Source organism: Brachionichthys hirsutus, chromosome 4 (genome assembly GCF_040956055.1).
Source record: "Brachionichthys hirsutus isolate HB-005 chromosome 4, CSIRO-AGI_Bhir_v1, whole genome shotgun sequence".
NCBI classification, from domain to species: Eukaryota; Metazoa; Chordata; class Actinopteri; order Lophiiformes; family Brachionichthyidae; genus Brachionichthys; species Brachionichthys hirsutus.
The window spans coordinates 8,369,326-8,491,221 of record NC_090900.1 but is presented as its reverse complement, the minus strand read 5'-3'; the positions used below and the strand labels follow the sequence as shown (position 1 = coordinate 8,491,221).

Below are 121,896 nucleotides of genomic sequence, written 5' to 3'. Positions count from 1 at the left end.
AAAATGCATGGGAGTAAATGTCTGTTCGACTTAGTTTGGGCCCCCTTCGTGGGCAGAAGCCTCAGCAGAGATTATTTTCCATTTAGCTGCTTCTCTTGTCAAACTCAATTAAATGGCCACATAAAAGAACTGGATGTTCATTTGCTGGAGGGGGATGTGAAAGAATTGCTATTAGAGAAGCAGGAATGAGGAAGGAGGGCGCTATTATTGAACAAACTGTTGACAGTGAAGGTGAAATTAAAGCTGCTTTCATTGTGTTCCCATGAAGAGGAAACACAAGCAGACTGGTTACATCTCTCTCGTTCTCTCTCTGGTTATAATGACTCCAAGAGTTTGTTTGTTTGTTTTTTTGTACTACTGACATAGTGTATTAGACAGCAGCAAATGTGTGCAAACATTATTCACATTGCTAAATGTAAAATAATACGTATAACTGACAAAAAAAAAAAGCAACAGTAATAAACACAACATGAAGCCAGATTAATACAGCGGTGCCTGGAGCAAAACGTTAACATGCTCGCAATGACAATGGTAAGATCATGATATTTAGTGGATGCAACGTTTGCCATAGTTTAGCTGTTAGCATGCTCGAACATGCGACTACTACTGGACTATCGGCTTGTCCCTTGAGGGGTCACCACAGTAAACCAACGTTCTCCACTTCACCCTGTCCTTTGCATCGTCCTCCCTCACTACGTCCATGTATCTTCTCCTGGGTTGACCTCTAGCCCTGTTCCCTGGCAGTTCCATCCTCAGCATCCTTCTACCGATATAGTCCCCGTCTCTCCTCTGGATTTTAAATGTGAACATAAAATTTAAGATTTTGAATTTTTGCAAGTATAAAACTCTATATTGTAGAGGGAAAACAATCTAACCAAAAACTGTTAAAAATTCAAATCCGGATTTTTATTAGGCCGGAGCGCAGGCCTAACTACCGTATAACTACCGACTATAAGTCACACTTTTTTTTCATAGTTTGGCTGGTCCTGCGACTTGTACTCTGGAGCGACGAATATTTTAGTCCGGAAAATAAGGTCGTTTATTTTGTTATTGCACTGTTAGCTGTTATTACAATTTTTAGCATATAATATTTATAAATACTTACCAGATTTCAAAACTTCCATTTCTCCTGGAAAAAGGGGCAAATAATTGGCAAAATATGGGCATTGTCTGACACATTTATAAAGGAAAAAAATGCTAAAAAGAAAATAAAAAAGACAAGGTAGATATTATAATTGTAGGGGTAAAAAGGTTAAAACACTGTTAGTGTTGTTGGGTAAATGTACTAATTGTGTTAGCAGTCTATACAGCATATTGAGAAAGTATCACTCTGAGCTGCATATATGAATATTGCATACTATATATGAAATACTATGTGTGATGCATGTTAAGGTTGTGGAGCCATTATTCCCATCATGCTAATGATCTTTTATTTTGGTTCTGATTTGTTAAGCAGTGTGAAGTCTTTCATTATGAGCCGTATATATTATCATATGGATTCCTGATCGGCTACATGCGATGAATTACAAATAGGTCTGTTTTATGGCGCCTACACCATCATTACGACAGCTGCTCTGTTACCGATGTGGACACTTGCTGATGAAGAGCAGTTGGTTCAATTCCATGGTGCTTCCTTCCTCCTTCCTGACGCTCTACCTGAACAGCCATTTCATTCTGGATTTCAGTGAAGCTATGCAGAGTAAAACAAAATAGTTCTCTGTTTTGCCTCAACTCCCAGGAGTTATTCTTTTTCCTTTGACCAGACTAAAAAGAAGGTTTCTATCCAGTTCATGAGATTTAAACATGACAGCATGAGAGTGATGTTTCATTTTCATTTCAAGATTAAACGCGTCACCGCCGTATTCCTGCCAGCACGACACCCTCGCAGAAGAGGTATAGCGCTTGGAAGCTCTCTATAGATGTTGTAGTCAGCTTTTCATAGAAAAGGCTCTTCGGGAACCAATTTAGATTTAACAAGCCTCCTATGGGGCTAAGAGGAAGGTATGCTTCAGTGACTACATGTCACCTGAGGATAATTGGTAGAAGGGAAACTAGAATATAAGAGGACACAACAATAGCACACTCAATACATTCGGGAGAAGGAAGGTTTACAGTTTCTGAGATGGGAGGCTAAATCTATCCATAGAGGTGATGCATTGTAATTTCCATACACACCACACTCCAGTGAGATGATTCAACTGACACTCTTGTTTGAGGACCCCAATGAAATGTCTCTGAGCCTAAAAACCTGAGTTAATGTTCAAGCCAGCGCCAAAGTCCCTCCACATGTACTTGGTGAAAAATATATATTGGGGTCATTATAGGAAGAGCCTCGTTTCAAGGAGGTGGCGCTGCTGCCACACAGACACCAAACACAACGACCTAATCTAGAGTCCTCCCGGCGATTTACATCTCCGTTTTCATCACTTGCTTCTCCTCTTTGCTGATCCTGTGGTTCAGACTGTAGAGGCTCAACGGACTCATCGCTGCTTAAAAGAATTGCTGCCATACTAAAAAATAGGAGTGAGATGGACGCTACAACCAAATTACGTGACACCCAGAATGCCTTGGGACGTAAACAACATTGGCGACCCCCTCAAACAAAACGAATTTTGTAGCTTATAAGAAATAATTATATATTGTTGTACAGTAGTCCCTCATTTTCCGCGGGGGTTACGTTCCAAAAAGTGGAACGTAAAGAGGGGTTTTACAGCCTTAAAACATTTATGTACATGTATAATAATTGTAAAAAAATAAAGATCACTACATTGCGGATTTCACTTATTGCGGGTTGTTTTTGGAACGTAACCCCCGCGGAAAATGAGGGACTACTGTATTTCAGTCTCTCATTTCATCAAATACGTAGCTAGTGTCATAAAAGAGATTTTCCACACTTGAATGGCAACGAATGACAGTCTGAGAAGCAGTGTTTCAGTAAGCGTTTAAATCTCAGTGAGACTTTTCCTGATTAAATAAAGTTTAAAAGAACTAGAAATAATAACACAATGCCAGGCATCAAAGGAGGAAATGATACAATAGGTAATTCTGTTGATCTAAAAACACGAATGCTTCACTTTAACAACTTCTCCTTGCTATGTTGAGCAAACAGCAAGGAGCTCCATTTTTTCCCTGAATTAAATTTGATTGATTAGACACACACAACCCTGTTCCACAGACACCATGCGGTTTTATTCAGTGTGATTTCTGAAGCAGCTGCACCTGAACAGATTAGTGTGATCCGGGACTTTGGCGATTCCTAATACAAATGTTCCACTAAAACGTGAATTAACATGCTGTTGTGTAAAAAGAGGAAATCCAAGAACAATCTTTCTCTCTACACAGAAATAAGCAATAACTACATTGCAGTTGGACAAGGAAGAACCAGATGCAGCCAACGTGCACCCTGTGCAGACAGAATGTATTTGAAAACTCCAGCTTTTTATACATTTAAAGAAACATTACGCAGGAAAATGACAGCATGACCTGCCTGGGTGAGGGGAACAGCCACATTAATGGATTAAAGTACAAGCTATACATCTATCTAATGATGATCCATGTGCCCATCTCGGTCACCAACTAAGGAGATGGGCCTGCAAGACATTTCACTTTAAATGAGTGACAATCGCTTCTAGGAAGCAACGGTTCTAGCGGAGGAAAACTGTGCAATATATAAATGTAAAGTACTGATGAACTCCCATTTGGCATGCAACAAAAATGTACCATTGTATTAATTTTCAGCCAAAAAAAACAACAAAAAAATAATGGATGGATAGTTGGATGGTGGACAACAGTGCTAACACTATCTAGTTGGCTGTATTGATCCTGAAGGAAATTTAAGAATGCATCACAGCAGAGTAAGAAGACTCCTTCTCCTACAAATGCATCTCTCTTCCGGTGCAGCAAACAGTCCATCCTGTAGCAATGTTCAATGCACATTTGTGATGTCAGGATTTGATTTTATTCATAACAGAACGCAACAGCAGAATCAGAATGTAACCATTCAAATTTATATTAGCAATATGACTGCTTCCACAACCACATTATTCATTATAGTGAAATCTCTTATTAGTACTATGACAGTGTTTTTTTTATTACTACTACAGTTTTGTTACAAATTAAACAACTAATTGACCACTTATTCAGTTTAAAAAGCAAACATTTTAACAATGAAAATAATGCAGAAACAATGAAGACTTAATCAAAAAACACACAAATTCCAGTAAATTGTTAATTTCTTTAGTTCAAATATTTCTCAGATATTTACATCTGTAATTTCTCCACAACCCAAAAACCTGATTTATTGTAAACATTTGCTCAGTAGTTACTGAAACCTCTGCAGTTCATATTTAATGGCACATTGCATCACTCAGCATGTGGCTCTCCTGTACCTATTTGAAGATAATACATTTTTCAATATCTGTTTCATGTAAACTTTTTATCATGAAATGAATTTTCTCACTTTCAAATCACATGTGAGATTCCCGCCTTGACCTCTTACTTGTAACGGAATACAACTGGTGGCTACAAAGTCAAACGAGGGCCTTGTATTTCAGCAAGTCAACAAAAATAACATTTAAATCTTTGCTGCATCTTAAATCTGTGCAACCTCTTAATCTCTACTTCAGCTAACAGATTTGAGTCTTTGAATAAATCACGATAATATAACATGTAGGACACACACACACACACACACACACACACACACACACAGTAAAATGAACCAAAGCTGGGGTGCACATTCTTCACTAGCTGATATCTCCCAGAAAAAGAAATTCCACACTTACTGCTACTACATTGTTGGTAGCTTTATATTATGTCTATTCACAAGTGCTGCTGTGCAAATAATAACACACCGATCAGCCTTAACATTAGGACACCAACTACTATCCGTTATGCTGCCAAAACTGACCACTGCAGACCAGGAACTTCCCAACAGAGCTGCTCTGATCCTGTCGTCTTAACCCTTGTCAAACTCACTCCAGTATTCCTTGTGTTACAGGTGGTCCTCACTTAACGACGGAGTAACAGTCCGAAGGATTTCATCGCTGAATGAAATGCCCGTTGACCGACTTTTTATATGGTCAAAATAATGTTGACACAAAGGACCCCACGATCCGCTGGCGACGCTTCCGGGGTGTACCCTGCCTCTGGCCCATGGAAAACCTGGGATCGGTTCCAGCAACGGCAGATAAAGAGGACATGAAAATGAATGAGGGAATGACAAAATGCATTGCATTGCATTGCATACCTATAGCCCATTTATACTGCACGTATATATGCAAGTACTCACTCACAACTCTGCTGCCAGTGCATTCCACTTGAAACAGCGATTCCTTCTCGTTAAACACATACTTTTAAATTTCTGAAAGTTCGTCATAATTCCAATTTGTCATTAAGTGCAGACCGCCTGTATTTTGACATACATGTTCTTTTTTCCCCCGCCATGTACAAAGTTCAGGGTGCATTTGAAAACTACCCCTGCATTGCAATCTGAATGTCTCGCTCTGTACTCATAATTTAAATAGAATTTAAAAACTACACATTGAAGGTCATGTGTTCTCTTCTGCAGATCTTCTCTCCAGCCTCTAATTTCTAATAGTTTTGCAGTTCTGGAATGTTCTTGTAGAGATCCAGTGAATCCGGGTTGGAGAAAGTGCTCCTTTGTGCCACCTCCCGGCCGGCAATCACCTGCTTAACGGCCACTTCCACCTTCTTACCGCTGAGAGTGTACTGTAGAGGGAATGAAGAAAAGGACTGTCATTCATGCCACTTCTGACCTTTACAGATGCGACTCATCTGAAAATGTGACAATTTCATTCACATTTGATTTCTTACAGGAATGTCTCTGGTCTCCAACATCAGAGCAGGGATGTGCCGGGCAGACAGAGCTTTTCTAATGGCTCCTTTCATTTTTACCACCAATTCTGGAGAGAATTGTTTGCCAGGTGCCGGCTTCACGAACAAAATGACTCGCTCGTCCCCATCAGCGTTGTACTGAGGAACACAAAGGCTGTCTGCAATCTCCTCAAAAGCCTCCACTGCAGCGAGGAGAGGAAAAGAGAGGACAGAGAAAAGGACAAGGAGATCAAAAAAACAAGCCAAGTTCAACAGGTGAGAGGCAAAGAGAGATGAGGAGGTGAGGAGAGGGCCGTTCAAATTAGAAGAACAGAGAAGAGGAAAAGAAGTGGGGTGAAAGAGTTTGAAATTGGAGGAAGGACAGAAAAACGTTTTACCATTTACAACTTTAAAATATTGATCCGATACTGCTTTCCTGCTCTCGACAGCAAATGTAAAATGAGCTTTTGGGGCATTCTGCTAACTGAACAAAAAATGAGAAGCAAACACACTTTGCAAAATGATTGATGGAAAGGCAGTGGGTATTTTTTATTTTACCAACAAAGACAACCGTGACTCTGTTCAAACCTGGTGTGCAGAATGTTTATGTATGAATGAAGGTCTGTTATATTTACAGATAAGCAAAAGTCTGTTACACTCCGCCGCTTGCAAAACACAACGCTCCTCCGTGCTCAAAGTAAATCTGAATATATACTGAAAACTCACCGATGTTGTAGATCTCTGAGCTGCCAAATCGCACTCCATTGGGGTTCAGCGTGCCATCACTGCAACACAAGTTCAGAATGCAAACCTCTGTCAGAGGGAAGCTTCCTCACATCATGCAATGACACGTAGAGAAAGAAAAATCCGATAGCACGCAGGAGAAAATGCAGTTTCTGTAAGATTGTGATTTAAATCATTTCTACACACATGCAGAAGGATTATCTATGAATTAGTTTCCATAAGTTTATACCCTGGGCATTTAGTTTACCTCAATTTACAATTTACTTATTCCTCTCTTAAAGCAGAGGAAATGTAAATAATTAGTGTAACATGTGTAACAATTTAAATCCTGTTAAAATGTATTCTAAACAATAAAGCCTGACAAATTATAGCAACAAAATGATATGGAATTATATTCCATTTCAAATAGAATGGTTAACAGCTGACCTTCTGCCCAGCATCACAATCCCGCCTGTCTTTGGGTTGATTTTACAGTAGTCTCCGTGGGCCCACACCCCTACAGACAAGAAGCACTGTCACATAAAAGCTCTTCTGTTTCACCATTGAAAAAAATACTCGTAAAAATGGACGTGAAACTGTCAATACGAAAAGGAAGAAGAAACGGAGGAAGAGGAAGCGGTATAGGAAGAGGAGGAAGAATTAAAGGCAGTGATTAGTGTCTTCAAAGGTATTTGATATGGGAGAGAACAAGACACAGAAAGGGAGAATGATTGTCCATAAATTCATATTTACACACGTTTGATTTTTGCTTTACTTACCAGGATATGTGGAAAAGTAGGCTTTGTGGTATTTGTTCCCATTCTCGTCATTCCAGAAGTGTGTTGGCTGGCAGGGGATTGGATTTAAGCAGACAAGTTCCCCACTCTCTCCCCACACAGGTTCACCTGTCCACACACAAACACACACAATCACACACAAGCACAGTACAAAGGAAGACGATATAAAGTCAGGGTTTTTTTTTTATATACACACTGGCACATCACATCACACACACATTTGGTCACGCAAACACACACAAACAAAGCATTCCCAGATGTAAATGCATCACATGCCACACCAACAGAACCTGGATGGTGTTAAAGTCTCAGAGAGTGACTAAAATAATCCCAAAATCTTCCTACAAATGGCCTTAAATTATCCCTCAATCCTCTCTCCTTCCAGGTGGTAGAAGCACCAGCATGGCCTGCAGCAGCATGGATCAGCAGCCGGGAACAATGGACTCCAATCAATGAAAAACAAAGCGCTTCAGAGACGCCATTTGATAAAACGGGTAGATTCATACATAGATAGGAGCGACCAAATATAAGGCCATGCTTTTTATGTTCCCGCTCCTTCCTTGGATTTAAACTACCACCTATGCCATAATTGATTCCCTTTGTTGCCCGTCAACATTAATGGTTCAATAAATCATTGCCTCTAATTTTGAAGCAATTCAACCACTCGGGACTTGCACAAGCACTAACACACACTCCTACCGTCAAGGTTCCAGGCCTCCACTGCCATTCCAAGGTTTCTTGTCTGGATCTCTCCTCGATGCACTGGAACCGTTGGGTTCTGACCCATGAAACAAGACACTATATCGGTCCCACCTGGGCAGAAAGATGGGATTTTAAGGATGATGTACAATTTGAAAAGCTCAAAGCGATGAACGTTGGGTAATCTTTAGTCAACTATGCAAGTTAACAGAATAATTTCATTAAAGAATGTAATTGAACTGTCCGTGGTCCTTGAAGACCTTTCCCAGTAAAAGCTCTTTAAAAACATCCAGTTGAAGGATGGCACCTGCCTCAGAAGTAGAAACAACTGTCTGGCAAAACAATCAGCTGACAAGTGATCGTTTTCAGCTGAAAGAAAAGCTAACAATGACAGAAAGTGTGATTTGACATGAATGATAATATTGCTTTGTTGACTAACAATTAGCTGAAATGGGTTGTATTTATTTATCAAAGGATTTATAAAGGCCGATGAAGCAAACTGCTTTTTAAATTACATTTGTCCCTGAGAATCCATTTGGGATTCAGAGTAGAGCTTTGACTCACAAACCCGACAATTAAAGAGCAATCAATTCCACCGGTGGAGGCAAATGCTCATTGCACCATGCTCATTAATTTGTGCCATGTTTTTTGCATTGATTTTATTATTAAGGATTATTAATCTTTTGAAGATATACTACTTAATGCACGCAGAAAACAGCAAATATATACATGAGAAAATCAACAAATACACTGGAACCTTGGTTATCGAAATAACTCAAACTTGTTATTCCACCCCCCAAAAAAAGGAATTTAAAATGCCTCGCAAGTCGAACAGTGGCACCAAGGCAAACCGAAGACACGCGAGTAGGTTCAGCTTCAGTCGACCTGCAATAGGAGAAAGACCGTGTTCAAATCTTTCGCGTCATGTTTTTTTTTGGCTTTGTTCTCTTTACCTCTTAGTCGTGGCTCTAAAGAAAGGCAGCAGTAACACTACTGGAAGAGAAAAGAGGACAACAGTAAGAAAAACTGCTGAATTTAAGAAGGAAATAATCGTCAAATCTGAAAATGGCATCAATGTCTCGGATCTTGCTGCGCAGTGAAATGGACGATTTAGACTTTTCTTAAGAAAACTGAGCTAAAGAGAAAGAGAAGATCAAAAACCCCTGGAGGAAAGTTACCGAGGCATGTAAACCAGCATTTATCTGGTGCGTAGGAACGGATTAATCTAGTTTCCATTATTTCTTATGGGAAAGAGTTTTCGAACAATATTATGGAACAAATTATGTTCGACAACCGAAGTTCCACTGTATCTGGTTAATTAGCCTGGTATAGTAAGCCTGTTAAACTTTCATAAATTAATGTTTGGGAATATACTTGTTCCATTTCTTTACTGAGACATATGCTAAATATAACTAAAGCACCATAAACACATAATTATAAAACAAAGCTGCCGCCCTGCTTCACCTCCATGGTCCTATATAGGAGGTTTATACGGTTTCATCTTATTCCTAAAACAGTCATGAGCACGCACACACACACACACACACTGCTGCATGATCCATTTTTTTCTTTCTCACTTCCAATCATCTCCCATCTCTGGCACATTCTATTCATCTCCTCTCCCATTGTTCCATCTCTACCTCCCTGTGTCATTCCCTCTCTGTAACACATACGCCGTCCATCCATCTTATTCACGTCCTCTCGACTGCTCTCTGCCCTTCTACCTTGTTTTTATTTTCCGCTCTTTACACTTGTTCTCTCTCTCTCCATCTCTCTTTCTGTCTGGGTCTTTATTGAGCTTTAATTGGCTCCCTGGAGGAGATGGAAACTTGGTTTTCTGATTAAACACATACACTTATAGTGTGGAGACATGCAATTATGTTGTTATTACACTCACTTTAAAGGGTGGGCACAAACACTGGAACACAAACATACACACAATATATTTTAAGTGAAAAGTCACTGCTGCTTTCTTCCATTTAATGTGTATTAGGTGTGTAGATGCACACAAAAGAAACCTGTCACACTGATGTGACGCCTCCAACGGCATCGACTACTCTGAACTGTGACGAAAAAGTGAATATATTTGTGTTCATACGGCATTTATTTACAGTTCACAAAACCAGCAAAAGGCTAACAAGCTAGCCAAATATGTAAGCATGGAGAGGAGAGAAGAGAAGAGAAGAGACATATGGACAGCTAGCAGAGGTATATTAGGTTGGAGGAAATCCAGCCGGGAAAGTGTTAATATCCCCCCATGATGATTGACGGGGGTCTGCTGAACTTCCTCTAACAGGATAACACACATGCATGCATGCATGCACACAGACAGACACACGCACACACATGAAACTATTATGAAGGTAAATTATGCATATTTGTAGACAGACACGCGCACACACACACACACATGCATACACATAAACGCACACAGTGTGACATCAGAAAAAGGAGCTGATCACATATGTCACTGTGGCAACCAGTCAGTCACATATGCTGTTATAAATCCTCAGAGCACACACACACACATGCACAGAGCATTGACCTCAGGGGTCAAGGTTAGGTTCAGTTGGCAGCCAACAGGGTGGGAGCATGCTGTTGCCCTTGGCGACAAACAAGAAACTGACTGGGGTAGGGCCTGCTGTTCTGTAGAATACACACATGGACACACACAAATCTAGTGCCTTATTTGTTTAATTCCTCTTCAATCAAACACAACTCCCAATCCTCTCTATTGATCATGAAATCACTGTATGGATCAATGGCGGAGTGGATAGCGCTGTCGCCTCACAGCAAGAAGGTATCGGGTTCGAGTCCCATCTGCATGTTCTCCCCATGTCTGCGTGGGTTTTCTCCAGGTTCCTTCCACCTCCAAAAACATGCAATTTGTCCGTAGTGTATGAGTGTGTTCGTGTGAATGGTTGTCTGTATCCGTGTGGCGCCGCGGTGCGCTGGCGACACATTCGGGGTGTACCCTGCCTCTTGTCCATAGCAACCTGAGATAGGCTCCCGCGATCCGCAATGCAGAAAAGCGGTAGAAGATGAATGAATGAATGAAAAGGTTGCACAGTGTGTTTTCTCTGGATTTCTACCTCATGGGCGACATTTCAGTGGACGCGTGTGTCCAATCCCTCAGCTTTTCATTTCGTGTTTACTGCCTACACATCTGTGGCTACGAGCTACAGATGGGTTGTCATTCACAATAAGGGCTGGGATACGGTTCTTCTCTGTGATGCTCCAAAGCTGATACTCTGTGTCTGTGTGTCCGAAACACGTCAGTCACCCAGACTGTGCTAAATGTTAAACACTTCAGGACGCTCAGAGAGCGACAGATAGCATTCTATCGACCTGTCAACATAACAATGAGCTGAGAGGGCTGGTGTTTGTGCGTGAAAATGTGTGGCGTGGCGTTGTGGGTGGCGAGGAAAATGTTAAATTCGACACAATTTTCCTCAGCTTCTGTTATACTTGCGATTCCTTTTGGGTTGGTGTGTCAGATGTTCTAGTTTTGCATGTAGCTGCTACTGTTGACGCAGCAGAGCCTGAAAACATTTGAAATGGCGAAAGATGAGTCCCAAAATCAGTCAGTCACCTGAGATGGAGCCCAGCAGCACGTTGCTCTTGATGCATCGGTAAACGTAGTCGTAGCTCTGAGGCTTCAGAGGAGAGCCGGTCGACAGGATGGTGTGGAGGGACTGGAGGCTGTGGGTTTCTCCTGGGGTAGAGAGATTGTGGAATAAAACACATTAAAATGGAGGAAGAGGAACAAAATAATAAATAATAATTATATACTACATAACAATAATAAACACTTCATTTATATATATATCTTAGATAGTGAATGTTATTGCATCTCTTTTTCACTCTTTTCTGATATTAATCAGGGAATTGAGACATTTGAGTTTGTATTTGACGAACAGTAGATAGAAGTTCGTATATGGCTGGGGGGGGACCAGTAGCTTTTTGTTCAATAAAATGTGTTTTGGTGCAAAGACACAATGAGAAATATCAGCATTCCACACAAAACAACCACATTTCAATATGAGCATGCACCTGTACACAGGTGTAGCTGCATGCACCCCACACGTCGTATTAACGCAGTGTTCCACCCGGCGTAACATGAGCTTGCGTGTACAAAGACACATGCGAGTACACAGATGCCCCAAATGTCCGTGCTTGCTCGCATTCTGTCACGCACACATTCCCATTCCACAAGCCAATAACTCCCTGCAAACAAATACGCTTCCAGCAACGAGCCTCTCCCCACAGGAGCTCTCGCTACCCCCCCACCATGTCTCCAGGTGTCCGGTCCAAATGTCAGCCCAGGGAAAAGGGCCCCTCCCGCTGGGGCAGCCGTTGAAGAAGCTCCCCCTCCTCAGCCCACTGGAGTGATGATTGCACGCACACACACACACACACACACACACACACACACAGACATTCCTCTGCCATTCTCTTTCTCTAATGAGAATCTAAACTTGACACAGACATGCAAACATGCACAAAGTAAAATGGTTCAAATACCAGAATTACTAAATGAGGTGGGGCTGATGGATCAGATGGAACATTTTTTAATCAGAAAAGTGAGGATGTGTTATCCAATTAAAATCCAAACAGCAGCCATGAATAAAGATTGGCATTTATCATAACAGCGCTCTGAGAACTAAGGCACACAGTGCGGCTTTATTCTTTAACGTTAGGAGGAAAAAAGGACCCAATAGAAACGCTCTATTATTATTGAGAGCAAGGTAAAAAAAATAAAATAAAGTGGCCATAGCATGAAAATAAGAATTGAATGGTTAACACCGATCTGATAAACAAAACAACAAAGCAGCAGCAATTTTATCGTGCTTTTAAATCGACAGTTTTTCCCCACAAGTCACAGTGAGCGAACGAGATTTGTGAGGGTTAGCGGGAACGCTAATAGGCAGTGGCAAAACTCTGATTATGTGTAGCGACCTGGTTCTGTCTCTGGAGGGCTGCGATGCCGAAAGCAATTAGCTGGTTCTATCCATGACGAACATGAATTATCATTACAGCATTTTTGTTCATTCGCTTTAGTGTCGAAACACCAGAGCAGAGCAAACTGTTGACTCTTGCAGGAAATGACATTAAGGGCATTCGGAGTCAAAAAAAAGCATCACTACTATAATCATTACCATGTCCATCTGGTCTCATTGTTCCCAATTCCATTCCCAGGTAGTACATGGGTGTGTTTCTATGTGTGCATGTATGCATGGCCGAATGCGTTTTCCTCTTAGTTGCTGCTCGTTATCTGCGTGCATCCATGTGTGTCTGTGGATGTGAGCATGCTCAATATGTGTTCACACATTTCTGACTGTGACAACTCACCAGGTTTCAGTTTCCTCTCCTGCAACACAGACAGCCACTTGGCCCCAGTGCCAAGAATAGTGATGCTGGAGAAGATAAAGGATAGATATGAGGAAAGAGGGATATGATATACTGTATATATCCTTTTATATATATATATAATATGTAAATGAAGGGTTGTTGAAAAACAGATGAATAAAAAGCAAACAAGATAAACATTTTCATAAAGGGAAGATGATATCCACTATTTTTTAAGAAAAGAACATCAATGTTAATAATAATAATAACAGCAGTTGCAAAAGCCCCTTTCCTTCATGGATGCACTGCATCCTGCTGGCACCAAATTAACAAACATTATGAATCATCCTCTGGGGGTTCTAAGACCATTGTTGCAAATTTCATAGCAAACTTACTGGTAATTTTTTCCCCTCCCAAGATATCTCTCTACACCAATGTGTTGGGCAGATAATTGGATGGACGGGCAGGCTGGCCAACTGCGTGAGCTCATGATCCTCAAACCTCATTTACACTAGGAATCCTGGTTTGTGCCCATCAAAATGGAACAAGTTACAGCTCTTCTCCAGCATACCATGCTTCATTCCTTGTATACCATGGTGTGAATGCATCCATGGTGACCATTAATTCCTAATATTCCTAACAACTACTAAGTAGTGAAAACCACATTACAAACTAGAAAATACTCAGTGAGCACAAAGACATCTCACCCTTCCTACGCTGGATCCTTGTGATCTCTCTGGTAGTTAATGTAATATTGACAATTACAGTCCCAAAATGCACATTCTACATTGCTGTAAAAATGCACATATTATCCATCTCAGATTGTTACCCTAAATCTATGCATGACTAGGAAAAATGAACAATAGCCGTAATTAAAAAGAAAAAGAAAAGGCAGCAGCCACTGAATGGCTTTGCTCTTAATTCCATTTCCTTCAATGGAGCAGCTGAGTGGCTCGATTGTACGAGGAATCCTCCAGGAGAGGAGACCGAGCAGCTAAATGTAAAGCAATGTGATGCTGAAACAGAGCTTGCATGCCAAGTCAACCACCAAAGATAAGAAGAATGTAGGGGGGGGGGGGGGGGGGGGGATTGGGAATTGATTTTTAGCTGGACAAATAAAGAACACTGGTCAGCCAAGGATACAAGAACATGTCCTTTTCAGAAAGGAAATTGTTCAGAAGAGAAAGTATTGGCAGCATGTTTGCACAGAACATTCCAGAAATGAAAGGTAATTTTCTCCTGTGTGAATGGAAGTGTTCCAGACAGCTGACGACAGCTGAACAACGTGTCGAAGGCAGGAAGTGACAAAGCATCGTGTCTGTGTTCCCCTGCAGTTTTAGACTAACAAAATGCATTTTAAAAGTCTGCCTGTAGCTTCGTCTTTTCAAGTTATTTTTGTTGACTTCCAATCAATCACGCTGCCTCCCATCACTAAGATGACTGTCTGCCAATCAAAGAGTGCCTCTGACACAAAACAACTGACTCAATCTATTAATTTGCAGAAATAGAAGTCGTTGATCAGTTGCGTGAGTGAAGGAACCTGTGTAGGTGTGTGTCCCTTCTCAAAGAAGAATATCGGGACACACACACACTGTATTTCTACTTTAAGTTAAATTTTCTCTACGCTTTGTCTGATTTGCATTAAAGTATTTTTTATAATAAAAATGTACTTGGCAGATAAAGAAAATGTCACGTAAGCACAGATAAAACCGTACAAATAATACCATGAAATGAACGCAGGTCACCATTACCCTGGTTGATCAACCCATTTGTATAACTTTTACTTATTGCACAGTGCTGCACCTCTGGACCTCGTATCCATGTCCACGACAAATCTATAGCAGTTTATAAACTTTCATTCTGGGGCGCAGCGCTACAACTTAAGTGTATTTCTGTAGGGGCAGATTACAACATATGAAGAGCTTGTTTAAATCAACGCTTTAAACCCAACAATCCACCAAACATTTGTTGCCAGTGGTGAAAGGTTAAAAGTTTTGTCATTTCAAAGGTTATTTTAATTCTAATGTTCTATTCACTGCTTCCTTCAAGCTTTGGAATTAAAATTCAATTAACAGTTTGCAGTTGGAAATGAATTATGAAAAAGAGAAATTCGATGTTGCCTATCCACACCTGTGTATGTTCCGTATGCCTGGTAGACTTGTTCCCCACATTTATTCACAGCCACCAGATACGACCGATGGCGCCCATCAGTCGGAACCCAAAGACCCCTCTTTTACCCTCTGTTCATCGTCATCTCTTCCCCGCCCCCATCCACATCTGGATTTATTCATTGCAGGTTGCCGTGGCGAAGTTCACTCTGTCCTGATTGGAGGCAGGTGGTCTGGCGTGGCAGCTAATAGGGTGTTTAGGATGGAGGGCGGTGGAGAAGCTGTGAGTTCCTGTGTGCCTGCTTGTGTAAATGCAGCTGTGCATCTGTTTCTATAGAGACATGTTACTGGAAGTTACTGAGCCAATAAGAGCACCTCTGAGGCGTCATCATTATCATTAATGTGCCTCTATGCATGTCATGATGCAGCAATTGAAGTGCCATTTGTCAGCTGCAGAACACTTTCTAAACTCCTCTTGGTATAAAAATGGACAATTGCTCGCTTCCAGAACCTACAAGGAATAGTCTGAAGCCGCTGTTTGAGGGGGATTTGCAAATAATTGTCGTGAAATTTATTACAGCACTTGTTTTGTCTTGTACACAAGAGGAACTGTTCAGTTAACACGGACTCCATACCCTCCACAGCAACAGTATTTCAGCGCTATTTTTCTAGCATTAAAAGCATTCTATGAATCCTGCAGCTTTCGCTCAAACGGGATTCGGATTCTCACAAGGACGGCAGAAGTGCGAAACATTTTCAGCTGAAATGTAAGATGGGTTGGCGTCACATCACTCAGTCACTCCTTTGTTTTGTCACCTGCATAATTTCATATCAGGCTGCAGGGCAAGCATAATAGAATAAAGAGCCATGCCTCTCTGTAGTTTCTGCTCCAATATAAACATGTCATAGAAACAGTCCAAATGACACAAAAACCAATCCTTTGTGGAAATCCATATACCGGTACACTGCATTAATTAAAAAAAACACATTTCCCATCAGCACTCCACTCTTTGTTATTTAGAATTACGTAATGCTATGAAGTATTCTACTTTTGGGCAACAATGTTCCAACAATGTAGAAAATGGTCAATTTGTATACAACAAATCGATGTGCTACATTTAGCATTTTGACAGCAAGTAGGCGTGTTGTTTAGTTTGTGAAAAAAAAAAAAAAGATTTGATGACTTGAGTCACCAGTTTACGAGACACTCCGACGCAGCTTGAAGACGATTGTATTTTAAATCATCTAAAAGCATAACAAAGCTGGCAAGATGCAGTCTGCTAAACTGAATCTGTCGCCATCGCCTCCGAAGAGGATAACCGAGAGTTCTGCTTGGAAAAGGGAACATTTGCGTGGCTGGTACAAAAGCATGGACAGATTTTCTGACATATTAGCTAAAGCCTAACAAAGAGAAGATGGAGGGGACAAGATGAACCTCAGAGAAAGCAGAGCCGCCTCTCAAGTCCTGGGGAATGCATGTCACAAGTATAAATGTTGTAACCTTTCGCCTGCTCCAAGGCATGCTGCTCCTTTTGTTTTCACCACAGCCTTAGTGGGGAGTCTCAATAAATCTATTCACAGACCCACAAAGTTGTCAGAGCACCTAGAAGGCAGGTCTCATGCACTGAAATGAGCCTCCATCCGCAGTGCTGTTTGCATCCATGCTGCATATATGACACATGCTTTTATCAATTTGCTTTGTTAATTCGATGATGATAATAATAAAGGCTCAGTTTTCTACAAAAAATAAAAGATGCAAAAAAACGCAACATCGGATATCGTATCACATAAATCACCTCACATTTTCAGCGGTTTCTTTTTTCTCTGGGATGACCGAGTCCGCTCAGCAACACACTCAGCCCCGGTAAATGCCAACATGACATATGTTCAACTGACAGTTCCCGTCTCGAGCCCGCTCAATGGGACGCCAGGTGCCGTGCTATTGGTAGGAGATTTCTAAAATTTAATAAAGTATGTTGAATTTACATTTCAATGCCACATATTGCTCCTTTCATAATAAATGAACCACCGTGATCGTGAATTGACAGAAGTAGAACCGGACAAGCCGTTTCATGCCAGTAAATGGCAGCGAGGCAGCCCGTCTGCTGGTCTGTCTCTCTGGATGCTGCCTCAAGGGCAGTGTTCTTACCTTGTACCTGACGAAAATGACAGTAAAATGGAACTATTTATCACATTTTCTATAAATGCCAACTGGCAACAGTGTCTATAAAATGCAGCAGAGAAAAGAGAACGACCTCGGAACACGTGCTCACGCGCGTGGACGTAGAAAGAACCGTTGCGTTCCAGCAGTTCCTGCTGAGAGAACCAGACACTCCAGATTTGGAGAGAGTGATAGCATTGCTCATGGGCAAACAGGAAGTGTTATTTATTCTCTGTAAATCCTCTCATGGGTTCTATCTGTCGTTGGTCCTGCCCGCTGCTCTCCACTCAATTCCATTACCGGGTAATCAAACCAGTATTCCAACTACAAAAGCACAATATCCATTCTTAGCCAATTCAGATAATATAATTTAACGTTTTTCTCATTCAAAAAGGTTTATACCTGTTCTGAGACGTGGTGCGCAAATAGTTTTGACAGTTTGCGTTAATATTGTCGGCTCCATTTGTCAATTACATTTTAAAACACAACAATAGACTATCATTCAGTGAGCCGGGAGACGGCACGGTGGCGTCTTCTCGAGCTGTGATGCACACGACGCCATTATAAAACGTGCTTAAACTCTAGACGAGATGTCAGCATCCGGTTTCAGCTGCCTCAGCTGTCTTGTATTTTGACCCGGCATTGTGGGTTCGTCCACATTAACATCTCAATCAATCATAATAACAACACACTGGCCCTGCTGACTTATAATAGTTCTTCGATGCACGTTCAAAAGCAACAGCGAGGACACTGCGGTAATCATTTAGAAGCCGTGGGGTGCCTTTGAGACTGATTTGTTGGTGACAGAAACCTCATCAACGCTCATTTTCTTCAGCTACATTCAGTAAAACTCTTACATGGCTTCAGCTTGGCAGTTTGACTGAATGAGTTTAAAAAGCCTCCTTTTATTTTCCATTGTTTTTTTTTTAACACTACACCAGATAATTACTTATCAATGACATAAAAAAAAAAAAAATGAATTGGACCTTTTTACCTCTGCTTCCATTCACACTTCCCTCTTGAATGAGGGGTAATAAATAAGTAAATAAATAATAAATGTGTTGTATGATGAGTCGCAGAAGGTCTCTTTTGTCAGTGAGCATTATAATTAGCATAAATCTTTATTCATTGGGTCTGATTTTGTCTGCCTATGTGTGCAAGTTATCAATTAGGTAAACACCATAAATTCTGTGGTAAAAAAAAAAGAAAAAGAAAAAGAAACATCTCTCAGGAAAACGTTACCCTTAGCTTCCTCTCTCTCACACTGTCTGCCTTTCTATCAACTCCTTCCTTTCATTGCCGGCTTTTGTCCTGTTCTCCATGTCTGTCCCTCTGCTCTTCATTCCCCAGAATATCAAATTAAAACAGAAAAGTGTCTTCAGTCGCACCATTTGCAGCAACAAATGCAATATGTTTTAGACTGCACTGAACTAAATTGTGGTTTTAGTAGGTATTGGTGAAGCAGCAAACAGGGCAAAGGGGATCTTTGGAAAATCTTTGGATCTAATAATTCCTACAGCTGGAACAGGCTATATTTTCTATGAGATTTTTACTGGTTTTTGCGATGACTATCTTGAATACTTGTAGAGGACCTCACTCACAGTGGGCTGTTTATTTATTTTGTATGTATTTCTGATGTTGCACAGGCAGTACCATCACATCAATATTTCTAAACATGGTAACACAAAACCAAATAACCTACATTTGCAAAGGGCAATTTTAATTTTTGAGTCAAATAAAATGAATACAGCAGTTCGGTCATTGTCTCCCCTTTCATATGCCTGTTTGCATTTAGCATGGATGACTCACCCCAGCTGGTCTGTCAGGTTCCACAGTACGTTGGGCGTGGGTATTAGTGGAGACCCATCATATAAAACAACAGATGCTCCAACTGCCAAAGCTGAAATCAGCCAGTTCCACATCATCCAACCAGTCTAAAAAAAAAAAAAACACACACACACACACACAGTCAGTCTAACTGGTATAAAACTCATTTTTCCATCAACAAAGATTAATAGGTATAAACCTCGTGCAGGACGTACATTATGTATTTGAATGCTGAGCTACAGACAACCAACTGCATGTTAAATACTGTGCGTGTGTTGTCATTCACTTTTGCAATTGCAATTACAGTTAATCAATTTCATGACTAACAAAATCAATCAGAAAATATTAAACTATGATAAATCATGAATGTCATTTTTGAACATGTTTAAATATTCACTGTCGAGTTTCTTAAATGAGAGGATATGATTCTTCTTTTATACTTCTATAATTTTAAAATGAATTGGGTTGCTGGTTGGATAAAAGAAGAAACTTTGCCACTTTTTAGGGAAAAACTGCTAAACTTCTAATCAAAAAGATAATTCGCACAAATTATGTAAACAAAGGCCACAAATAATCATGCTTTTAATCTAAATAAAATGATGTTCCCGAATGCCAATCATTAAAAAGAGTGAGAATCTTGAAGAACTAAGCAAAATGTATGGACAATTTGACCTTCAATGTCCGATGCTGCTCATTAGTCTAGATCAGCTTGTGTGTGTGTGTGTGTGTGTGTGAGTGTGTGTAAGCGTTTTTCCTTGTGATGAGGCTCATGCTTAAAAATACCCCACAACACTGAACAGTCTACCCCCCGCTGGTAACGGAGATAATGACAACAAGAGAGCAGTGGAAAGTTTGCCTGGTCTTCAAAATTGAGGCAGCAGGAGCTAAAAAAGTATTGGGGAAAGGTTGTGGACCTACTGTGGTGTAGTAAATGATGACATCACTGCTGGTCATGTTGCCATGAAGAATATGCTCTTTCAAGTGTTGAATGAGCGTGCCCTGCAGAAACATCGAGACAAATGAGGAAATGAGTATATTGTTTTAAATTAACATGTGTAACAATGTACTATATTTTCAAAAATAACATCACCACACACAACAAAGGCAATTTTATTTTTTTAGGGGTGAATTCTCCCACATTTACCAACACATTTCAGCTGGATAAGTTGGATTTTGGGGCCTTAGTGAATGTTACTGTTTACACAAATATATGTGTGTATGTGGATGTAAAATGGTAGAATTCAGCTGAAACACCCATCCTTGGTTCGAGTAATCTTGCAACTGATTGACACCATGTTAACAGAACCAGAAAAAAAAAGCAGAAAGCACAGCACTGGGGAGAATTGGTGGAGCCAGGAAGGACTGGCAGTGTCACGATATAAAATGTTTTCACCAATGTATTGCTGTCCAATTATCGGCGTGCATGGGGAGAAAGAGAGCTCACATAAGAAAGAGTAAGGGGCCGAGAGGGAGATGACAGAAAGAAAAAGGGAGGCGGAGGAGGGAAAAAATAAAGCAAGAAAAATAACAACAGCTGGAAAAAGGAAGACAAAGTGGGAGAAAAGAATGTATGCAAGCTAAGCAAAGAAATTATGTGAAAAGCAAAGCATTAAACACTGAAAACAAACAAAGTGTAAGTGTGAGGGAGAAAGGAGTTAATGCTCGGCAAAAATGTGTGAATGCATTTATATTGAACGTATTACTCAATTTTGAAAGTTGAGTATTTCAGCTTCCGAAGCGCAGGGGTCGTCTTGGAAAAAAAAAACTCACGTACTCAGATGTTGGATGAACCTTGAGAAAATCTCATTCATGCCCACTCGAGAGCCAATAACATTTCCAGGACTTAATGAAGGAGCTTTGCTGCCATCTGATGGTTTGAATATATAAAATACAAAGGCCATATATAATCTATTTACAAAGGCTGCAAAGAGACAATATATTTTTGGCTAGACTACAACTCTAAAATGAATTACAAATCAGCGAATGTATTAGAGAAAAACATTTACTGTCACCGCAATAAAGTCGCTGCTATTGATCAAGTGTATTTATTTATTATATATTTATTCCAGAACAGCTAATACATTTACCTTGGTGTGGATTGCTGTGAACAATTTTACATTTATCCTCCTTTCTTTATCGCCGCCTTCGTTTTCGGATGAAAAATTATTCCTTTAAGAGGATCTTTCATTAGGCCCGAGCGCCTATACTAGGCGTAAGGGGCTATTGCTTTTGCAACGCAGAAGATGACAAGTTGACGAGCGCAGCTCGTCAACTCTCGACAAAGTTGACGAGCGCAGCTCGTCAACCCTCGACAAAGTTGACGAGCGCAGCTCGTCAACCCTCGGCATCCAACACACTCACGCACACACACACCGACACTCAACAGCACACACACACACCGACACTAAACAACACAAACGCACACACACAGAGATCCACAAACACGAGTTGACGAGCGCAGCGAGTCAACTCGTGTTTGTAACTGTCTTCCGATGGTTGACGAGCGCAGCGAGTCAACCATCGGGCGACCAACACACCCACGCCCACACCCACGACACTCAACAGCACACACACACACACCCCGACACTAAACAACACAGACACACAGACACACACAAACACGAGTTGACGAGCGAAGCTCGTCAACTCGTGTTTGTGTGCCCCCACAGGCGCGTAGCCCTCGTCGAGACCATTCCAAAAACGTATTTTGTGTAGAAATCGCACACTCAGAAAAAAAGTTATATTGTTTTTGCAAAAATTCTTTATTCTTTTTCTTTTTCTTTTTCTTTTTCTTTTTCTTTTTCTTTGTTCTGCTGTTTAAACGGCAATTTGACCCCCTGAACATGCTCGAAAACTCACCAAACTTTGAACCAAGCTCAGAACCGGCGAAAAATTAATTATTTTATGTGTTTTGAAATTGGGCATGAAAAAGTGGCGCGCTAGCGCCACCTACAAAAATCACAATGCATTGTGCCTATGGGGGGTCCGACGCCAACTTTGTCGGACAGCCACGAAATTCGGTACACACATGCGTCAAGTCAGGGCAAAAAAAAAAAAGTATTATGGCCACGCCCCCAGACACACAGGAAGGCGGCCATATTGGATATAATTTTAAAAACTGCTGAGTCAGCGTTTGCACACACACACACTCCAATCCAAACCAAATTTTAAACACTTATTGACCCTTCCTACCTGGACACTTTAAAAGGGAAACTTTGACAATCAGCCTTACAGCGCCCCCTAGAGAACGATAACAAAAATTGAATGGGAATTAAAAAAACACTTTGCCAGAAATGATTGAAACTTACCAGAAAAGTCCCTCATGTGGTCCCGATCAAAAAACACAATCGTAACCACGTTGTTGTTTTTACGCTGTTGCCATGGCGATGGAAACCCCTCCTATGGGGAAGGGTCCGACGCCAACTTTGTCGGACAGCCACGAAATTCGGTACAGACATGCGTCATGTCAGGGCAAAAAAAAAATGTATTGTGGCCACGCCCCCAGACACACAGGAAGGCGGCCATATTGGATTGAAACTCCTGATGGCAGATGGCCATATAATCCAAATAACGATTTGACTAAACTGTGAGCTACCAATGCAGCTCAAATCTAAACACTTGCGAAGCACTCAGGACAAAAGCGGCGTGCGTCGGCGGGTCAGCTCAACGGCCTGTCGGCCGGCGAGGGCCTACAACGCCGCTTGCGGCTTTAATTTTCAAATTGTTGTTGTATAAACACTACATCCAGCATCTGACTGTGAATGTGGACAGGCCTCACCCTCATGTGATAAAACCTCTGGTACAATATTTATCTTTATTCGTATGTATGGTTCCCTATAGGGGAAGGGGCTCATCTGCTAAGTCACATCCATTGCCAGCTGAGGATCCCGACTGGAGCGGCACCCAGACGGGCGCTTTATTCCACAAGAGCGATTGGGACAGAAGCTCCCAGACAACCACAGGAGGGCATGAACCATGACAGCTTTGTTCTGTATGCTGAGCATATTCACAGATATCCGCACATGTGTGTTTGAGTTGAACCAGATATAGCAACATACAGACTCATGAGTCAGTCACTGAGACGCAACACTAATAAGTAAAAAAAAGAGATTGGAGCGGAAACCTCAGCCGAGGCTGCGCATTCCCTCCAAAAGGTCCCTTCTCCCTGCAAGTTGCATTTATAATTTACCAAGAAAACACACCGCAAACTGTCCAGAACTTGGAGACCAGCAGATGTTCCAGAGCAGACTGTGTTTTATGTTTCACTGGGTGGAGCTTTACCAATATTTAATCATCTATTCTCATTCCAGATTACTAGGTCTGGATAAAGTGTTTTGTTGAATGGCCTCAGGACTCTGGCAATATTATAGAAGGAAATAAACCATGGATCCAACTTTTTTCTGGATTCCAACAGCAAGCAGCTGTGTGACGGCCAATAATAGTCAAAAACCCTTAAGTTACAAAAATATACCTGACTCCACTGGAGTCTTTGCTCGTCCTTGTTACACGCCCAACCCTTCCAGCAAGTATCATGAAAATCTGTCAAGCAGCTTTTATGTAGTCCTGACAAACAAACAAAGAAGCCAAACGCCCCACTTAACATGACAGAGGCATTTATCAGCGGTGTCTGGGAGCAACCAACAGACGGAGGGAAGCAGAGTGATCAGCACATCTGGTTTTTGACTAGAAGCCGAAGGGTTTCTTACCCCAGCAGAGTGGACCATACATTTAGGAGCCCCTGTGGTGCCAGAGGAGTACATGATGAAGAGAGGATGACTGAACGGAAGCTGCTCAAATTCAAGCTGAGGAAACTGCCCAGCCTCACCATGCCCAGATAACAAAAAATCCTCTATAAATACACTGCAGATTACAAAAGAAGCACAAGTAGTTAAACAGGGAATTCAATAAAAGATTCACAGAAAATATTGCAAAGAAAGAGAATCTCTGATATGGTCCAGCTTCTCTGCTTTAACGCTGCCGAGCGGCTGGATCCACAGACACACACACACACCTGTTAGGAATCTGAGAGAGGTCGGTCTCCTGTCTGGAGCGAGCGTAAGGAATGACCACAACCTTCTTCAGGTCCGGCAGACCTAGAGAGAGAGAGAAACGGAAAACATGTACCACATCTGTGAGAGCAGACACTTAAATACCCCGGAATATAAAAACATATGGTCAGGCATATTTGTGTAGATGAAAACCTTTGACAACACTGATGAGTTTTTCCATGTGGTCATGTGTTTTTCCATTGTAAACCACAGCAGCAACGGAGAAGATCAATTTGGGTTGGATTTGAGAGAACCTGTCGAGAACACCCTGAGACAAAAAACACAAAATAAAATAAAGATAAAAGTAAGAATAAACACATTTACCGGTATATATATATATATATATATATAACACAAACTAGGGAAGAGTACCATGGGCTTTAAACCAAAGGCAGAGCACTGGAGTCAGTAGACATGAAAGGGACGGAAAAATGAATGAATGTAGTAGTAGTATTTTTGAATGCAACTGCTTCAAGTCATGTTCAGCATCATCTCTTCAAGAACACAACACCACAAAAAATAGAGGGACAGTAGTGTGAGCCAAAGAACCAATGGCAGAGCGACAGTGTCACAGAGATGAGGTCAAGATAAAGTGCATGAGGGCTTTCAGGAGGTAAAAGGTAAAAACAGTCTAGGTGTAGTTCTTTCATCTGCCACATGGGGCAGCAGAACATCAGAAACAAGACAAAGACAGCTGACCAAAAGACTTGAGGAGGTCTCTGAGGAATGAAGCTGATGACACTCTCAAACATTTAAACTGACAGGCCTGAGTTAATGTCTCCTCTATTGTCTAGGCTTTTCATTTTCATATTACACTCCTTCCAAGAAGTATTGTGGCAGCAGTTGCTCAGTCGGTTGGGACTTGGGTTGGGAACCGGAGTGTACAGTATATATTGTGAATATGACAACAAAGAGTTATTTGGCTCAATACTGCGTAGAATAGATAGAAGAATAGATCAGATCCACTACGACTGAATTTGCAGGTTAGCAGAGGAGCAGCAGCGTCTTAGTTACCCCAGCCTGAGTGTTCATTTTTCCATCATTTGGAATTAAGACATCCGGAAGACAAAACTCTGATAACTATCGCTTTCAAACCATGCCAGTGAGAGGTTTCCCTGGCAGTACTAATGCTAGAGAGTCCCTTTAATGTTGCAGTGAATTATCCTCTACAATTTGTCCTCTCCCTCTGTATTCACTGTCCCTTCATCTGTCACTCCTCACTTGTCTCCCCTGTCAAATCAGATTAAAAAACAACAAGAAGCACAAATTTCACATTTTAATCTGCAATATTTTAAATTAGAGTTATGAAAATGTTACTGAAACCACACATAACATGAGCAAGGCGTGTCAAATAATAACATGGCTGTTTTTGTTTGTCATGGGGAAAAAACGTGCCAGTCTGACTGGAATGTTAGTCAGACTTCATTTTTGGAGATTAGGGGGTGCAGTGGACAAAATGCACAGCGAATGCGATGCTTACATGGGAGGTCTGATGCTGCCGGTGTTATCATGCCAAAACTATACATTAATCATGCATTTCATATTGATGGATTTTAACAAAAAAAAACCCATTTCTACTTGAAAATTAAAGTTCTACAAGCCCTCTTATATGTGAAACTATTAAAATTAATAAAAACAGTTTCATTTATACCAGCCAGCATGGGAAAATAAAGAAATAAGCGATACATGTAAATGAAGAAATACAAGCCATAAACAATGAAGTGCGGTCCTCACATTGACGCCAAAGTCGACAGACGTGGAGCTCCAAATTGCTCCAATGCTAGCTGCTGCTAACATGGCCTCCACTGCATGAATACCGTTGGGTAAGTAGCCTGATTGTGAGAAAAGGATGAAAAGAGAAGGAAAATGTCAGTGTGAGTTTAAACAGCAATGAAGAAAGTTCACATTACAAAGAGGAGAGGAGATTTAGGCAACTTTGACACTTGATTTTGGGCTAACAACAAACACCTCAAACCTCACAACTGGTTTGTAACGCTGCACCAAGTGCTCAGTGATAAATTGCTCTATCGCTTTGTCTGCACGTTTTATCGCTTGATAAGCTCCATTTAACGTCCACTGTCATCACTGCCTGACAACCCAGACGCTCAACCTCCTTGCTGCCTGTAAACTGAAACGGCACGGATGTTTCCCCTCATTGTCTCTTGTTCTGTCAGAACATGCCAAAGCACACTGATCATTTGTTCGCTGCCCTGTTCTTTAAGGAATCAACCATTTTTCTTTTGCTCAGAGCTCTGCCTTTTATTTAGTCTGATCAGAAATTTGACTTTCTGCTGATGGATGGATGGATGGTTGGATGGCTCGCTCTACGGAATCCTCAGAAATGACATTCGGTACAACTCCATAGGGGAGCATGTCTGCAGGAAAAAAGGATGTCTTACAGGAGAAGGCTGAGAGTCGATTAACACGCAACACGGCAGTTCATGCTGCAAAAAAAACAACAAGGAAATAACTGGCAAATATATATGAAAGTGATGTATGCAGTTACCTAGGTTACAGTATGAGATACATTGTGGCAGCAAAATAAGAGCAATTCACTTTGCGACAGTCTCAGTCGCATTATATGCAGAATGCCATCCGATGGCTCATCCCTCAAACAGAAAACAAGAAGATGACAAGGAGGAAGGAAAGAACGGGGTGAAAATGAGAAAAATGAGAATGGAAATAGAAGGCGGGATGAAGAGATAGTATGAATATCAATGAGGGCAATGAGCATATTTCATCCTGAACAGGAAGCGCTGAGATCATAACTGCTGTGATATATTCCCTGATCAAAATGGGACATTACACCCAAGGACACTACACTTCTTTCACCAGTCATCATGGGAAACCAAGGTCTTAACAGCACCACTCTAATTTCAGTCAAAATCAATAAAGACAATTTATCTCTCAGCAACACACAAATGATGTAAAATCTATGGTATTTCAGCAATGTGGAATTAATGTTTCAAGGGTTGAGCGATTTAGGAAATACCAATTAGAGCTACTGTAATATAAAATTACTCACTTCCATACTAGCAGTCTGAGAGTCTGTTATGTGAACAAAACCAGTCCCGAGAAACAGGTCATGTTTCTCGGGTGGCAAGAACACTCCCGTATCACAGATTCCAAAATCCACTGGAAGGGAAATTATAATACAGCTACTAGTTTCAACCAAGCAAGAGTGGTCAAAGGTAAAAGACAACAGGTTACTTTCTATGAATCCTGTCTAAACCTTGTTTTACTGGTTGTTATGGTGACCAGGAAGCAGATGTTTGCAGATGCCATTATAGGATGATGGATCACATTCCATCTAATCTGGCTTTAATCTAGAGACACTCGTTATTTATCGCTCTCTTACATCGGACAAGGAAATACACAAAAACGCCCCCCCCCCCCGCCCAAGCACTGCTGCATAGTCAGTCCCAGGTGTGTGAGCGCATGTACGCTCCCTTGTCCCGGTTGATGGTATCGTTGGCCCGTTTTTTGATTTAAATTGCCTTGAGCCAACGTTTGTCTGGAGGGACTCGCTCCTCCAGAGACCCCCCCCCCGGAAGGGGCGTGCCCGTCCCAGAGAGTCTGACAGATTTACTGGGACGGATAGCGGATACGTGCCTGACAAACAGCTGATAACACGTCAGCTGACGCCTATGAGGAAGCCTGCAGCCGTCAGTCGAAACTGTCAGGTATGAAAAACAATTTAAATACTATCTTTGTCTGAACAAAAGAAAATCCACCGTTATCATTAAGATTAGAAGGCAAAAATGATCATTCTTGATCTACTCCAGCTCTGCCGCTTGCAACAAAGAGCCTTCCAGAGGATATGTTCAGTGCAAAGTTACAGCGTGAAGCTTTTGAAAGCATTCGTCACAGACGTTCTTTTCAAAACGGCAGCGATCACACGCCGCAGTGAGGAAACGTACATGACGAGAATAACAGCACTTGCTGCTCAGTTCAGCAGCAGAACGGTGATGCTGTTTGGTTTGCATGCATAAATGTGTGGATCTGGAATGAATGTGCCGTACAGTGGAGGTCTGCAGGAAAACATTCCCACTCAGCCAAGCCCTTCCAGCACAAACAAACGGGGGGGGGGGGGATTAAAAGGTGACTTTCAGGAAGCACTGCGACTTAGGCCAAGATGGTCAGCCCTCCTGATCAGTGAGCACACACATGCACACACATGCACACACACGCGCACCGGGACTCACCCACAACTCTGTCTCCAGTGTGGACACCCATCTTTCTCATGGCAGCCGCGAACACCGCCACGTCACGCCTCAGCTCGCCAAACGTCACCTTCACAATGTTCTCATCGGCCTCCGCTGGGTCGACAGACACAGAGAGAAAGTGACACGTGCACAGAAATGGATACAAGAACAAAACGTTTTGATCACAAAAAAATCTCTGAACTCGAGCAAAAAGAAAAAAAAAGTGCAACAAATGCACCATTAAACAACATGAAATGTTATTTTGGTGAGTCTGGAGCTGTAACTAATGTTTGGGATCGATGAATGGAAAAAGATGGCCAACCTTAACCCTTAACCCTTCAATGGACAACGCAATAAATAACATTTGTAAAAGAACCCATATTAAAAGGCAGATCATTTAATCAGGTTTAATTTACAGTACGTTTATAGAGACGGCCTGTAAGGCCAGGCAGACGGGAGCCGCCTTGACTCGCTAGGTAATGGAATGGAATGGCTTGAAATGAAAGCTCTTGTGGAGGGTTGTGTGCTTATGCTGTTCTTTGTCCTCCTTGCTTTGTTTCTGCGTGTCATTTAAAAGTGTTGAGTACTAGGAAGGCTGAAACTGAAAGGAAGTGCTGCGTCATTTTTTTTTTTGAGCATATACTTGCCCTATATTGAATTATTACTGCAGAGATTTGCAATCAATCACTGAAGTTAACAATGAAGGTGCACCACCGCTTCCAGGGTCACGTACTCACTGGCAGCAAAGAGAGCAACTTTATCCTGGCCTGCATGCTTGAGCAAGTTCTCGGCGTAGTTGAGTCGAGCTCCTTTAAACCACTCCGGAGCGTCTGAGATCCGTTTGGATGCATCCACAACCTGGTGTACACCCAAAAAGCACACACACACCATGGTGATTGTAAAAAACACTTTGCAGTGCCACGCTTGCGTGCTCATGCTGAAACTGAAATAAGGCTCGGCATTCACAAAGTGAACAGCACTTACAAAATGACAAAACAAACAAAGGTTGCGTTACCCGTTGCTGAAATGCCAAACTGATTTAGTTCTCTCATTAGGTGGGATTCAGTAGTGGAGAAGGGATGTTTGCTCAGCATAATTTAAGGTAGTCGAACAGGCGGACAGGAATATTCATGTTGGCGTGCCTCCAACTGGGAGATAAACAATTTTATAAACGAAAAACATTAAACTGGAGGATCTTTTCAGTTTACAAACCTCGCATTTTAACACTAGATTTGTTCATGATTTTGCCCAATTAATATCTCACCTGCTGCTTATCGCTATTCTAAATATCATTTCAAGTCTGAGCCATACTTCCAATAATCATTTTGGTGCCAACCAAAGTGATGAGCTCTTTGGAAGGGGCCTTAAAAACAGAGTGGATTTTTGGTTTATATAAGAGCAGGTGGCCAATGTGACGTGGAATGTGCTATCTGTGTGTACATAAGGAGTGTGCTAACAACACGGCAAGCACCTTAAGTTCAGATGCCATTTATTACTCCTCACACCCAAATAGCTAATGTGTTCTCCACTCAAGAATGTTACATAAGGGTATCCTGTATTTATAAAGAGCAGTATTAAAAGGAAGTTGCTATTTTAGAGCCATAATAAAGCATTAAATAGTATTAACTTTTTTAATTTAAAAAACTGCTGTATGGGTCATTGTGATTTCTTTCATTCTGCAGTTTTTGCTGGATTTATTTTTTTTTACTTGTATTTAATTTCCAGTGGCAGTCACAATACCCAGGTGGACTCACCTCTTCATATTGTTTGGAGCTGACTACTCCACAGAAGCGCCATACCTCTCCCCAGAACTCCGGGTAGCTGTCCACCGACCACTGGTACAGGTCGCTGTAGTTGACTAGCAAGCCAAGAGATACCGATCAGCAAAACGTTATAACAAAAACAACAACATGACAACTCAAACAATCCCTGATGTGTGCAGAGAATGCACTTATGAACTGTCCTTTAAAAAGTATAGTTGCATCTTCAGTTATGAGCGTTCACCCTGTCCCACTAAAGATGGACCCTGTACATTCAAAACAAAGATGCCTGTAAGACAGGAGAGATGAAACAAGCACAAACTTTAAAAAAGAATAACACGAAAGAGTCAGGATCCCCCACCTGAGGTGTATTTCACTTAATGCAGAGAGACGTTACACAGGATGCCACCATTAATTCCAATTCATGTTCGGTTTATATTTAATGATCGACAGACATAACTACGCAAAAACCCAGCAGAAAAAAAACAAATCGCCAATTTGTTTTTAAACACACTGATGAATATTAGGAATCGGTGATTTATCTCACACATTAGGTCAACAGGTTCATTTTTAAATCTAGTTATCCAGAATCCAGGATCTCTTGTGGATCATCTCCAAAATGTAATCATCTGTTCCTGCATTTACTGAACATTTCATCCAGATGTGTCGAGAACATTTTGAGTTATCTCGCTAACAGGACGGAGACATACAGACAAGCAAACACCGGCGATTACATAACCTCTGCCTCGGGGGATGTATTAGATATAAGGTATTTACGCTACATACTGTATTTACATTAGGTTAAATAAAAGTAAAAAATAAAATCTGGATTGTATTCACTCCAACAGATCTATTTTCTGTCTGTACTCACCCAGATTAAGACCGTAGTCCCCGTTGACATGTATCCTAAACTTGTCCATCTGAGTGCTCCTCTTGGAGTCCGGGTACCACAACACCTTGCTCTCCATGTCCATAATTGTCTCGCTCTTCCCTTCTGTGTCTTTGGACATTTTTTATTGCGTCCCTTCCAAACAACTGTAAGAGCGAATCTAGAAACCTTTAATGAAGGTACCTGTCCCGAAAGGTAAAAGGTAAAAGGTGCAGGACCGTGTTTGAACAGAATAGATGCTGCTCAGCTAGCTCCTAAAGGGAACGGGAACTGCAGCGAACTGTCAAAGGGGAGCGTGTTGTCTAAAAGAAACTGGGTGGACACGCCCAGTCGTCATGACGTCGGTGACTGAGGGAGGTTCAAGATCAAAATGCTGCTAACGATGCCACATTCAACCCGGCGCACCTGATAAATTTGTCATGTTTACACTTTTAGTTGTTTTTGCTACTGATTAAGTTAAAGTAACCATAAATAGTAATGGTAATTACGGCAGCGGAATAAAATATGAAACTAACACTATGACAATCTTAATTTAAATAAGATTACTGTACATTGTTCTGTCCTTTAACAACGCGCCGATTTCTTGTCTATTCCGTAGAATTCTTGAACAGCTCCTAAACACGAACGCGCCACGGAACTGAGTTGTCGGGTCTCTCGTGCACGCGGAAAACTTGCCCATCAACATGAAGGATTCTGATAGGTCCACATCCCCCTGGCTCCACATCAGCCGACACATCGGTCTATGCGGGAGGCGTGCCGGCTGTTTTGGATTGACGTGCTGTTTGAGCAATAGCAAACGTTTTTAGTGTCTCTGGGAAGAGACATCATAACCAATCATGGAGCAAGAATACACAGCGATTCAGGGGTGTGCCCAATCAGTGGGTGGAAAGGGGGCCGTTGGCTTGCGGCGTCATCTCAGCTCTGATTCAACAGAATTTTTTATATTTTGTTTATGTCCTGTCTCTTCGAGTCTCGTTTTCATTTCTCAATATCTATATCTATAATTTCTGATCACATTTGTTATTTACCCATCATAGCAACTGGTCATTTCGCTGGATTGTCTTAAGTGTACAGTTTATTCTTGAAACTAGATGCTATTTAATTTGTGAATATGTGTTGTTCTCATTGATCAAATGAATGCAATTAAAAGTACAATCCATCTATAAGCACCTGTAATTCTCGCCTTTTGGATCCAGAGTCCAGACTGTAAATGGTGGCCTTATTTCTCAAACCTGAACTCTGATACCTTGAAATCCAAGCAAATATGTTCTAATATATAATATGAAATCGAATGAGGGACACTGAGTAATCACATTGTGTATTGATTACACAATGTGATTACTGGTGTTACATTACACAAATGTTAAGTATTTACTGGTGTCCACTGTGTAAAATATGAAACTGACACTATGACAATCTTAAAGCATTAATTTAAATAAGATTACTGTACATTGTTCTGTTACTTCCTTTAACAATGCACCAATGCACTGTCCGGGTTCTCCTGCTGCCTCCCACCACCAAAACCCAGCAAATTAGTTGAATTGGTTCTGCTAACTGGATATATATAGTCCATTTTATTCCAAAGCCAAACAGTGATAATGAACAAATTACATCTTGCTTGCTGTCTTTGCGAGAAATGTTTTAAACATTTTGATAGGAAGTCACAGAGGGTGGAGCTGGATCGATACACAAACGCATGCATACAGGACTTTTCCATTAGATGGGGTAGTCAGCTTGTGCACTGTCTGCCGGTGGAGACGCAGGTAAGTGCTAATGCAGCCCTCTGCATAAACCAACAAGTCTAAACATTCAAACGGTGGAGACGCTGGAGTTTTGCGTATTTTACAGCGAATACTTATGTTTTCCTGTAATCATACATCATTATTCATGAGGAACATGTATTTCTTGTTTTGGCTTGTTGTTTTATCATATTCTTTGTTGTTTACACGATCGAAACAAAATAAATTAAGAAAAATATTTAGATGAATTTATGTTAACGTTTGTAAATGGCCAAACATCATTTAACAACAACAATATAATATTTTTTCACCTAAATTGTCTTGTACTTGGGTTTTATATATTTATTCGATAAATATTTTCAACGCGAATACAAATCAAACTTTTTCATATTACCTAATATCATAATACCTATCACTAGAATACCTAGATATCGATTTTAGTTCCGGGGAACACGGTGCCACTTACCGACATAAATGCAGCGTTTTTTTTTTGTTTTGTATTTGTTTTGCGTCATGTGACTGAAACACGTCGTGACGTCACGACCCTTCACGGAAGCAGCCATAGACTGTGGTGGCGGCCTCGTCAGGCTAGCAGCAGGAAGAGGCTGTTTCTCTCAGTTTAAGGCAGTATCACCTGATTCAGGCCCGTTTAACAGAGTACAGGGACATAAAGTCTACTTTTCTTTCTTTCTGCCGAGCCGGCTGTGAGTTAGGCGGGGAGCCGGCCTCGGGGAAGTCTCCAGCAGAGCGCAGTTTAAAATGTCCCTCTTCCAGTCGGCATTGGATTTCCTAGCCGGGCCCGGTTCGTCCGGGGCGGCCAGCCGGGACCAGAATGACTTCGTCGGACAGGTCGTTGAGCTCGGTGACATGAAACTGAGGATCAAGAGGGTTATCGCTGAAGGTGAGCTAAATCGACATTTTGAGAGGAATTGATAATTGCGCGGTTAGGCTCGCTATCAGGATGAACGTGCTAACGGGTTAGCATTAGTGATATGCTTCAACTAGAATTCAATGACAGGAATGTTGCAACTACAAAACAAAATATATCACAAAGTTAACGCCGGCTGATAAGTGATTTCCCGCTGCGTCTAAGAAGCATCAATGCATTTTCCATATGTTCCGGTTTAACTAACTTTCCACCCCTGTTGTTGTGACACCGTCGCCGTGAAATGCATGCAAACCTGCGTTTTTAGCTACCGACCAACTTCTCGTTCGATGCCAGAACGTGTTTAAATGGAGGGATCATCATAGAGAGGACTGGAAAACACGCCGCCGTGGAACGGACATATCGGTGGTGTCAGTGTTGCTATCAACCCTCTTAGTGAAAGAGAACAAAAACTATTGATCGATGATGATGATTGTTCAGACCAATTAAAGCCAAGTAAAATATCTGAAGAGCTTTGTGGTATTCTTTGATACGAAGGTTAAGTGTTAGTACTTCAGTACCCCCCCCCCCCCAATTCACATTCACATTCACACAGGTAAAAACGTGAACCTGTTCTAAGGAATTGAAATGCACTGAGGAAGAATAGCAGTCATCCTCGATTAGCCGGAGGTTCTCATCATGCTCTGTCCTCGTCATCGTAGATTGCCTGACTGAACAGGTTTTCGGGAACAGTGCTGCGTGATCAGGAGAAACAGTCGGCCAGAGACCTCTGTTCAGATCAAGTCGATGCGATGAGCTTTACCTCATGTACGTGTGTATTTATTTAACTCGAGCATAAACGGTGTACCTGAGCAAGACCTGACGCGTGCTGTCCTCGGGGTTAGTAATTACCGGTAGTGCGAATGAAGTGGGCGTTATAGCATAGCATTTGAGCCTCTCAATGAATGGTGTTCTGTCTTAAGGCTAACTTACTATCATTGCACTTAAATGTCGCTCTAAATGACAAAGAATCCCAGTCAAGGATGTTCTCACTTGATAGCTGTCCGTTCTTTAGTCCAAGTGTTTGAAGTCAGTTCGATACATTCAGAACTCGGTAAAAACGTGGGTTATTGCATCATACTTCAGACATGAGGTGTGCCATCATCGGGCGGTGCATGTTTAAGTCCCCAAAAATGTAAATAAATAAATAAAAAGCCACTAAACAAGACAGACCGGTGACGAAGAGCAAAACCAAAGAATCAACTGGACTTGTTCAAGTTTGATGAAAGACATTTCATCTCTCATCCAACGTGAACAAGTCCGGTTGATGCTTCGTTTTTTGCTCTTCCTGGTTCACCGTGACCTGGATGGCTGAGAACCTGCGCAGACAAGACTGACCAGTCTCAGCTTCTGTAGGTGAAGCTCGAGTCTCGAGTTTGTTTTCACAATGCAAAGTGATGCCGGTTGCTGATTTACCCATCACTATGGTAACCTGCCGGTGGTCTTGTTTGGACTATGTCTTGCTCAATAGATGTCAGAAGCGATAGGTGGTGGTGTATGGATGTATACATTTTGGTATAATTATGCATTTGTAGTAATCGTGCATCCAGTAGGGGAGAGTCTGTCCAGGCCTGCTAGAGATCGGAGGATGTCTTTAAAGGCGAAGTTGATCCTCCTTCCTCCTCAACATGGATCCCGAGTTGCTTTTTCAGCCGCATTGCTAGTGAAAAGGTGTAACCATAAAGGGATTAGTAGTGGCCCAAAGGTTGTAGAAGTTGCTTGTGTTGAGTTTGTCTTAATAACCAACTTCTGGGATGCGGCTGGCAGATGAGACTGTTGCAGGTTGCAGACTGTTTAAGTGTGCGATGCAGGGTGTGGCTGAACGGTTTGGGTTATCGCTGTGATTACAGGAGAGCGAGCACAGAGAGGGCACAGGCCTCTACCAACAGCATTGTCTCCTGAACAGCATCGTTTACAAAAGTAATCCATAATAAAGATAACGATGAACACTTACATTTATTTGTAGAGAAAAGATGACGAACGTTTTGGAGGAATGTCGGTCTGAATTTTACGAGTCCTATGTTGATGATGTTGCTTTTGTCATATGCGAAATGGAAATACTACCAGCTAATTCTTTGAACGTGGAAACATCCCCCCATCGCTTGAATGTGTGTTTATCATCAGTAGTCATGTTTACTTCTCATCGAGCTAGAACTCCTTACCTTTCACAGACAAATGAAATCCATTTGAATGAACCTGAATCTGTATTATCGCACCTATAAAGTGCATCGCCTCCGTCCAAATACACACTCCACTCTCCCGGATCTGTATCTCAGTCAAATACGAAATGTTATCTCAGTGCTTACGAATCGCAACATGATTCATAGTCCTCAAATCAACCTCAGTCAACTCTTTTAACTCTTTGTCCAAGTTCCAACCCGACACAACATTTCGTTAAAATCCACAAACATCCCAAGTTCAGTTTCCTGCATGAAATAGGACGGGATGCATGATGTGCTGCTGCTATTTCCCCTCTTAAATACGTTCAAAGTCAGCTAAAGATGAGAGAGGTCTCACTCTTGTCAAGAATATCACCAGAAAAAAATCAGACATGGCAATAATTTAAAGCAGCAATCACACCGACCGGACGTCTGAGATTAACTGTGTGTATCAGCTTCAGGATCCATGTTTTAATCAATGCAAGTAATGTTCTTTCTGCACTTGTTTCTCAGGCGGCTTTGCATTTGTATATGAAGCCCAGGACATGAGCAGTGGTAAAGACTATGCCCTCAAGGTGAGATGAAAGTTTTATAACGATCATATGAATAAGAATAAGCATTTTTCATGAGCACAACGATCCAGAGTTCTGTGCCACCAATGTAGCGAATTGTGTTTTACATTCAAGGCAAAACGCATTTATTGGCCACAGCAGTCTGTCAGTTGTTCAACACCCTGAAAAGCATTTAGATATTGAAACACTGTGCCAACCTTCCTAAACTTACTTTAGCAACAGAAGTGACCAAGACGGTGCTTTTTTAAAGCGGCTGGCCAAACTATACAAGAAGAGTCGGCTTTAGCAGCTGAAACCCTCCAGATGTGGGATGTTATGTGAAACAAATCGTAGAAGGACACATCTTGGTATCTGTGAGGAAGCTGAAGCTTGATCCTAAGCATACCTCATGAAATCCTCAAAAAATAGAATTGAAATTCAAAGACTGGTGCTTTTTTTTTATACACCAAGAGATGGGATGAGACGCTGTTTAACAAATCAAATCACAAATGTAGACTACAGAAAGAGGAAAAGCGTACTGTTACACAAAGGTTGTTTTGATGTACAAAAATAGTAATATTGATTGAAAAGTTGAGTGACTTGATCACAGAGCAGCAACAAACTAACGGCCTGTGTGTGCGCGCTTTTGTTTTAGAGGTTGCTGTCACATGAAGAAGAGAAGAGCAAGGAAATCATACAGGAAGTGTGCTTCATGGTATCCTTTATCATTTCCAGACCCTCGTGAGGACACTTGTTTTCTTCTGCTCTAGCGTAAAACAGTGACAAATGCATGTTGCGCTGTGACCCTTGACTTAATGAGACTACAGAATATGCTTGCACCATAATGCAATCTGGATCATGTGCACTTTGTTTTGCCATTCCACCGGAAGTGTCTAATAGGAGGAATGTTTTCAGGGCGGTGAAACACCTGCTGTATTTGAATGACTGGAGGTGTACTTTCATGGCGTTCCAGTCATTTCCCATTTACACTGTTGCTTTCCTCCTTTAATATCTCCGGCAACGTGTTTGTCTCAGATATTTACCAGTTCTGTCTTGCTCCCGCCATGTCTTTTGCTTGGTCTGCTTCAACGAGCTTCCGGGAATATCAGAAATGCGTATATCTGATGTCGCCGACATGCGCACGAAGGACGGCTTGTACCGAAGCTTTGGAATAAGTGTTTTCATGTGCCCTGATCGGATTGTCAATCGGTATAAACTACTCCTCTTGATCGGAATAAAATCTTTATGGGGTCAGACTATTCCGATTTGGGTGTGTACGTGAAGCATTTTTATTCTGATCAGGCTTTTAATCCGATTAAATGTGTCGACGTAAACGCAGCCGCTATGTTCTATTACAACAATGTTTTAGAACTGCTTCCTCGAATGCTGATGAATCAGAAAAAGGGCCGCCAGTAAATTCCTCCAGTCTTTTCCTGCTCTTCCTGCACATAACGGTGTCAAATAACAGTAGCTTTTGTTTTTGTCTTGTTCTGCAATGAATTGACGTGGACGAGTAGGTCGGCCATACGTTGTTAGCGACACCTTCTGAAATGAGAGCTCAGTGAAGGGTTTCATTCCACCAAGCAGAAACGGCGTGGCCGGTAAATTCTATCAACTTTGTCGCCAGAGGTCAGGACTGTCACCGCGCAACGTTTTAGCTGTACATTCCTTGACCTGCCTGCTGTCCAGAAAAAGCTATCCGGTCACCCCAACGTGGTTCAGTTCTGCTCTGCTGCCTCCATCAGTAAGGAGGAGTCGGACACCGGGCAAGCTGAGTTCCTGATCCTCACTGAGCTGTGTAAAGGTGAGCGCACGCATTTCAACACACTAAGAGGAGACGGTCATTGTGCTTGTGCTTTGTCCCCCATTTCCTGGTTTCCACCTTCGCCGCTGACTCATTGCTTGCTCATGCCTTAGATTGAATTTCAGTGAATTTATTTCTCGGTAAGTTTAACTGGCATGGGCCCCTGAGCGATGGTTTATTATTGGCAACTTTCCTCGGTTGTTTACAGGCTGTCTTTTTTTTCTTTTCAACAGACCTGGTTTCATTCAGTATTTTGTCAGCAAAGTCAAGACTTTCATCCACACTGTTTTGTAATTTCTTTTTTTTGTGTGTGTCTCCTCCCCCAGGTCAGCTGGTGGACTTTATTAAGCGGGTCGAGCTGAGGGCTCCCCTGTCATGTGACACTGTATTGAAAATCCTTTATCAAACGTGCCGCGCTGTTCAGCACATGCACAAACAGAAACCTCCAATCACACACAGAGACCTCAAGGTGAGTCGTTGCTTGGTCATTGGGGGAATCACAAATCTGCATCCATGGTACTGCAGTTTGAAACACGATTAAAAGTACTCTGACTAGTAGTTGTTACCGCTCGGTATATTCTAATTAGCACGCTAACCCAATGTGCTCTTGATGTGATGCAGATTGAGAACCTCTTGATTAGTAACCAGGGCACCATCAAGCTATGTGACTTTGGCAGCGCCACCACGGTGTCGCATTACCCAGACTACAGCTGGTCAGCACAGAAGAGGTCGATGGTGGAAGATGAGGTACACACAACCACAAGCATCAGTTTAACACTCATCTGATTTCTTTGTTTTCATCACACTGACTTATTATTTTTTACAACAATATTGGGATATGCAGGTTTTTTTGCTTTTTGTATGTGTTTTTTCCCATTTATTATTTTGAGCTCTTAGTCATGGATCCAAAAAAGACAGCAATAAAACATCTGGCAAAGAAAAGAGGAAGGTAGTGAGAACAACTGTTGCATTGAAGAGGGAAATAATCTGCAAATATCAACATGGTGTTTGCTGCGCAGTACGGTACGGAGAAATCAACGATTTCGACTTTTCTTATGAAAACTGAACTATAGAGAAAGAGAAGGAAGAAAATCAGTCATTTTATGGAGGGGAACTCCCTTTCAAAGGAATAGCCCACCCCCCCTTTCCGACACTGCAGCCAAAACGGTATGTAAATGGATTAGATTTACTTTTATTTTGTTTTTTGTATTATTTACAATTTTATGTTATATGTTGTTTAAATACGCATTAATATAACTGTAGGCATGTAAATAAGCATTTACAGCAAGACTTCCTAATCGGAAAGGATTAATCTAGTTTCCATTATTTCTTATGGGAAATATAGCTTCGGTTTTCGAACAAATCGGTTTTTAAACAGTATTATGCAACGAATTGTGTTCAAGAGCCGAGGTTCCGCTGTATATTGTTGCAAAAAGGTACAATGTTTAACTGGATTCTTCATCTCGCTGATTTTGTCTACAATACAATACATTATATCATATATATGACTTTAGTACATTCTTAGAATGGAGAATGAAATGACCAATAAGATGGGAAGTACCGGTAATTAGATTAATATTTTATTTTAATATGAATATCGGTTATTCAGTTTGCAGGGGGGGTTGGGGGGTGACATTCAGATTTGCAGTGAGTCCGTAGCAGTACTGGTGTCATTATACTGAGCAGGAAGCAGAACTGATTGATTCAATTAACAGCAAGAGGTCCAGGAAGCGCTGTTCAATCAGGTTAATTCTATTAGACTAGAACCATATGGACACTCAGGAGCGCTGACACCGATGACCTCTGTATTTGTAAATGTTATAACTGCAGGTGTTTTGTATTCCCATGTTCATTTGTTTCTTAAAGGTTGTCCCCGCACTGATTTGTCATGAAAAAGAATCTAATTTTTAGTGTGCCCTGAAGAATGACGACTTAGATGAAAATTTGTCCCAAATTTTCCAAACTATCCAGCCGATATTTTTTGATTTTATCTTAATGTGTAGATCACAAGGAACACGACCCCGGCCTACCGGACCCCGGAGATGATCGATCTCTACTCCAACTTCCCCATCAATGAGAAACAGGACATCTGGGTCAGACATGTTGCCTTTCTTACCTTCTATTCATCAATATCTCTGGAATCATTGCTCCAGCCGAGCTAATCGTCAGTGTCTTTGTGAAGCCGAGTTAACCAGCTTTTTTCTTCTTGATTAAGCGCTGTGTTAAAAAGGAAAACGACAAATCATGCACTATTCTTATAATTCCTCAATTTTAACGCTTGTATATATTTTCTTATATTTCCTCTCATATATGCAGAATTATGCATTATTGTGGCAAAAACATTAGAAACAGATTTCTGCAACAGTATCATTGAAAATTAGTTCATCCTTTCTATTTTGGGATTTGTTTCCTTCACATTCAGTAAAGCGGTTTCAAAGTTCGTGTCTAACATTACCTCCTCTCTTCCGTTTAGGCCCTTGGATGCATCCTTTACCTGTTGTGTTTTAAGCAACACCCTTTTGAGGACGGGGCCAAGCTTCAGATCGTAAATGGAAAATACTCCATCCCTCAGAATGACACCAAATACACTGTTTATCAGGACCTCATACGTACGTATCTTTGCTCTGTACCCACTTGTTTGTGTCGGTGTGTTTAGTCACCCAATGCTCTATTTTACTCTCCTCACCTGGAAGGCTCAGGTAAACCTTACCCAGTTAGGCTGAGCACCGCCACCTGCTGGAGGATTTTGTACTTTTCCTCTGGGTGCAACGTTTAGCAACTATTCTCAAATATATATATTTTTTGTTGTGTTAAACTTTTGTGCATGTGGATAATGATACTTTGTTACTAATTAATCATTAATTTAATTGATTTCCATAATTCTGGATACATGTCTCCGTGTTGTTTGTAGCTCTTTTAATCAGAAACCACCCGATTGGATTTGTAACATTTCCTTGTCTCTCCACTGTGTCCCGGTCCTCCTCCTACTCGGCGTTCTCCTTGTCCTCATGCTGCTGCTGTCCAGGTTCCATGTTAAAGATCAACCCCGAGGAGCGTCTGTCCATCACAGAGTTGGTCAACCAACTCCAGGAAATAGCAGCAGCGCGTAACGTCAACCCCAAGTCTCCCATCACAGAGGTAAGCGAGCACATGATTTTATTTTGCACGGTTTGTGCTAATCTAAAAATAATGTCCGTTTTGAGAAATACATGACTGGGGAGAAAACTATGCAATGTTTTACACATTCTACGATGCTGTGCTGCTCTTCTGATGCCGTTTTTACTGTCAAAAGCGATAGCAGTTCGTTTATGGATTACGTAAATGGATGTTGTGTTTTCAGCAAATTCTTACTACTAATATGGTGCAAAATAATCTTTTTTGCATTCAAAGGAGGCTCCTGCCTTGAGGATCTCACTTTGTGTGTGTGATGAGCGCATCTTATCTTTAACCTAAGTTTTGATAAAGCGTTTTCATGTTAGGAAGTTGGTTGACTGAGCCCCAAGGGGGGCCCATCATTGACGTCTGCCAGCCTGGGAAGAGGCTGTTGACAGGCCGACCACAGAGCTTCTTCCGCTGTGTGTGGGCTGATGTTGTTATACTTGCTCACCCTCACACACACACCAACACACCCTAATCTCTTTGTATATCCACTATGTAAAGACAATAAAGGCTTTCTATTCTATTCTATTCTATTCACAGTGCTGCAGGCTCAATGGAGTCTGTGTACTCTCTCCAGGCTCCTGTCTACCCAGCTGGCATAACGCCGCTGTAGTAAATCATTACTTTTGGTGGTGTTAAAGGTGGATTTTGTTTCCCATTTATCACCCAAGCTGGCTAATTCAGCACAGTCCGATTTAAGATTTAGCCGTGGTTTTAGAACAGAAAAGCTTTTCGCTGCTTGGCCATGACCGACTAAGCATCCACAGCCTCTTATGATTCTTAACACAAATCCTGATTCTTATCTCCAAATCCTCCGGCTTTGTTGTGTTTTATAGTGTATAAAGCTGATTTTAGAGATCCAAAGGCTCTTACAGATATTATTATTTATTCCAACAACTGTCTGATGCTGGCATGACTGATTTGAAGCTGAGCCAGTGTATTTATCTTGAATGTTTTTATCGCAGATTAAAATCTGAATGTTTGAAATATTTTGGAGGGAAATTTAAGGTAAAAGGGAGCTTGAGTTTTTCTCTTTTAAACCCATTTCTTCTCAAACTCATTCCTAATGAAGCTGATAAATATGTGCAGAGAGAGGGCAGCTTTGGTTATCTCTGATCTGATTAGGGTTAAGAAGGCGGCTTCCATACTGGGCGTAAGGCGTGTAATCCTCCTCTCTGCTGCTTCACACTACAGACATATGGAGAGGCAGACTGTGAGACAGAGCAGAGAACAGCAAGAGAACTTGTGAGATAAGGAAGGGGGGGGCAGAGATGGAAGTGAAACACAGAGAGAACTAGTACAGACCTCCAGGAGGGGAAGCGAGATGCGCTGGTCGTCTGGCTGCATTATTTTAGACATACATTCAAATTGTTGTCGCTTTAATTTTGCTCATTCAATAGCAATTGTGTTTAAATGTACTTTTTGGAATTTATTCTAAATTCATTTGAGAGCCGAGACAGACCTGTTGCTCAGCACTCAGGATTTCAGTGTTGAGAAGTCATTTTTTTAAGGATGTTTTTCTTTTAGGTGCGATTTTGTCATTTTTTCCACGCTTTGGTTTCTGATTTTCTTTCATGTTTCTTTTGAACAGTTTTCGGTCCTGCAAGTTGTTTTCTTTTTTCCAGCATTTTGCAGAGATATTTTTCATCAGCTTGGTGTTGGTGTTTTTTTTTGACCTGACTTTTGCCATGTTGAGTGCATATTACTGTTGGCGCCCAGTGTATGACGGCTATGAATCTCTGCAGCTGCTGGAGCAGAATGGAGGCTTTGGCAACAGTGGAGCCCAGCCGCCCATGCAGATCCACAACGCACACAACAATGCAGGTAAATGTTCGTTTGGATAACTATCTTGTTGTTGTTACAAGGGATGTGTCCTTATCAGGATGTGGTTCTGTAACACATTAATCTTTGCTTCGCATACACATGAGGGGTGAACACATAGCCTATGTAATGCACTCTACATTTGTATCAATGTGTTTCATTGGCTCTGAAAGGAAGTTCAATTCTTAGTGGTTTTTAAGTTGATTTTACAATCAGTCTTTTTCAAAACAGGAAGCAGCAGAAACACTAGCGATTGATTGCCCGCAGAAATAAAAAAGAAAAGGTTTCAGCCACAAGTCGTATGTTAGCTGTTGCCACAACTATTGCTGATTTAATAAAAACCACTATGGTTGAAGGAGGAAGTGAAGTGTGCAAAGTCTGAAAACAGCCTGTATTATATTGGTTCAAATTCTGATGGCTGGCCCTTTTTATAAAAGAACAATATTCCTGCTTATTTATTTATAGCTTTTTTCTATATGGGCATAGTAGACGAGACATTTTCCATTACCTACAGACAAACTACCACACACACACACACATACATTCAGACGTGCCATGTGCAATGGATGTGCAACATCCATTAAGAGGATTTCCGCACAGCCAGTTAGCCATCTGTCCAAGGGCAGAATATGTTAGCTGGTGTTCTTGAGGAATGCTTCCTGCCTTCCTGTCCATCAGCAACAATAAATGATGCCGAGTTAGCGTGATGTCATATTATCAGCTCCAACATCGATTCAACAAACGGATCTTATCCAATGCAAAGTTTAAACAAACATCCCAGTTTGGCCTCTATTTAATGTCATTAAATGGTTTTGAGAGTTGTATACTGTTGAGAATGCAATGAAGAGGCCATTTTCGACTCTTCATTCCCACTTCATAGAGCTGCAGATTCTACGTTTTAGTAGCTTTTTAGTGCCTCTGTTTTGTTTTTGTTTTCCTTCACTGAGCACTAAAACCGTGACGATGTTTGTATCGTTTTTGTATCTATAGGAACGTGTGATCCCGATCAGTCCGGCAGTGGCCTCTTCGATATCCTGAGGGGTGGGACAGAGCGCTTCTTGACCAACATAAAAGACACTTCCTCCAAGGTCATCCAGTCAGTAGCCAGGTAATTTAGTTCCACTTTTATTATTAGTGTAATTTATTTTCATGTAAAATGTATTTTGTCAATGTTTCAGTTAATCTTTATTATCATTGCAGGACAGCTAGCTCTGTTCTTTCATGTTTTTGTTTGTAACTGATGCAATTTTCTGAATACTCAAACTAATTTTACATTTTGCACTCTATGCTGTATATATTGAAGCATGTTGCATCTAAATACCTCCACCATCACATTGGTGAACCTTTATTCTCAATTTGAAGATGGGCAAAATCTGCTATATTTAGAATTTAAATTTACCGTGCTTAAAGATTTCACTTGATTATAAACATTTTATTTTGGCCACAAAAATGGCTTAACAGTTTTCTGAACAATACTGCTTTTCAAATGTAAGGCATCAGCATAATTGTACATCTGCACGTTCATGTAGCATTTCACCTGGCCCCAGATTTGTTTTAAAGGAACATTTTACTGCTTGGCTATCGGAAACACGGTTTTCCACGCTGAAATGGATAAACTATACTTCAGTTTATCTTCCCTTGTAGTTTTGTCAGCACCCGAGCCGGTACATAGCAGCCATCGCTCACTCTGCAGAGTGACTACCGGTATCTGTTTTTATTCTCACAATTTCACAGATAGATTCTGTGACAATTTTCTACTTCACCGATCTCATCCTTGTCCATTAAAGTTTTTATATATTTTTGGGTTGTTCCATCATTGGTTCCTTCCGTTTGGTCGTTTTGTTTATTTTTTTGTTGTCTTTTCTCTATCCCAATCCCTCATGGCCCCTCTATGTGTCCATCACCTAGCAACCCAAGGTAAATATGGGTGTCGGAAGTGCGTCAACTCATACATCGCTCTGTTTGTGTGCTCCTGTAGAAAACGCTAAAAGGCCATGTGCTGTGCTGCATCTGTGATCACAGCTTGCTGTTTCCTGACATCACACATTCAATAATTCACTGGCGTGATTGCAGAGTGTGACGTAAATGGACTGATGCCTGTAATTTCATGAGTGAACGGAAGGATCGAATGATTAGAAAATAACCTCAGCGAATGAAATAACAAGTGAAATATAGACTCAATGCATGGTACAGGAAATAGTCTGGATAATAGTTTAATAAATATGAAACTCAAACATGAAAATTAGAGCTATTTGAGTAGTAACGCATGCAGGCATCAGGCAAGATTTTATAAAACTCTAAATACAAGAGAGCAGGCAAATAATTCACCAATTTTTACAGAAGGTAATCGAAAGTTTTCTTTTTTCTCCGTTCCGCTGCTTACCAAATCACCTCTGCTCTAACAGCATTACATCTCTGTCCTAACAACATATAACTGAATGTCATCAGCATATGTAGAGTTTTTTGTGCAAATGAAAATTTGCACTGGGAATCAATGCTTTGTTCTCGTCAATTTCTTTATTCCTCTATAATGAATTTTCCAGATGTACAGCATCAAACGCTGAGGGCACAGGTAAACCAGGGATTTAGTGTAATATGAATATTTATCAGATGATTGTATGTCTACCCACAATAGACATTCTGGTGTGGTGTTGTCGCTCAGGCAGAGGTTTCCATTCAGGCATTGATGCGGAACCTCTCCATCTTGAAACTTGAACCATTCATATGTCGTTACATGAAGTGCTCTTGTTTTGGAATCCGTTTGTGTCACACCTGAGTCAAGCTGCTTAGTTTGTTTTATTGCCTGAAACACTTTTTGCCCTTCCTTACTGTTATGTAACCACACTTATAAGTGTATTTTCTCTTTCAGCTATGCTAAAGGGGATCTGGATATTTCATACATCACATCCAGAATAGCAGGTAAGGATATTCTTCTGTCTTCATGATGAAAATCCCCCTGATTCCAGGCTGTTACACGCGTCATTGTATCTTTGTTTGTTTGTAGTCATGTCCTTCCCAGCTGAAGGGGTGGAGTCGGCGATAAAGAACAACATTGAGGATGTCCGTCTGTTCCTGGATTCACGCCATGCTGGACATTATGCTGTCTACAACCTCTCCAAACGATCATACAGGCCTTCTCGATTCCACAACAGGGTGCGTGTCTATGTGTCTATGTGTGTGTGTGTGTGTGTGTGTGTGTGTGTGTGTGTTTGTGTGTGTGTGTGTGGGTGTGGTGTGTGTGGGTGTTTCCTCTGACTGGATAGTTTATCGTCTCAAGCAGTGTTGCTGTTTTTTACTCTGGTTAGAATTGCAATACTACTACAGGACTTTTGGCTTCTCCCGTCAGGGTCCCCATGGAAAATCAATGTTCTCCTCTTCACCCTGTCCTTTGCATCGTCCTCCCCAACACCAGCCGCTCTCATGTCCTCCCTCACTACGTCCACGTATCTTCTCCTGGGTCGACCTCTAGCCCTGTTCCCTGGCAGTCCCATCCTCAGCATCCTTCTACCGATATAGTCCCTGTCTCTCCTCTGGACATGTCCAAACCATCTAAGTCTGTCCTCTCTGACCTTGTCTCCAAAACGTCCACCCTTCGCTGTCCCTCTTATTGTCTCATTTCTAATCCTATCCAACCTGGTCACTCCCAAGGAGAACCTCAGCATCTTCATCTCCTCCACTTCTAGCTCCGCCTCCTGTCTTTTCCTCCGAGCCAGTCTCTAAGCCGTCCATCATGGCTGTCCTCACCACTGTCTTGTAGACCTCTCCCTTCCTCCTCGCTGTCGCTATCCTATCACAGAGCACACCTGATACTTTCCTCCGCCCGTTCCAGCCTGCCTGCCCACGATTCTTCACTTCCTTTCCACATTCTCCATCACTCTGCCCTGTTCATCCTCAGTACCTGAAGTTATTTCTGTTACAGAATTTGCTCTTGTTTAAGTAACTTTACTGGTGTGCAGCTTTATGAGGATTTCGTTGTATTCAAGCATCTCTTTTTTGTGTATTTAGGTTTCAGAGTGCAATTGGCAGGTTCGCCGTGCCCCAAACCTGCGTAACCTCTATAGTGTATGTAAGAACATGCATCTATGGCTCAAACAGGACCAGAGGAACATCTGTATAGTACACTGTCTGGTGAGTAACCCCCGCGTCACTAACTAGGTAGCAATGTGAACTGTTAACTTAGTTATTCACCCATGTGCAGTTGGCATAGGGCTCTCCAAGGAGGCCATGTGACATAAGTAGATAAGAATATTTAGATGGCAGCAATTCGTTTTTATTACCGTCTGTTTTCTTTCTTCCTTTCTACAGGATGGCAGGGCAGCATCAGCGGTGGCAGTCTGCTCCTTCTTGTGTTTTTGTCGACTCTTCACCACAGCTGAGGCCGCTGTCTACATGTTCTCAATGAAACGTTGCCCTCCCGGCATATCACCCTCACACAAGAGGTATGTGGCGTAGACTGTCACAGTGGATTGAAGAGACGCAAAGAAGGAAATTTGACCCTGTAATCATAAAGTAGATCCTCAACAGACTATTAATAATTAATTCAGCTGAATAATTATTTATTTGAGCTTTGAAATTAACAAAGCTGTCAGAATCACAATATGTGCAAATACCCAAAACAAACCAGCTGTGGTTTAGTTCTTTTTCTTGATGGAATGATGTCATAACATAAATTAAGTATTGTGTTGCTGCACAAATGCGCAGAGTCATAAGAAAATATGTTGGTCATAGAAACCTCAACAAAAAACACATGATGGTGATTTCATTTTTTGTTCCTGTCTTTTTTTTCCTTTTTTTTTTGCCATAGGTATATAGAGTATATGTGTGATATGATGGCAGAGGAGCCCATCATCCCGCACAGCAAGCCCATAATAATTCACTCCATTGTCATGACACCCGTTCCACTGTTCAACAAGCAGCGCAGTGGCTGCAGACCGTTCTGTGAAGTTTATGTAGGAGATGAAAGAGTTCTTACCACATCGCAGGAGTATGACAAGATGAAGTAAGTTGTTCCAGCAGGCATTCCCACAGTTCATGTAGTAATATATATATATATATTAATTATTTATGTTCACTCTTTCCAGAGATTTCCGGATGGAGGATGGAAGAGCAGAGATTCCTCTTAATGTGACAGTCCAAGGAGATGTATTGGTAGTGATCTATCATGCAAGATCTACACTGGGAGGACGCCTGCAGGCAAAGGTACACACACACAGAGGCTTAAATGAAACACACCCTCAGTTTTGGAATAGAAGAAAATGATTATGAACGAAAGTAAATTGATTGAGTTGCTTTTTGTTCTAGATGGCATCCATGAAGATGTTTCAGATCCAGTTCCATACAGGATTTGTCCCTAGAAATGCAACCACTGTCAAATTTGCCAAGTATGCACACAATTTTTAGAAATGCGTATGATTAAACAAGATCAATGGCACTTGAGGATTCAAATTTAGATTTGCGTGTGTATTTCAGTGAACTCTACATCAATAAGTGCTTTCCCATCTGTCCTACAAGGTATGACTTGGACGCCTGTGACATCCAGGAGAAGTACCCTGATTTGTTCCAAGTCAACTTGGACATTGAAGTGGAACCCCGGGACAGACCCAGTGCCAAGACCCCTCCTTGGGAGGCTTTCCAAATCAAGGGCCTCAACCCCAAAATCCTTTTCTCCTCTCGCGATGAACAGCAGGAGATCCTCAGCAAATTTGGTAAGTGCCATTCCTTTGCTGGCATCAGGATCTGGGATTGCAGTCGTTCAGATTTTGGATGGCATCGTTCTCATAAATACTTATCCCCCTTTTTGTGTAGGTAAATGTAGATTTTAACATCAACATTTTTATACAGGTAAACCAGAGCTGCCTCGACAGCCAGGATCCTCAGCATTTTATGACTCAGGATCTACCCAGTCTGCTGAGACCCCAGAAGCCTCCAATGTAGCAGAACCAGAACCAGAACCAGAACCAGAATCTCCTGTCAGCGCCAATAACAATTCCAACAGCTTCTTCCAGACACTGGATTGGGAAGGTTTGGAACTTGGTTTCTAATATTTCAGCCTCAAGATTTTCCAGAGCTTTCAGTTATCTTTCCCTGGTTGTCTAGAGTAGATGCACTCTCATTTTGTTTTCTGCCTTAATGCGCAAAGACAAACCTTTAAACATTCTCTGTGCTTGAAAAACAACATGTCATACTAACCCATTTAAAGCATAATCAAATGGCGTAAGATTTCATCTAACCAACTGCTTGTTTTTGTAGATGTGCAAGGCAGCCAGGAAGTATCAGACAGTCAAGGGAGATCTATGAATGACCAGGAAGACCTGAGTGATCAATCAGAAGGAGAGTCCTACTCGTATTCTGCCCCCAATGAGGAGCCACTGTCTCGTGATCCCAGTGATGCTGACTTCCAGGTTGGGACAGTCGTGGATGGTTCATTATATCATCATGTCAGCAATATACAATTCATATATATTTTATATTGCAGCCAGAATATTTTTGTTTCCTCCTCGATCATTCTGTTAAATTCTGCGTTTTGTTGGTGTCCCTGTTCTAGAACTCCCCACCTGCTGGTCAAGAATCTCCTGACGGTGACACCGCTGATCTCTTGGGGTTGAACTCTGATTCTAAACCTCCGTCTCAGTCTACAAACAGCTCGGTTCCTTCTCAAGGTGTCCAGGGTGGAATGAAAGCTGCATCCAGCAACAGTGACCTCCTCAATGATCTGTTTGCACCTCCTACTGGTCAGACAGAAGCATTGCAGGAAGACTTATTTTTCAGTGGGGCGACTGCAGATCCAAAACGTATGGATAGAAGTTTTAATACATGATTATATAAAAAAAAAAGATACTTTCCAGTTATATCTAATGCTTATTGTATGTCTGTTGGTCTGTTGCAGCCATGGGTGACCTCTTTGATCCCTTTCGGATGGGGTCTGGTTCTGGTGTTGGTTCGAGTGTGGCTTCATCTCGCCAAGCCTCTGGACCAGACCTGATTGGCGAATTGTTGGGTTCTGACCGTGCAGCCACCAGTGGGTTCAGTTCAGCTCACAGTAATCCCGCTCCTGCTTCCAACACAAGCCTTTTCAACCTCAGTAAATACATCCTGGAGTTTAACACCTCGGTGCTTTGTGTCCTAAGCGTTCACCTGCTGCTTCATCATGTCTCCTGTGAAGAGATGATGGCAGCTTATAGCATCTTGACTGTTTCCAGCGCTTGATGAGCCATATTTTTTGACATTATGTCACATTTTGTTCTTCTATTGCCTTTAACTTTCACTAATTCAATAATGTGATTCCAAATTCCATTCGGTGATACTCTGTCTTTCGGTGTCGTCACAGATAAACTCGTGAATGATACGCCTAAGATGACATCATCAGCCAGCCAGCCAGACCTGCTGGGTGGTTGGGACAGCTGGGCGCCTGGCACCACTGCTGGCATGAGCGCCACCACCAGTAAACCCAAATACACAAACGCAGGTAGGGGTGGAACTGTGTGTGTGTGTGTGTGTGTGTGTGTGTGTGTGTGTGTGTGTGGGGGGGGGGGTTGCGACTGATTAAACGATAGTTTGGTTTTATGAAACCTTCTAACTCACTTTTATTGTGATTGTAGCTTCTGGTTTGTCATCAATATCAAAGGCCAAGTCTCAAACCTTTGATCCTTTCGCCGACCTAGGAAATCTAGGATCCAATTTACCAGGTAAGAGTCCCGGTCATAGATCATATTTCTGTAATGTTGCCTTTAATTGAAATATCTAATAACTCTATTAAATTATTAACTCATAAATGAATTTCAAGTAAGTTTCACCTCTACACGTTTCTTGCAGGATCCTCCGGGCCTTCTTTGGGCTCAAAGTCTTCTTCCTCCACTGCTAAGCCCCAAGCCCAGTCCAGGCAGTATGGAATACCCGCCTCAGCCCAGAACAAACCTTGGATGCACAAGTCTGGATCTGGGCCGACACCCAAAGCCTCCTCAGCATCTCAGTCTTCAAACACCAAACCAAACTACAATCTCAACTTCTCTAGTGTCATTGGTGGGAGGGAGGATAGAGGAGTTCGCGGACCAGGATTTGGTAAACAACATGTCTTCCTACCTGCTGTATAAAATGGAAGACAGTAACATGAATAAGTATTAGCAGTAAGTTGGTAACACTTCATTATAGGGCTCAAGTGCAAAAATATTTGGGCAAGCCTTCAGGAAAGAAATATTTTTATTTTCACAGAATCAAAGGATTTTATATTTGTTCAGTCTACTTGCATCTTTTTTTTTTAATTCCCAAACCTTTTATATCCAACCATAACCTGTCTGTGTTGCAACACAGGCCGCAAGCCAAAGGTCAAGGAGGACGATTTTGAGGACCTGCTGTCAACGCAGGGTTTTGCTTCTAGGCCTGATAGGAAGGGACCAAGGACCATCGCTGAAATGAGGCGACAGGAGATCACGAAAGAAATAGATCCCCTGAAACTACAGGTAATCAATGCGCAGGTGAAGAACAGGTGAAGAACTGGTTCCAAATTGACAAATGGGGAACTCTTTCCAAAACAGATTGTGGCGTGGAATTCAGGTGAATGTGCATTGGTTCTGGTATCATCATCTGCATTAAGGTCCCTTTGGGTCAGATAGTTGTGTAAGGCAGCAGCAAGTGTTTAAGCTCTGTCACTGGATATATAAATGTCTGGCTCACTCATAAATCCAATTTGTGATCCACTTCGTCCTTTCCGTTACTTGCCAGAGGGCCACTTTGATAGGCCGAACACGGCACCTTTCGGTAGTCGATGCTCTCGAGTGTTTCCTCATTAATTAGGCGTTTGTGCCGTTATCCATGCTGACAGTAGTAAGCGTTTGTTTTATCGGCTCGCTGTAGATCTTGGATTGGATTGAAGGGAAAGAGCGAAACATCCGAGCACTGCTGTCGACGCTGAACACCGTGCTGTGGGAGGGGGAGACCCGCTGGAAGCCCGTCGGCATGGCTGACCTGGTGACGCCCGACCAGGTGAAGAAGTACTACAGGAAAGCCGTGCTGATCGTCCACCCCGATAAGGTGCAGTAATCCATTCTGGTCTTCCTTTTAACTTGGGCAGGAATAAAATCAAGTTCCTTGATTTAAAAACTTTCATCTGTTCTATTTATTTCTCCATCTTCCTATACATGTTTAACAATAATTTATTTCCGTCTTCCCGTAGGCGACAGGGAAGCCTTACGAGCATTATGCTAAGATGATCTTCATGGAGTTGAACGACGCTTGGTCAGAGTTCGAGAACCAGGGATCCAAAGCACTCTTCTGAAAACCCCGGTCTAGCTCACAGACCAGACCAGACTGAACTGGGTTCGACCAAACCGTAAAATGGTTAGCCGAATCCAGATTGGACGGGACTGAGCCCACATTGGGCCTTGGGAGGCGCAGATCCTCAGAGGTTTATCATTCCTTTCACTCCCGTCATTCTTCTTTAATTCCTGCTGGTTCATGTGGAGCCGGGCGATGCGATGGCTCCTTAACTCACTGCCTACCTGTGCGACTGCGTGGTGCTGCAAACATCCGGAAGGAGGAAATAGGTGACAATCACAAGAAGAGGATCAATTGGAGAGAGAAAAAAAAACCAATGTGATGATTCAAGGACTTTTGAAATCATTCATTCCAATATATTATCTTGATGCAGGTATTTCGTAAAAGATGTAATCGCCCTACGTGAAGGAAATGCTGGAAAGTTTCGGCTGTGGCTGGTACGTTTGCAACAACCAATGATTTCGCTGACTGGTGAAGAAGAAGAAAAATTAACGCACTTATAAATTCTTAAGCATGTGCGCTAACATGAACGTTTACAAAACAACATTTGAACGTTAGTCTTTAAGCTTAGTTGCCTCAACATGGCTGATGAATGTTGGAACATGCCAGCCACAGCGAACGACGACCGCCTGCCTCTAAAGCAGAAGCAGATTTAAACCGCCCCTGTAAAGTTCCATCAATAATTCCTAATAATACTATGAAGTACTTCTGTTGCAACTTGTGGGATAAACGAGCGGTTGAGTTTGCCCTTGAGCCTTGAGACAGTTGCCTGTGGAACACACTACTAGTGCTGCATTGACACCCACCGTTATTGCGCCACACACACACACACACACACACACACACACACTCCTCAGATTAATGTTTAACCCGCATCCTGGAGTCCTAACCTTTGACAAATGATCTGAACTTGTTGTGAAGCCTCGCGCCAGCACGCAGCAAGTCGTCTGTTGCTTTTGAAGTGCTCTTTTAATCCCACCCACTCAGGCTACACTGTGTAACTGACTGCATGCGCTCCCACACCACGCCTGTAAACAGCAGGAGGCGAGTGCGTCTCGTTGATCAGGCTTGACCAAACGGATGGGGCTTTTGTCTTTTGTTTTTATTGAAGTGCTCTTCTTCTCGTAGCAGGCGTAGCGGGGTCTTTGTGCGTGAGACTACCCGGCTTCGGCACTCATATCTCCGTCATGGCTCTCTTGATTAACCCCTCCCCTTGTCTTTGTAAGCCCCAAGCACGCGTCATTCCACTGGTTTCTGTCGGGGTTGTTTCATCTGTGCGTTAGAAGATCAAAAAGTGAAGGAATGACCAGAGAATGTGTTTATTAAATGCAGCCTCTCCTCCTTTTTCTCTTTCGTGTGTTCCTTGGATTCCTTCTGTGCTTTTGTTGGTTAAACGTCACAACAGTGTATATATGGAAATATCATTTATTAGGTGACTTTGATAAGAGGTGGTGTTTTTGTTTTTTTTAGCTTCAGACAAGTGTGAATGTGTGTCTGCTTCTTTTCAAAGGAGCATAACTAAATTGTCAGGCATCAGGCTGTCTTCTCTGCGAGCGCCGTCTCTCCTTAATTTATCTTTTTCTGCCTGTTCAGCCATTATTTGTGCTTATTTGTCTTTGAAGAAACTTTCCTGCTCCCTTTTTCTTTCTTTTTTTTATATTTTACCTCACGGACCAATCAAATCATGTTTTCTTATTTATTATTCTTTTTTTGTGGGAGTGTTTGGGGGTTGTGATGTCATGTATTGATACTTATTAACAGCACAAGGAAGAAAATCAGATAATATATAAATGGAATGTGATGGGTGGGGCAGTAGTTGCTTGATCACAGCGAACCTCCTCGTCGCTGCTTTCATTCCAAAACATTGATTATAAATACGAATGTGCTTTTACAAATCTATATCCTCTCTGTTGTTAAGCTAAGTTGTTGTCAAGCTGTTTGTCCGTTTAGGCCATCCTTTGGTTGCTACTTTGTGTTTCCTCTTCAGGCACAACTGAACTTGTTGCTTCTATTTTGCATTTTAACATTTTGTTAAAATTCCAATGCAAATGGGCCAGTTAAGCTTAGTAAGAAAAATTAAATACACAGATGCTGGAAATTCAGTTGAAACTCTTTGTCTGTATGATGATGGTATCGACGGAAAGTATTGCAAAACCACACATTAGCAGTGTTTACTGTACCAAATTACATTATACTAATATGAATGTACATTACATTTCAATTAAAATGTTTTGATCTGGTTCTTTCTCCTTTCAGTTCTGCTTTTAAACGTCTTCATGTACCATTTTCTTTCAGACCAATAAGTGATTCTTTCAATGATTAATTACTATACAAATATCAATTAATTTGAATGAATATTGCCAAACCAGTGGCTGTAACCACATTTAATGTCTGTGTTTTACTGACAAACTAGGTCATAAAAAGAATTTTTACTTCTTAATCATGATGAATTAGCTTTATTTCAACATTGGAGCAAGTCAGCCAAAGGCAATGTAGCATTGCTGTAAATAAGTCACTTCCCCTGCAGACTTGGAACAAAAAACTGCACAACATATGGTCTATAAAAAGGAATTAACAAAGTGACCTGACCTAGTTCCCAGTGGCTATAAAAAATGTGTTTTAGCATCACCCTCTCCTGAGAATTGGCACTTATGGAGACTGAGAGAACTGGTGGACAGAGAAGGGGACGAAAAAGAGGAAGTTGGTAAATGTGTAGCTCTGATAATAAGAGCCTGACAAACAAGTTGCCCCTCCCACCCTTGTGAACATGGATCCAGACTTCAACAGTGTCCGTGCTTTGGGGATCCGTTGTATCCGTTTCTGCACGGGTATGACCGCAGAGTATTGTGCTTCCTTGAACGTAACAGTGTTGGCATGTTCATGTCTGCGCTGGAGTCATGGAATGAGGAACGAGGGCCAGAAAGGCACTAAAAAGTGTAGCATCTCTTGGATTGCCTGGTGGTTTAAAAAAAAAAAAAAAAAAACAGTCAGCTTGTGGTCCTCCTCTAAAGCCTCAAGTCAGCCAGTTGATCAATGGGGAGACTGAAAGAGACGAAGAAGACAGGTCTGGTTGGTGGCTGCTGGATGTGGTGTGAGGCGACTCATTAGAAGGGTAAGTAATAACAGGAACAGAGTAACCAAGAGGCTTTCAAAGATTAAATGCCTTCCGAGCCATGTGATGTGCGTCTAGCTCTCTATGGAGACCTCATGTGCAACGTGTCTGTTCAGTGACGTCTCGGCTGGCGTCTCCACAGACTCCACGGCGTGCTGCATCTGACACGGCCGGTCACAGATTTCTGGCTTGGGCTCTTCTGACAGCGTATCCACACATTTCTGCTCAGAAGTGACCTGCTGGAGAGGAGAGGAGTTTAGCAGAGAAGATGTTGGAACCACAAAGAAGACAAAAACAAAAACACTCACAAAGATCATTTCCTCTGCAGGGGCAGCAGCAGGAACGTGCTCAGTGGGCAACGCATCGGTAGGATCTGCCTGGGCGCCGAGGACGTTGCTCGCTTCCACAATTTCCTAATTTGGCAAATCAGAGAGGCGTACAATTTTAAAATTGTAATGAAAGAAAAAAGGCTGTTTTGGTCTTGGAGTCAAAAAGATGCAGCATGATGATTTTTAATCCACCCGAGTTGACGGTTATTATTACTTTCTCCTAGTTCAAGGAATATTTCAAACACAAATGTCATCAAAACCTTGAAATGCACCTGAAAAGAAGGGAAACTTCCAACTGGAGGAAGCTGAACTTGTTTGCATTCGTATTGCGAGCACAGTTGGACCGGTGGGTTGGGGTTGGGGTCAATGAGTTTTGTATATTACTGTCCAAATCACCCCTAGGAAACTGAAAGTGAGGGGAAAAAATGTGCTGTGTTCTTCCACAATCCACAGTAGTACTGTAGTTCATTCTAATGGTAAATGGTTTAATTTGAAATCAAGGCTTCGTGTTAATATTTGTTAAAGAGATGCTGAACGATAAAATATTGTGATATTTGGACAAATGGTTAAACTCTTCACACTATTTTTGAAGGACGGTCTTTTGTGTCTCTTTGCTGACTTTGACTTTCATGTTGACAGAGATTCAATGAAAAGCCAAACCTTTTGTCCATAATAGATTGTCTGTTTTACTTTATTAGCTCTCGTGTGCAATAATAAATGTACGGTATTGTAGTGTGGCTCTCACCGGCTGGGCCGCAGCAGACTCAGAAATGGCTGCCTCCACTGCTGAGGCAGACTCTGTCACGACAAAGTCATCGACCAGGCTATCTGCAATGTGCTGGTTGGGAAGAGGCTGGAGGGAGAAGGAAGAGTGTCAAGTCTTTCCAGATACCAGCACACGTATGGGTATGGTAAGTCTAAGGCCACGGTTCCCCATCGGAAAAGGGCAGTTTGCTCTCTTCCGGCATGGGATGAGTTTCAGTATCTTGGTGTCTTGTTCCAGTGTCAGAGTAGGATGGAGTGGGGGAGATTGATAGACAGATAATGGTAAAGACTGAGCGAAATCACAAGACTAAATCTCTTAATTTACTGGATAATCGACGGTCTCACTCTCACCTATGGTAACAAGCTTTAGGCTATAGCTGTTGGAACAAGATCAGGAAAGCAATTAGTAGAAGTGAGCTTCCTCCACAGGGTGTCTGGAGTCACCCTAAAGAGGTAGGTGGAGGAGCTCAGTCATTTGGGAGGGACTCAGAATGCAATCGCCATCAAGGGTAGTCGGCTGAGATGGTTTGGACATTTGGTTAGGTCTCACTAGACCCTGGGGTATATCCAGGAGGCACTCAGCCAGCTTAGGAGTGCCTCGGTGTATCCCCAGAAGAGCTGGAGCGGATGACTAGGGAGCGGGAAGTTGCTCATGTAACCCTAACCCAGATGATTGAAAGAAAATGACTGAATAATAAATGAATGCAGTCATTCAAAATGGTCATATGTTGATTAAAATAGCGTTCCAAGGCTTTACCTCTTTGACTTCAGTCGCTTGAGTTTCAGCCTCTTCTACAGGAGCCACGGGAATGGTCAAAGACACCTGTAAATATGGCCAAAGTCAAATTTCAGGTTCTAAAAGTTACCTGTTGATCTACAGCTGCAAAACAACGGCTCGGGCGGCAGTAAAATGTGTTTGTTGCTTGAGAGAAGGGAAAAAAATGTTCACCTCTGAGCTTTCAATAGATTGGACAACGGCATCCTGGAGTACGTGCAACAAAAAGCAGGTCAGAGTACACTATTAGTCTGTTGCTGTGAAATTAAACATTAAAGGTAGTTATGGAAATGACAAACTAGTCTTTGAAGAAGTTCTAAACACGGTTGATAACCCAACCCAAGCATCACCACTCATCCAACCCAATCATCTCATCGCCCTTTTGAGCTGCCGGCTGATGAAAGGATGAGAATCTGTGATGGTTTGATATTCAGAGAAGCATTTCTATGAACTACCACGGATTGACAAAGAAATGAAAGGGGAACTTCACAATTAAACAAAGACCCTTCTGAGCCACATGCGTACGATGAAAAAAAGATACAAGCGAAAGAACCCGTCAACGTGCACGCTGCACGATGTCGAGTCTTTGGTAGAGAGTAGAAAAGAAGCTTTAGCAGAGACAAGGGAAGTATTGTAATCAAGGTGGCACCTCTTCAGCCAGTGGTTCTGCTTCAGCATCAACTTCTTCTGAGGCCGCAGCATTCAGGACTCGGTTCGCCTGTTCCGGCTCAGGTACCGCCGAGACAGCGGTTTGCACCGTCTTCACTGCAGCCGCCTCTTGTTCACCCGTCTGTGCTTCTACAGCGGGGTCTTCTGTACTTTGAGTGACGGTCTCCTCCACCGACTGTCCTCCCGACTCTGTAACTACCTCGTCTGCTGCAGGCTCTGCTTCACGAGAGTCTTGTTCACCCATCTGTGCTTCTGAGACGGGTACCTCTGTCGTTTCTGTGACAGCGTCCCCATCCGATTGCTCACCCGTCTGTGCTTCTACCTTCAGTTCTCCAGCAGATGCTGTGACGAACATTTCTACCCCGGCCTCAGCAGCCGCTTCTTCCTCTGGCAAGGCCTCAGATGCCGCTTCAGTCTCTGGCTCACAGGCATTGCTTGTCTTTCTCATGCAAAATCAACACAGCACACATTAAATGAGCATGCAGCATGCGGCGGGGGGGACAAACACACAACAACTCATCCTCTTGAATCTTTGATCGACTTGGTTTTTCTTTGACGTCAAAAATAATTATACAAACAAATGGCAGACATTCAAAATCCTAATGAGCTGTCATGCATGAGCAAGGCATTACTGTGACGTCAAACCTTCAGCAGGTCACCATTACCTGCTCAGTCTGTCCTGTTACAACTGTAGTCTCTTCCGTGTGAATCTGCAGAATGAGACAATAAAAACAGACTAAATAAGTTCGTAAACCATCAATAGATACAAGGACAGATGAACAAGAGCATGCCTGTACCTTGCTGCATCCTTCCTGAAGGCTGGTTGCCTTTATGTCACATTTAAATCCTGTTTACTACACTTTTTTATGTTGTAGTTAATTCCTGAACAACAAGCCTGTTTCGTGTTAGTTTCTCGCAGAGTGGTGCGTTGTAACATAGAGAACGAGGCATGAAGAAAAGTGTGGCCGTTATCCACAAGGTGTGAAACTTATGTCAGAGAAACCTTTCCATTATGAGAGTTCTCCTTTGCTGCTACAAACGTAAAAAAAAAAAACATTAGTGGAAACTGTGAGTAGCCGGAGTTTCATGTGTGGCGTCTTTTCATCGGCTGTTAGGGTGTGTGTGTGTGTGTGTGTGTGTGTGAAGCATGAGATGCAGGTTTGTCAGCTTTAAACAAGGGTGGACTCATTCCACCCATCCCAAATAGCTGCCCGTCAGTTAGATCAATGTTTTTTTTTGGTAAAAGATAAAGCACTTTTTAATCTGTTTTCATTTAACGACAGCTCTGAAATGAAACCTAAATACAGCCTGATATATTAAATTGTACTGATCTTCAGTGCGATTGCACTAATTCCTATAAAATATTTAAGTAGTATTAAAAATACACATATGTAACACTTTACAACTTACAATACAATAGCTTAACCTGTATTAAAGGTGCTTGCGTGCGTGCGTGTGTGTTAGTGTTATTAAAAGCAGGTTTGTTTCACCTCAGGCACAGCAGACATCTTCACTGGAACATCAGCTGGAGGTTTGACCTATGGAATAAATATAAATATAAATATATACTTCAAGCATTTCCAGGTCATATTCTGTTTTGTTTTTTTGTTAGAATGTGTTGTCATTTTTAGGTCTTACTTTGGGAGGGGCATATTGGTCTGCCCCAAAAATGTGCCAAGAGCAAAACAACCTCGAATAAAATAGTTGGCTAACATACATCACTGTGGCTGTAACAGCCTCGAGGTGTTACACAGAGGAAAACCAGCGAGCGGCTGAGCAAGTTTCCAGCAGACAATTCAGGTAAAAGCTTTGCAAAGGTATTCTGTATGTAAATATAACCCTAATGCCAGAGGAGTGAAGGTATATCCCCCTTGTCCCGGATTTTAATAACCAACCTCATAATGGGGGGCTTGTACAACCATTTCTCACCTGCTTTTCTGAAATCCTTCTTAGATTTGTGAAATGGAATTATTATTATTATTACTTATCTCTACTAAAAAAAAAACCCCATTAAACTCCAGCAAATTTATTACACAGTTTATATAATTTGTTCTTTGACAAATGTTGATAGATACCACAAGCCCTCCTTTAGCCCTGCCACATAGTTGCTGGAAAACGTCATTGGGTTTGGGTGCGGCAATCGCTGTGCATCTAAGTGTGTTGATGCACAGTGGCAATCACAATGAACAACATATAAATATTGCAAACCTACATAGTCAGACAATAAATTATTTAAACTGTCTCGTACCAGGCCCTCATAAGTAGGGCAGGCCTGATGCATGCAGATTCCTCCTGTTTGTCAGGAACGTGATGATGGTCTTTTGGACATATTCCTTTTAATCTACTATCTATAAGCATAATAATAGAGTGAAACCTCTTGAAGAAGACAACGCAACTCTCTGGGGTTGCACTCATGTCATTGAATTATCTCTATATTCAATAACTTGAATTTTGCTCTGTGTTCATGGGAGTTGAAGAATTGTTCCCTCCTGGATGTTAAGAACTTCTGAACACAAGCCAAGTTGGTAAAACAGGTCGCCTATAGCCGAGGAAGGTAAACGCACACTGCAGTTATATAGCTTTATGTTATACAGTTAGAGAGCGACAAGTGGAGGGATGGAAAAGGGGAGCAAGATGCACTATAAGCCGACACAAAGTGAATACATGTCCTCCATTTGTCCCACTGAGCCATCTTGTCCAATCCCAGTAAGAGACAAATTATTAATTGTAATCTCAATGCAATAATCACTATGTGCAACGAAGTCTGTGGGTTTTCTTTTTGTTGTTTTCTTCACGCTCCCATTTCGAATACTTGTTAGACCTAATTTGGCTTCCGTTGCAAAGACAATCAAAAAGAGTGAATGAAAGAGTAACAAAAGCCCGTATAAAAGGAGGAAAGCAAAGATTTGAAAATTAAACTGAGATTTCTGACTCGTCTCTACACAAAAATGAATTGTTTAGTTAACAAAGTCCAGCAGTGTCCTTGAAAACAGACCCCCCCCCCCCCCCCAAAAAAAAATCCCAGTAAAGTGTCTGCATGTTAATGTGTGTGAAATAAGACAGGACACCAGTGTGTGAAAGGTTAAGTGCCCCCCCCCCATGTGCTTTGCCAGAGAGGCGATGCTTCTTCCGAGGAAGTGCAAAAACGCTAAAGATCATTTTGCACGTCTTTCACACTATTTTTGTCTTTCTGGCGATAATGACTTGAATAAATGTCACTATGTGAGCAAAGTGTAAGCGTCTATGCCAGGAAGAATCCCTCCAACAGAAATGTCTCACATACTTTAAAAGGCTGTGACAGCTGTCTGCAATCTCCTCTTCAACACACCAAATACCAAAGGCTAAACGGCACATTTCACACACACACACACACACACACACACACACACACACACACACCAACAGGCACATTTACCTCCCAAACCCCATCAACTTCTATCTCTTCACAATTGTGACAGTGGAGACACGTGGATGGATATGTGCATGTGCGGAGTTGACAAGTTGATGGAGGCCGTCAGGTTGCCATAGGATAGAGGAGAAGGAGAAAGGTTGGTGGGGTGGAAGAAGAGAAGCAGCCACAAGAGCCTCGAGGCGAGGCTTGAAAGTGGGACAGAACAGAGTGGAAATACTGAACGTGTGGTGAGAGGGAACCTCGGAGAGGGAACGTGAATTCACAAGGAGTGGGAGACTGCAGGCGAGCAGAAGGAGCGAGTCGGTACACAATGTTCAACTTTGGTCGTAGCCACACCCTCCCTAGCTTAAGGTCAAACAAAAGGTAAAAACATCTCAGTGGGTCTGTGTGGATTTGGCTCGTAGGTTTATGTTCACCCCATTTATAAACGTCCGTATAGTTAAAACTGAACAAAAGCAAAACCAGTAAACCATTGTCTTGAATCTGGGTCATCTGCAAGCAGTGAAAAGGCAGAGGAAAGTAGAAAAGTGAGGCACGAGATTGGATAATGAAATACCGGAGGGTGGGAGGGAACCACAAAAGCGGGGACAGGTTTAGGGGGGTTGGCGGACAAAAGCCAATTCGCTCATCCCATCTGGAAACAGCGCTTTATTTACACAGACATGCATAAGTTTAGCGAGCAAACTCAGCGACCGTCCTGTCCAATCAGCCGACGCAAAAAGGAGAAATCCCAAAACAGAAATGTGCCGAACAACACACTGATCTCTAATGACTGTTGAGCCCATTTCTCACACTGATCCAACCTAAAGTCTCGTGTTGGCCCTCTCCTCCCCTCTCTCCCACCATTTTCACCCCCCATTTTGACCCAGAAGCATTTAAATAAAACCCAAACTTACCCTGTCACAAAAAAACAACACGTCTTAAACAGACTGCGTTCAAAGAGGTGCCTGCACAACAGACATCCAGGGCGATGCATGCATCTTTAATGAAGGCACAGGCTGATGAACTATTTGCAGCCCATTGCCTCAAGGGGAACTTAATGTGATGTTGAAGTCGATTCACCATAGAATAAAAGGGAGTTTTTCCAAATCTAATTGCTTGAAAATTGGCAGGTACATTGACATGTTTTATTGCTCTTTAAGCTCCTGCTGAAATCTACATTAATACAGTAAGCGGCCTTCAAGGAGCCGCCATCACCAGGCTGGGAGAGCCTAAACAAATCCTTCAGGAGCCCCCCTTCTGCCCTGAATGATTACCTCAGCTTCTGGTTCTGTTTCAAGACTGATCGGTTCTGCCTCCTTCGGGGTCTCAGCTTTAACTGTAGAAACTGGCTCAGCTGGTGCGTTTTCAGTGACCGGAACTTTCTGGACAACCTCAACGTCCACTGGAGTCTTTTCCAACACAAGGGCCTCAGGTTCTGGTGCCTCAATCTTGATTGGGATGTGCTCTGAGACTGGTTCTTCCACAACTGGTTTTACTTCAATTAGAGGGGTCTCCACAATTGGGACAGCAGTGGGAAAGGGCTGTTGGACCTTTTCTTGAGCTGGCGGCAGCGTTTCAGCTGCAGGGGGTGCCCTCACTGAAATGCATGGACTTGCTTTCACTGGTGACTTGGCTGCTAGTTCCTCAAGGGCTCTCTTCTGGGCTTGCTGTATGAGGGAAATAAAGAAAAACATCTGGGGTTATTGATTAAGATGCTTGTCATTACTATAGATGTCATGATTTAAGCATGTTTGCATCCATTCATCCCGAAGCCGTGACTCATATATTAGTTCAAATAGGAAAAACACTCAAAGAGTGCAGACCTCCGTCAAGCAGCTCATTCCCCTCCTAATTGGAATTACACTGTCCACATGGTGATCATTATCACAAGGTCCTAAATTGTTCTTGGTGTCTTTATACACCAACCATGAAAAGTAAAAGTGACATTTTGCATGATAGTGCATATCGGACCCCTCTAAGACTGTGATTTTTAGTGAGTGAATCAAATGCATATTTTACAAGATATGACTTTTTTGAAAAAGCCTCCATTATAAGTAAATGGGAAAATCCAGATTTGGTTGTATCGCGACATTATCCGTAATCCCGATTCGATCCTGATGAGATTTGGTGGTGAGACAGACGCCCCCACTCTACATGAGTGTTTCAAATTCTATAAACATCGGTTAATAATCAACAGATAAATTGAGGAACAGATTTTGAAGCTCCATTGACTGCAATTTTAACTAAATTTTCAGATCCAGGATCTCTTCTAGATCATCACCAAAATGTAAACGACTGTTTCTGGTAACATTCCCAACATTTCCCAAACATTTTATCAAGATCCGTCAGTAAGTTGAGTTATGTTGCTAAGAGTCAGGCGGATGGACAGACAGACAGACAAACCACCCAACGCCAGGGATTACATAACCCCCACCTCGTTCACATCTACAATGTCAGGGTTACAGAAGCTTTAAAAATGACATGATTACGCAGCTGATACATTCAGAAGATGGAATGCCAAACACAGATGTAAATGACGTCTGTGACGGCGTTTGAATGCTTCCGTATGATCCTCATGTTGCTGTCTGGTCGAGGCTTACAGTACATTTCTGTCTGAAGGGATATTGCGTCTGCCATCCTGGACAAATCCAACATTTCATTTAAATCTGGATAAACTCCCTGGGCCTAAATGGAGGGAGGGGGGGGGGGGGTAGGTAACTGAGAGTGAACCCAACAAAGTTTGATACCGGGGGCTAATTAGTTGAATCAGAGCTGTCCTGACAGGTCTGGTGAAGCGGGAAGGGAAATTGTGCGAGTCAGCAGCACCGCTGGGTGCCCTGCAGGCCAGACAGCGGGTCTAATCTCATTATAATCAGGTTACAATGACTCTCTAAAAATGCTTTTGTTATAGGCCTACAGCCTTTGCAGACCAATGGTGTAAGCCAGCGTGGCGTGTGTGTGTGTGTGTGTGTGTGTGTGTGTGTTCTGTCTGCCCATGTAATCGAAAACAACCGCTCCCTCATATTTGCCCACAAATCTCGAAAATCACACCACTGCCACATGGTCATATATGAATTTCAACACACTGGAAGTGGCTAATAGGAGCGATATACTGGGCCGGTTGACATACAAAGGCATGTGTGGCCACTGGCCAAGGAGGAGCACTCAAACTGGACTTCTGGAAGTGTCCAGCAGCTCCTTCCGTCCCTGCGCTGTGGCATCTGAGCCAAGCGGCGATAACACTGAGCAGTGAGGGGTCACTTTTATCTGTCACGTGGCTCTCTGGGAGAATCAGAGAGATTGTGCAGACCTCCAATCTGGCAGAAGTGAAGCAAATCATTCCTTTGGTCAACACATTACCAAATACAGTTGTATGGTGTGGAGCCAGCTGGCGGGAGTCTAAAGGAGTGGGGGGGGGGGGGGGGGGGTGAGAAAGAATCCAACTACATGCTCTGAGAAGTCCCCCTCGGAGCTGGGGGGGGCAAAGCAGCGATGAAGCAAGATATTATTTTTAGGAACAACTAGATAGAAGAGCAGCGTTTTAAACAAATATATGTCAAATATACCAATCATCCTGCCATCGGTTCAGCCGCTGCAGCGTACTGAATTATGCAAAGTATAGATTACATAGCCTTTAATTATCATAAGCGAAAGTGGCATTCTTCATTAAAATGCATTAAAATATATACGTATATTATATTCAATATAAAATATAGTGTATTATCCTTTGATGTTTACATTTACGCGCAGGTTTGGGCGAGGTTTTACGCACAGTGCGTGGAGCGACACCGTGGGCGCACGCAGCCAAATGAAAGAAACATGCGTTGCGTTGCATTAAAAATGAAATACATGTTCCGTTTTATCTTTGTGATAATAAACTACATACTTGGAATCGTAACACTTTTTTATAAACATAACTTTTCGCCTTTAGGAGTTATTAAACATTATTTAACAAACAAACCGCACAATTTTCATCAACACTGTCCAAGAGTTCTGACTGACTCGACTTATTCTGATAAAGCCTAAACAACAACAACAACAACGACAACTACAACAACAACAACAACAACAACAACAACAACAACAACTCACCGCTCTCTTGCAACGACGCTTGTTCTTCTTAAAGTTGCTGGGCATGTTGGCGTTCGGCGGCGGAAACAAAGCGCGCTGGAGAAATGAGCCGCGCAGGGTGGAACGATCTTTATAGAGCCCCCCCCCACCTGACACATGCGCGTGCACAGCTCAGTGTAGAGCGAGAGAGAGAGAGAGAGAGAGATGCTGAAAATACCAAATACTGGTGTGTATGTTTATTCCAGCATCGTGACTTGTGCTGCTCGTTTAAGCAGTTTTATTTCCAATGGAAACAAATATAACTGAAGAAGCAGTCTTCTGATTGGTCAAAGGGGAAGATTTGACCAATGAGGAGGAGGAGCCTCATCACAACCCTGAAAACAAAGAAGCATGTTGCCATTGCAAAAAATACAATGAGCTTGTTTAGAAGCATATTTGTCCTGAGCATTAGACCCGAGGTACTTCGCTGTAATCCCACCCAGCAGGTATATGTACGCACACTGTTTACTTTACTAATAATCAAACAATGGTGGATAAAAGTCTCTGGGAAACGACAGTGTGGTGAGCCAGCTCCTGGAGAGCGGATTAGAGCAGCACATATAAATCGCCTGCAGCCTCATAGATGCTGGCTGGTGTGAAGTGTTGTTCACCGTGGCCCGTTCACTTGGGAGTGTGAAAAACGCACTCGGATGTAGCAAGAGCTCCAGAAGGAGAATACATACATGTGTATGATAGGCAATATAATGTTTTGCAACTGTTGATGAGAGGAAGGAATATACGTGTGTGTATATATATATATATATATATATATTAAGAGTGTGTGTCAGCTGGGGGTTTGTAGCCTCCAGGCAGAACAACAGTCAGACCTCGCAGTGACATTCCTGCAGCACTGAACGGAGACACTATCAGCTGGTCAAAGCAGGATTTGCATCTTTAAATAGACACATACGATTTACCTGTGTGGAACTGGATTTTCACACACACACACACACACACGCACACACACACACACACACACACACACACACTGGAATGTTGTTCGTCAACAAGCGCCCCTCCCCTGGCCCTTTCCATGCATGGTTACCGTCCCTGTCCCAGCAATGCAAACACACACAAAGACAAAACACTGCCTAAATAAGTCGCTTTAGCTTTGGGGTTTTCAAATTCATTGTAATAAAAAGAATGATCAACAATTCTAAGAAAAAACATGAAGTTAAATTAACATCCATCTTGATTACATATGAATACAATACTGTGACACACGGTAGGGACAAGAGGGAGTTGTGTGTCTTTACTCAAAAACACACAACTCAAACACTCAACTTTAATACTCTCTCCAGTCTTCGAGGTTTTCCCAACAAAAGGCAGAAGACATGGACATTCTGCAACCTTTCAGGGCTGTTTCTTCTCCTAATACTCTTTAAACACATTGTGAGGTTATAAAAGATGTGGGTTCAGTGGCGCTGTGCATGCTGGGACTGGACTGACAGCTGGGTTTCAGTTACCAACCGTCTGGATTAGCACATAGAGGATGAAATGTGGCTCCTCCCAGACCTGCATCCTTTTGCTCTCCTCCAACACCCCCAACCATCAATTCACAAGTCCAGGTTTATATCTGCTGGTTCCTGTGAAACTGACTGAGAGATGATCTCTCAACCTAAAATTTCAAAACTTTCATCTTCTGACCCCGGGAATATTGTAGTTAAGATCATCTTTATCTTCAAGCAGAAATCCCCCTGGCAGCGTCTTGTGTTCATAAATGTCCCGATCCATCTTGATGTTTTCCAGCTATTTTCCATTTGCTCATGCAACTTTCATCCACTGATTTGCAACCAGCTTGGTCAACTCATAACAGCCTGCACAAAACCAGTCACACAGACTTTGTAGCGACAGACCAGTGGGAATGGCTTTTCCTGGGATTTATTCACGGTTCTGTCAAACAGGCTGACACGCCACACAAGCCGACGCCAGGCGGCTGAGATGAGGAGCCACAGAGGTGATGAAGAGTGGACTAAGATAGCAGTGCAGGGATAGAATCACAATGTGTGACGGGGGGGAGGGTGGGGGCTCACCAGAGGTTATTCATATCACAAAGAAGTGAGGGATGGGGGGAAGGGGCAGGGACGAGGTAACGAGAAAGAGAGCGAGAGAGAGAGAGGAGTCATCCTGGTAATAAAAGCAACAACGTTCAGCGATCACACAACAACATTTGCGCCCAGGCCGACACTCCCTTCCTGTTCGTGCTCTGTCTGCAGCTCTTTGTCCAACACATGCAGACGTGAAACCGTCCCATCCCATTCCATTCCTTATTGTACGATATGTGTCCAAGTCTGACAGCCCTGAGGGAGTCCGTCTCCCAAATCTATTCCAGGATGCCACATGCCTCTTTCAGAGCAGTGAGATTCACATTCAAACTTGTCCGAGGCAGACAGCTCGGTTCCTCTCTTTCTTCTTCTCCTCCTCCTCCTACTTCTTCTTCTTCTGCTTCTGTTCACTTTCTTTTTCTCAACAAAGCTATTGATTCCTTCAGGATCAATAGAGAATCTATCTGTCTAATTATCTTTCTATCTATGCACTTACGCTTTACCGCTCTTCCCCGGTTGGTTTCTGGAAATGCAGGTTTGTTTGTCTGTCTGACAGCAACCATTTTCATTTTCTATAAATGCTTATTATTTGCAGTGATGGTCAAAGTTGGACATCATCCCTGCTGACATTTGATGACAGGCAGGAAATAGTTACACACACACACCCCAAAAGATGCTTAACTGGATTTACTGTAATGTTTTTAATGGATAAATAATCACATTAATAAAGAACCTGTTTTCTCTGAGACCTATTTGGTCGTAATATCTGTGATATTAATTTTTTTTCTAAGCTCGTGTGCGCACTAATTGGCTGTAAAATGCTCGCGTTATAATAAAGTCCACAAGATGGTAGTGATGAGACCAAAGTGGCGAAAGATGAGCCTTAAAGATGCAAGTATCCAGTAGGAAGCCCTGTAGGGGTGTAATGTCACAGAAGATCGTGTTACTTGACTTCTGATCCAAATTTTCTTAAATCCATATGCACTAAACTAAACTATCAAATCATGAAGCAGTTAAAACAAATGAAAACAGAAGCATGCAGGCAAAGACAGTAACACAATGTAATGACACATGGCTATCGTCAGAAATCAACAAAGGCACCCACCCCTTCAGCCGGTTGTAGTAAAGGTGACAAATCATGCAATGACATAGTGACAATGCTCGAGTTGAAGGAATATGTAAGAGAAAAAGATTATTATTCATGAAATGTTAAATGGAGTTCCACATTTAGATGCAAAGTAATTCTAGTGCTGAGTTTTAATTCCGTCCTCTGTTTGCGCATCTGGAAGAAATGGGAAGAACTATTTCAGAGACGATAATGATGATGCTAAGCCACGGTAAAAAAAAAAAAAAAAAGTGGCTGAATATTAGTATCCAAATACAATATTTAACAAAGCTGTTTTATTTCCAAGATCCAAGATATCTTCTATATTCTTGTAACTGGCTGGATAACAATATTACAATTGTACATGTATAAAGGTAAAAATGGACCTTAAATGAAGAACAAAGGTTCTTTGTTCTAGAATTGGTGCAAGAGTGGATTCTGCTGCACTGAATTTGGTCCAGCAGAGTTTAGTGTCTGGTGCATAAAAACAAAACAATAGCCTGTAAGACAGTTGTTGAGGAGAGAGAGAACACATCAGACCAGTTGTAAAAGAACTTCATTGGCTTCCAGTCTGTTTCTGAATACATCTTACAATCACAGTGATCACAGACGATAGAAAAACTTCAGACATCTTCACACGCAGCAGCTGTGCGGTTGGAACAGCTACACCTCCAATCTGCAAATACTGCTTGTAGATTTCAAGTTGATACAATCCTACCACAGAAGTAAGAATTAAGTTTGTATAGAATTTAAAAAAAAGAAAAGAAAAAGAAAAATAAGAACTATGAAAAAATAGAACTCAATTTGGTCAAGGGCGGCTCGGTGGCGCAGTGGTAAGCACTGTTGCCTCACGGCAAGATGGTCGCAGGTTCGTCTCCGGCTTGTGGCCATTCTGTGAGGAGTTTGCATGTTCTCCCCGTGTCTGCGTGGGTTCTCTCCGGGTTCTCCGGCTTCCTCCCACCACCAAAGACATGCAGCCTAGGCTGATTGGTGTCGCTAAATTGTCCGTAGGTGTGAGTGTGTGTGTGGCTGGTTGTATGTCTCTGTGTTTCCCTGCGATGAACTGGCGGCTTGTCCAGGGTGTCCCCTGCCTCTCGCCCATTGACTGCTGGGATTGGCTCCAGCTTGGCCCGCGACCCGATAACGGATTAAGCGGTTAGAAAATGAAATGAAATTTGATCAATGACGACACAATCGTATTAAAATCTGCCAAATGCTTCAGTCAGCTTTGACGAGATCATCAAGCCTTTCTGACGAGTGCTGTGGAATCGACTCGAACAAGAACACACCTCTCAGTCGATCAAAACGGCTGTCACATGTCAGAAAATAATAATACATTTGTCAGAACACACATGATTACAATGTTCTTAACAGCAGCTGAAAATCCGAGCTCTGACCTCATCGTTCCCTACACTACCGTTCAAGAGTTTGGGGTCACCCAGACAAAGGAAGGTCAGTTCCATAGCTGCTCTAACCAGCTAAACTGTTTTCAGCTAACATGACTGCACAGGGCTTTAGCCTTCTGATGCAACGAGCAAACACTTTGTGATGGTTGCTGGAAACGGGCCTCTTTACACCGATGTAGATGTCGCACCAAAAACCAGAGATGTGCAGCTTGAACAGTCGTTTACCACGTTAACAATGTATAGAGAGTATTTCTGATTAGTTTAAAGTTATCATTGAAAAAAACAGTGCTTTTCTTTCTAAAATAAGACCATTTCTAAGTGACCCCAAACTTTTAAACGGTAGTGTATATATATATGTATTTATACATTGAGTCTAAGGGGAGTGTTGAGTAAACCACTTGAAAACCTTTAGTCGACGTATTGGTCCAGCGGTGGCAGCACTGCAAAAGACAGCAGCAGTATGGAAGCAGGCAGCAGGGGCAGTGGGACAGGCAGAGGGACAGATGGCTTAAACAGCCCCCCCCCCCAAACTGGGAGGGTGCGTTTGATGGTGATTGAGGAGGATGAGTCACATGATATGGTGGAAAATCTACGCTGTGCATCGATAGATGTTGGGAAGACAAGACCTAATTCTCCTGATTCAGGAGCACAGCGTGCCTTTGACTCCATTGTGGTTCATCTGAGCAATGTCACGTATGCCTTTAAAATATATACCATTAGTATTATGCTCATCAAAAACACACACATGCAAACAAACGGGACTGAAGACTGGAGATGATAACAGCAAGAGGGGAACTGACACACACACAGATCCTATTTTAACCACCATCACTCGGGGGGGGGGGGGGGGGGGTCTTAAATGTTTTAGTGGCTCAGACATGATTCTGTATGCGGCGCTGTAGTTGTAAACCTGGTGTCGTTTTATTCTAATCTTTATTCCCGTCTGCGCCCAAACATCACACTCATTACCACAACAATAAAACATGCTCACGATTAAAAAAAAAATATCATCTTTGACACATTCTTTACTCAAGTACCAGCTTGTCAAGTTCTGCGAGGCAGTCCAACCACCGAGACTGTCCTTAGCATCACCAGAAGCACAGCCTGGTGGTCCCGGCTCACGGCCGCGTCTGTGTGTGTGGATGCACCATGTCTGTGTGAGGCGGGGGTGTGATGGGATACACCGGAGCGCTGTACTCTGTGTAGGGGGGCGGAAGATCCTCTGGTTTGATTCCCAGCTGAAATAAATAGATCAAAACATCAAGTTAGACTCTAAATATCAGGAGTTTGTGAGTTTGTGTTTCTCATTGAGACGCCTGGGTTTAGACAGGCATGGGCAAACTAAGGCCCGGGGGCCATATACGGCCCGTTGGGTTTTTCAATCCGGCCCGCCGAAGTTGTCCAAATTATATCATTAAATATTTTTTTTTATAATTAAACCTCATTCATTTGACATTTTCCCTGTAATGCTACCTGTAAAAGGCCAAATCCTTTCATGTAATGGCTTTTGCATATCATTTATATTAGTTCACACAAACACTCCATCTGTTCCTGGCCCGGCCCATCTATCAAATCTGTGATTCTAAACCCCTGGTTTAGAATCCTTGGATTAGAATCACCTCATTATATGAAGGTGGAGGCCCGCAGTAGGCAGCTGTGTTGCACTGTGCTGGCGACTGGAACTCTTCGCTGTATCGAGGAACCCTGGCGTGGTCTTCACCGTCCTGCTGCGACCTGCTTCCAGGGAACGGGATGAAATATATGGGAGAAGGGCGCCCATCCTGCTCACTGCGTCGCCAACCCTCCCGCTCTATCCGCTCCTCCCTGTAGCGACTGTAGGCTCTGCAGAAGGTTGTGCAGAACATGATGGAGAGACCAAAGCCCAGGATGCCGAGGAAGATCCTTGGAAAAGAGGAGAAGAGGACAGTTGAGAGGAAAGATGAAGAAGGGCGTACGGCAGATGAAGACAGAGCGTGGGCACTGGTTTAGGTGTGAGATGAAGATTAGAATTATGGGGAAAAGAAGAGGCAAACCAGGAAGTACTGAAGTTCGTTACCTTGTGCTTGTACATGTGTAATGACAATAAAGTTAAACCGAACCTAAATAATGAAATATCCGGACATTTATATGTGACGGGTGGAGGCCGCACTGTTTTGAACAACAATCTCATTTTTGGTTCAAATGTTTTTCCTCTCATATCTTAATAAGTAGTATGACCTCTGAAGTATGACCTCAGAAGTATGACCTCAGGCTCAGACGTATGATAGTTCTTTCTGGCTAAAAACTATTTTCCTGCAAAGTAAAATAAGTAAACGTCTAAGAGAAGACAGTTTGAGACAGTATAAAAAAAACTTCAGTCAGTATCATCACACGGGTTAAATTAGCTACAAAAACTTTGTAAATAAACATCTTACTCTAGAATGGGAAGATATTCTAAATTCATTGTTGGGCCTGCGTGAGCAAAGCTGTTGATGGCTCAAAATAGATGGAGAGTCTGCACCTGAAAGGGAAACAGGGAAAGAATCGCATATCAGTTTTGCCATGATTCATTTGACTAAAAAAACATTATATCTATAGCTGCAAACTGCAGACTTCTACTATTTGTTTTCTCTTCCTGGATGTCTTCCAGGAAAATATACTTTGAACTTAAGACCCATAAATGTTTTATCCAGAACCCCATCGAGGCTTTATTGCCCATCCCTACTTGCAGGCACAGATAAAGTAGACATCTTACTGCAGTAGCCTCATTTGGTTTACAATCATTAACTGGACCTGATGGTCGTTTGTTGTGACGCAAGGATCTGATCATTACATTTGTTCCAATACGCCTGGAAAACTGATCAGGTGATCAGCATGACTATCGAGGTAATAGCTGTATAAGGATATCAATATCATGGACAGGTATGACAAAACAAAATATGGTCTGAATAAAATTTTGTATGAAAATCACCAGGCCTTTCAAAGAACAGGCTTTTTGTATTTTTCAGATACATTTATTTTAGAGGATTATCCAATGACGTAAAATAATCTTAGTTTGTTTTCCTCTGATAAATGTGATTAGAGATTGTAGAGTTTTAGAGATGCACTCTTTTCCACAGGACAGGGACCACTAACTAACTAATAACTAATCTAACAAGCCACCATTAACAACCTCGAACGGCTGACACAGCAACCACACATTTATTAAAGTTGCATCAATATTTGCTGGCATCAGCTATAGATCAATACTGACCTTTCACCTGTTGCAACCTGCGCTCAGTCCGGCTCAGATTCTCAACATGTTGTCCAGTCTGTGCTCATGGAGGAAAGAAACACGGTGTAATCTATATAGTGAGGTGGTCCAACATCACAGTGCGTTTTAGGTTCAATGGATCGCCATAAAAAAACCAGAGCAAACGACAGACAACCGGAATCACGAGCGGTGGGTGAGGCCAAAATTCACCACACATGATCAAGTGCGCACATTGGAACCAGGGCCAAGTTTGCCGACTGAACAAATGAAGAGTTCTTAATGTGGTTTATTCCAAATGAGATTCCATTTGACTGGTTTGAAGCAAATAAGCAAACAGGAAGTAGAATCTGAGAGCTCAGCTTACCTCCAAAACAGAAACGTGCGTCCTCAGGTGTACGACTGCCAGCGACAAGTCACCGGTGCAGAGTACAATTTCTATTGTGGGTGTGCTGATGAGGGGGCGTGTGTGTGTGTGTGTGCGTCTTCGTGTGCATACATGTAGGTTAGTTCAAGGCTCACCATTTATATATCACCCCCTGAGACACCATCAGACACTGAGATATTCACTGTCATTTCAGCTTGTGTTTATATTATACACACTCAGGTATTATGTACGGATCACATGTAGGAATATACTGCACGAATCACGAAGAGCAAAAAGGAAGAAGAAACTGGTTGAAGACGTTACACCTCTCATCCAAGAGGCTTCGTCAGTCCAGATACTTCTACTCCTGTTGGAGCAGGAAACAGGGAAAGGACCGAAACCACCAGGAAATGTTTTTTTTTTTTTTATCACTTAGACCTTTCGGTCCATCTGAAGAATTCATAGTAGCATTAGAGGCTTTAAAGTAACAGCCACCATAATTTACAGGTTAACCATCTTGAAACAGAAGCAGCAGAGGAAGAGAAAACCTTTTTAGAGATTGACTAGAAGAATTTTCCTCCTGTACAAAGTAAGAATCCTCGGCAGGTTACACACATGGATAATAAGGACCACCTTTATTGAGGCTCCTTAATGTTTACATGAGCAGAACATCAATACTGGTCCTTAGGGTTAAAGTGACAGGTCACGCTTAACTCAAATCTTCTGTGCTAGGAGAGCCCTAGCCTTTTAAGATGACCTCACCGTGTTATCATAGGTCGTTTCCACGAACGTCACAAATTACATATTTACATAGTTGCATAATTACACAATGGATGATGCAACTATTGTCACCAGGTGAACAAGCTTTTCATTCATGCTGAATGACTTGCTTGCAATTCAAGCATTTTACCTGAAAAAATAAATAAATAATGGAATACAGGACAAAAATAGAAATTCCCCCAATCAGCTTTATTTGTGTGGCAAGTGCTGTCAGAACTTTTATAATCCCTACTCTCACACCATGCAAACAATACTTGGATGATGGTAACTTTTATTTAAACAGGTATTTCAATATTCTAAATATCAAAATTATTATAATTATTATTTTTTTAATTACCCGAGCAGTAGTCCAGCACTTAATTAAAATGTACTTCTCACAAAAAAAAAAAAGAAGTATTCGCGTCACTCATCTTTGAACATGTTGAATGTCCAGGTAAAAACTTACACATACCCAACTTCATCCAAAACAAACCCACACCCCAACAAAGACACACAAACACAGACAAACTGTCAGGGGAGGGAGAAGGCTTCAAACTGATGTCAACTCCTCAACCATTCTTTAAGTTCTTTAAGGCACTCTACGATGTCTTGGGTCTCTTTGAGGCCGAGGACCGGAACCTCCATGTTGGCTTTAGCTACAAAGCAGCCCATGTTTTAAGTGTTCTCTGGAGCTATAGATCTTCATGCACGATTCTGCGGCTGCGTTTGTCCAGCCAGACCTGCAGCAGCGGAAGGTTGGTGTCCATCCAGCGGATGTTATCCTCAATTGTCTCGTATGTCTGCCGGATGCACCTCATCTCTGACCCCGTCTCCTCAGTTAGAGAGCTGAAGAAGGTTTTCACCTGAGCACAGAATAAAGGGTAGGAAGGCATCAACATCACGTCCGATAGCTGATGCATCCATTTAATGCACCGTCATAAAACTAGAAAAGCACTCAGAGAGCGCAGACCTCCGCCAAGCAGCTCATTCCCCTCCAACACCAGTGAATCTGAGTCGATGTGTATTTTTTACAGATTTTTGAATACTTACATGGAGTTTTCAATGTTAAAATGTAATATTTTTTCCTGACCTCATTCCGGATCAGATCTAGATGCAATTCGGTGGTGAGGTAGAGCCCCCCCACCCAACATGACTGTGTCACATTCCATAAACTTTGCTCAATAATCAAAGATATTGAGGGACACATTTTGAAGCTCCATTGACTGCAATGTTACAGAAGATTTCAAAGTGAATCCAGAATCCAGGATCTCTTCTGGATCATCACCAAAATGTAATCATCTGTTCCTGGTAACATTCCCAACATTTCTTACCTCATCCAGCATCTCCCTAGTGGAATAATGGTTGGTCACCTCGGTCACCATGTGCGATATCGTATGAGAGCCCAGGCCAAACCTGCCGCATCGAAGCAAACAGAGGCCACAGAAATCAAATATTTTAAAACTCATCAAATTAGAGCTGCTAAATAGCACCCCCTCCTATGACATATTAAAGTAAGACACAAAGATCATTTGGGTCTTTCTGTTAAGATCGCCGATCTGAAGGGAAGTTGTTTCACAGAGCAACACAGTGTGATTTAATAATTTACTGTCGTGAACCAGTCTTGGCCTTCACAGAGCTGGCATCGGGGAATGGTTCATACATGCGTGATGAAGCAAACTGACTTGTTGATCAGTGTGTTCCAATTGGCTCGGAGGAAGTCCCATGCCAGATTGTTGCCATGGGCGTTCTTGCTGACGGCGACGACCACGGCTGGGAGGTCTTGAGTCTTCATCACTTCACCCTGGAGGCTCTGCTCCATCATCCTGCCGACAGAAAGAGAGGAAAAAGAAGGGAATGGCAACAGAGGGAAGACACGCAGGCACAATGACTAGAAAGAACGTAATAAGAGGAAGAAGTAGAAACTCATTGGAGGAGAGGTGGAAAGTATAAACACAATGAAAGATGAAATGCATGTAGAGGAATGATAGAATGTACCTACCACCTGAGCTTGTCCTGGAGAGGGCTCATAGCCATCGCTATCTCTAGGCGGCTCCTTACAGACATTTGAAGCGAGCTGCGGTACTGCTCAAAAAGGAAGTCCCACCCCTCCGGTGTTTGAGCCCCAACCACAAAAACAGCCATGGTGGTGTCAACAGGGAGGCTGAAAACAGAGAAGGCTGTAAGTTCAGATACAAATATAGGAGAGTGCAGGCGTGCTCTTTTAGGGGGATGACCTCTGACCTCATGTTGCCATCAGAGTCCCTCCATTGGGTAAAAAGCTGGGTGGCTTTGGTCATGCAGGGGGCGTATTTCCTGAAGCAGCAGAACACCAGCAGGTAGCTCCGCAGCATTCGCTCCGACACTGATCCGGAGTCAGCCCACTGCTGCCGATCGATCAGGCCCCGGAACAGATCCACGATGTAGCCCTGAGTGGATAAATCAAAGGGCTGATCAATCAGCAAATAATCAAAAGGCTTCAAATTCAACTTTAAGCTTAAAGTAAACTGCTCAACTGTATTCTGCTCAGGCTTGATTTGATCAACGCTCTTGCTCAGAAACAGGTTGAATTACTTTACCTGCCAGCAGTGAAGAACAACATTCCAGTTATGCAGAATGGGCACAGAGCATTGTTTTACAAGCTTTCTACAGGTGAAAGCTGTATACTGAAGATTCTCTTATTTACTTTAATAATAGTGGTCTCACATCACCATCATCTCTCTGTCCTATAAGCCAATTCAAATACTGCTGATATTAAAGACTTTTTCAGAAATGGTTGGATTTTGTGTGTCTGTGATATCTAAAGACTTTCTACAATATGAACACTTATCACACACAGACACAGACACAGCCCCTCCGTTAGCATAAACAGTGCCTATGCTGACCTTCATCTGACTTTCCAGAGTCGCCATGTCTCTCCTCTCCATCAGTTTGTAGAGAGGAACAAGCTCTCGGAAGCCCTGAGTCACCGCCATGATCTCCGTCTCTTTGGAGAGGTACAACGACAGCTCCAGGGCCGTGTCCAGGCTCACCTCCCCGGTGCTGCAAAACAACAGGACGGGCTTCAAATCAACACCGGCCGGCAAGGTCATTTGTTGTTATGTAGGTCATTTTATAAGCTAAGACAATCCACGCCTCGTCACGCATACGTTCTTCAGGAGAACCAGAAGTATGACTAGAATGAAACTTCAAGCCGAACAGCCGGTGAAGCCGATCCGACCTGACCAACTGGAAGACGTCGTGGATGAGGCTGGCGCGGTCGTTGCTGGTCAGCGCGGTGTGATTGTGCTGCAGCAGTTTGATGATGGCGCTCCATCCGTTTCCTGCGTAGTGGACCATGTAGAAGCCGCTCATGTCCACGTTGAACTTCACCCAGTCCACCTCCTCCGGCAGCTGCAGGATATCTGCGTGCAGCAGCAGCAAATGGTTCAAGGTGAGGTTGATGCGACATGACGTGGGTCAAATGAGCTTCATCTGAGCGCCACCCTCACCCGCCTTCGTCTTCAGCAGGAAGCGTCGGGTGGTGCCGGACGCGCTGGTCACATAGGTCAAAGGGACCTGCCACAGGAATCTATCCACACACAAAGTGAAACGTGAAGCAGGACATCAAGTTACAGATGATGAATGTGATATGTTACGGGAGAAATACTAAACACTGAAAGTACTACTACAGTACTTCCACCTTTCAGTGAGGGAGGGGTCGTCAGTCTTCAAGTAGCGCTCCTGACTGACCCTGACCTCACGACCTCTGACCTCCACTGTCACCAGTGGGAAGCCCTCCTGCAGCGTCCATGTGTCCATGATGGCCTTGACATCCAGCTCATCACCAGTGTGCTGCTTCTATATATGCGTGCACACACACACACACACACACACACGCACACACACACACACACACATCATACACACTTAAGATTTTTCATCATTGATTTATCCATTGATCATCTTGACCGAGTGTTTGCTCTGACGCCTTCAAATCTTTCAGGTCTGCAAGCGAAAGACATTCCCTCCTGTCCTAAAGAACTAGAGAGACCAGGAATGTCCTCACATTCCTAAATCGCAGCTGAAGAGGCCTTCGTCATCCACACAGCTGATGCAGCGGTTGATAGCTAATTGATAAACCAGCTGGTCTTGCAGCTTTAATTCAAAGTGCACAATAGACCGTGACAGATCTAAGCTGTTTCCTCACGGACTCAAGAGTAGAAATATTTCAGAGTTCTAAGAATGCTGAGATTGTGAACAACAACAACAACAACAACAACAACAACAACACACACACAGAGGAAACCGGATGTCTTTGTGCTTTCTTGAACTCGGCTGCTACAGAGAATGAGAACATACGGAGGCTCCAGACTGCTCGCTGCGCTTGGAGCAAAATTCTTTCTCTTTCTCTTTCTTTTGATCTTCTTCCAGATGATCTAAACTGCAGATCTGGGAGCCGAACACAAATGTAACATCCGTTGTTGTTGTTGTTGTTGTTTTTACTGTGCAGAGCTGGGCAGACGCATTCTCAGCAGGGTTACACAGGCAGGAAAAATAACTTATGTGGCCACCCCCCCAAAAAAACCCCAACAACAATCATGTTTAAAATCTTACCGGTAACTTTAAACAACTGGGACAGGTCACATTATTATTATTATTATTATTATGACACATGGCTCACGTTGGTCAGGCTCTCCCACAGGTGGCTGTTGACAGTGTTTTGGTAGCTGTAGCGTGTCAGGTATCGGATGATGCCGATCTGAAAAGCCTCAGGAGTGAGGAAGTCCCGTAGCATATTCAGAATACATGAACCCTGAAAACATAGAGGGGGGGGGGGGGGCACACAAACAAGCAAATGAAATGCTAAAGTATACAATAGATGGTTTATAGAGAACAAACTGGTCTGAGATTAGATTATAGCCTGCTTACTTCCCACAGGACCAACCTAAGAATGTAGCCTGGGGGGGGGGCTAAACGTTGACCACTCGACCACTGACCTTGTCATACGACACGTCGTCAAACATCTCCTGGATCTGTGCCGGGTTTTCCACGTGGCTCGAGATGGGGTGGGAAGAGCTGAGGGAGTCCACCTCCATGGCCTCAAAGCATCTCCCCAAGAAGATGTCGTCCTGGAGAAAGAGAGCTCTAAATAATCCGCAGTGCATTCTAACGCTGCTTGAACTACGACGTGCTATTAATAGTTTCCAACAGTTAAAAGGAACTTTAAGCTGAAGAAGAACAATTGACGGCGAGCACGGATAAAAGCGGACACACTGATCTAGAGCAGCCGGTCCGGATGGGGTTCTGATCCCTCGCCTGCGCTCTGCTCTCACCACTTGCAGCTCTGGATAGGTGACGTTGACAGAAATAAACTCCATGAACTTGGCGAAGCCCTCATTGAGCCAGAGGTCGTTCCACCACTCCATCGTCACCAAGTTGCCAAACCACTGGACGGGAGAGCAGCCTTCAGCACGCAAACAATTTATCAAGAGTTTTAGACGCAGGTTTGCAGGACAGGCCTACCTGGTGCGCGAGCTCGTGTGCGATGATCAAAGTGATGCTGAGTTTGTCTGAAGCCGAGGATTTCTCGGGGTCGAAGAGGAGGCCCGCCTCTCTGTACGTGGTGAGACCCCAGTTCTCCATCGCACCCGCCTGGAAGTCAGGGATGGCAGCCAGGTCTGCAGGAAGTCACAATTGGATAGTTTACACACGTTTTCGTCTCAGGGTAATGCTGAGGTCGAAGCATCCCGTTATATATTTATATTCGGAGAACGCTTTCTCAGATGTGGGATAACGACTCAGTTTGACGTCTGCCAGCACTGAAGAAAAAAGAGCAGCTACACAAATGTAATAGTGACATAAAGGTGATAACACAAATTCCCTCTCACCCTGCTTTGGGAGTGGGTAAGGAATATCAAAATAGTCTTCGTAGAAGTCCAGCAGGTTGGCAGCGGCTTCCAATGCGAAGGCTGTCTGGTTGATCTTCTCGGGCACGGTGTAGACGGAGATCTGATGGCGAGACAGTTAAAGTTCGAGCAGCACCATTCCTCAGGGCCGTGTTAAAGCTCGACGACGTTGTAGCTCGATGAAGGCCCGTCCGGCGTCCTCCTCACCTTGACACCGTGCTCGGAGGTCTTGCTCACAGACGTGAAGTCAGAGACGATGTACGCCACCAGGTAGGTGCTCATTTTCACCGTGGTGCCAAAGTGATCCTCGAGCAACCCGCCGAGCAACTCCACAGTCTTTACCTGAGGAGCGCAGAGGCGTGAAGGAAACGTGCTTCAGCACCGTGTTGCACTTCCCGTTTAGATTTCTGTCACACATTTTCATTTGCGTCTAAAAGCAAAGTCAACTAGCGCACGCGCACGCGCACACGCACACGCACACGCACACGCACACGCACACGCACACGCACCTTGGGCATGTTGGATATGGCGACGTGCCGTGGCTCTCGAACCATTACGATGGTGAAGTTGGACTTGAAGGCCGGCTCGTCAAAACAGGGGAAGGCTGCCCGAGCGGAGGTCGCTTCAAACTGCGTGGATGCCAGAAACCTGATAACACGTTAAATAAGGCTTCAGGTGACGCCCTGGGTGGGAATCAGGGGCAGGAGTGGGGGGGGGGGGGGGGGGCAGAAAGGTCACTCTAAAGAAACCCTAAGGCTTCAGGTGACGCCCTGGGTGGGAATCAACCTTCACTGTCCCTCTTATTGTCTCATTTCTAATCCAACCTGGTCACTCCCAAGGAGAACCTCAGCATCTTCATCTCCGTCACTTCTAGCTCCGCCTCCTGTCTTTTCCGCCGAGCCACTGTCTCTAAGCCGCCCATCATGTCTTGTAGACCTCTCCCTTCCTCCTCGCTGACACTCTCCCATCACATTCTACCTTCATTTATGATAAGAATGAATGTTAGGCGAACAATAGGTGCTCCTACCGGACCGCTCCACTCCGGGTGCGGTAGCTGCTTTTGTAGAATCCGTGGAGGCTGTCAGACAGGTTGGCAGCAAACTCCAGATGAACGCCATACCTCCGACCTCTGGTCAGCACCGAGTCCGATACCAGGGCCAGCTGGTCGAAACGAGGATACTCCAAAACCTGCAGCGGCCTCACCCCCCCTTCGGGTGCGAGGAGCAGCACGTTGGATACCTGCAGCTGCTTGGCGTGGAGAACGATGGCGCTGGTGTCTTCGTGCACGTCAAGCTGGATGCGGACCGCGCCAGTGAAGTCCAGGGAGGTCAGGTTGGCGTGGATGGTCAGATGGTAGTGCAGAGGAGAAAGGCTTTTAGGAAGCCTCATGCGGTTCCAGGGGAATGGTCTTCCGTTGGTGGCTCTGGGAGCATCATCGGCTGGGCCTTGGTTGGGAAGCAGGGCTGCTGATCCAGGAGGGAAGGGGAGGAAGGGCAGCAGCAGGAAGACCGCCAACATGGCAGCGGTGAACGCGACTAATACTCCCTGCTGGAAGACAGATATCATGCGTAAAGACGCAACATCTCATTTCACATTATTTCGGTAAAGTTCAAATGAATCTCGTGTTTCCGGAAAACTCAGACAATGGCAGCGTCGAAAGATCGTTCGATTTATCAGACTTCCATTCATGCATAGGACGAATCCCGATCGATATATTGACATGTTTCATCTCCGTTGAGCTTCAGCTCGCTTCTCTGAGTTGTTCTACTTACTCTTCCGTCCTCCGCTGGCTGCGCTCGTTTCATTCAAAAGTGAAAGCGAAACAAGGAACGAGAATTTGCATGACGGGAGGAAACGGAGAAAACGCGCATGTGCGCATCCTATTTATTATTTTTAGTTGTAAAGTAATTATAATTATTATAGTATTTTGTGAGGAGGCATTAAGAATGATGGTGGACCGGCGTTAGCGTAGGACACAGAAGGAAACGTCGACCGTAAACCTTTGGTTCCGTGTTGTCTCTGTCTGCAATGAGACATTTTGTCCTCTAGATGGCGCCTTGGTTTGTTGTTTTATTTGCGTTCGTGTCTCATCTCGATCTTATTATAGTTTTAGTCCTTGAATGCAATAAAATCAATATTTAAAATGCTAGATTTTGTGCTCCATAGGAATGACCTGATCGTGGGACACTGCAGAGGTGCTGCTGCTACGACTGGGAAACTCTATGTAGAGATAAAAAAAGAAAAAGAAAAGAGACTGAAAACCCACTCTCATTCATCATTCATAATTATTTGTTCTATACTTATGTTTCCCATTTTTTTTTATATGATGGAGTATTAAGGCCACAATAATATTTTTTTTATTTCCGTATTACGAGAATAAAGTTGTAATATTATGAAATTAAAGTCATAATATTACAAGAATAAATTCATGATATGATATTACAAGAAAAAAAAGTAATAATTTTACGAGAATAACGTAATAATATTACGACTTTAATCTCGGGATTTTGCTCAAATATCAATCTTCTAAATCTCTGAGTATCACTAGAAACAGAAATATTTACTCCAAAACCTCAGAGTGTGTTTGTTAACATTGGCAAAAAAAGAAAAAAGGATTTATACCCTCCTCTCACACACGGGATGGGATAAAGTCCATCCCATCTGCAAACATTAATAAGTCAACTTTACAATGAGCATGTCTTTATCGCACTGATGTTGAAGTGATTATTTGGGAACCTGATAGAATTTTCGCTCCTAAAGATCTGGATTGATAAGCACCAAAGCATTGCTGGCTTTTGGGGAAAACTCACAAACAGGAAGATTTAGATTAAACTTATTTTAGAGAAGACATAATTCCCGGGAGGAGAATGAAAAAGCTGGTGTTGATCTCGATTGCGTGCAGCACTGCAGTGCTGGCGGTAGGTATCCTGATTGGTCACTTTGGTATCAGCTCGGGACCCTCCTGGGTGAGCGATGTGGCGAGGGATGTGGACGAGCACTTCATTGTGAAGTTCATGTTGGAGGTGAACAACGTCCAAATTCAGGAGAATCTAAAGTTCGTTTACCTTTTTTTTTTTTTATTATTAGACCTTCATGATTTCTTCTTATCTTTAATTGATTTTTTTTTCCTCACAGGGTGTTGACAAAAGTACCCCACCTGGCTAGCACAGCTGGAGATGAGCAGGCAGTCCAGTTTATCCTTAAGAGATGGCAGGACCCTGAAAATGGCCTGGATCAGGCCTGGAAAGAGGACTACGTGGTCTACCTGTCCTTTCCTGACCGCAGCAATCCCAACAAGGTCACTGTAGGTGAGCCAACAAGTGTTGGATGTGTTGGAATGAGAGCAGGGATATTGTGGAAACATTCCTCTACCTATTTCCTTTGACTACGGTTTAACAAATTGAATGAGTAAATCTGAACCATCGTCCTGAACTGAGTGTGCATTTTGGCGAAGCTCCTGTATGTGACAGTTCTTTTACTATTTACATGCTTACTAATGTGTGCTTATTCTATTGGATATCGAAAACAATAGTTGTGTCCTCTCTACTCACTCGTGTATTCTTAAAAGATATTTCACTGTATTGAATCTATAATGGAGTACAACGTGTCTTCATCCAAACGTTTCTCCTCAGAATAAATACACCGAACATATGAAATCACAATATGAATCCAAGTACGGATTTAATGAAGGAAGGTTGCAGTAAAAAGGAATTTATTTATCCATAACATCTATAGTATCATGCCGGTATCCTCAAGCTATCCATTCATTATTATATTTTGCTGATATTTTTAACCACGCTGTTCCATAACCAACACTCGGCAGCAGTATTTTTGTTGAATATTCCACATTCAAACCAAAAGCTTGATCAAACTGAAGCTCGTCGCTGTCCACAGTCATATCTTATCATTTTTTAGCAGACCAGCCAATGTGAGTTGTTCGTTTCAGTGAGCCCATCTGACACTGTGCTGCACACCGTCAGAGAAAGAGAGAAGGCTTATACTCCAGACCAGGATGATCCTGATGTGGTTCAGCCATACGCTGCATACTCCCCTGCGGGACACCCGAAGGTAAAAAGCTGCATCCATACCTGTCCAACATTCTATTTGAAGCTCTTATAAATACCCCAATGAATCACTGCGTTCAATGATTTAAGTTATTTTTATACGTTAAGTATTGTGATTCTATGCTGTGAATGAGTCTGAGATCCTCTGATGTGAATTCCTATAACACAAAATGTGTGATTTCCACCTTTGAGTGCTATTTCTAGGGAAAAAAAGAAAGTAAAATACGGTTTTATAAGATTAAAAGGATTACAATCTTCCGCAGCACTTATCTCACAAGGACATAATCTGTGCACTATATTACAGCATAAATCATAAAACACATGATCGTCCCATTCCCGTAACTCACAGCTTATTTCTCGTAACATTTGAGGCTCCTTTGTTCTCTTGTCTTTTGAAGGCGATAAGGAGCATTTAGATAAGAAGCCGTATCCCAAATAGCTGGACAATAACTAAACTACAAATGACCGTTTGTGTGCATTAAGAGTAAATTTATAAATACACTGTCGCGTGTGAATGGGAAGAAAGAAGAAGTCTTAAAAAGAAAGCGGGACTCTCGTTTCTGATTAATAGTGAAATAAGAATAATCGTGAAATACGCTCTGTGACATCATTAGATCTTTCACATGTCTAGGAAAGAACAGATAAGATCATTTATTACGTAGACTGAGTTTATAAAAACAAAACAATGTTTGTTTGCAGCAATTTTTTCTGCAAACAGATCGTCAAATCGCGGCCTTTGTTGACTGTGTTGTTGTTGTTGTTGTTGTTTTACTGCTGCTGTTTTTTAGGGCAAACTGGTTTACGCCAACCAGGGGACACCCACTGACTACGAGCAGTTAAACCGGACAGTGGATCTAAGAGGAACCATCGCCATCACCCGATATGGTGGGGCAGGAAGAGCTGATAAAGTGAGCAGCAGGTCGTCTGTAGCATAATAAGCTGTTTGTGTTTCTTTGTGATTCATAGAACGGAGTAGAAACATCTGTCCATGAAGGAAAAAAGGCCCGTGAGCGAAGTTCAGGCAGCGAAGCCGGTTTCTAATCTCGAGATGATGCATTTTATTGAGATGATTAAAAGGGTGTGGAGGACAAACCTGTTGCATTAGTTCAGAGTCCTGAGGACAAAGATGAAAGCTTTACCGACTCTCAGGAACGGGCTCCCGCTTCTAGATCTACTACAGTATTAGTTTGTAAATCCATGACTCTTAAAGTAAATATCACAAAACCATATATTATTTATGTTGCTGAATCATGCAGTTCAAATAAAATAAATTATTAACCCTAATAAATTAAACATCAATCATACAAAATATCAATAATATAGTATCTTTGTTCAAAGCATTGACAAATGCTATTTAATAGCAAACCGTTTGCTCGGCTTGTTGACATGAAGAACTCTTCTATAATTAAATCATTGCTTGTATGTAATATCCATCTGATGTTAAGTCCCGTGTGTCCCGCCCAGGCCATCAACGCAGCACCCTATGGCGTCGCCGGTGTGCTTGTTTACACCGACCCCCTGGACATCAACGATGGCCTCATGTCGGACGCTAGCGAGACGTATCCTCACTCCTGGTACCTGCCGCCATCTGGCGTGGAGAGGGGTTCCTACAAAAACCAGTACGGGGACCCACTCACACCCTACCTGGCTGCCAAAGGTAGACAAGGGACTTATGGAATAATGGGATACAAGGTTCACGTACAATAATATATATTCCCTTTTATGGCGTGTTTTCACAACAGCAACCCATGTAAAGATAAAAATGCTTTAATGTGTAACTTTCTTTTAGATTCTTCAGAATGTAATATTTAATTTTTATTTTACAGAGGAAACGTACAGAATTCCCCCTGAGAACATCCCAGGTATCCCACCCATTCCAATTCAACCAATCGGATTTGAAGACGCCTACATACTCATCTGGTCCGTGACGCAACTGGTCCGCTTGGCCAAATTGAACACAGATCCAAATGGAGGTTGGTAGTTCTTACTTGATTCCGATTGGTCATTTCAGTGAGCTGGGTGGAGAAGCAGCTCTGGCTGAATGGCAGGGAGCGTTCAACTGTTCCTACAACTACGGAGGCCCCGGGTTCAAACCTACATCTGCTTTCCACGGCAGGTAGCCAACGACCAGACGCCAATCCCGATCTAGAAGGCAAACCTACTGTTTGTAAAGAAGAATCAAAGCGTGGCTGTTTACTTGATCTATTTGATGTGGCTCACGTCTCTGTGTAGCGTATATGCAGGTCGAAGATTCCCATTGGTTGTCTCACTTTAAAAAGGTTTCTTTGAGATGTGATCAAGGCCGGTCGCCAGAATGCATTTGAGTCCCTTGGAGTTATTTTGTGATTCCCTTGCCTATACATGTTTCCATACCCAAAATGCGTCCAGGAAGTGCTAAATAAAATAAATACAAATATTAAAATTAATCCCAGCTTGTTCTGCACACATAAGCAAATGTACTCTGGCCTTCTTCACCCCTCAGAGAAGGAGAAAAGTCATGTTTTGTGTTTGCATCCCGTTTGACGAGGCGGCTGTTGTTCCGGGTGAGATCTATTTATTCTCATCTCTTCTTTGCTTCATACTTCTGTCGCCGTGTCCCAGTGACGTTAAACTGGACATCTTCAACCACGGCAAGCTGGAGTCCTCCTCCAATGTCATGGGAGTTATCAGAGGGAGCGTTGAGCCAGGTGAAGCTGGAGCCCGGATTCCATCGGTTCTCAGCTGGTTTCATCGTGAAATTAATCTTTGCTGCTCTGTGCTCGGCCTTATCCACAGATCGGTATGTGATCTACGGGAACCACAGGGATAGCTGGGTTTACGGTGCCGTAGACCCGAGCAGTGGGACGGCGGTAATGATGGAAGTGTCCAGAGTTCTGGGCATGATGGTCAAGAAAGGTGAGGCCACTTACAGCGGGAGAGCTTCTAAATGTTTCATCTAGAGCTCAGGATAAAGAGCTCATCGCTATTCCTCTTTGCGACAGGCAAGTGGAGGCCTCGCAGGTCAATCATCTTTGGAAGCTGGGGAGCAGAGGAGTTCGGGCTGATCGGCTCTGCAGAATACACAGAGGTGAGTTTGTGTTACTCCATGACAATAGGCACAACACAAAGCAGCATCTTAATTTAATAATGCGTTTCATCAAATCCCTAATCCCAGATTGTGTGTTTCTTTACAAATAAAATGTTTGATTCTTGGTCTGGGATTCAGTTTATTATTAGGCTGAATTAGTCAGATTCTATTGGTAACCCTGAGAAGGTTTAAAATCTTTGAGACAGCTCTGCTGAATTAAATAGATACGTTTATCTACGTTTCTCTTGTTGCACACAAATAGTCTCGCTTGGAGAACTGCTTGTGTACTTAGAGAGGCAAATATGCTTGTGTCATTTCTCCAGCAATACTTCACCAAGCTCAGCGAGAGAACTGTTGCTTACATCAATGTGGATATAGCTGTCTTTGGTAAGGATCTCCAGGTTGAGAATATCTAATGCACAAATCCAGGCAATACAGAAGTAGATGTTCAGTTGAGCTTTTTTTTTTTCCTTGCTACGTAATGGCAAATGAATAATGGCTTCCACTGTAGGAAGTATTGATTGGACCTGAAAGTCCTGATGGCGGCCCACTCATTCATCTTCTCCTCTACAGCTAACGCCACTTTCAAAGCTTCAGGGATGCCATCGTTGCAGAGCGTCATCTTCAAAGCTGCGAAACAGGTGTTGTGTGTAAATACTGACCTGTGACCTGTGGGTCCTTCTTTGACTTGAATAAAAAAAATGTCTCCTGGAACCTGATTATTATACTTGTGGCTCTAGGTCGATGCACCTGGACTGGAATCCACATCCGTGTACGATAACTGGATCCGATATTCCAAAAGGGTCAGTCCGGCACACGGAACCATTCCCAAGTAATTAACTCATCTCATCTTCCCACATCTTGTATATTATCCTAGGAGAACAGATATTTAGCTTTTTTTTTTTTTTTTAAATCACCAAGAAAGCTTACAAAACTGTATTTCCAATTTTTGATCTAGCCTAAGCCACCATCTGTACTTGATTGTTTTCAATTAAATACATTTTTATTGTTTAAATAAATAGAGAGTTTCAAATTCAAAATGACAAACACCTGGGTCACCGTGGTTAATGTTGCAATGCAATTTGCAGAGATGCATTTAACTATTTAGGGGGGGGCACTCTCAGTAGCAGCTAAAGATAAAGACACTATATACACTTTTCCCATGTAGAATGTTTAGATTTTATAAAATAAAATGACTGCATTGTGTGGAGTCTTTGGTTGTGGATATTGAAATAGTCTCATAGTCTTCATAGTCTCTTCTGCTCTTGTTTCCTCTAACAGAATGGGATACCTGACAGGAGCAGGGAGTGATTACGCTGCCTTTGTCCATTACCTGGGAATTACCTCCTTGGACATGGCATACACCTACGACAAAGTATTACAGATGTCCTCATAAATTCATGTCTTTTATTCTTAGATCCTCTACAATTAGATTTTTTTTTCTTCCTCCTAAATATTGAGGATGAGGACAGATTCTTCCTCCCTGCTAACTGGATATTGTGTGTTGCACTTTTGTCACACACTATTGACTATGAAGTCATGCTCATCTGAGGAGAGGTCAGAGGTCATCTAACGCATGGAGATTTGTTTTTTTTTTTGTGTAGAATAAAACAAATGCTCGGATTTACCCCGCTTACCACACGGCATACGACACCTTCGACTACGCCTCGAGATTCATTGATCCTGGTGAGCGGCAACATTTTCTTTTATTTGGTTTTGTCATAAATCCAACTGCATGCATGTTTCTGTGGCGGTAATTGGATGGATGTGTTAACTTGATCTATATTTGCAACTGAAAGAAACCTTATTTAGCATCTCTTTCTCCCCCCGCTCCTCCTCTCAGGGTTGGTCTGTCACCAGGCCATCGCCAGGACATCGGGGAATATTTTGGTCCGGTTAGCCGACAGCTTGGTGTTGCCACTGAACTCCAGTGACTATGCTGAAACTCTGGAATCCTACCTCAACACAGCAGTGAATCTCTATCAGCATCAGCTGCAGACTAGGAATATCTCTATTGGTAACCACAAATGTTTGTGTTTGTGTGCGGGGAATTTGTTGATCACTGAATTTGATATGGGTTTTGACATTTTCTGAGCTTCCATCAATCTCTCAATCGACTGTGCGTTCCTTCCATTTGCACAGAACCACTGAAACGAGCCGTGGCTGCGTTTCGGAGAGCCTCCGCACGGTTGGATCGGGTGATTCTTGATTCCGATCTGGCAAATGAAACGTAAGCATGCAGATGTGGATTCGCTGCCCTTGTCAAAGTGAATGAAAGTCTGCCATCGCTTCCTCTTCCTCTCTCAGACCGCTGAAGGTCAGACGGATCAACGACCAGCTCATGCTGCTCGACCGAGCTTTCCTGGACCCTCTAGCTTTCCCTGATAAGCATGCATTCAGGTAGGAACACTATTGTCAGTCTGAAAATAAACTTAAGCAGACCACATCAACGATATTATAATAATGAAGTGTCATTTTCATCAGCGTGGCTGTGTTGTGTTTTGTGCTAATTAAATACTAATAATCTCAGAACACTACTGCCCTAGAGGAGGAACACGAACGGAGCTGCTAGCATGGTTATAGACAACACTTTTATCTCCTCGTTGTCGTTTCCACAGTCCCTGCCGAGAGATTATCTTCAACCACAGCTTTGACTAATTTGTCAGCCGCCTATCATTTGTGAATCATTTTTATTTCCCCGTGTGACACGCAGGCATCTTATCTGGGCTTCGAGCAATGCAGGACATCCAACCTTCCCAGGCCTGGCTGATGCTTATGTCGATGCCGAGTCATCGGGACAGTCCAGCGACTGGGACAAAGTGCACCGCCACCTGTCCGTCCTGAGCCAGGCCATCGACGGCGCTGCCAGCACACTGGCTGACGTCATATAGAGGGGGAGGGGGGGGGGGGGGGGGAGATTTTTTATCAAGAGGCAATGATGGCCTCCCTGATTAGTTTGGCTGTGATGGGAGTCTTTATGGATAATTATGTAAGGGAATAAGAAATCATTGAACAAAGCTCACCAGTAAACAAGAATGATGTCTTCTACTCTTATTATTAAAGTATTTAAACACGGTGAACCTTTTTCATGACAGTATTTCAATACAATTTCAACACAACAATTGTAGTTATTTTATAAACAGTCCAGCCACTGTTAAACTGGCTGAGCAGAGAAAAGCAAAAGGCACAAAGAACAGACAAATGTAATGATGGCACTGAAGCAGGACACAAGGCATGATCAAGCTCTGCCACTCAAGCTCTGCTTGATCGCTTTCATGCAAATATTAGTGATGACAGCCAAGCTGAATACCTCCAAGTAAATGCTCATACTAAATTAGTAGAATTATTTTAAGCCAGTTTTTTTAATTGTACTGATATGCATTCAATTATTTAACATAAACTCATTAATGTATTAAATGTAGGCCTAATTTAAAGAGCTAAGTAAAAGCAATACGTCTAAAGCCGAAAGATTGTCTGTCACACATATTCAGCAAAAAGGCATCCAATGGATTAAAGTTTAGGTTTGAAAAGAACTCAAATCCGACATTAAATAATCAGTTTAATTTAATGGCGTCAACAGCATCATGAGATGCTGCGTTCCTGTACGTGGTGCTGCAGTACCGAGGCCTGACACTAGGGGGCAGAACGTGTTTGTGGACTTTTCAGTGAACCAAGTCGCTTCCTATTTGGAATGAGTATCTGCAGTAAAATGTTTTCTCAAATAAAACACACACAACTGGCAACAATCTAATCTCGCCACAGAAATAGAAATAAATTTCAGGGTTCCACCTTGTGATAATGTTAAGTATAAGTTTATTGTGACAAGGTGTGAACACAGAAACTAGCAGGTGGGTAAGAATAAAAAGTATTAAACGCGTTTGTCTTTTTCTTCTATTAATACAAGACTTTCAAAGTACTATTGTTTCGTAAAATGTCACTTTGCAACAAGGCACGATTTGAAAAGTGACTTCAAAGAAGAGAAAGGGCTCTCAAAGCAATCTGTAGGTGAACGAGTCATAAAAAGTGCAGTCCATTTCACAAGTCAAATAAAGTGTAAAAGTAGATACAAGTGAAAATAAATGCAGACGGGGGCTTGTGTCCTGGAGATGACAGCTCGCAAGAGACTTGACACGAGACGTGTTTGAAGCAGTTGTCTAAGTTTGGTTATTTAACTGCGATTATGTGACTGAGTCTGTGTTATATAAGAAACTCTTAATATTTGAGTTGCTTATCACAGAAAATCTGTTAAGGGGATGGTCTCCCTTAGCAATGGTGGATTTGACATTAACACAGGATGACACAAGCAATTCAGAACTGGCCAGAACAAGCGAAGCCCGTCGAGCTGAGCCTCTTCATTTCAGAATGGGGGGGAGGAAGTTTAAAGGCTCTTCTCATGCAGCTTTAGAAACATCTGAAAAAACATCAACTAGAATCTCTATTTAGTTTGATTAGCTGCTTGCAAAATAGCATGTCATCCTCTATTAATGATATACCTTTGAAATGCATGATGAAGGAACTGGAATGTCCAGTTAAATCGGGCCACTATTTGATGAGTTCGGCTTACAATAAAAACAAACACAGATGTTACTCGCCAGTCGCAGAGTTTATTCTTTTAAATATACATAGACTTTACCCTATATTAAATACTCCACTGCCCACTCCTCCCTCGTCATCCCCCCCCTTCATTTTCTTCCCTCACTCAATCTTGGCCTTCTCCGCCGCCTCCTCCACAGAGAAAGCTTGTCCTGCTGAAAAACACACTCTACTTTGTGCAGCATATTGCTTATTAAGACATTTGCAAAAACATAAAATAAAAATACTACAACTCGTTTTAGTTTTTCCATTTTCTGCGCACACAGCAGATAGTACTGAAGAGAACTTTTAAAAGAAAAAGCACAGTGTCCCTCAGTCTGGCCACATTAAATGAATTGGACTCCCCCTTTTTTTCCATGACATGGTATGGCCCTCCTGGCTTAAAGCGTACACACCGGTCTGTTCCATCAAAGCGAAAGGGGAGACATTTGTTCTTAAACATACACTTGTGTTTCTGTCGCCGCCCATCTCCCCCCTACTGGTCAGGAAGCATGTGATTGTGCGGAACACGCAAAGCGAAGGTTCTAATATTTATTCTCCCTGTCCCCTGCATTGTGTTGCGTCCAATCAGAAGTCGTGCAAATAAATTGGTCCAATGGAGGCTGGTGGGGGCTGCAGGCAGAGTGAAGGACATTGTGGCTACGGCACTAGAGAAAAATTCTGTTGTTTGGGTCACAAGGCATGCATGTTAACACTGAGCTCAGAGCCGCAGCAAGAAGTGCTTCAGCCGCGAGGAATATGTGCTGTGGATGAGTGTCGTCCGTCTCCTTTGTCGTGCATCGGTGCTTAAACAGATGGATATGTTGTAAAAGTCCTGCTCCTGACTGCTCCTACGCAAATACCCTTTTGTAGGTTCTGAGAATGGAAGCTGCTCGAAATGCTGCCGTTTCTGTCTTTCAACGAATGAATGACAAGAACGGCAGAAAAGCAGGACTTCTATGATGTTCACTGTGTGGACCTTTCTCGTGTGTGCATGTGGTGTGCAGTCTTTGTTTTCTCCCCTCTTTAAGAAGCACAGGCAGGGCTGTTGTTGGGGAGGGCCAAAGGTTCATGCTTGGGTCACACACGGGGGGAGTATTTAGGGTTTCTTGGCACCTCGGTGAAAGATTTCAGCTCATAAGGGATCCCTGTGTCCACTTCGATGGATTTGCGGGAGAATAGCAGCCGGATATCGTTGTGCAAGTAGATCTTCCCAGATTTGGAGCTCTGGAATCTTCAAAAAACACAGAAGTAAAAAAAAAAATATATATAAATGTGTCAGTGAAACATTTTGCGAGTAAGATGAGACGTTTCATTTATTTTTCAGCATTTGAATTACTGTGTGTTAACGTCATTAGACTTTTGCAGACGTCACAGTCGGCAGAACACAAAAGTTCGATGAACGCCGGATGTAAAAGTAGCGTATGTGTCTGAAACCTCCGTCGTACCTGAGATGCATTAGGTAGCAAAGAATCTTCTTCCTTTCGAGCACCGTGCCACCTGGAGACGCCTCGCCTTTCCCTTCAGCCCCCTCCTCGACCGGCACCAGGAAGATGCGGTGGCGCAGGAAGGTCATGTGATTGACGGGCATGTCGTCAAAGTTGTAAGTCACCAGGAACATCTTCACCACAGTTTTGTTGGGATTAAATAAGGTCTAGGAGCAGATGTCAAATCACTGTCAGTATAGGAAACAGCAAAAATCTCATTATTGGCAGCGGTTTCAAAGTAATATCTTTACCCACAAATAACTGCTACATAGATTACTCCCTGCATTATCAGGTACGAGAGCCTATATGACATATTTCATCCTATTACATGTTTTGGTAGCACAGATGAGATGAATCGTCGTAGACAACCCAGATTTTCTCTGAGCAAAACAAAATGATTCGAGGAAGACAGACGACAACTTACCACTTGAATGGTCCCTGCTTTGGGTATGCTGTAGCCTTTCTTTCCAAGAGGCTCGAGGGTTATCACCCCCTGTGAGAGACAGCGAGAGAGAGAGAGCGGATTAAATAATTATGTTTTAATCGCTTTGAACTTCTTCAGTGGGGCCAGGATCTGGTTTAATGCACTAAATCGAGGAGCAGCAGCGTAACATTGGTCATTTTCATTTCTGGTTTGATAGATGGATGAGAAATGTCTGTACGAATCAAGTAGAGAAATGAAGACAAGAGGAAAATATAACAAAATTAATAGCAAATAAATACAAAATTAATAGCAAATAAATACATCAAAGTTGTGAGTCATTAAGTGCAATATTGAATAAGTTCAAAGAGCTGAATCATTCGCTACTTTTGTACACAATAATTCAAGGCCAACATTAGGAAGCAGTGAAAGTGAAAGCAGCTGGTTTCCAGATGCTCCAATTTAACTGCAGACACATAGCAATTATTGTATATTTTCATAGTTGTTACTGTATGTGTAATAGATGGTGTTGTTTCTTTGAGTTTACACAAGTATAAACAGAACCAATCTTAAACACACACACACACACACACACTGACTGACCAGGAAGGGTGAGGGTGCACTTTGCTCTGAGATGTCGTAGTATGTGACCTGCACAGGCAGGGTGACGTGCTGAGGGCAGTAGGAGCCACTGGCACCGATTTCTGCAGTGAAGCCTTCTATCTGGCCTGATGGTGAGAACCGGCCCTTCAGTATCGACTCCTGGAACACACACACACACACACACACACACAAAAATAAACCCATGAAAGTGAAAACATGATTTATTAAGTATCATATATAAATTACATATGACAATTCTTAGCCTCAGCATGGCTCAAAAGATTAATAACAATGAAGAAAGACTCCAGAATCTTCAAGATCTCCAACAATTTATATTCTTTGGACGGTTATTAAACAAATACAACCCATTATAAACAACAATTTGTGTGAAAAATATATTAAATTCTACCTTCAATCTCAATGTTTAAAGCATTATTCTAATGTATTTAATTTGTTAATTCATTTTTTGATCCATTATTGTTAGAATATGTGTATAGTTATTTGTATCTCAAGAGATATAAAAAATTGTACCTCAAAGTTGCCGAGCAGTGATCTGCTGATGGAGGATGAAGGCCAACCTAAGCGCGTGGAGCGGCTGCTGTCCGTCTGTCTGCCACTACGCAGCTGCCGACTGATTACAGCCACAAACACAAACAAAACATTAGCGGTGATCAGCGGTCAACACTGTTCACAACCCGTCTCAACCAACGGATTGGAGTGTGTCTGAATACTCGCATCCACACACGAAAACCTTTGATTAAGAATAACATACAATTACAGTCTTCATCTGTGCCGGCTTCATTGAACTCTGAATATCGTTCCGTGGATAAGATGGAGAGCTCACCTTTTCAGCCGCGGTCCGCTCTTTAGCCGTCTCCCTGATCTTGTGCAGTCTTTGGCCGTCTGAACAGGACAAAGACAGACATTTTAAAGGCTTTCCTTTCCTCCATCAGTGCCTAGCATAGCGCTAATCACAAATCCCTACAGCTACTCAAAGAAAAACTATTCATGTTTCTCTTCTACATTGGTATCATGTATTTATTCCAGGTAGCTGCTCACTCACGGAGAGCTGACTAACCGAAGTTGCATCACAAACACAAAGATTCCCCGTTTCCAGGCTGCCGTTCATCACGAGGACCCCCCCCCCCCCCCCCCCCCCCATCAGTGGCCGAACCTTTGTTAAATTTTACCATTTTATTCTCAGCAAACCTTTCACTCAGGGCGAGCTCATTGGAATTATCCGACCATTGGCTACACTGGCTCTCTGTAGAGCGTTGAAGTTTTGGTCAGCTTGTCGTCTCGTCATCACACTCCATCAAAACCACAGATGGCATTTTAGAAAATCCTCTTTGCTCCTCAAAGAACTTTTTTTAAACATTTATTTTCTGAAACAGCAACTACTGACTTAGCCCTCGTCTTTAACTCTCCCTGGCGACTTGAGTCTTTCATACATCTATCTGATTCTCTATGTGCTTCCCTCACACATGCACTAAACACCTCCGTGAACAGTGGCCCTCCTACTATATGAACCTAGCTAGCAGGCTCCCCATCCCATAAACCCATCATTGAAGGCCCTTCTGGCATGCGAGAAAAAAAAAAAAGGCAACTCACTTCCAGAACCATTTGAAGCACGTTGTATATTTGTGTGTGTGTGCAAGAGTATGGGAAATGCATTATACTCGTGGTGGAACAATGGACCCTCCCCTCAATGGGCTTTATTCTGGAGCTACTCGGCCTGTTCCAGTACACAATGATAATGAGCTGGACAGCCCTTCTTTCTTTCTAATGCACTCCTTCTTTTGGTTTCCCTTTATTTCTGCAGCAGCCTCTTTTTAAGACTGTTGAGGCTTATTATTTCCTTGTAATGTATTCAAACTTTATGGAGCATCTGCACATGATGGTCTTAAAGTTTTAAAGCCATAAAAAACGTATTTGGACACCCCCCCCGGTAATAAAATCACAGAGCATCTATCCAGTAAACAACATTAATTTATTATTTGCTTAAATTTATTCCGCTGCTGGAAACCCGTCCCTTGTGTTGTGGCTTTTGCACCAGTTTTAACTAAAGTATTTGCAGTGACTTCTCCAAACACTAGTGTGAATTAGACGTGGTATGGTTGCCACTGTGGGCCACAGAACAGACCAGTTCAAACGTGCAATTAGCTAAAAGAGCATTTGAAATGAAAGGTCGATGCGCTGTTTTTGGGAGATGGCGGTATGATGACAGTTTGTTTTAAAGTGTGCTGACCTTAGGCCGATCCCATGCAGAAGGCAGCAGGTGGTTCCAGTAAGGGGCAGCTTTAGCATCAGTGCTGCGACAAGAGGCTGGACCAAGTCCCGGTGTCAGTAACGACAGTCTGCTGATCTTAGATGTGGACGGTCCTTCGTCTTCTGAGCACGACTCTGCGGTGTCGCTTGGGGACAGTAGTCTCTTTTTGGCTGGCCAGTGGCCTCCAGAGGAGAGACGGTGGCCATTCGTGTTGGGAGTTTTCTCCCAGGAAGCCAGACCATGAGAAGAAGAGGAAGCAGCCTGGGTGGCACTTCGCTCTGGTGGGGAGGATTCAAGTCCAACTTCCCATTCAGTGGCCTCCCCTGGTTCCTGCAACTCTGTGTGGTGTGGAGGGGAGAAGGGGCCTGGGGGGCTGGTGGGACTGGCAGGGTTGGGAGTCTCATAAGTGGACATTTCATAAAAGTAGGAACCGAGCAGGCCTCCAGATGAGCCGTTACCACAGCTCTCATTTCCAGGGCTAGCTAGTGAGTAGGTGGGTGTGTGCCCCCCAAGGGAATGGCCCTGGTCACAGGCATGGCCATGTGGGTCAGATCTAGGTGAGAGAGGAGCAAACACATCAGGAGTGGGTTTGTCATGATTGTGCTGAGTTGGGCGTCGGGAAGGATTGTGGCTTGGGGAAAGTGGAGGAGACCTAGGTGACAGCCCCCCCTCAGAGTCTCTGTGCTCCAACTGTGTGCAAGAATATACAGAAGCCCCACCGGGGCCCATCGCTGCACCCAGCCCAACACTTTGAGTTGGCCCACATGGCACCCCTCCCTCCAAAGCTTCCTTATCAGCGGAAGACCCCAAGTGGGGGCGCTTATGAGTCAACTGGGGCTCCTCTAGGCCCCTTTTCACAGCCAAGCGGACAGGTCTCTGCTGGGTATCAGTGTGGCATTCTGTGGAGGTAGAAAATCCACCCAGCTGGGAGAAAATAGAGAGCTGGTAGACCTTTTGGAGGCGCAACTCCTCCTGCCCAAAATGCCTGGGTGCGCCTTGCCTAACCCCAGGTTCCATGCCCCGCGTTGGTGTTGTAGGTGGAGGAAGGTCACCTTCCTGGGCTGGAAGGTCTAACGGAGCCTTTTTGTGGGCTAACTCCACATGAATGTGCCGCATGGTTTCTACGTTGGGAGGATCTGAGTATTTTGCAGCAGGGTCGAGTAGGTCCTCACAAGAGCCAGAGCGAGATGATAGGAGGGAATAGGAAGACCTGCATTTATTGCCCTGGTGTCGTCAAATAGTGTGGATCAGGACATGGAGCCATGCAGCACCTGGAAAGGAACAAAATACAGTATTATTATACAAGACAGATTTGTTTAATCAGATCATGATGGCATGAGTGATGGAAAACCTAAAATAGCAACAAAGAAATCTCAAGGGACAAGAAGGAATTAATAATAAAATAAAATTAGCCACAAGACAAAACAGTATCAGCAAATTGTATCATAAAATGAGCCTATTTTGTCTCCCATTATTGACTCGGATCAACATCTCACCTCTGTGCCCGTCCTTGTCTAATTCCGCCTGTGTGGACAACAACATCTGGCGATTGTGTCTAAAACCACACGCTAAAGGAACCGGTTTATCCCCTTGACAGCTGCAACGAAAGGCCAACATCCCAAGATGGCTGATCAGGGAACAGACAGGACGTCAGAGGAAGCAGGAGTTGAGAGCTTGAGCAAAGCAGCTTGAAGCAAAGGAGAAATACAAATAGCTATTTGTCAGTGACTTAAGAAAGAACTAATATCATGGTGTGTTTTATACAACAGCACTATATCAGTTTGTGACTTACTGTCTTATCTTTAACGCACCTTTGGAGCAGAACTTTAGACATTTACCTCTTTTAATCAATCTTGCAAAATGCACTAATATTTTCTTGTGTTTAAATTAGAGCAGCCTGAAATAATAAGTCATCCTACTGAGGACTACGACTTACCAGTGGGGTGGAGTGTCAGTTAATTTGAACTGAACTGGAATCTGAAGTAACTCTATCGGGGCTCCCTGTGTGAATGGCTGAAAGCCAGACATGCCCTCCTTGGTCACCTGGGCGTAGCGTGTGGCACGGCTGGAGCATCATGACATTCCACCCGGAATCACTGAGGAGATGGAAAAAACAAACAAATCAGCGGTGAGTCAGAAGCAACACCCCCGTCACTATTTTAGTCTGCTACAGAACAAAGAAAAAAATATCTGTCAAATCAGAAAATCCCTCAATATAATTGTGCTCAACATTAAATTCACCCTCATTTCATATGTGCATGATACGGTACGAAAAACCCGAACACTTTAGGAGGAAGATCAGCCACGGAAGAGCAAATCATGGCGCAGTGAGACGATATTTCCATTTCTAGATTGGCAAAATGTGGTGGAAGGCGAAAAGACGTGGACCTATCCCAACCCACTTGGATCAGAACTTCGAGAATGTGGAGGGGGGGGGTTGGATAGGATGGTGGGCCACAGTGAGCTATCTCCGTGGCAACCGGTAGCCCAAGGATAACGGCTCCTTTGTGCTTCACCACAAAGAGGAAGAAAGAAGCAGAGCTAGAAAGAGAGGGTTGACGGTAAGAGGGGTGCAGGGGAACAGACAGGCAAAGATGAGAAAGACGATATCTACCAGCACAAATCAATCCAGAACTAATGGCAGCAGCAAGTTACTTCACTCGCTTGCATTTCCTTTGAATCAGTATGATGAAACAGTGATTACGCACGAAGAGGCCCATTGCTTGTACAGAACAATGGCGCAGGCCTGAAGACTGACGCATGAAAGACACTGTTGGAAACGCGAGATAACGAAGCAACACGAGTTGCTCCTGTGCACGTTTCACGAGACGGAAAGATATCCGATGCATCCACGAGTGGAACTGTCAGCGATGCTGCTGTACAATTTTAACAAGGGGCCATTACGCCACTGAGGGTGACCATCTGATAAACAAATAGTGCAAACATGAGCGTATATCGAGTACATTTAGATGTTTCATCCCTTTTCCAAAACAATTTCTCCCCTCATTTAGTTCAAGATTTTAGCATAAAAAAGGACTCCAGGGTGAAACTAGAACTATCCCAGTCAAACAGAGAAGTCTGGTTACTTTCGTCTGCAAGTTAAATGAGAAATGAATGAATTACTGGGAGTTTAACAAACGCACTGTAATACAAGGAATCGCCTCCGCTTGCAGAGGACAGGTGGAGTCTCAAGGGTGAGCACCCGGGGACAGATATGGGGCGTGGGGGTGAGCTCACTGGGTGTGCCCAGAGGCTCTGTGCTCGGTCCCACATGATTTCTGACCTTATTTTGAACTAGCTGTGCCGACGCAGCCAAACCCTTTTCAGGCTTGATCTGGGGGCCAAGAGAGACGTAAGAAACACCCTGGCTTCATGTCAAGTAAGTCATCCGTTTCGGGATGTGAGCACTAACTCCGAATTGAGAGGCCGTAACTCTGTTACTGGACCCTATACTTGTTTTATAAACTCTCATTATCGCATGCCCTGTCAGATCACGTTTACACATTCACCTCATTTCACTTCCTGAGTGTCACTGATGCAATATATACAGACAGCTTCCTCAACATAGTGCTATATAAAGCACATTATTTTATCCTTTGGTTTTATCCTCCCCCCACCCCATTCCAACGTCACTATTAATAGAACAGTAATAGAAATAGACTGCCATGACTACAAATGAAAAATGATAATAAATATGTATTTCACAGATAGAAAAATGCAAACCAAGAGGATGTCACACAACATTGGCCAGCTATGTACAGTGTCATCTGCCACAGTCAAGAGGGGGGAGGGGGGGGGGGGGGGTCTGAAGAGAAGGAGGCAGCCAGATTGAGATAGAGTTCATTTACAGCAGGAGTAGGTACAAACGCTATCATCCTGTGTATCACGGTAATCTCAGCAAATCGCTCACGGCTGAACCAAAATGCTCTCTCCGCACCTTTTAGTTGCAGAAGAGAGATAAACATCCGTTCAGACGAGACGAGACTTACCGAACGACAAGAAGAAAATGTTATGGAACAGTGGAGAGAGAGATTATAGACTGAGCTGGGAACATTGGGGGGTCTGCAGCAAAAACCAATAAAGCTGGAATAAGGATTTCCCTATTCCAACATTATTATTTGTAACATAATATTGTGATAACAAGATATTTAACATTATTATTATCATCATTATTTACATTATCATTATCAACAATGAAAGCATTTGACACTTGTACCTGTAGGTTTTGTATACAGTTTAAAATCTGCTTTGGCTACCAAACATTCTTCTGGACACGAGTTTAAGGTTAAACTTAAAGTTTTCAAGGGCATCTCAGTAACAGCTCTCTGATCCACGAACGTGTGGAAGGACTCGGGTCAAAGGGCCAATATCTTTTCTGTTGCATTTTATTTTCAAAGCTGTTTTTTGAGCAGAGGGTAAAATCCTTCCTGGAGCATGTTAAATACTGAGCTGGGCTGAAATATCTGCACATCATTGTGCTCCGCTTGGCTAAGAAGACTGCGGTGAAGAGGTCAGAGGCCAACCATCCTTTATCAGATCGGAAGACCCAGAGGCATCACATTTCATCATCATGAGATGAGCTGATATTAGGGGATAAAAGGATAGTGAAAATGCAAACAGAGCACGCACAGCATCGTGCACGTTACACAAAAACGTCCGCAATAAACCTGACAGTAAACTTAAGACCTGTGGCTCCCAACAAATTATGAAAAGTTGCACAGAGATGGAATTAAAGACACTTTAAAAAATGTAACATTCACAAATGTGTTGTTAGGAGGCATGTTGACAGCTCTGACCTAGAAAGCGTGGACAAATGAAGAACGCAAAGCTGACAGCGAAGAGGGTACCTACCCTCAGAAAACACCCTGACCTTTGGGCTGTGCACATCACAACATTCACGCTGTCCCATGCATGTCTACACACTCAAACACACACACACACACACACACACACACACACACACACACAAAAACAGAAAGTAAGAAGAAGAAAGAAATACAACTAAGTGCTAAACTAAAATAAACTGAATCATTGTAAGAGTTTTTGTTTGTTTGTCGCATCATACAACAATCAAAAGCTAAACTTTAACCAAGTTTTCAAACTATGTTTTCCTAACTTGTGGAAATATAATGATAACAGTGATTAGTTATTTGCATAAATGTCAATGCAGAGGGAAGATTGATTCAGAAACTTCTACTTGGACAACAGATGAAGAACTTAACTCATCTTTCACTAAAGAGTTTAGCGTTACGCCCCTTAGAGAGATACTACGCACAAATGGATTGATGGGAAATGGACACCTGGAACATCCGTACTACAACAAGACACCAGGCTTTTATTAAGGGAGTTTTCCACCTTGATAAAGATCATCGACTTGAACTTATTTTAAATGACCACCATAATCAGGCTTTTTTCTTTTCTTTTTTTGATGGAAAGTCTTGTCTCCAGCTGCTCACTCTTTGTGTGATGGGCTTTCATGAACTTAGCAACAGCCCCCGCCCCCAAATGTCTCCTCCGCCCAGCTACTCCCAGGTCTGCGCTGCGCCTTGAGGCTGATAAACACACAAACATCACACATGCATATCCTCCAGAAACACACAAGCTGCTCATGCAAACAATGGCCTGATGATCAGCTCAGACTGGCCATTGAGTTTTGGAAATGTGAGGATCTTTTTGTGTGTGTGTGTGTGTGAGAAGAAAGGGGATGACTGTGTGCGTGTTTGAGACAGTGACACCAACAGAAAACAGGAAGTCACAAAAAAGTAGACAGGTCGCGTCGATGCAAACTGACAACTGCCAGACAGACACCGTGTCCCACCGACGGCACTCGTGCTTAGCAAGTCACGGCCGTCTGAACTAATCTGGCTCTGTGGCATCGCTGCCGAGAAGGCCGTCTGACACGGGGTCCTTTTCTGTCTCTCCCTCCCTCCATCTGTACGTCTGCTTTTCATGTGACCATTTTAGGAGGCGTTGGAGTCGCCCTAGTGCAGCCGACAATGTGACAGGAGCAACTTATCCTACAGTGAATTGACGGAACGAGAACTTGTGACACTCACCCTCTTTGAAAGACGGGGCTTATCTGACTGTCTGGATGGGTTTAGTCTGCTCCCTTTTATTTCTGTCCTCCACTGGCCCAGACTGCCTTCTTTCTCTCGACGCTAGTTTGCTGCCTCTCTTTGCTTCCTTCCTCCTGTCGAGCTGCTTTGCCCTCCTCTGCTTGTTGTGTCATCGGAGCTGCAGATCGCCCTCTGTCTGTCTGTCTGTCTCTTTGTTTTCTTCCTGTATATTGCTTTCCACCCTCACACACACACACAAATCAAAAAAAGCATCGGCACCCCCCACCCATTCGCCTTTCCCCTCCCTCTCCATGTTTAAAGGCCCCCCTGCTGCTCTCGGCTTTCTTTTCTCTCATTTGTGCCCCACGAAAATGTCTTGAATACAAAAGCTTCTCCTTGTTAATGTTCCACCTTTCTTCTCCTCCCATTCCACCTCTTCTCTCGTCCTCTGTCTATTCTTACGCCCCTCCTTTCAGCCTTTGCTGTCCAGCCCTCCTCCTCCCCCGCCTCTTTTTCTCGCTGTGTTTTCTGTCCGTTTCCTTCCAGCTGATAAAAGTAGGCATGCTTTGCTCACTCAGCAGAGAAAACATACAGGCCAAAGAAAAATCTCAATGGGGAGGGGGTACTGAAAGATCATTGGTTTGAGAAAAGTGGGTGTGTTCAGCTGTAGAGGCTGAGATGCTGATTGGTCATGGGTGGAAGTGAAAAGACAAAGTGAGTCTAGTTCAGTTAGTTCAGAGTGAACTCAGAAAGAGCAACGATTGTTGCAAAAACAGTCAAAGGACAGGAAATTAAAGTGTCATCATTAACTGAAAGTAAATGTGAAGCACTAAAATAAAACAAATATCAGTAAAACTCAAAATTAAATAACTTGAAATGTATTTCCATGCAACGCAAGTATATAGGAGGAAATATTGACTAATGACAGTATATTAAAATTAAATAAAAATACACCAATATACTGGAGCTATATCTGTTAGACCGATAAAGCATGTAGGTACTGACAGAAGGAGAATGATCAAGAGTTTTTAATAAAAAGGGATAAATTATTTAAGGAATGGACAGGAAGGACGGAAGTATTGGTGAGTATATATGGCAGAATAGACACTTGAAATATTAGTAATAAATTGTCTTGTAAATTAATTCCAAACACTCGACAGCAGCAGGTGAGACACAGACCGCTGTGATTAAATGCCTTTTTTTGTAAGTGGCTTTTGAATGGCACCAATAGAGCCCACAAACTGTGAAATTTGTGTTTTCAAAGGTGATGTCATGCAAATAAATGTTTGTCTTTATTATGCAAAAACAAATCACATGATATAAATGTGTCATTACAAAAAGATGTGATAAAGAACACAGAAAAAAATGCAAGGAGAGTCACTACTCTGCTCACCAGCTTGGCCCGCAGAGGAAATACCAAAGCTCACTTAGCACAAACTGTGTGTGTGTGTAGGTGTGTGTGTGTGTGTCCATCCATGACAGCTTCAACCATGTTTTGTGTTACACATGGATGGTTGTGTGTACATTTGCTTAATAACAGAGTTACTGCTTCAAAGAAATATTGATGCGATCTACACAGCCCCTCCCCTCCTTGGCTGTGTGTAGTTTGCACTAGTCCATAGCCTACACACGCTTAAAAAAGCAGGAGGATTATCTGCCGCTGGGGGGTGCAGGCAGAGAATGAAGTGCATGTGAAAAGGTTTATCATCTGTGCAGCAGAGGCAGCCCTTCGCTGGGTGTGTCTACGTGTGTGTGTGTGTGTGTGTGTGTGTGTGTGTGCATTTACCATCTGTGAGCTAATACGGAACAGCATGTTGACGAGGCAAAAACTATTTCTAACAGAGTGGTGTGATTAATCTACACACAGAGAATGAGCGAGTGCAACCTTGTGCTTCCTGTCTGCCATTTCACCTCACACTGTGGGTGGAAACGAGTTAAAAGGCATTGTACACAAAACCTACTGGAAGCTGTGAAGAAGACATATTTGGTGCCCAACACTGCCTGCTCCTCCCATTATAGACAGTAAACACACGTGCACTTTGCACCTATACTTTATTCCTATTTAGGAAACAAAGATTTTTCTCAAGTCAGATGTTTGCTGGTCAAGACAAACCTGCCGATAGTTTGTAAAATGAAGTACAGTAAATTTTTGTGACATCCAAATCACAAGAAAAGGGAAAGGGGCAGATCCAGGAATTGTTTCCCCCACTTTATTTTTGATGACAAGTTTGGACTACACAATATCAACCTGGTCAGTCACAGTGACAAATTCTTTTTAGTAACCCAGCAGCACTACAGTGTTTGACCCTGGCCATTTTATTCACGTCAAGAAATGTGACATTGATGAGGCCCGATCAGCGACAGACCCACTCTGAGATGGCTATGGAGGAATACATATTGCATTTACAATATATAATGTGGGAAGGAGGCTTTGAATCAGGGGGATTTCCCATGTTTACAACTTTTGGTGCAATGGATGCCATTAAGAATCTTATTCATGAATGATATGGCATGACACTGCAAAAGCTTTTGGTGTTTCCATCACTAGCAGGTGCTTCATGCAGATTTCTGATGCTCACATTCATTTATGTTAGCATATGAAAGAGAACCGACTTCCTGCTGTCACTGAACACAGCTACTTATAAGCAGCAACTTGCTACTGTTGTTGAGTAACGCTTCATTTTATTACATGCTGATCATGAATGACACAAATAAGCATTAAATACTCACATTCAAACTAATGCTTACGAGCTGAGCGAAAGGATCAATTGTCCAAATAGTTGCCAATTAATTATCCTGATCAATTGCTGCATGTGCCTTTGAAGAGCAAATGATTTAAGGTTTGGAAAAACAAGATGTAAGCGTTGGCAACAAACCTCCAAATATAGAGACGTGGGGATAGGAGTAAGAGGAGGGGGGGACCTTAATGCCCGAGACAGCAGATTGCCACAGGAAGATAACCCGAGAGAGACAAAGGAAAGGCTGCAAGGACGTGAAACAAGAAGCAATGAGATACACTTGGTTTTAGCACACATAGGCACAAAGACCTGCATGCCCCCCGTCCCTTTAAGAGTCCATGTTGCATTCCATATTTGGAAAGAAAAAGGTGTGTCTTCTTTGTGAAGACCCTCCTGATGAGGAGGAGCTGAGGAGAAAGATGCATTGGACAAAACCCACATGCCATTACACACATGCACATTGGGGCTCATTGAATGTGATACACTGCATTTATACACACACCTTGTTGGTGTGGGCCTCTCAAAGAGACACCAACAGGGGACACAAGAATCTCGACAACCTAATGAGCCTTGTCTTTTGACTTCATTGACCCAAACCCCCATTGACTAAACCGGTTAGTAGCAGGTTCAAATGAGCAAAATGCATCATGCACGAGGAGAGGAAGAGGAAGAGGAAGAACTTGAGGAAGGGCGGGATGTATCATCATCGTGTATGCAACTTAGGACCAGGTCGTTATTGTAAGAGAATTAATTCTCAGTTAAATTACCTGGTTAAATAAATATATCTGCAAATGTGTGTGTGTGTTTAATCTTAAGCAAATTTAAGCAGCAATATGTTAACTTCTGGCTCAATTTTTATTTTGTGATGCAAAGTAATTGGATTTACACAGCCACGTTTAAAGGAAATGTTTTACAGTGATAGAATAGACATATTGTAGCAACGTTACATGTTTACAGTAAAAAACAGAAATATTTGAAATGGTCACACATGTTGAATTCGATATTACTTTAATCAATATAACAGCCTTTCCATTTTCAGAGTGTCACCACTGATAGGATTAAAAAAAACTGACTTGGCCACTTTTACATTCTTTAAAATAACATTAACAGTTATTGTATATACTGTATTGCCACATCTGACAGTAATTACTTTCTTTGCACATCCTACTGTCCTTCCTTCAGGTAATTTCACACTAGATCCAGACCTCTTGAATAAGACGGTAACCTGCCAGTCTGAATTCCGCATGCTCAGCCTAAAACATTTCATAAGCAGAGCTATTCCTGTGGGTTTATTCTGAGTGGTTTCTTTCTATTTGCATGGCTTGGGCACTGCAACAACCTCAGCGAGATGAACTCTCTCTGGAGGGTATGTTTGAGCAGCTGGGAGTTGATAAATAAGATCACAAAGCAGAGGAGAGACATGCCTTTTTAAGCATTCACATTTAACTTTAACAGCCAGGGGAGAAACTCAGCTCGCAGCTTAAATTAGGAAAATATATTCGACAAAGAAAATCTGTTGCGTGACATAATGGTCTCTTTATGGAATGAAATTTAGACGTTTATATGAGGCTGATGCAGCAAATAGACTGAGCATGGACTTTGAAACATCCCTGAAATGACTTCTGACCATTATTCAGTTACCAGCTAATATCTCTTCATGCTTTCTGCAGTCAATCCTAATGTTAATTATTGATCCAATGAGCAGCAGCACTGCAAAGTGACTAGATTCTTCAGCTGTGACAGTGTTTCTGCTGTGCACCCTTAAAGCCTGCAGTGTGACGTATTACCGGTATATAAAAATAAAGTCTTCCATTAAAAAGAATGAACTACTATTTTGCAGCATGCCGTATGTATATTTTCTAAGCCTGCATGACTAGGGGTTCAGCCAGTGATGCGTATCAGTAGCTGGTCACAGTTTGAGCCAAGCAAATTAAAGCTAGAGCTCAATTTTGGTGAAGGAAAAATAAAATGGAAGGGAATGTGGCCAAAAGAAAACTAAAGCAGGGAATTATGGATACGTAAATGGTGAAAATAGAGCGTAAAGCGAAGACATCGAATGACGGGGAGGAGTGTGGCACCCGGTCTTAGTGACAGGCCGGGCCAGCTCAGAGGATGGAATGTTCCACACAAATATGCTGTCTATTCATGGAGAACAGGAAGTAAAGCACTCTCCACCTCTCTCTCTCGGACCTCACCATGGATTCAGCTGCTTGACTTTTTTTTTTTTTTTTTAAACCTCTTTGTCTGCTCTCTTCAGTCTCTTCATCTATATGGGTTTCTTTATCGCCTCCTTCTCCTGGCCTTCAGGCATTTTTCCTGTTCATCCTCATTCGGTTTAAATTAAATCCTTTTCTCCTTTTCATGCTTGGGGAATTCTCACAGCATGGTGGTGTTACCCCACTCTAGACTGGTGGCAGTTGAATATAGTCCAGCTGGCCATCTGGGCAGTGCAAGAAAAATAAAACCACCATAGCATGCTGCCACTGTTTAATGAACCAACGTGACCCGATTGGTTCAGAGCCAAAGAGGAACGTGGGCAAGATTATGATCAAGACGGTATCTACTGTTCTGAAATCGCATGTGTTGTAATTTCAGAACAGGATATCAAGTGCTAAATTAGTGAACAGCAACTTCACAAGGTCCACAAGGAAAACAAAATCGCCAGTGTAGCTTGTACATGTACTCAAGCTGCATATTATAACATGCTGTTTATACTGGACTGATCTCAGGATTAACCCTTGCCAGACCTCCCCTTTGCCTTTCACACTGTAATGCCCCCCCACAAACCAAGAAGGATGAGCAGCTCTCTATGCATGACTGCGACATGCACGGTACAGATTCACCTAAAAGTCTTTCAAATACAAATGTCACGCATTTTGACATGGCGGCAGGAAATACAGAAGTACTGCATTACTATGAAAATCTGACTTTTGCCTGATTTCAAATGAAGCAATGCCATTTCCAGTTTAGGTACATAAACATCAATGTAAAACAAGGCTTCTCATGCAATATGAAGCACTGTAGTTTCATCCAATATGTGGAGTAATATTAATGAATTTCCCTGAGTGGGTATCAGAGGTTTTTTTTTAAGGATAAGTCACATAATGGAGACTGAGGGCATCGATGCTACAGGCGGGGCAAACAAACGAATGACAATGTACTGGAGAATAAGGGACAGGACACAGGACAAGGACAAAGGAAGACGGGCAGAGAGTGAACAGGTTTTAGTTTGATATGATCTGTGTTTGTTGACCTATATAAATGCATTATATATTTTATACTTTTTCCATTGTTATTAGCGTTGATTTGAGTGTTTTAGACGCCCGGAACGGATTCATTTGTTTTCAGTTATTTTACACGGGACAAATTGATTTGACATCCGAGTGATTTGAGTTACGAGCTCGGCCCAGGAACAAATTATACTCTTATGTCAAGGTATTACTGTATTTGAAATGATCCAAGCAGGCGTAAAAGAGCAATATTTTATTAAGCATATTTCAAGAGGGACGTATATCCTGAAGCATAGTTTAAAGAAACTTCAATGAGATATTAGAAAAAGAACACACACACACACACACACCTCCCAGTTCGTGTTATTCTGGCACTTGGTGCTAATTTCATTGATTATCTGATGAACTTCCAGCTTCACTGCCTCTGTGAGCCGTTCCAGAGGGACTGAAGCCCTCAGTCAGCAGGTTGTCCAGATGAAGGCCAAAGGGATAACCCTGTCCAGCCATAGCAAGACAAGTTGGTCGTTCCAAATCTGTGATTTCAAGAATATTGACAACGTCACAAATTCATTCATGTCCCCCAAGAAGGCTTGGTCGTCCACAAAAGACGACTGCAAGAGAGGACAGGATAATGCGGACGATCGTTTCAACACTGCTGCTGGAACTGCTCTCCAGTCCAGCACTGAAAAGGATAAGGACATACAGAGTCTCGATGTTTCAGAGCCTTCGGCCTGACGGCCCACTCTGCAGTGACCAAGCCTCTCATTAGAAAGAATCAAAAGGTTTGCTGAGGAGCATGCCGTGTGGACAGAGGAGCAGTTAGTCCAAAGTTCCCTTCAGTGATGAAGCGCCCAGAGTCCTGATCTAATCCCGACAGAGAACCTCTCTGCCATTAAATTGTCGAGACCACAAGTTTAAAAAGTAGTTTCCTATTGAATATGAGCAAAAACAGGACAACAGAAGCAGGAGCAGGAGAATGTGAGGCACTTTGTGAAAACCCTGACAAGGCGACTATCAAAAGTAGTGAGTGGTTACTTTTCTATTTACCGACTTGTTGCTTCAGCTCTACAGTAAATCAATGTTACTTGACAAATGACCTAAATATACAGTCACAAGATCTGTTAGGAAAAGATGAGTCACATGGCCACACTGTATAGAACTGGATATTGCACCGCTCCGTCTCCCAGTCTGTAATGTTGTAATGTCAAACCACACTGGTTTATTCAGCAGGGAGTAGCGTTGCACCGACAGCCTCCTCGTTCTCTGCACGTCTGTCGTCAGACGTTTTTGACTAAAGGTTAGCAGGCTGCTAATATGGAGCCACCAGTCGCCATAAAAAAATATAACCTAGAAAAACACTCAGAGCGCAGACCTCCGCCGAGCACCTCCGTCTTTGAGTTATCATGCAAACGGACAGACAAACAAACGAACACCGGTGAAGACATAACTTCCTTGGCGGAGGTAAAGATATATTCCAGATGATCTCAAACAGAATGATGGTTCGTTTCCTCCTGCTAATTCTCCTGCTAAACAATTTACACCACCTTTGAAAATATATCCCAGTGTGTGTGTGTGTGTGCGTGTGTCTGCGTGTGTGTGTGTACTACTACTTTAGGAATCGTTTTGTTAAGGAGAAGAGTAAAAATCAAAAACACACACACCTTGAATCACGGCTTCTGAGGCTTTTTCTTGTGTGAGGAGACAAAGTAAAACAATCATACTTTATAATGTTCTCTGACATGTCACCTGACATCTTGTTAAGTTTAGCTTCCATCCCAACATGCCTCTGACTTCCTCCGGGGATAATCCAGGTAACTTCTAGGAAGCAGCCGTGCTGCAAATTTCCCTATTCTCAAACCCAAGACTTGAACACGGTCATTGGTTGGTACCCAAAACCTACTCAATGGATTTCTACATAACTGGAAAGATGGTATACGACGAGAAAATACAATTTTGGTATTGATAATGGATAAATACTGATAAAGAAGAAAATCCAAGTTCCCCCCATTTTTTTTGATTTATATATAGAATATTTATGCTGTGAATATAATGATGTCACAGACAGATCATTTAGTATTGGTGGAGGTATGTGCAGTAACATTCTACACACACACACACACACAGCAGTGGTGAGTACTGGATCAAACTCACGTAATCATTTGTAATCCCTGACATCAAATCCTGTAGAGACAATCGAGGGTTGACAACAAGCCTTCAGCAAACTCCAATCTCTCTGTCCCTGTCTCTCTGTCTCTGTCTCTGTGTCTCTGTGTCTCTGTCTCTGTCTCTGTCTCTGTCTCTGTGTCTCTGTCTCTGTCTCTCTGAATACTGCTTGCTTAAACCATAACCATGCAGTCAGATAGCCTCAACAGACACACAAGGCATCTTCTATGGGCTCAAAGGCAGGGTGAGGAGAAAAACAGTTGCCCTTAATGTAATGGGTTATCAGACAAAGTCCACATGAATAAAACAGTACACAGCAGTCCAGGTGAGAAGAGCTACTATCGGGCCAATGCTTAACAGAGTACAGTCTCTGTAGGACTGGGCCTAATCGATTCAGTCTGAATCACAAGATGCAAAGCAGGCTGCAGCGTTACAAGCCTCATATCATTGACCATAATGTACTCATTTAATAAATATCTTAACCAAACACAGATGTCTCCATATAGAAAACACAATGTTACTCACGAGTCACAGCCACTGGGCAGTAAACACACGGCCTGTTGAGCGGAGGCCAAATATGTTGATCTGCATAGATTTTGAAGTAACAAGCAAAGAAATTAAATAACTTAATTGATCACGGGGGATTCCTCGCTTTGATTTTCATCCATGCTAAAAATATATCACAATCACCTTTGCAGGGTTTTAAATTTCTCCCTCCCTTGCTTGCTTGTCTTTTGATGAGGACAATTTTCCAGTGCTTGTTTGTCTCAACAGAACGGATGGGATTTCTGTGTCCCCTCTCAGTGTGTTTTAGCATTTGAGAACTTAAGTTGAAGAATCAAAACGCGATGCACAGGACAAGCCTAGACACAGGACCCAGGCACATCGCCGTCAGCATTGTTACAGCAAAGATGTGCATGATGTCACACTCGACTGAGGACAAAGCCCACTGGTTCCTCCCAGGCAGGGAGGTGTGGTGGGTGGAGGCGTCAGTTCTGGTGGTGGGGGAGATCTGTCAGTGGAAAGCAAGGCCAAGCAAATGGAAGAAATGCTGACTTTGAAATGGCTTTGCTGTAGTAAGGTGCGCATGAGAGAGCGAGAGAGAGTGTGCAGAAATATTCTCTCCGCATACATATGAGGCAGCAGGTCGATTTTTTTCCACATGCATATGTGCTATATGGGTAATGCAGAGTTAATATCAAGTATATTCAAAGCCTTGACAATCAGAGGTAGTGTCAGCCGAGCATAGTAACATCTCATAGTTTTAACGTTTCTAACACGAAAAACATTTTTTGTACACTGTAACCAAGTGCAACCTCCAGTAAGCCAAACTGCAATATCTGATATCATTGCATCCTGGATTGATCATTACTCCAACGGATGAGCTACAGTAACAATCGCAGCGCTGCTTGACACTGACTAATGTCAAAACATTTTAATGGGACACAAAAACGGAGGCTAAGAAGGTATTTTCTGTCCCCAACCACTGCAGGTTTCACGCATGCATAGACATAAAGAGACAAAGCAGGGAACGCCCCCTAAGCCAAGATACTGTCAGGCCATCATTATTTAAACTGGATTACACTCATTATTTGCTCACAGTCACAGATTAATAGCAAATATTATTTTGCTAGGGGAGATTTAGACATTCAGAACACAAATATTCACAAAGAATCATCCAGAAAGTCCCAAATTACTTTAACCTTTTGTTCAATTCCCATACATGGAAATCACAAAGCAGAAGATTCGAATGTGGTGAAGCAAAAAAAAAAACAAAACAACAACTTGGCTTTCGGAGCCTACCCACCTAATATAAGAGGTGCATTTAAGAGCAGCCTGGCAGCTTGAATGGACGTGTCCCTGTCGTCCGGGAGCTCTGGCCTGTTTGCTTTGCCCCAGTTCTGTTGACTGCTGCGTCGTAGATTCCAGATTGCGAACGTCCGACGTTTAACGCTACCCCACGATGGCAGCAGCCTCGGTTGTGTGTCTGCTGCCTCCGGTAGTCGAACCGTTCCAGCCTCGTCCTTCCCCTCCGTCCTGCCACATTGCTCGCTCGTCGGCCGACCACGTCTCCTCCGCTTCTCTTTTTTGTGTGCTCGCAGCTGTTTTCGTTGTTCCAACCTTCGCCTGGAATTCCTCCTCTGTCCCTTTAAAGCACGCTTCCGGGGTTTTGCTGCCTCATATATAGGAGGCGGGCTCTGTGGCCAGCTGAGCGCCTGTCATTTAAGCGATTGGGCACTTTTGTTTCCTTGTACCCAATCAGGACTCAGAGATTTCGCCTTTCGGAAACATCATGCAGATTCATTCAACAATCGCGTTTCATGATTGGTCTACGGATTAACCAAAGACACGCCCAGTACACGTGCTCCCCCCCCTCCCCCTCCTATTCCTGAGAGCTAGGCATGGCTGGCTGATATTCTGAAGCCTTGGCCGGAGAAATACAGGAGAAAACGAACAGAACGACGAACTACGCAGGACGGGCGGGTGTAAAGTAGCGTTCTGTAGTTATACCACACCGACATCATTTTACTACAAAGGATAGAATCATGTGTACACACGGTGATAACCTTATCTTCCGTTACAGAACCGGCCACAGACTGGCAAAGCTAAGAATAGATCAGCCGCAAGTTATATTCCCATTCTGCCTACCCATTATAAGTTACAGTGAAGAGGCCTACTGGGACGGAGGGTCATCCATCCACCCATGCACGATGATGCCCTTTGGCAACGCGATCATTTCACAAAAATAGTAGTCATCGCAAAATAATGTTTTTCTTCTTCGAGATCCGGTTTGAAATCACAGCGGCTGCTAAGCAGGCATCTCATGCAAACAACACTGTCTGCATGACAGATGCAATGATCGTTGGTTTTCTTAATTTACCTAAACCTATTAGTAGACTAAACATTTCTTCTTTGAGAGAACTGAATCCTAAAAGCAGATCCTAATGAATACAACAAATATATGGCACACTTTTGAACACGACACAGTTCTCAAAGGTATTTATTTCATACAATGTCTTTAAAAGGAAAAGTATTTGGTGGAAAGACTAACTGAAACGGTGTAAGGTGTCTTAGAAACAATTAAAACTACACTGTACGCGGTTGTTACAAAAAAGCAGATAAGAAAACCAAACACTTTCCTATTCGTTTTGTATTTATAAATATAAACACATCGTAGAGTAGACCAACGCTTCATTCATCGAGGGACTTGCGCCCCCTGCTGTTTATTCCCCAGAATAGTCATACTGTCTACAGACGTCAATGCTGAATGAAATCTTATCAGTATCTTAGAGATACTGACTCAATATCAATGTAGTTTTAACTAAATTAAATATTAATATCATAATATCGCCCGATAATAGTTCGGCGTCTCGTCAGATGTATAAACATGGCAGAAACCTCAGTCCCTTCTTGCAAAGTATAAACATCCAGGCAAGAATTCTCATACATCATCACACTGAGTTTTAAGTGATGTCAGAATTTGTCGGCTGTTCAGTCGTTTTTGGTTTCATTGGTCCCTCTTTTCCATGTTCCCTCTTCCTCTTCCTCTTCTGTCCTTCCTCCTGTCGGAACTGGTGCCTGTTGAATAATTCGTATTTGTATTCATAGGAGTTCATAGAATTACAACGATTCCTCCGCAGCGCTGTGAGAGACTCATAGCAAGTGATCACAAACGTTTGATTGCAGTTGTCGCTGCTAAGGGTGGCCCAACCGGTTACGTTGAGGGGGTAAACACTTTTTCACACCACTGTAGGTGTTGAAGAACCCGACTGGCCCGGGTGTTTTGATGGGTGTTGTCCTCTCACCTGGACTGCCAGCGACGGCCGCTGTTCCAGACTCGACCGAAGGAGGGAAGCCAATTTGCATCCGTATGCGAGCTGTGATCAAAGTTGGCCCCCACTCTGTTGGGTGGAAGTTTCTTCAGTTTTTCTTGTTCCTCTGGCAAAACATAAACGAGACAACTGAAATGATACAGTGAAAATCACTGAGCGAGTGATTTTCACACCGCTCGGCCAGTCAGCATCAGCATCTGGAAGTTGCTCGTATCTCAAATATATGGTCACATCTCGAAGCAAAATATTGCTCGTATTTCTGAACGCTCCTATTACCGGTACAGTATTTCTTTGTGAGACTTTGTTTTAGACATGAATATGATGATCTTGGTATCATTGAGACTGATTGATTTAGATTAAGATCAGGTGGAGCTGATTTTTAGTACAAACAGACTCATTTCTCTGCATGATTCTTACTCTGTCGGAGAAAGCCTTGGAGTGAAGGACCGATCTCTGGACGTGCTGTCGCTCCAGATGATCCTTCTAGAGGGTCATTCTGGAGCCAGGGAGGGACGGCACCTGTAACACACATGCTCTTCATCGACCGCACAGTATATACACTGCCTATAAGTTTATACAAAATCTAACTACTGCTATTTCTGCTGGTACGTAAACATGTTATTTATCACAGTACCTGTATGAACATTTCCACTGTTGCACTCCTGTGACAGATATAAGAAATCAAGCCTGGTAATCAACCTTGTGTTGAAAATAAAAACAAACTAAAATGATAAATAAAAACCGTGATTGCATCCTGTTTGCGTTATTTATCTACCTGATAACCGATGAAAGTCAGGCCTTGTCCTGCTGCAGCCCACGATGCATCAGCCACCGATTCCAACAAGCCACTCTGTGCCAGACGGTCCGATCCCGGAGGCATGAACTCAGATCTATTCCGAAGACAACACGAAGTCCAAAACAACTGTTACATTTAAAATGCTATTGACGATCAACGGCAAAATAAGGAGAAGTCATCGGTGGACGTAATATTACCCGACTGCAGCCTCCACAGACACGTCTCTGCCGTTGGGTTCATTGAACAACTCCAGCTCTGCATCACGCTGACATTGATTCAGGAAAAGCCAACAATGGTTCATAGTGGAAGTCTGAGCTCTAATTATGTTTCAACTTTGCCTCAAATTAGAGAATAAACCAGTCTTCAAGTGTCAGTTCTCTACTTTCTAAACTCTAGCCAGTTCACAGTTTGGATCTTAAATCTTGTTTTTTTGTTGTTCTAATTTTTTCTTTGAAGAAAACACCACAGCCACCAAAATCGAAAGCTGTTACAATTTAATAGTATTTATTACCTACTTTGGCCCTCATGGTCATATCGCTGGAAAATGGTGCAGTTTCTCAGATTTCATGCAAACTTGTGAAAAACAACAGTCAATTCCACAGTGATGGATACTGCCCCCGAATCGTTGGAAAACAAACCTCTAAAGCCGACTGGAGAGTCTCTTCACGATGCTTCTCCTGAGCACGGATGACATCAGCTTGCTGCAGCCATGAGAAAAAAGTATATACAGAAAAAATCATAAGCCAGCCATCAGTAAATTTCAAGTTTGGAAAACTCCACAAGACACTTTTTTAGCCATGCTTGCAGCATGAATCCAGGGAAATCAATGCCAGTCTGTGTACTCTAGTTCTCACTAAAGCATTTAAACTTTTAAGTGCCGGATGGTTGCTTTGAAATTTGTCATTTCTTGATATTCCAAAAATGATCCTCGGACTTTCCAGATCAAAATGTTAATTTGATACAAGATTTGATTTACCTGTATACCTAAATGTGATGACAGTGAGTTTGTGTTTGTTGCTGCATATCAAAAGTTGTCACACTAGGACACTAAACTAAGATGGTGACTGTGATGTCTCATCAGCAGGCTGAAATGTACATTTGAGTGAAAGCATTACTCAAGTAGAAGTATTGTTGTCCTCGTGTTACCTGTTTAATGAAGTCATCCTCCTTCTCCACAAAAGATTCCAAAGCTTTTGCCACATCAGTCTTAAACCTAAAACAAACAAACAGAATCATCATTGCAATGAATTATTTTCCAAACAAATCATTTTGATGCAAACCTTGGCTTCACAAGGCCTACCTTTCACTTTCCTCCTCTGTGATGATGACCTTGTCCCTAAACTTGGGATCAGCTTTATTGCTCCACCAGAATTTGTGAGTATTCTTCCTGTGTTCCGGGCTGAAACCAGGTACTTATTAGAGTTGTTAGCTTGAGTAACATAAATGTAAACAGATGTTTACGAACAAAAAATGATAGTGACAATCTGACAATCATACCCAAAGACTATTCCCTGTTTATATTAGCAGTCAGCATAACATAATATTTCAAATATTACACTTGTACACTGGATTAATGAATGTTGCTTATGCTTTTCTAAATGAAAGACGTCTTTGATCGTATATATTTATGGGATACACATAATGTCACTACCTAAAAAAACCACTGCAAATATTGCTGAAGACACCAGTTACAGGCTGGGGTGTCGTGAAAGGAACAGCTAGTGATCGTATTGGGCAGCTGTGAAGCTTAGCTTCAGTGCAAACAAATTAATCTCAACAAAGGTTAATCAAATAAAACTTACGTGGCCATGTGTTCCAACAAGCCTCCATACAGGACAGCCATGTTGCCATCGGTAACATGTCTTTCAATTTCAAGTCCACAGCAGTAGCACCAGAACGTCTGCTTGTGCTGTGTGTAGTCAAACTTTTCTAGTTGGGGTTTTTTAAGTGTTCGGCGAGCCTCCTTCACCTAGGAGACGGTAAAAGAAAAATGCATTAACATGAATCCTACAATATTTTAAACACTGCTTAGGTCATTTTAGAGACTGGTTGAAATCAAGAGAATGTTTAATGTGATTCAACTCTTTTTCCACAATGCGTTTAGCATCAAAACTAAGTGGAACACAAAGAAAATTCAGGCTCACAACATTCGTCACATATAATCTGAGATAATTAAAAACACAACACAATAACGAAATATTATTAAAAGCTAAGTAAACTTGAGAGAGGAATTTGGAAGATAACAGAGCCATAATACACTGTGTACACTGTGTACTGTATAAACTGTGCAAAGGTTCATGTAAATTGAACGTAGTCTTTCATTTCCAAGAGTCCTTTTCGGGAATATTAACGCCCCACCGAGCAAAATACAAATAAAGAATCATCTTAAACTACAGTAAGTTAACTCACGTTACTCCATAAAACCACCGCCAAAGTTAAGTCAGGGTAAGCTAACTTTGGGCATAAAGTCAGCTTTTAGGTACGGGGCTAAATGTGAAGGCAAACAGATTAAAGCGCGACATCGAGACAATGTGAAGCAACAAGGATCAGAGGAATTACTGATTTACCTTCTCCAAAAATTTAGAAAGGACCACTCTGAGTCTGCTCTGGTGCATTTTTCCAAAGATATGTCCCTTCCCAGTGAACGTAGTCTGCCTACATATGGAACAGTAATAAGCACCCATTTAGGCAGAGTGCAACAGCTGGACGATTTGCTACAACCGACTTGCAATAGGAGCCGCGACAGAAACAAACACTTCCATTTCTACTCAGTCCTAAACGTATCTACGCGGTTGAAAACCTAAATTAACACACTTAGCGCTAGCAACCTGCTACAGGAAGCATTCCGTACACAATATATGTCCCCCTGGAAACACGAACAGCAAAAACATCTATGCAGCGACCTGATTAATTTATCAAGTTCTGTTTCGTTAGCTGAGTGTGTTGCGTTTAGGCAGTGGCAGTGAGACTGGTTGTGGTTTATTGGAAAATGTATCGCTAGCAACAACTGCGAGCAAAAATAAAACCAGTGTTAAACCTTTCCGGACACACAGACACATCTCACAACACCAGCCTCCATATCGGCGGAGAATAACAGTGTGACACCCGGCGGAAGTGAGCGCTGAAGACGTTCTGCGTGTGACGTTGTAGACGGAGCATGGATTGCTATTTAATTTTTAATTAAGCAGCAATGTATTCAGTTGAATGTTTTAGAATATGTTAGAGTATTAAAACGGGATTTCTCGGTAACGCAGATTATTGGATATCGCTCGACAAATTATTTGGTTCTTGTGATTCATGTTTAAATTACACAAGAAAAAAAAGAAGTACGGAGCAGCCAATTTTTTGCTTTGTACATTATTTGTATTGTGTTGTAATCTTCTATGTCATTAAATGTTAGAATTTTTACGTTTGTCATTTGATATTAGTTAAAGGCACCATAGTTATTGCATAAAAACGTTTTCAAACTCAAGTCTAGACACCAAGCCACTTGTGTTTTCTTTTTGTGTGTGTGTTCATTTTGAATTTCTTTGTTTTGCTGTTGTACTAGCAGGGTTTATTTAATTACTCAGCCAACCACCAGAGTAGTAGGTGGCAGTAATCAACTTAAAGGTTGTTTTAATTGCCAATGAAACCGAAAGAAGAAGAAGAATGTCTGGAGGAGGAAGTAAATGAAACCTGTAACGTGAGGTTCATTTCGCTCAGTTTGTTGTCTCGCCTCAGCAATGGCAGTTCGAAGTGTCAGACAGTTCGTCTGTGATCGACTGACCGAGGCAGCTCAAGAAATATTGGGAGTCTTTGAGAAAAAATTGGAGGATTACGAAGCAGAAATCATTCGTCAACGCAGATTGAATTCCATTTGCTCACCTGAGATAAATTTACATCGGACAGGTTGGTAAATTAAAAAGAATCCACACACACATTTGATGCAGAAGCAGTCTTACAGACAGGACCTACATGCCATTAATTTTGAGCACTGAGACACAGTTTTCTTAAAATGTATGATCTTAGGGATTTTCCTATTAAAATTATAATATTTCAAAAGCAGCAAAAGAGACGATCTGAATTAAAGTCAAGTCATGAATTGAAACTTCTGGAAAGCAAGCAAACAAAAACGAGCACGTCGACGCATCGTGTGAAACAATTTAACATTCAGGTTATTTACTTTGTCATGGCGAGCCTCGCCTTGCACCCGAGACAGGCTTGACAGGTTCTATTCGGTCTATTAACAATTTGCTTGACTGGAATGGCGAATGACTCAGTCAGTAGGTAGCTACATTCGCAAGATGCTTCCTATTGGTAAGATACTTGTGTTACATGCAGGTGTTCACGTGTAATAACCTATTCCTGAAGTCAGATCCTTAACCGTAACGCTTGACAAACCAGTAATCAAACCATGAATACAGATTTATTGGTTGGGAACCACTGTGCTTAACTATTAAACTTATACGGACTATTTAAACGTTAAAATGTCACATGCATGTTTACGTGGGTGTGACAACCATCTGATGTCAGTGATCGGCACATATCAGTGACAGGATACATTTTCTGGGAAAGTTTTGTTTGGTCTTTTACTTTTGCTGGGTTGTTGGACAAGTGCTTGTGAAGGACTCTAAGGCCACAATACTGTGGCATCCATCATTTTAACTCACTACTTTCTTCCACCACTTACAGAAAGTTTTTTTTTTTTTCAACAAACTCTATAGGAGAGAAACTATACTGATCTGGAATGAAAGTAATTTTTCCAAATCTGTCTTTGTCAAGAAACAATAGTACTTTAAAGAACTTTGTTTTGGTCAGTAGTAAAATATCACCAACTCACAACAGCTTTTATGTCTTGATATTTCCAACAGTTCAAAACCCACAGCTGGCCAGTATATTCTCATAGGAGATGAAAATAATCCACAAATAATTCTGGAGCATCTGTAATTTTGTCATTTTAGTGTATTCAATTATTGTTTATCTGTCTGATAAATCATCTGTCAATTTATTAGACTATTAATTACCTCAAGGTCAAATTTATTTAGTGCATTTAAATCAACCAAAGTTTTGCAAAGTTGCTGTACAATCTAGAAAGCACTAAAATATTGAAACCTGACTGATTTTCTTGCTTCAGAAATGAAGCGACTAATAACAAAAGTACAGTGTGACACTGCAATCTTAAATTAAGGTCCAGTTACACAAGGGCGTCCGGATGTGTGAAAGAGGACTCCCCAGGAGTTCAGTCAAAGACTGCAGAATTCAGGCAGCATTTATCCATCTTAATCACAGCTGTTAAATACATGTGTGAATATGCTCAACATCATTGTACATTTCTTTATTTATCCATTTAGAGCCTGAACAGGAGCTGCACAGGAACCAGGACACAAGTACCTGGTTGTTCCCACATAATCCTCCACATATTAAAGAGGAACAGGAGGAATCCTGTATCAGTCAGGAACAGGAGGTTGTGCAGAGACAGAAGGCTGATGTGACGAAGTTGCCCCTGTCCTCCAAGGAAACGACCCAAAGTGATACGTCACAGGCTTCTGACTCTGACCTTACGGCGAACAAAGATTGTCAATACAGCAACTCAAATAAGGATGTATTATCTCTCACTAACTTACCTCCACCCTCAGAGGAAAGTGTCCAGAGTGGTCACTTCAAGGCTTTGGCCCTGTCCCTGCTAGGGAATGAAGACACTCAATCCAGCAACTCAAACGTAGATGCTTTATCTGATATTGAGTTGCCTCTGTTTCTGGAGGAAAGTGCCAACCATGATCAGGTTGAGGCTTTAGACGCTGGCTTAACAGTAATGCAAGATCGTCAATACAGCAAC

General features: G+C 42.5%; 6 protein-coding genes and 2 long non-coding RNA genes across 8 annotated transcripts; 2 read left to right on the top strand and 6 right to left on the bottom strand.

Annotated features, from left to right (window-relative positions):
* Nucleotides 1–5,592: 5,592 nt before the first annotated feature.
* Nucleotides 5,593–31,522, bottom strand: aacs (acetoacetyl-CoA synthetase). Its single transcript, XM_068738501.1, has 18 exons — nucleotides 31,384–31,522; nucleotides 30,507–30,610; nucleotides 29,490–29,610; nucleotides 28,753–28,866; nucleotides 26,282–26,379; nucleotides 24,701–24,815; nucleotides 24,511–24,592; nucleotides 24,206–24,359; nucleotides 20,418–20,498; nucleotides 19,482–19,606; nucleotides 13,407–13,471; nucleotides 11,647–11,769; nucleotides 8,055–8,168; nucleotides 7,338–7,463; nucleotides 7,006–7,075; nucleotides 6,562–6,620; nucleotides 5,836–6,038; nucleotides 5,593–5,730 (listed from the first exon to the last, which is right to left on the bottom strand). Exons 1-18 carry the CDS (start codon nucleotides 31,520–31,522, stop codon nucleotides 5,593–5,595), a joined length of 2,031 nt encoding a protein of 676 aa, XP_068594602.1.
* A 2,377-nt stretch (nucleotides 31,523–33,899) lies between these two features.
* Nucleotides 33,900–52,851, top strand: gak (cyclin G associated kinase). The gene is made up of 30 exons (XM_068760694.1): nucleotides 33,900–34,041; nucleotides 36,738–36,799; nucleotides 37,431–37,490; nucleotides 38,465–38,579; nucleotides 38,906–39,048; nucleotides 39,201–39,326; nucleotides 40,583–40,672; nucleotides 41,053–41,188; nucleotides 41,605–41,717; nucleotides 43,484–43,562; nucleotides 44,550–44,667; nucleotides 45,468–45,476; nucleotides 46,429–46,478; nucleotides 46,564–46,712; nucleotides 47,565–47,687; nucleotides 47,865–47,998; nucleotides 48,364–48,558; nucleotides 48,641–48,758; nucleotides 48,861–48,940; nucleotides 49,071–49,264; nucleotides 49,401–49,580; nucleotides 49,809–49,960; nucleotides 50,104–50,350; nucleotides 50,446–50,640; nucleotides 50,887–51,024; nucleotides 51,158–51,256; nucleotides 51,372–51,617; nucleotides 51,867–52,015; nucleotides 52,410–52,586; nucleotides 52,729–52,851. The coding sequence occupies exons 1-30, from the start codon at nucleotides 33,900–33,902 to the stop codon at nucleotides 52,828–52,830; spliced, it is 3,921 nt and encodes a 1,306-aa protein (XP_068616795.1). The 3' UTR covers nucleotides 52,831–52,851.
* Nucleotides 52,852–55,772: 2,921 nt separating this feature from the next.
* On the bottom strand, nucleotides 55,773–56,306 carry LOC137917960 (uncharacterized). The gene is made up of 3 exons (XR_011106684.1): nucleotides 56,250–56,306; nucleotides 56,034–56,177; nucleotides 55,773–55,871 (listed from the first exon to the last, which is right to left on the bottom strand). It is a non-coding gene; the product is annotated as an uncharacterized lncRNA (long non-coding RNA).
* A 17-nt stretch (nucleotides 56,307–56,323) lies between these two features.
* On the bottom strand, nucleotides 56,324–59,161 carry LOC137917958 (uncharacterized). The gene is made up of 4 exons (XR_011106683.1): nucleotides 59,145–59,161; nucleotides 57,793–57,858; nucleotides 57,016–57,123; nucleotides 56,324–56,354 (listed from the first exon to the last, which is right to left on the bottom strand). It is a non-coding gene; the product is annotated as an uncharacterized lncRNA (long non-coding RNA).
* A 15,935-nt stretch (nucleotides 59,162–75,096) lies between these two features.
* On the bottom strand, nucleotides 75,097–82,723 carry erap1b (endoplasmic reticulum aminopeptidase 1b). Its single transcript, XM_068761005.1, has 19 exons — nucleotides 82,552–82,723; nucleotides 81,807–82,327; nucleotides 81,289–81,427; nucleotides 80,987–81,121; nucleotides 80,762–80,882; nucleotides 80,397–80,551; nucleotides 80,207–80,320; nucleotides 79,871–80,002; nucleotides 79,555–79,686; nucleotides 79,233–79,322; nucleotides 78,574–78,731; nucleotides 78,383–78,462; nucleotides 78,112–78,295; nucleotides 77,777–77,933; nucleotides 77,136–77,320; nucleotides 76,894–77,055; nucleotides 76,577–76,717; nucleotides 76,226–76,307; nucleotides 75,097–75,757 (listed from the first exon to the last, which is right to left on the bottom strand). Exons 1-19 carry the CDS (start codon nucleotides 82,582–82,584, stop codon nucleotides 75,587–75,589), a joined length of 2,892 nt encoding a protein of 963 aa, XP_068617106.1. The 5' UTR covers nucleotides 82,585–82,723; the 3' UTR covers nucleotides 75,097–75,586.
* Nucleotides 82,724–83,646: 923 nt separating this feature from the next.
* On the top strand, nucleotides 83,647–90,801 carry naaladl1 (N-acetylated alpha-linked acidic dipeptidase like 1). The gene is made up of 19 exons (XM_068738663.1): nucleotides 83,647–83,834; nucleotides 83,915–84,087; nucleotides 84,726–84,847; nucleotides 85,632–85,751; nucleotides 86,308–86,500; nucleotides 86,670–86,763; nucleotides 86,855–86,959; nucleotides 87,445–87,530; nucleotides 87,619–87,738; nucleotides 87,825–87,910; nucleotides 88,234–88,297; nucleotides 88,484–88,551; nucleotides 88,651–88,742; nucleotides 89,192–89,285; nucleotides 89,515–89,596; nucleotides 89,754–89,927; nucleotides 90,053–90,140; nucleotides 90,218–90,310; nucleotides 90,624–90,801. Exons 1-19 carry the CDS (start codon nucleotides 83,647–83,649, stop codon nucleotides 90,799–90,801), a joined length of 2,220 nt encoding a protein of 739 aa, XP_068594764.1.
* Nucleotides 90,802–93,562: 2,761 nt separating this feature from the next.
* On the bottom strand, nucleotides 93,563–98,378 carry atosb (atos homolog b). The gene is made up of 7 exons (XM_068738787.1): nucleotides 97,242–98,378; nucleotides 95,838–95,896; nucleotides 95,525–95,624; nucleotides 94,994–95,152; nucleotides 94,394–94,462; nucleotides 93,931–94,136; nucleotides 93,563–93,716 (listed from the first exon to the last, which is right to left on the bottom strand). The coding sequence occupies exons 1-7, from the start codon at nucleotides 98,376–98,378 to the stop codon at nucleotides 93,563–93,565; spliced, it is 1,884 nt and encodes a 627-aa protein (XP_068594888.1).
* A 16,054-nt stretch (nucleotides 98,379–114,432) lies between these two features.
* Nucleotides 114,433–118,762, bottom strand: cenatac (centrosomal AT-AC splicing factor). Its single transcript, XM_068738659.1, has 11 exons — nucleotides 118,646–118,762; nucleotides 117,881–118,047; nucleotides 117,379–117,477; nucleotides 117,225–117,291; nucleotides 116,717–116,779; nucleotides 116,276–116,343; nucleotides 116,058–116,172; nucleotides 115,917–115,944; nucleotides 115,700–115,801; nucleotides 115,256–115,388; nucleotides 114,433–115,028 (listed from the first exon to the last, which is right to left on the bottom strand). The coding sequence occupies exons 1-11, from the start codon at nucleotides 118,760–118,762 to the stop codon at nucleotides 114,914–114,916; spliced, it is 1,074 nt and encodes a 357-aa protein (XP_068594760.1). The 3' UTR covers nucleotides 114,433–114,913.
* Between the last annotated feature and the right edge of the window lie 3,134 nt (nucleotides 118,763–121,896).

Coding starts and splice junctions, on each gene's coding strand:
- aacs (XM_068738501.1), bottom strand. CDS start 31,522: ATGTCCAAAGACACAGAAGGGAAGAGCGAGACAATTATGGACATGGAG. Junction 30,611..31,383: donor GGACTACGGTCTTAATCTGG/GTGAGTACAGAC, acceptor TTGGCTTGCTAG/TCAACTACAGCGACCTGTAC. Junction 20,499..24,205: donor GTATGGTCCACTCTGCTGGG/GTAAGAAACCCT, acceptor ATGTTTCTGCAG/GGCACGCTCATTCAACACTT.
- gak (XM_068760694.1), top strand. CDS start 33,900: ATGTCCCTCTTCCAGTCGGCATTGGATTTCCTAGCCGGGCCCGGTTCG. Junction 34,042..36,737: donor CAAGAGGGTTATCGCTGAAG/GTGAGCTAAATC, acceptor CTTGTTTCTCAG/GCGGCTTTGCATTTGTATAT. Junction 51,618..51,866: donor AGTTCGCGGACCAGGATTTG/GTAAACAACATG, acceptor GTTGCAACACAG/GCCGCAAGCCAAAGGTCAAG.
- erap1b (XM_068761005.1), bottom strand. CDS start 82,584: ATGAAACGAGCGCAGCCAGCGGAGGACGGAAGA. Junction 78,732..79,232: donor GCGAGCAGTCTGGAGCCTCC/GTATGTTCTCAT, acceptor ACGCATATATAG/AAGCAGCACACTGGTGATGA. Junction 76,718..76,893: donor CTCCAGGACAAGCTCAGGTG/GTAGGTACATTC, acceptor TTCTGTCGGCAG/GATGATGGAGCAGAGCCTCC.
- naaladl1 (XM_068738663.1), top strand. CDS start 83,647: ATGAAAAAGCTGGTGTTGATCTCGATTGCGTGCAGCACTGCAGTGCTG. Junction 84,088..84,725: donor TCCCAACAAGGTCACTGTAG/GTGAGCCAACAA, acceptor TGTTCGTTTCAG/TGAGCCCATCTGACACTGTG. Junction 87,911..88,233: donor GCTCTGCAGAATACACAGAG/GTGAGTTTGTGT, acceptor TCATTTCTCCAG/CAATACTTCACCAAGCTCAG.
- atosb (XM_068738787.1), bottom strand. CDS start 98,378: ATGCGGCACATTCATGTGGAGTTAGCCCACAAAAAGGCTCCGTTAGAC. Junction 95,153..95,524: donor CACTGCTCGGCAACTTTGAG/GTACAATTTTTT, acceptor TGTGTGTTCCAG/GAGTCGATACTGAAGGGCCG. Junction 94,463..94,993: donor GTGCACCCTCACCCTTCCTG/GTCAGTCAGTGT, acceptor TGTCTCTCACAG/GGGGTGATAACCCTCGAGCC.
- cenatac (XM_068738659.1), bottom strand. CDS start 118,762: ATGGGTGCTTATTACTGTTCCATATGTAGGCAGACTACGTTCACTGGG. Junction 118,048..118,645: donor TTTCTAAATTTTTGGAGAAG/GTAAATCAGTAA, acceptor ACCGTCTCCTAG/GTGAAGGAGGCTCGCCGAAC. Junction 115,389..115,699: donor CCAAGGCTTTCTCCGACAGA/GTAAGAATCATG, acceptor ATGTTTTGCCAG/AGGAACAAGAAAAACTGAAG.